This window comes from Callospermophilus lateralis, chromosome 18 (genome assembly GCF_048772815.1).
Source record: "Callospermophilus lateralis isolate mCalLat2 chromosome 18, mCalLat2.hap1, whole genome shotgun sequence".
NCBI classification, from domain to species: domain Eukaryota; kingdom Metazoa; phylum Chordata; class Mammalia; order Rodentia; family Sciuridae; genus Callospermophilus; species Callospermophilus lateralis.
The window spans coordinates 33141912-33286090 of record NC_135322.1 but is presented as its reverse complement, the minus strand read 5'-3'; the positions used below and the strand labels follow the sequence as shown (position 1 = coordinate 33286090).

At 42.2% G+C, this 144179-nt stretch overlaps 1 protein-coding gene across 2 annotated transcripts; it reads left to right on the top strand.

Moving 5' to 3' along the window:
• The first annotated feature begins 62600 nt into the window (after nt 1-62600).
• On the top strand, nt 62601-116049 carry N4bp1 (NEDD4 binding protein 1). Of its 2 annotated transcripts, XM_076839603.2 has the most exons (8): nt 62601-63031; nt 91738-92884; nt 93299-93419; nt 102328-102458; nt 105560-105656; nt 106925-107032; nt 108998-109105; nt 110981-116049. In XM_076839603.2, the coding sequence occupies exons 1-8, from the start codon at nt 62834-62836 to the stop codon at nt 111336-111338; spliced, it is 2268 nt and encodes a 755-aa protein (XP_076695718.1). In that variant the 5' UTR covers nt 62601-62833; the 3' UTR covers nt 111339-116049. The 2 variants fall into 2 exon arrangements, with proteins under 2 accessions (XP_076695718.1, XP_076695717.1); XM_076839602.2 differs by having other exon boundaries at nt 91738-93419.
• The last annotated feature ends 28130 nt before the right edge of the window (nt 116050-144179 follow it).

Sequence of the window (144179 nt, the reverse complement as noted above, 5' to 3'; positions counted from 1 at the left end):
TCCTGGAGGAGCCGCGTGGGGGGCGTTCGGGAGAATTCCCGGGGAGCATGTGTGGAGTGTGTTGGTGGAGTTCAGAAATAAAGTTCATTCCTGCTTCAGTGGCTCATGATTTGTGCCTAGCCAGACTGCGGCATTTGGTGGCCCATACGGGGAACACCTGAAGCTCGGAGGTAAGTGAAATTGCTCACCCCTGAGGGAAGGCGAGAGAATGGGTGACCATTTCAAAAAACAATGTGTTCTTTTTTTGATTTGTTTTGTTTTTGTTTCAAGCTGCCTATCCCTAGAACTTTCTCAGGCAAACTGGGAAAAATGGTTGGCTCAAAGTTTGAAGTTGTTCGGCCCTAAGGAAGAGATAGAGATAGACCACGAAAATACATTTCAAGAAAATAGAAACATTGATACAACAATTTTTTGTTCCATTTTTGTTTCATTCTGTTTCAGTTTTGTTTTGTGTTATCTTGTTGGGTTGTGTTATCTTTATAGTAGATTAGAAATTAGTAAAAAACAAACTGAAAGAGTGTTAAGTAAATTGTTAGAAGTTCAGACGATGGAAAAAGACATTTTAGATCAAGCAAAAGAGAAGGTCTCTCGAGCTAGTCAGACAGAGGAAGAAAATTTAAGGGAAAAGGGGCTATTAGGGAAAAAGCTACAACAGGAGGCTGCTACTAACACCGTTCTATCACCAGAGGGTGTAATTCAACCAATAGCTCCACCTATGGAGACAGCTGAGTGGCCCCCAACCCCCGTAGTTGATAGATGGGATCCTGAGACAGGACCTCAAAGACTAACATGCCCTGTACTTGAGCAGGCAGGAGGGCAGCGAATTCACCATGTTTTAGATTTCAAAACAGTGAAGCAGTTAGAGGCTGTAACAACCTATGGTCCTCAAGCACCCTTCACTGTAAGCATGGTCGAATCCATTACCAACTTGGACATGACGCCAGCAGACTGGGCTAGCATGTGTAAACCTGTGCTAAATGGAGGACAATATTTGTTATGGAAGGTTGCCAATGAGGAATTTTACATGGAGACAGCTAGGCGAAATGCAGCAGCCAGTTACCCTCAAAGAAATTTAGATATGTTGTTAGAAAAAGGACCTTATGAGGGTCAACAGCAGCAAATTGAATATGATCCTGCTATATATTCACAAATTGCTGCAGATGCAGTTAGGGCATGGAAGACTTTATAAGGACATGAAGATTTACAAGGTCAATTATCTAAGATAATACAAGGAGCTAATGAACCTTACGCTGAATTTGTAGATAGGCTTATTCAAACAGCTACCAAAGTTTTTAGGGATACAGAGCAAGCAATGCCATTAAACAGCTAGCCTTTGAACAAGCAAACAGATGGTGTAAGGAGGCCATTAGACAATGGAAATATGGAGATTTAAACACATATATTACATTATGTAGAGACATTAATGAACAAGGGCAAGTCCTGGCAGCTGCAGTACAACAGGCTTTAGATGCCAGGCCAAAAACATGCTACAAATTATGAACAAACAGGACATTTTAAAAGGAGTTGCCCCATAGGAGGAGGGTTTAACAAAGCTAGTATCAAAGGAGTAGAATACTGGGTATTTGCCCACGATGATGTAAAGGGAGACATTGGGCTAATGAATGCCATTCTCAAACCACCAGAGAGGGTACTCTGTTATCAAAAAACAGACAAGGACCAGGTGTTTACCCACGATATCGTGGAGAAAGGCATCGGGCTCCATTGCCAAAAAATGGAGAGGGGGGCCCAATGCTCCGGGGCCCATGACCACAAATGTACGGGGCACTGGAGGAACCCAGAAACACCATCAGGGTAGTGCCCAGGACACATTATCCATCAGATCTCTTATCAGACGAACCAGAGGGAGCGCAGGGTTGGACATCTGCGCCTCTGCCAGAGCAGTACTAACTCCAGAGATGGGAGTTCAAATCATTCACACAGGAGTAAAAGGACCTCTTCCCCAAGGAACAGTAGGCTTATTGTTAGGACGCAGTTCTTCTACACTAAAAGGACTTATGATAAGTCCTGGGGTAATTGATCCCGATTATGAAGGTGAAATAAAAATCATAGCTAGTTCTCCAAGAGGTATATCAGGAATTTCACCAGGAGATAGAATAGCACAGTTATTAATAATACCCAGCCTACATGATAAATTTTCCAGTAGTAGTATAGAAAGAGGTTCCAGGGGAATAAGCTCCACAGGTGTAGATTGGGCTATGCTGTCTTTAAATTTAGATTCTCGCCCAGTGCTAAAACTAAATATTCAAGGACATGAATTTAATGGGCTACTGGATACAGGTGCAGACCTTAGCGTCATATCTCGTCAAGAATGGCCAAAACGTTGTCCGTTACAAAAAGCCACTCAAACGCTTTGAGGCCTAGGAGTGGCAACTAATCCCCATAGAAGTGCAATGGTATTAGATTGGAAGGATCCTGAAGGATGTGAAGGAACTATACAGCCATATATATTGGATCATCTTCCTATAAATTTATGGGGACGAGATGTCCTAGATCAATTAGGACTAACATTAACAAATAACATCAATCCAAATGTGCCCACTATTAGGGCTAGACAAGGTTTCAGGAAAGAAAAAAAATTAGGAGAACAAGAACAAGGTATAGCAGCACCAATTCAAATAGATCAAGTAATAAATAGACATGGATTGGGTTTTCAGAAGGGGTCACTGAGGCAATAAAAATTACTTGGAAATCAGAAAGACCAGTATGGGTTCCTCAGTGGCCCCTGACTAAAGAAAAGATACAAGCAGCCCATGACCTGGTCAAACAACAATTAGCGGAGGGACATATACAACCTTGTGTCTCTCCCTATAATACTCCCATTTTTGTCATTAAAAAGAAATATGGTAAATGGAGATTATTGCAAGATTTAAGAGCCATTAATAATGAGATGGTTATTATGGGACCTGCTCAACCAGGGATTCCTCAATTGTCTGCTTTGCCAAAAACCTGGTACGTTTTAGCTATAGATATTAAAGATTGTTTTTTTTCAATTCCAATTCATCCTGAGGATAGTCCACATTTTGTATTTACTATCCCTGCACTGAATCATGAAGGTCCTGATCAGAGATATGAATGGAAAGTACTCCCTCAAGGGATGGCTAACAGCCCAACTATGTGTCAAATTTATGTTAACAAAGCAATCCAGCCACTTAGAAATCAAAATCCTGAACTACAAATATTTCACTATATGGATGATGTATTGTTAGCACACAAAGATAAAAACACATTGCTAGAATGTTATGCCACACTTACAAATTTATTAAAAAATTATAATCTAGAGATAGCAATAGATAAAGTACAATTAAATTTTCCAATTAATTATTTAGGAGTTCTCTTATCCTCAACCATGGTCCGTCCACCAAAAATTCAAATACGAGTAGATCAACTCAAATCACTTAACGACTTTCAAAAGTTATTAGGAGACATAAATTGGGTAAGGCCTTATCTAGGCATACCAACAGGAGAGTTGGGACCTTTATTTGATATCCTAAAAGGTCCATCAGATCCAAATTCACCCCAAATGTTAACGCCTGAAGCAAGAAAGGCATTAAAAATTATTGAAACATATATGGAAAATACGCATTTGGATAGAATTGATATGTTTGCCTTTATTATTTATTTTAATACCAACAAAAAAATATCCCTACAGGAGTATTTTGGCAAGAAGGTCACTATTGTGGATACATTTATCTTATTCTCCTAACACTATTCTTACTAGGTATCCTGAGGCTGCAGGACAATTACTACTCAAAGGAATAAAAGCAGCAAAGGGAGTGTTTGGAATTTCTCCCAATAAAATTATTACTCCATATACTATAAATTGATGAGTTAGCTAATGAGTTAAATACTTGGGCAATAATCATGTGTAAATCTAATTTTTCATTTGATAATCACTTACCATCTAATCCTTTGTTGTCTTTTTGGTCTTCGCATCCTGTAGTTTTTCCAAAAATGACAAGAAAAACACCTATCATGAATGCTCCAAATATATTCACTGATGGGTCAAGTAATGGTACAGCAGCAGTAGTTACCCCTGATCAAACTTTTACATTTTTAGTACCCAAACAATCAGCTCAAAAGGTAGAGCTTAATACAGTTTTACAAGCTTTTGTGATGTTAAAAGATTCTGTATTTAATTTATTTTCTGATAGTCAGTATATAGTTAATGCTATAGTATCCCTTGAAGATGCTGATAGGATATCTCCTTCCTCTACTGTTTTCTCTTTGTTTTCCCCTATACAAAGTCTAATCTGGGACAGAAAAGATCCATTCTTTATAGGACATATCAGAGCACATACAGGATTGCCTGGAGCCCTTAGTTTGGGCAATGATTTAGCAGATAAAACTACACATGACATACATTTTTTTCTCTACACTAGAAGAAGCTGCAAATTTTTATAAAAGGTTCCATGTCAATGCTAATACTTTACAAAAGTGTTTTAAAATAAGGAACAAGCTAGACAAATAATAAAACAATGTCAAAATTGTGTGACCTTTTTACCACAAGTTAATCTTGGAGTCAATCCTAGAGGACTGATACCTAACCATATTTGGCAGATGGACATCACACACTTGCCAAAATTTGGAAAATTAAAATATTTGCATGTTACAATTGATACTTCTTCTGGATTTTTGATGGGCTCCCTTCATGCCGGAGAAAAAACTAAAGATATTATAGCTCATTGCTTACAAAATTTTGCCACTGTGGGCGTTCCAAAACGTTAAAAACAGATAATGGTCCTGGTTATACTTCTACTTCTTTTAAACAGTTTTGCTCATCATTTGACATTACTCACATAACAGGAATTCCATACAATCCTCAGGGACAAGGCATAGTTGAAAGAGCTCATCAAACTATTAAAATGTACTTATTAAAACAAAAAGAGGGAATTGAAAAGGGGTATATATCCCCCAAAGATAAACTTAAAATAATGCTTTTTACTCTAAACTTTTTAAATTTGGATTCATCAGGGCTTAGTGCTGTGGAAAGACATATGTGTCCAAAAAACGTACATAAGCCTAAGGTACTTTGGAAGGATATTCTAACAGGACAATGGAAAGGTCCTGACCCAGTGATTGTCTGGAGTCGGGGTTCTGTTTGTGTGTTTCCACAGGGAGAACAGCAGCCGATTTGGATTCCAGAGAGACTAACCAAAGCTATTTCTACAGACCAAAAAGAAAGTGATTTGACTCAAATCCATAAGAGCTGATATCCAGAGCTCCAGCTTGGCTATTCTTCTATCTGCGACAGTGATTCTCCCACACCTGGAGGCTATGAATAATGAACACCATTAAGGCCTATTTCAAATGTAAAAAACCTTGGGGCTTGCTTGTGGGAATACCTTCAGACCCATATGCAAGTTACAGGAAGAAGGATGGGATATCCAAATAAGAGTCAAACCCAGGTGGTAACCAGGATGCTTTTTTCAATATCTATTTTATTATTGCCTTTTCCCACATCATGAAGTTCTATTTTATTTTTTGAGCTCATACAGACCTAGGTTAATGTTTTTCTGATCAGTTTTATTTTCTGACTGTGGAGTTTTTAAACATTGCAATGGAGATTTCACCTGTGTAAAGCTGCAAGGCCTTTACTATTGTCTTATGTGTCCTATGTTATGTGTGCACACTTGTGTTTTGTGTTGTATGTCTGTATGTGCGTATGTTCATATATCATATTTGAGGAGTGCTCATGAAAAAATGGATCCAAATTTTTTTTTATTCACTTTTTTATCACTTGTATGCATTGTGAACTATCTGTTGATGCAGCAAATTGTGGTAGTCCTGGCGTATCTTTGATGATGGTGTCACCGGTGGTACAATTTTTCCAAAAAGAGCCGTCATTTGGCTTGGTGTCATGGCATTTTGCATCCTCCTCTCTTCTGCTACTGATGGTCTAAAATTTGGGGGCCAACAGAGGTGAGTCAAAGAACCTCACCCCCCCCACTGGCACCAAGGCCAAATTTGAAGGCTAACAGAGGTGAGACAAAGAACCTCACCCCCCCACTGGTGCAAAGGCCTATCCACAAGTATGGCTGTATGCTGGACCGGTAGTCAGTGACGGGTATGATCCAATTGCAGTGGTACCAACCTAAGACAGGAGGCTGACGCCTTGAGGTCAGCTCATCCCATGACGGGTAAGGACTATATGTAGTATTGGACAGCCTAACAGGCATGGTCCCTAAGCCATATTGCTTGTTGTTTAATTAATCAGAAGGGGGGAGATGTTGAGGGCCACAGCCGAGTCGGGATGACGCATGGCATTTTTGCCAGAAGCAGTGGTTGAGAGGTGACACTAGTGAGCCATTAAGATGATGCCTTTTGAGTTCTGGCGGAGTTCCCGTTGAGTTCCGCTTGAGCTCTTGCGGGGATTCCCGGAGAGTTCCCATTGGTTGGGGAAGTGCTGGAGGAGGGATATTTCCGGTTGCTGGTTCCTGGAGGAGCCGCGTGGGGGGCGTTCGGGAGAATTCCCGGGGAGCGTGTGTGGAGTGTGTTGGTGGAGTTCAGAAATAAAGTTTGTTCCTGCTTCAGTGGCTCATGATTTGTGCACAGCCAGACTGCGGAAAATAAGGAATTTGCTATGATTTGGGTGCTGTTTGTCCCCCGGTGGTTTGTGGGTTGGAAGCTTGATTCTCTGTGTTGTGGGGAACCTTTAAGAGGTGCAGCCTAGTGGGAGGCCCTGGGGTCTGTGGTAACATGCCCACAAAAGAGATTGTGGGATTCCAGCCTTCCTGGCTTCCTTGTCTTCAAGATGTGATTTCTTCCACCCAATTACTCCCAGATGGCCACTATCTACCACAAGGTCCTCACCAAAGTCAAGTTGTGCTGGTGCAAGGCTCTTGAATCTCTAAAACTGTGAACTAAATAAACTTCTTTACTTTATAAAGTTAGATTTCCTCAAGTATTTCATTATGGCAACAGAAAAGAAAACACTACATTCAGACCAGTTCTCTGGTCCAAAAATTATGCAAGAGGAAGGTCAGCCTTTAAAGCTGCCTGACACTAAGAGGACACTATTGTTTACATTTAATGTGCCTGGGTCAGGCAACACTTACCCAAAGGATATGAAGGCTTTGCTACCCTTGATGAACATGGTGATTTATTCTATTGGTAAAGCCAAAAAGTTTCGACTCAACAGAGAAGGCAAACAAAAAGCAGATAAGAACCGTGCACGAGTAGAAGAGAACTTCTTGAAACTAACACAAGTACAGAGACAGGAAGCTGCACAGTCCCGACGTGAAGAAAAGAAAAGAGCAGAGAAGGAGCGCATCATGAATGAAGAAGATCCTGAGAAACAATGCAGACTGGAGGAAGCTGAATTGAGGCGTGAACAGAAGAAATTGGAAAAGAAGCAAATGAAAATGAAACAAATCAAAGTGAAAGCCATGTAAAATCATCCCAGAGATCTGAGTCCTAATTCCACCTATAAGCTCTGAGTTCATAGAAAACATAAAAAAAACACCAGTCGTTTTCTCACTTTAAAGTTCAGATACTCTCGGTGCTGAGAAATCCTTATTTCATCATCTATTCTGCTCTTGGTTTGGAGTTTTACAGAGGTTGTAGATACATTGAAAGGGCTCTATTTCAGTAATTTTCTTCCAGATAATCAAATTATTTTGATTATTTTATAAAAGAAATGATATATAAAATGTAGTTTTCAAATATTTTTTAAATTATAACATGAATCATCAATGCTTTTAATGTTTTAAAGTTTGAAGAAATATCATGAAATTTATAGGTAAATAATTAGGTTGTTGCTTTTTGTTTAAACTAAGCAGACGGAGTAGCTAATCTTTAACCCAAGATTAAACCAAGATTCCACAAATAACTACTGGAATTGCACAACAAACATTGCTTGATGTTTTAAAAAAGAAAGAAAGAAAGAAAGAAAGAAAACACTACAGCATCTGAAGGTTTACATAGCTCCCTCACAATATGTGCAGAGTGAGATATGGTGGGGTTGTGGGTATTGAACCCAAGAGTGCTCTACCACTGAGCTACATCCCCAACCCCTTTTGTTTTTTAAGTTGAGGCAGGGTTTCACTAAGTTGCCTAGGCTGGCCTAAAACTTGTAATGCTCCTATCCAGTTTCTGGGATTACAGGCATGCACCGCCTTGCCTAGCTCTGTGTGTCTTTAAGTTAACAAATTTACCTTTCTGAACCCCAGCTAAATTATCTACAAAATGAAGAGTACTAATTTGGCATTCTCTGACTTGTGAGAATTAAAGGGTTTATTTAACACTACCACCGCTACCTAGCAAACACTGAATAAGCAACATCCAAATGCTGTCGTTGTTATCATCATCATCCTTGAAACTGTGACCTGCAAAATCTAGTGGGAGGCAGCCAAGTGGACTTAATTTTTAAAATATGCAGCTTTTCTTGGGATAATAAATACTGTGGTCTCTTCCATCATTAGATATTTAGGACTTTCCCCAGTCTTGTTGTGACAACTGTTAGGACAGTATGGCTCAGAGGAGAAGCTCAATAAACACATTTTAAATTAATTAATTTATGTTCAACATCTCTAGCAATTAGAGAAATGCAAATCAAAACTACACTGAGATTCCATCTCACTCCAGTCAGAATGGCAATCATCAAGAAAAATACAAGCAACAGTAAGTATTTGCGAAGATGTGGGTAAAAGGTACATTCACACATTGCTGGTGGGACGGAAAATTGGTTGCAACCACTCTGGAAAGAGTATGGAGATGCCTAAGAAAACTTGAAATGAAATCACCATTTGGCCCAGCTATCCCACTCTTAGGTTTACACCCAAAGGACTTAAAATCAGCATACTAAAGTGACATGGTCAGTCACATCAATGTTTATAGCAGCTCAATTCACAATAGCTAACCTAGGTGCCCTTCAACAGATGAACAGATAAAGGAAATGTGCTATATATACACAATGGAATATTATTCAACCTTTAAAAATAATGAAAGCATGGCATTTGCCTGTAAATGAATGGAACTAGAGAATATTATGCTAAATGAAATAAAAGAAGCAATCAAAAGACTACCAACCAAGAAAAGCCCAGGACCGGATGGGTATACAGCAGAGTTTTACAAAACCTTTAAAGAAGAATTAATACCAATACTTTTCAAGTTATTTCAGGAAATAGAAAAAGAGGGAGCTCTTCTAAATTCATTCTATGAGGCCAACATCACCCTGATTCCGAAACCAGACAAAGACACTTCAAAGAAAGAAAACTACAGACCAATATCTCTAATGAACCTAGATGCAAAAATCCTCAATAAAATTCTGGTGAATCGGATACAAAAACACATCAAAAAAATTGGGCACCATGATCAAGTAGGATTCATCCCTGGGATGCAAGGATGGTTCAATATATGGAAATCAATAAATGTTATTCACCACATCAATAGACTTAAAGATAAGAACCATATGATCATCTCGATAGACGCAGAAAAAGCATTCAACAAAGTACAGCATCCCTTTATGTTCAAAACACTAGAAAAACTAGGGATAACAGGAACTTACCTCAACATTGTAAAAGCTATCTATGCTAAGCCTCAGGCTAGCATCATTCTGAATGGAGAAAAATTGAAGGTATTCCCTCTAAAATCTGGAACAAGACAGGGATGCCCTCTATCACCCCTTCTATTCAATATAGTTCTCAAAATACTGGCCAGTGCAATCAGACAGATGAAAGAAATTAAAGGCATAAAAATAGGAAAAGAAGAACTTAAATTATCACTATTTGCAGTGACATAATTCTATACCTAGAAGACCCAAAAGGATCTACAAAGAAACTACTAGAACTAATAAATGAATTCAGCAAAGTGGCAGGATATAAAATCAACATGCATAAATCAAAGGCATTCTGTATATCAGCAACAAAACTTCTGAAATGGAAATGAGGAAAACCATCCCGTTCACAATATCCTCAAAAAAAATAAAATACTTGGGAATCAACCTAACAAAAGAGGTAAAAGATTTATACAATGAAAACTACAGAACCCTAAAGAGAGAGATAGAAGAAGATCTTAGAAGATGGAAAAATATACCCTGTTCATGGATAGGCAGAACTAACATCATCAAAATGGTGATATTACCAAAAGTTCTCTATAGGTTTAATGCAATGCCAATCAAAATCCCAATGGCATTTCTTGTAGAATAGGTATAGCAATTATGAAATTCATATGGAAAAATAAAAGACTCAGAATAGCAAAAGCAACATTAAGCAGGAAGTGTGAATCAGGCGGTATAGCGATACCAGATTTCAAACTATACTACAGAGCAATAGTAACAAAAACAGCATGGTACTGGTACCAAAACAGGTGGGTGGACCAATGGTACAGAATAGAGGACACAGAGACCAATCCACAAAGTTACAACTATCTTATATTTGATAAAGGGGCTAAAAGCATGCAATGGAGGAAGGATGCAATGGTGCTGGGAAAACTGGAAATCCATATGCAACAAAATGAAACTGAATCCCTTTCTCTCGCCATGCACAGAAGTTAACTCAAATGGACCAAGGAGCTTGAGATCAAATCAGAGACTCTGTGTCTGATAGAAGAAAAAGTTGGCTCCGATCTACATACTGTGGGGTCGGGCTCCAAATTCCTCAATAGGACACCCATAGCACAAGAGTTAATAACTAGAATCAACAAATGGGACTTACTCAAACTAAAAAGTTTTTTCTCAGCAAGAGAAACAATAAGAGAGGTAAATAGGGAGCCTACATCCTGGGAACAAATTTTTACTCCTCACACTTCAGACAGAGCCCTAATATCCAGAGTATACAAAGAACTCAAAAAATTAAACAATAAGATAACAAATAACCCAATCAACAAATGGGCCAAGGATCTGAACAGACACTTCTCAGAGGAAGACATACAATCAATCAATAAGTACATGAAAAAATGCTCACCATCTCTAGCAGTCAGAGAAATGCAAATCAAAACCACCCTAAGATAACATCTCACTCCAGTAAGATTGGCAGCCATTAGGAAGTCAAACAACAACAAGTGCTGGCGAGGATGTGGGGAAAAGGGTACTCTTGTACATTGCTGGTGGGACTGCAAATTGGTGCGGCCAATTTGGAAAGCAGTATGGAGATTCCTTGGAAAGCTGGGAATGGAACCACCATTTGACCCAGTTATTCCCCTTCTTGGTCTATTCCCTAAAGACCTTAAAAGAGCGTACTATAGAGATACTGCTAGAATGATGTTCATAGCAGCACAATTCACAATAGCTAGACTGTGGAACCAACCTAGATGTCCTTCAATAGATGAATGGATAAAAAAAAAAATGTGGCATTTATACACAATGGAGTACTACTCAACATCAAAATATGACAAAATCATGACATTTGCAGGGAAATGGATGGCATTAGAGCAGATTATGCTAAGTGAAGCTAGCCAATCCCTAAAAAACAAATGCCAAATGTCATCTTTGATATAAGGAGAGCAACTAAGAACAGAGCAGGGAGGAAGAGCATGAGAAGAAGATCACCATTAAATAGGGACGAGAGGTGGGAGGGAAAGGGAGAGAGAAGGGAAATTGCATGGCAAAGGAAGGAGACCCTCATTGTTATACAAAATTACATATAAGAGGAAGTGAGGGGAAAAGGAAAAAAAACAAGAGAGAGAAATGAATTACAGTAAATGGGGTAGAGAGAGAAGATGGGAGGGGAGGGGAGGGGAGGGGAGGGGAGGGGAGGGGGTATAGTAGAGGATAGGAAAGGCAGCAGAATACAACATACACTAGTACGGCAGTATGTGAAAGAGTGGATGTGTAACTGATGTGAATCTGCAATTTGTATACGGGGTAAAAATGGGAGTTCATAATCTGTGTGAATCAAATGTATGAAATATGATATGTCAAAAGCTTTGTAATGTTTTGAACAACTAATAATAAAAAAAATTTTAAAAAGAAAATTACAGAACCTATGGAACCAATAATTTCAGATATTATATAAATGGCACCAAAATATTGAGTTCTTGGGCTGGGGATGTAGCTCAGTTGGAAGAGTGCTTGCCTTGCATGCATAAGGCCCTGGGTTCAATCCACAGCACCACAAAAAGAAAAAAAAAAAAAAAAGACTGAGGTCTCTGAGGGGAAAAAAGCGAGGTGAATTCCATGATCTCCCCAGCTTTCTTCCTGAAGTCAATTTCTGGAGGTCCAAGGAAGGGGAACATTTTAAATACAGCACAGTGAGCATTGTTTGAACAGAGGAGACAGAGACTGGAATTTGGGGAGACAAAAGTAGCTAAATTTGTGGAACATAATATTAAAGAGGAGCTGAATGTGGTGGCACATGCCTGTAATCCCGGTGGATAGGGTGGCCAAGGCAGGAGGATCCCAGGTTCAAAGCCAGCCTCAGCAACTTAATGAGAACTTCATCAACTTAGTGAGACCCTGTCTCAAAATAAAAAGTAAAAAGGATGGGGGATGTGGCTCAGTGGTTAAGCACCCCTGGGTTCAATCCCCTGTACCAAAAAAAATTAAAAATAAAAATACTTGACATGTGTAGAAGCAAGAAAATGTAAGTTAAATACGAAAAAATCAGTCAAAAGAAACTGACCTAAAAATGACTTTTAAAAATGTCAATTAACAGCTGGACATGGGGACACATGCCTGTAATCCCAGTGGCTTGGGAGGCTGAGACAGGAGAATCATGAGTTCAAAGTCAGCCTCAGCAAAAGTGAGGCACTAAGCAACTCAGTGAGACCATGTCTCTAAATTAAATACAAAATAGGGCTGGGGATGTGGCTCAGTGGCCAAGTGCCCCTAAGTTCAATCCCCAGTACCCACCCCAAAAAAATGTCAATTAACAAACAAGTTAAAAGAGCTCTTACGATTATATTCAAAATGCTTAACTTGTTAAAGCATAAGCTGGGCACAGTGGCACACACCTGTAATCACACACACACACACACAAAAATAATAATAATAATAATAATAATAATAATAATAATTTTTTATTTTTTATTTGTTCTAATTAGTTGCACATGAGAGTAGAATGCATTTTGACATATTGTACACAAATGGAGCATAACGTCTCATTCCTCTGGCTAGTGGAATCATCCTTGTATATAGGGCAATGATGTCTGTCTCGTTTTACTGTCCTTCCCACCCCCACCACCCCACCCCTCCCTCACTCCCCTCTGCACAGTCCAAAGTTCCTTCATTCTTCCCTACCACTACCCCCACTATGGATCAGCATTCGCTTATCAGAGCAAACATGTGGCCTTTGGTTTGAGGGTATTGGCTTAAAGAATAATTTTTTTAAGCCATGATCCAGCTATATAATGTTTGAGACTCACTTTAAATCTAAGGAACTGAATTAAGAAATCTAAGGCTGAAAGTAAAAGGACAAAAAAAAATTAAACCATGCACATAATAATCAAAAAAAAAGCATCTACTGAGGGTGTAGCTTAGTGGGAGAGCACTTGCTTAAAATGCATAAGGCCCTGGGTTCAATCCCTAGCACCACGAAAGAGAATAAGAGAAGGAGAGAAAAAGAGAGAGGGAGCATGTAAGTGCTCTACCACTAAGCTACACCCTCAGTGGATGCTTTCTTTTGATTATTATGTGCATGGTTTAAATTTTTTTTGTCCTTTTACTTTCATTTTCTTTTGTATTGAGGGGGAGATAACTTCAATACAAAAGAAAACGAAAACACAACTTACCAATACTTTTGAGATGTAGCAAAAACAGTTCAAAAGAGGAAATTTATAGCTGTAAGTGCAATGTGGAAAGAGAAGCCAGCTTGGGTACAGTGGCGCATGACTGGAATCCCAGTAACTCAGGAGGCTGAGGCAGGGGGAATTGCCAGTCCAAGGTCGACCTCAGCAAATTACCAAGAGACTCTCAGCAACCCAGCAAGACCCTGTCTCAAAATAAAAAACAAAAAAGGCTGGGGATGTAGCTCAGTGGTAAAGTACTCCAGGTTCAATCCCTGAAGAAAAGAATAGAAGAAGAATTTAAAAGAACAGAGAGACATCTGTAATCCCAGCTACTCAGGAGACTGAGGTAGTGTGAACACAAGTTTGGGGCCAGCCTGGACAACTTAGTGAGACACTGTCTCAAAATAAAATAACAAGGGGTCAGTGGTAGAGGGCTGTTTGCCCAGCATTTGTGAGGCACTAGGTTCAATATGCAGCACTAAAAACAAATTCATATCAGCAACTGAACTCATTCATTAATAACTAGGAAAAGAACAATGCAAAACCAGGAGGAGACAATAAAGATAATAACAGATAAATAAAAACATTGAACAGCAAAACAATAAATAGACTGCATTTCTATTATTCCCCTCAATCCCTCCCCTTATTGTGAGTTACCTTCCACCTATCAGAGAAAACATTCAACCTTTGGTTTGGGGGAACTGGCTTATTTCACTGAGCGTGATAGTCTCCAGATCCATCCATTTGATGGCAAAGGCCATAAAGTCATTCTTCCTTATGGCTGAGTAATACTCTATTGTGTACATATACAACATATCCATAAGAATGGGACTCTAGGGTTAGGAATATGGCTCAGTGGTAGAGTATTTGCATGAGACCCTGGGTTCAATCCTCAGCACCACAAAAAAAAAAAAAAAAAAGAATGGGACCGTAACATAGAATAAGATATAGTCCATGCTTGTATAATTATATTAAAATAGATTCTGCTGTCATCTATAACTAAGAAGAACCAATAAAAAAGGAAAGAAAAACAATAAAGAAAATCAATGAAACCAAAATTTGGTTCTTCAAAAGATCAAAATTGACAATCTTTAGATTGAGAAAAAAAAAAGGGAGAAGATTCTAGTTATTAAAATCACCCACAAAAAGTGGAGACATTAATATCAGTCCTACAGAAATTAAAAAGGGTTTTAAGAAATTGATAAAAAAACAATTGAATTGCACACCAATAAATTGGATACTAAATGAAAAAAAAAAACAAATTCGTAGAAACACAACCTAGTGAGACTAAATCATGAACAAAGAAAATCTGAACAAAACCATAACTAGTAAGAAGATTGGATTGGTAATATTTAATCTTTAAACAAAGAAAATCTCTGGAAAAGATGGCTTCACTGCTGAATTCTACCAATTAAAGCAGAACTAACAACCAGTCATTCTTAAACTCTTCCCTTAAAGAGGGAACTCTTAACCTTAAGGAGTCAAGGAGTTCCTGACCATCCTATAAGACCAACTTCATCTTAAATCCAAAGTCAGACAAAGAAATGACAAGAAAATTACAGACCAATATCTCTTAACAATATTGATGTCATGACACAAAGTCAATATCTTTCCTTTACACCAATGATGAATTTTCTGAGGAAAATAATCTTATTCAAAATAACTTCAAAAAAATAAAATAAATTGCCTAGAAAAAATGTAAAAAATGAAAACTATAGGCCATTGAAGAAAGAAATTGAAGAAGACGCTAGAAGATATAAAAACTTCCCATGTTCGTGGATAGGCAAAATTAATACTGTTAAAATGAAGGGGACATAGTAGGACAAACTTGTATCCCCAGTGACTCGGGAAGCTGAAGTAGGAGAATTATAAGTTCAAGCCCAGCTGTGGCAACTTAGTGAGACCCTGTTTCAAAATAAAAAATAAAAAAGAACTGGAAATGTAGCTCAGTGGTAAAGTGCCCCTGGGTTTAATCCCCAGTAATATAATATATATATATGAAATTTAAACCATGGGCAATATGCAGAGTCAATGCAATGCCTATCAAAATACTAATGACATTCTTCACAGAAAACTAGGGGGAAAAAAGACCTAACATTCATTTGAAAGACGAAAAGACCCAAAATAGCTAAAGGAATTCTGAGCCAAAAAAAAAAAAAAGTAATGTTAACGGTATTACAATACTGACTTCAAATTATACTAGAACTATAGTAACAAAAACTGCATACTACTGGCATAAAAATAGATACTGGGACAGAATAGAAGATACTAAAACAAACCCACAGAGATACAGTCATCTGATCCTGAACAAAAGTCACCAAAAACATGTTTCAGAAAAAATAGCCTTTTCTACAAAAGGTGCTGGGTAAACTGGTTATCCATATGTAGAAGGATGAGAATAGATTCTTATCTCTCACCCTACACAAAAGCCAACTCAAAATACAACATAGACTAGAAATTAGGCCAGAGACTTTGCATCTCCTGTAAGAAAACATAAGGTCAACCTTCCAACATACAGGCACAGAAAACAACTTCCTCAATAAAACTCCTTAAGCTCGGGAGATAATAACAAGAACATAAATGGTATGACATCAAATTAAAAAGCTGCTGCACAGCAAAGGAAACAACTAAATGTAGAGAGAATCTACAGAATGGGAGAAAATCTTTACTAGCTATTTTTCTTTTATTTTTCCTTTTTTTAAAAACTGTTCTTTTTAGATATCGTGACAGTAGAGTATATTTTGACCTATTATGCATTCAGGAATTATAATTTAGGATCCTATTCTTGTACAATGGAGTTTCACTGATGGTGCATTCACATATGAACACAGGAAAGTTATGTCTGACTCATTCTACTGTCTTTCCTATTCTCTTCCCCCTCCCTTCTCTTCACTCCCCTTTGTCTAATACAATGAACTTCTATTCTTCCCTCCCACCCCCTTTATTGTGTGTTAGTCTCCAAGTATCAGAGAGAACATTTAGCCTTTGGTTTGAGGGGATTAACTTATTCCACTCAGCATGGTAGTCTCCAGTTCCATCCATTTACCAACAAATCCCATAAATTCATTTTTCTTCATGGCTGAGTAATATTCATTGTGTATATATATACAAATTCTCTTTATCATTTCATCTGTTGAAGGGCATCTAGGTTGGTTCCATGGTTTAGCTATTGTGAATTGAGCTGCTATAAATATTTATGTGGCTGTATCACTCTAGTATGCTGATTTTAAGTTCTTTGGGTATATGCCCAGGAGTGGGATAACTGGGTCAAATGGTGGTTCCATTCCAAGTTTTCTGAGGAGTTTCCATACTTCTTTCCAGACTGGCAGCACCAATTTGCAGTCCTACCAAAAAATGTATGAGTGTACCTTTCCCCTTATATCCTCAAACATTTATTGTTACATGTATTCTTGATAATTGCCATTCTAACTGGACTGAGATAGAAAATCAGTGTAGTTTTAATTTGCATTTCTCTAATTGCTAGAAATGTTGAACATTTTTTCATATATTTGTCGAACATTTGTATTTCTGCTTCTGTGAAGGGCCTGTTCAGTTCCTCTGCCCATTTATTGATTGGGTTATTGTGGGGTTTTGTTTTGTTTTGTTTTGTTGGTGTTTTTTTAGTTCTTTATATATCCTGGAGATTAATGCTCCATCTGAGGTGGATGTGAAGAAGTTTTTAGTTTGATTCCATCCCATTGATTGATTCTTGATTTTACTTCTTGCACTTCAGAAAGTCAGCTCCTAAGCCAACCTGATGAAGAGTTGGACCTACATTTTCTTCTACTAGATACAGGGTCTCTGTTCTAATGCCTAGGTCCTTGATCCATTTTGAGTTAAATTTTGTGTAGGGTAAGAGAGAGGGGTTCAATTTAATATATATGGATTTCCAGTTTTCCCAGCACCATGTGTTGAAGAGGCTTATTTTGTCCAATGTAGGTTCATGGTAGCTTTGCCTAGTATGAGATGACTAAAGTTATGTGGGGTTGTCTCTACTGTGTATTCTATTCTGTATCATTGATCTCCATGTCTGGTTTTGTGCCAATACCATCCATTTTTGTTACTATAGCTCTGTAGTATAATTTAAGTTCTGGTATTGTGATGCCTCCTGCAATTCTCACTGAGAATTGCTTTGGCTATTCTGGGTTTCTTATTTTTCCAAATGAATTTGATTACTGCTTTTTCCTTTCTGTGAAGAATGTCATTGGAGTTTTAATAGGTTTTGCATTGAATCTGTATAGCAGTTTTGGTAATATGGCCATTTTGATGATATCAATTCTGCCAATCCAAGAACATGGGACTTTGTATCTTCTAAGGTCTTCTTCAATTTTTTTCTTTAGTGTTCTGTAGTTTTCATTGCAGAGATCTTTCACTTCTTTTGATTCCCAAGTTTTCTGGTTTTTGTTTGTTTGGTTTTCTTTTGTTATTGTTGTTGTTTTGAGTCTATTGTGAATGGAATACTTTTCCAGCTGATACATCATTGATGTATAGGAACACAACTCATTTAGGGGTGTTAATTTTATATCCCACTACTTTGCTGAATTGATTTATGCATTTTAAAAGTTTTCTGGTGAAGATTTTTGGGTCTTCTAAATACAGAATCTTGTTCTCGGCAAATAGGGATAATTTGAGCTCTTCTTTTCCTATTCGGATTCATTTAATTTTTTTCTTTTGCCTAATTGCTCTGGTTAGGGTTTCAAGGAATATGTAGAATAGAAGTGGTGAAAGAGGGCATCCTTGTCTTGTTCCAGTTTTTAGAGGAAATGCTTTCCACTTTTCCCATTTAGAATGATTTTGGCCTTGGGTTTAACATATGTAGCTTTTACATTATTGAAGTATGTTCCTACTAAACCTAGGATGTGGCAGGGTAGTGGAGTTCCCCTGAGTTCAATCCCCCAGACCCAAAATAAAGAAAGAAAGAAAGAAAAGAAAAGAAAAGAAAAGAAAAGAAAGAAAGAAAAAGATAAATTTGGAAGCTTTCAGTACTCAAATCCAAGACTTAACTGCAGAGCTATGGTAATCAAGGGAAGGTCATAATGGCCTTAGGGAAGACATATAGATTAATGAAAAAGAATAGAAAGTCCACAAATATGCTCTCACACATATAAGGTCAACTGACTTCTGGCAAAGGTACCAAGTTAGTTCAATGAACAAAGGATAGTCATTTCAATATGGCACAACTGCATATCATATTATATGAACAGGGAGTGGGGGAATGGGATGAATCTTGATCTTTGCCTCATCCTGTTCAAAAAAAATTAACCTGAAATTGAACTCAGGCATAGGATGCTCCAGGCTGTGAGTTCAATCCCCAGCACACACACACAAAAAAAATGCCAAAATGAATGATAAATCTATATGTAAAAGTCAGCACTTATACAAGTTTTCAAAGAAAATATAAGAGATTTTGGAGTGAACAAGGAAAGTTGAACACAAAAACACAAACCATAAAGAAAAATTGATAAATTCAACTTCTTCAAAATTACAAACTCCTTTCCAGATGTGGTAATGCGATTCTGTAATTCCAGCTACTTGGGAGGCTGAGGCAGGAGGATCACAAGTTCAAGGCCAGCCAGGCAACTTAGTGAGACCTTGTCGCAAAATAAAATGTTTAAAAAGGGCCTGGGATATATCTCAGGGGTAGAGTGCTTACCCATCATGTGCGAAGTCCTAGGTTCAATCTCCAATACTGCAAAAAATAAAATAAATATTCCTGCTATTCTAACTGTATTAAGAAAATGAAAGAACAAGACACAGAATTGGAGAAAAAGATTCATAATACAATGTGAAAAGGTACTTGTGTCCAGATATATTAAAAATTATTGATATTATATTAAGAAACTTGATATTAAGGAGATAATATCCAGTAAAAATGAACAAACCGGGAAATAATAGCAAGAATCAATAAATGGGATAGCATCAAATTAAAAAGCTTCTGCACAGCAAAGAAAACAATTAAAAGAGCAAAGAGAGAGCCTGCAGAATGGCAGAAAATCTTTACTAGCTACTCTTCTAACAGAGAATTTATATCCAGAATATATAAAAACTCAGAAAACTGAACAAAAAAAAACAGATAACCCATTCAATAAGTGAACAAATGAACTAAAGCAGAAACTTCTCAAAAGAGATAAAACTATATGTAAAATTCAAATGGCCAAAGATAATATGAGAAAAAGTGTTCATCCTCTTTATCCATCAGGGAAATGCCAATCAAAACTACTTTGAGATTGCATCTCACCCCAGTCAGAATGGCAGTCACCAAGAAAATGAAAAACAATAACTGCTGGTGAGAAGGCAAGAGAAAAGAGCCTTTATGTACTGTTGATGGGAATGTAAAATAGTAAAGCCTCTGTGGAAATCAATATTGAAGGTTCCTAAAAGAAAGCTAAAACTTGAACTACCATTTGACTCAGTGATACCACTCCTTGATATTTATCCCAAAGAATTAAAGTCAGCATACTTTAGAGATGTATGCATACCCATGTTTACAGCTGCACAATTCACAGCAGCCAAAGTTATAGAATCAGCCTAGATGTCCATTGACAGATGAAAGGATAAAGAAAATATGAGGTGGAGATATATATATATATATATATATATATATATATATATATATATATATATATATGAAGGCAGTATTATTCAATTATTTTTAAAAAATGAAATTGTGTCATTTTCAGGAAAACGAATGGACTAGGAGAACATTCTGCTAAGTGAAATAAGCCAGACTCAGAAAAACAAGTAACATATGTTGTCTCTCATGTGTGGGAAATGGAAAAAAGAAAAAAGAAACATCAACATCATGAATGTAGAAGGGAGATTATTAGTATAAATGAAGAAGATGAGAAAATAAACTGTGGAGGGTAAGGAGAGGTATTGGGGATGAAATTTATCAAACTACATTATACGCACACATCAATATGCCAACCTGACACCCACTGTTCTGTGTAAATTAACATACACCAATAAAAATTAGCAAAACTTGAGAATAGACACTTCACAAAAGATTTGTATAATGGCCATTAAGTACATGAAAAGGTGCTTGACATCATTCATCATCAGGAAAATGCAAATTAAAATCAAGTGAGGAGCCTCCTCCACAAAGCACCCTGTAAAACAACCGATATTTAAAAAAAAAAAAAAAAAAAAAAAAGACTGACAATATCGAAAAATATCCAGAGAGCAACTGGAACCCTCATACATTGCTAAGAGATATGTACACTGGTAAAAATCACTTTGAAAAAAACTTGACATTTTCTTTAAAAAAAAATTATTCATTATCATCCCAGCACAGTGGCACACACCAATAGTCCCCAAGACTTGGAAGGCTGAGTCAGGACTATAAGTTCAAAGTCAGCATTGGCAACTTAGTGAGATCCTAACTTGCAATAAAAAAATAAATAAATAAAAATAACAAGGGCTGGAGATGTAATTCAGTAGTACAGCAACTCTGGGTTCTATTCTCAGTGCCAAAAAAAAAAAAAAAAAAGTAGTTCATTTTCATGGAACTAAGCAATTCTATTCTTAGGTATATATTTAATAGAAATAAAAGTATATGTTCATACAAAAATCTTGAACAGGGGATGTTATGGCAGCTTTACTTGTATGAGCAAAAAAGAACAAAAAATACATATCTACCAACAGATAAATTAATAAACAATCAAAACTAGTCAGCATTAAAGTTATTACATATGACCTGAATGAATATCAAAATTTCATGCTCAGAGAAAGAAGCTAGACACAAGAGTAAGACTACGTACTATTTGAGTCTATTTAAAGAGGACTAGAAATGGAAAATCTAATCTTCAGTGGCACAAAGCAGATCATGGAGCATGAATATACCTTTTGGAGTGATAGAAGCGTTCTGCATATGCCATGTGGTAGTACTAGACACCCAAGCACACACGTTTGTCAATACTCACAAATGTGAGGTTGTGGGGGACTTTTTCTGTTTTTGTTTTCTATTTTGGTACCAGGGATTGAACTCAGTGATGCTTAACCACTGAGCCACATCCCCAGCCCTTTTTACTTTTTATTTTGAGACGGGGCCCTCACTAAGTTACTGAAGCTGGCTTTGAATGCATGATACTACTGCCTCAGCCTCCCAAGTCACTGGTATTACAGGCATGTGCCACCCTGTTCCTGGATATACTTACAGATCTGTATACACACAAAAAATGTGGGTCTATTTTATTACATATGTATTATACCCCGGTGAAGTTGTTGCTGTTGTTGTTTAATTGCAGGCCTGATGACTTAAGCAGGACAATTCTGAAATAAGGAAGCCAAAAGGATCTTCAGTGTGGTAAGATTACATAGAGCTGAAAGTCACCTGCTGGTCTCTCCTCTCCCATCAGCTCTACCTTCTGCTCTCATCTTCTCCCATAGTTGTATTCTCAAGTTGCCCAGAATAATATTAATGCTATACACTAACCCTTAAAATGAAGAGAAAAATTCTAAGACCCTCCCCAGTAGCCAAAACGAAGTCAAGCAAAAAGAACAAAGCTGGAGGCATCCCAGGACCTGATTTCAAAACCTACTACAAAGTGACAGCAGTCAATAAAAAGCATGGTACTGTCACAGAAACAGACCTACAGACCAATGGAATAGAATAGAGAGTTTAAAAATAAATTCACACATTTATGGTCAACTGATAACAAAGGTTCAAAGAGGGACATAAGATCTCTTCAATAGTGTTGGGAACAACTGGACATCCACTGCAGAAGAATGAATTAGACCATACACAGAAGTCAAATCAAAACGTATTAATGGGGCTGGGGCTATAACTCAGTGGCAGAGTGCTGGCCTAGCACACGTAAGGCCCTGGGTTCAATCAAACCCCAGCACCACCAAAAAAAAAAATAAATAAAAAAGATTAATACTTTGAAAGTAAGAACCAAAATGTAAAAATACTAGAAGAGGACTGGGTGTGTGGCTCAGTGGTAGAGCACTCGCCTAGCACCTATGAGGTCCTGGGTTCCAGCCTCAGCACCACACAAAAATTAATTAATTAATTAATTAAAGGTATTATGTTCATCTACAGCTAAACAAGTTTTTTAATATTAGAAGAAAACATAGGCAAAAAACTGACCTTGGTTTTGGCCAAGTTTTTTTATATTGCTCCCAAAACAGGCAAAGAATACAAAAAATAGACAAATAAGAACTCATCAAACAAAATCTCCCACCCAGCAAAGAGCCATCTCATGATTCAGGGAAAATATTTGCAAATCATATATTCGAAAGTGGCTAATATCTGAAATATAAAAGGAACTCAAATAAAATAGCAAGAAAACTCAAATAATCCAATTTTTTTTAAATGAGCAGAGAACCTGAACAGACATTTCTCAAAAGAAGGCATAACAAAGGGCCAAGAGGTATATGAAAAGGTACTCAAGACCATTCATCATCAGGGAAATGCAAATTAAAACCTCTATGGTTGTGCTCCATTTGTGTGCAATGTGTCAGAATTCACTCTATTGTCATGTATACTAATTAGAACAAATTAAAAATTTCTAAAAAATAAAATAAAATAAAAACAATATGAGCCAGTACAGTGGTGCTCACCTGTAATCCCAGCTATACGACAGGCTGAGGCAGGAGGATAGGAAGTTCCAGGCCAGCCTCAACAACTTAGCAAGACCCTGTCTCTAGAAAAAAAGGGGGGGTGGGCAGAGAAGTAGCTCAGACATGTGTGTGCATGCATACACACACACACGCTATGAAAATATCACTTCATAATTAGGTTGTTTTACAAAAAAGAAAAAAAAAGGGTCAGGTATAATATGGTAGTAGAGGTTTTTCCCAGCATGCTTGAGGCCTAGTTTGGATCCCCAGCACCAGAGAGAAAGGTAGAGGAGGGATAAGATAACAAGTGTTGGCAAGGATGTGGAATAAAAGAAACCCTTGCACACTCTTGGTGAGAATGGAAATTAGTACAATCACTATGGAAAACAGCATGGAGATTCCTCAAAAAATTAAAAAGAGAATCATATGATCCAGCAATTCCACTCAGGGGCATATATTCAAAAACAAATAAAATCAGTATGTCAAAAAAAAAATCCATACTCTGCTGGGCATAGTGGCCTACACCTATAATCCCAGCAGCTCGGGAAGCTGAAGCAGGATGAACAGAAGTTTAAAGCCAGCCTCAGCAACTTAGTGAGGCCTTAAGCAACTCAGTGAGACCCTGTCTCTAAATAAAATATAAAACAGGGCTGGGGATGTGACTCAGTGGTTGGGTGCCTCTGGGTTCAATCCCCATACCCGCCCCCCCAAAAAAGATATCCACACTCTCATGTTTATTGCAGTACTATCACAATAGTCAAGATATGAAGTAAACCCAAATGTCCATCAACCGATGAATGGATAAAGAAAATGTTGTGGATGTACACAGTGGAAGACTATTCATCCTTCAAAAAAGATAGCTCGCCGTTTGTGACAATGTGGATGAACCCAAAGGAGATGGTGTTAAGTAAAATAAGCCCAGTACAGAAAGATAGATACCACATGATCTCACTTATGTGTGGAATCCAGGGAAGTTTTAACTATTAGCCAGGTACAGTGACGTGCCTATAGTTCCACCTACTCAGGAGGCTGAGGCAATAGGATAACTTGAGTCCAGGAGTTCAAGGCCAGCTGAGGCAACAGAAAAACTCTGACTCATAAAGAGATGATAGATAGATAGATAGATAGACAGACAGACAGACATAGATATATAGATACATAAATTGCACTAACAAAAGCAGAGAGTAGACTGGTTGCCAGGAACTGGGCAGGAGAAGGAGTAAGAATGGGGAGCTATTTGCTGAAGGGCATTAGACAGGAGGAATAATTTCTGGAGAACTACTGTATAGCATGATGACTATAATAAATAATAATGTATCCAGGCATGGTGACCCACACCTGTAATCCCAGCAACTCAGGAGGTTGAGGCAGAAGGATCACTGGTCTGTGACTAGCCTGAGCAACACAGTGAGATCCTGAATCAAAACTGTGAAAGACTCATATATAAAAGGGCCGGGATGTGGCCAGTGGTTGAGAGCCCCTGACTTCAATTCCTTGTGCCAAAAAAAAAAAAAAAAAAATGAATGGCAGCATTCCAGTTCTCTTTTCCATTTAAAAATCTAGTAAGATTCTATTCCTTCACTCCTAAAGTTACATGAAGCCATGTGACTTGTTATGGCCAATGGAAAGTGAATGGAAGAAGAAACAAGGGTCTCCTCCAATAGAAGACTATAAGAAACAGTGAGTGATTTGTTGACATGGAACTAGATGAAGCATGTGGACTTATCAGCCTGGATCGCTGAGAGACAATGATGATCAGAGCCCCTCTACTAAACTTCAAAAGTGAGAAACACACTTTCATTGTGTGAAGCCACTGAGATTTGGGGATTACTTGTTACTGTAGCAGAAGCTAGACCATCTTGACTGATACAGTGTCAAGATGTATGTGTCAAAAAATAGAATTTCTGAGCCCAAGAAGCTGAGAACCAGACCCTGAGACAAAGAGACCAGTCTTGAAGAGACAATTACCTGTCTTTCTTCCCTTCAGCTTGCAATCACTAATATTTGAGGTATTTGCTATGGTTTAAATGTGTCCCCCCAACCCAAAGCTCATGTTTTGGAAACTTAAGTCCTCAAATTTACATGTTAATTGCTGAGAGCCATTGCCAAGTAGGAATGACACATGGAAATTTCTTTGTCAGCCTACCCAATGTTGCTTAGAGGAAGGACTCTCCATATTGGACCCAGGTCATTTGCAGTGACATTGCATGTAAGGTGACCTTGCTCAAGGACCAGGGCGGATCCGGGTTTAGGGCGGATCAGGGTTTAGGGCTCTCCTTGGGTTTAGGGCAGTTCCAGGTTTAAAGTGTACCCTGCTGGGAATAGGGCGTATCCTGCTGCCTCAGGCGTGCCCACTCCTGAGTTCTCACGGGATTCAGAGAGTATTTGGGATTTTCCCCCAGAACGTGGATTTCCCCAGAACGTGTGTAGAGTGCCGGTGTAAGATCGGGAATAAAGAATTGCTGTTTGAATCTACAAGGCTGTGAGTGGCTCGTGATTTTGTGCCCAGCCAGACTGCAGCAGTTAATGACAGTTGGAGGCAGGGCCTTTGGAAAGTAATTAGAATTAAATGACTTCATGAGGGCAGGGTCCCCATAATGGCATGAGTGGCTTCATAAGGAAACTGGGAGATCTGAGCTGACACACTTGCTCTCTCTCACCACACAATGCCCTCTGCCATGTTATGATGCAATAAGAGGGCCTTCCCCAGATATTGGCACAATGCCCTGGGACTTTCCAGCCTCCAGGATGGTGAGCTAAATAAATCTCTATTCTCTATAAATTACCCAGTGTGCAGAGTCGGTTATAGCAACAGGAAGTGGACTAAAAAAGAATTTCATTTGGCTTAATTATAGCAGCTGACCACAGGATGAAGTCCACCTGCTTCATCACCCGACACAAACAACTGTCAGAACCATGTCCAACCTACAGACGTGTTCAGGTAGCGGTGCTTAAAATTTTTAAGTATGGGTTAGGGGTGGGGCTCAGTGGTTGAACACTTTACCCAGCACACATGAGGCCCTATGTTCAATTCATAGTGCAGCCAAAAATAAAACCCTGAAAATAAATTTTTAAATTGGAAAAGTTTACATAAAAATCTGAATTTCTCACCTGTAATCCCAGCAACTCAGGAGGCTGAGGCAGGAGGATAAAAAGTTCAAGGCCAGACTCGCAATTTAAGGAGACCCTCAGCAATTTAACGAGACCATTAGCAAGATCCTGTTTCAAAATAATTTTTTTAAGAAAGAAATGGGTAGGTACTCAGTAGTAAAGTACCACTGAAATTAATCCCCAGTACCAAAAACAATTTTTAATAGAGTAAAAAATATTTATTGATAAAAAAGATGCTTAAAAATATGTGAGAAGAACAAGATTGGTTTATAAATAAAAACATTAAAAAATCAAAAAAAAAGATGCTTTGGAACTACTGATTTTTTAAAGGGTTATAAAATTTAATGCACAGCATGATCCCATTTTTCTAAAAATAAATATACACATATACAAATAAGATACATAAAACCATTTGGAAAAATACAACAAGATATTTACAGTGGTTACCATGCATAGTAAAATTATGGTGATTATACCTTCTTCTGGATTATTTATAATTTCTAATTTTTCTAGAAACATGATCTAGTAATAAAAAATTAGTTTTAAAATATAAACTAATAACTGAAAACAGGTACAGTATTAAGTCAACATTTTCAACTCTCCAAGTATAGGAGTTCCATTAGTTCTCAGAACTTGGAATAGTGATTTCTCCTCAGTCTCTAAATGCTATCTATAAAGGTTGAGAAAATCTAGGAATCACATATAAAAAGAAATGTGTATAACAGGGCAAGTCCTCAAATAAGGAGCTCCTACGGGATGTCCGCATTATTTATCAACCCACCAGCACCTGAATAATCAAGGATGTTTAAGACACTACTCCAATTACCTACTTTAACAGTGCCTCTGACATTACCAAAAGAGTTGTTCGAGGTATGAATGGGAAAAGTAACTATCATTATTCATGCCACTGAAGAGAGGATCTTCAGTCACCAACTTTTGGGGAAAAAGGAAGGGGGGGAAAGTCACACTACAATGTGATGGCCCTCAAAATTCCATGAAAATTCCATATTTAGGGTCCAAACAGATCATTCAGGCCCAGAGTTCAGTGTCTGCATCTCTGCTGCCATTCTTCTCCTGTTCCAAAATTCTGCTGGCTCACAGCAGGAGGTTTGAGCAGATTTAACAGCCCTTTTAACACTGTGACACCTGGATTAACACCAACATAGGCTGCAGATTCAACCTAATAAGACTGGTCCCACGGAAGTCCAAGACAGGGAGTCTCTCAGAACCCAAGTCAGTCCTCAGCCTCAACAACACAGGATCCCCAAAATAATTTTTATAGATAGGTAGATACAGATTGATTGATATAGATATAGGTAGATTGATATACACATATTTTTACATATATATATATATATATATATATATACACACACACACACACACACACACACACACACACACACACACATATTTCTGGCTGCTCAGAAAAACTAGACTATCTAGTCCCTTTGGTCCCATGTTTTTGTTTTGTTTAATTTGGGTAGTACCAGGGATTGAACCCAGGGTTGCTTTGCCACTGAGTTACATCCCTAGCCCACCCCCACCCTCATTTTTTTTCTTTGAGACAGTCTTCTTAACTTTCTCAGACTGACCTTGGACATGCAATCCTGCCTCAGCCTCTAGAGTAACTGAGATTACATGTGTGCACAACCATGCCCACCTGGCTTTTTTTTTTTTTAAGATGAACTTCTTTTGATTTGTTCTTTTTACTTATATATATAACAGCAGAATGTATTTTGACATATTATACATATACAAAGTATAACTTCCCATTTTTGTGGTTATACATGATGTGAAGTTACACTGGTCATGTATTCATTAATGAACATAGGAAAGTGAGGTCCAATTTATTCTACCGGCTTTCCTATTCCCATCCCCCTCCCTTTATCTAATCCCAGGAACTTCTATTCTTCTATTCTTCCCTCCCATACCACTTATTGTATGTTAGCATCCACATATCAGAGAGAACATTTGGCCTTTGGTTTGGGGGGATTGGCTTATGTAGTAGAATGAAATTGAACCCCTATCTATCACCCTGCAAAAAACTTCAGTTCCATCCATTTACCTACAAATGCCTTATTTTCTTTCTTCTTTATGTCTGAGTAATATGCAATTGTGTATATGTACCACATTTTTTATCCATTCATCTGTTGAAGGGCACCTAATTTATTCCATAGCTTAGCTATTGTGAATTGAGCTGCTATAAATATTGATGTGGATGTGTCTCTGTAGTATGCTGATTTTAAATACTTTGGGTATGTACCAAGGAGTTGGATAACTAAGTCAGATGGTGGTTCCATTCTAAGGAATCTCCATACTGCTTTCCAGAGTGATTGCACCAATTTGCAGTTCCACCAGCAATGTTAGAATGTACCAACATTTACTGTCACTTGTATTCTTTAGAATTGCCATTCTGAATGGAGTGAGATGGAAAAACAGTGTAAATTTGCATTTCTCTAATTGCTAGAGATGTTCAACTTTTTTCGTATATTTGTTGACCGATCATATTTCTTCTTCTGTGAAGGGCCTCTTCAGTTCCTCTGCCCATTTATTGATCGGGTGTTTCTTTTTTATGTTGTTATTGGTTTTTGTTTTTTGGGTTTTTTTGTTTGTTTGTTTGTTTTACTGTTAAGTTTTTTAGTTCTTTATATATCCTGGAGACTAATGTTCTATCTGAGGTGAGGGTAGCCAAGATTTTCTTCCATTCTGTAGGCTTTCTCTTCCTGTTCTTGATTGTTTTCTTTGCTGTGAAGAAACTTTTTAGTCTGATACCATCTTGTTTATTGATTCTTGATTTTATTTCTTGTGCTTTAGGAGTCTTTTTAAGAAATTTGGTTCTTAAGCAACATGATGGAGGGTAGGGCCTATATTTTCTTCTAGTCAGTGCAGAATCTGTGGTATAATTCCTAGGTTCAATCTTGATCCACTTTGAGTTTTTTGCAGGGTGATAAATAGGGGTTCAATTTCATTCTACTAAATATGGATTTCCAGTTTTCCCAACACCGTTTTTTGAAGAGGCTATCTTGTCTCCAAAGTGCGTTCATGGTGCTTGAAATAACTGTATTTGTGTGGGTTTGTCTCTGTGTCTTTTATTCTGTTCCATTGATCTCCAAGTATGTTTTTGTGCCAATACCATGCCATTTTTGTTACTATAGCTCTGCAGTATAATTTAAGGTATTGTGATGCTTCACTTTTCTCACTAAGGGTTGTTTCCCTTTTCTCACTAACTATATTCTGGGCCTCTTATTTTTCCAAATCAATTTCATAGCTGCTTTTTCTATTTCTATGAAGAACATCATTGGAAGTTCAATAGGAATTGCATTAAAGCTGTATGGTGATATGGGTAGTATGGCCATTTTGACAATATTAATTCTGCCTATCCAAGAACATGGGACATTGTTCCAAGTCTAAGGTCTACTTCAATTCTTTCTCTAGTATTCTGTAGTTTTTATTATACAGATCTTTCACCTCTTTTGTTAGGCCAATTCCCAAATATTTTATTTTATTTTTTTGAGGCTATTGTGAATGGGATAGTATTCCTAATTTCTCTCTCAGTTGATTCATCACTGATGTATAGGAATGCAATTGATTTATGGGTGTTAATTTTATATCCTGCCACTTTGCTGAATTCATTTATTGGTTCTTGAAGTTTTTGGTGGAGTTTTTTGGGTCTTCTAAGTATAGAATCATGTTGTCAACAAATAGGGATAGTTTAAGTTCTTCTTTTCCTGTTCATATCCCTTTAATTTCTTTCTTCTGTTTAATTGCTCTGGCTAGAGTTTCAAGGACAATGTTGAATAGAAGTGGTGAAAGAGGGCATCCCTGTCTTTTTCCAGTTTTTGGAGGGAATGCTTTCAATTTTTCCTATTTAGAATGTTGTTGTAATTGGTTTAACGTATCTACTTTTACAATGTTGAGGTATGTTCCTACTATCCCAGTTTTTCTAGTGTTTTGAACATGAAGGGGTGCTGTATTTTGTCAAATGCTTTTTCTGCATTTATGGAGATAATCATGTCATTCTTGTTTTTAAGCCTATTGATGTGATGAGTTACATTTATTGACTTCCATATGTTGAATCAAATTTGCATCCCTGGTTGAATCCCAGTTGATTGTGTTGTACTTTTTTTTATTTTTATTTTCAGTACATTAAATTTACTCATAAAAACATTCTAAAAATGAACAATTTTTTTCTTTTTAACAAAGTATAATAAAACATAAAATCCCAAAAAACCAGAATACTTGACATTTACAATTCAAAATCAAATTATCAGAATATTAAATATTTACAAAACTATAACATAACATGCAATTTTGTAGAACTGACAAAAGAATGACTCAAAAATGGGAAAATATTCCTTCATTCCTAAGAAGAAAGCATGTCTAATAGAAGCTGCGAAGGTTTCAGTCTCGGCTCCAACACCTCATCTCTTCACACAGGAGAAACGACACGTGTGGCCGCCATTCCCTCCGTTGGTGAGCAGGGTGGTGGCAGGGCGCTCTGGCCTCCACTAGCACAATATATGATTTTCTAGAGTTTGCGAGAGTGGACCAGAGACCTCACTTACTCAGCCCTGGGGCTGTTCAGCAATAGCCTCCTCAGATGGCATGTCTTTCAGTGTCACCTAACATGCTCCTTGGAAGACACCTGCCCTTTGGTTATAAATGTGTTTTTTGCAATTTGCCAGTATTTTATTAAGAATTTTGGCATCTGTGTTCATCAGGGGTATTGGTCTAAAGTTTTCTTTCCTTGATGTGTCTTTGGTTAGTATCAGGGTAATGTTAACTTCATAGAATGAGTTTGGAAGGGTTCCCTCCTTTTCTGTTTCATGGAATAATTAGAGGAGGATTGGTATAAGTTCTTCTTTGAAGGTCTGGTGGAACATGGTTGAGAATTTGGTCCTGGGCTTTTCTTTGGTGGTAGGCTTTTGATGGCATCTTCAATTATATTAGTTAAAATTCATCTGTTTAAATTTTCTATGTCCTCCTGATTCAATTTGTGTAGGACATGTGTCTCTAGAAATCTGTTGATGACTTCAAGATTTCCTATTTTATCAGAGTATAAATTTTCAAAATAGTTTCTGATTATAGTCTGTATTTCAGGAGTGTCCATTGTAATATTACCTTTTTCACCACAAATTTTAGTATTTTGAGTTTTTTCTGTCTCTTCCTTAGCATGGCTAATAATTTTATTTATTGATAAGATATTTATAAATGAGAACTTATTTATCATTTTTTAATTATTTAATTATGATTTTTAAATTATTTATTATCATTTTTAATTACTTATTTTATTGTTTTCCCCAAAGAATCAACTTTTGTTCCATTAATTTTTCTAAATTTTTTTTTCAATTACATTAATTTCAATTATTTCCTGTCTTCTTCTGGATTTGGTGTTGATTTGTTCTTTTTCTAGAACTTTGAGATGTAATATTAGGTTATTTATTTGGTGACTTTATATTTTTTTAATGAATGAAACTCAATGCAGTAAACTCTCCTCTTAGTATTGCCTTTATAGTGTCAAAGATATTTTGATATATTTTATTGGTGTTCTCATTTACCTCTGAGTATTTTTTTTATTTCATGCCTGATTTCTTCTGCTATCCATTGGTCATTCAATAGTATATTATTTAGTCCCCAAGTGTTAAGAGTATCTTCTATTTTTTATTTTGTTGTTGATTTCTGATTTCATTCCACTATGATCCGATACAATGCAAGTATCATCTTTATTTTTTCTCTACCATCTCTATTTTTCTTTTTTTTTTTTTTTTTTTTGTCTTTGCTAAGTGTTGCTTTGTGGCCTAAGTAAGATATGGTCTATTTTAGAGTAGGAGCCATGTGCTGCTGAGAAGAAAGTGTATTCAGTCATTGATGGATGAAAAATATATATATATATATATATATATTAAGTTTAAATTATTAACTATTTTTAGTTCTATAGCTTTTGTATTTAGTTTTTGTTTGGAGGATCTATCCAGTGATGAGAGAGGCATGTTAAAGTCATCCCATATCATTGTGTTGTGGTCTCTTTGATTCTGAATGTGAGGATTTGTTGATGTACATAGATGCTCCATTGTTTGGGGCATAAATATTTACAATTATTATGTCTTGTTGGTATATAATTCCCTCAAGCTGTATAAAATGTCCTTATTTTCCATTCTCATTGACTTTGGCTTGAAGTCCATTTTATCTGATATAAGGATAGAAATACCTGCTTGGGCCTCTTTATGGGATCCAAGTGGTTTTTTGACAGCTTTTTTGTTGCTGTGACTAAAGGACCCAACCAGAACAACTGTAGAGAAGGAAAAATTTATTTGGAAGCTCATGGTTTCAGAGGTCTCAGTCCATAGACAGCCAGCTCCATTCCCAGGGGATCCAGGTGAAGCAAAACTTCATGGCAGAAGAGTGTGGCAGAAGGAAGCAGCTCACATGATGATTAGGCAGCAGAGAGACTCCACTCACCAGATATGAAATATATACAACAAAGGCATATACACAGGGACCCACCTCCTCCAGCCACACTCTACCTACCTTTAGTTACCACTCAGTTAATTCTGCCAGAGGATTAATTCACTGATTGAGTTAAGGCTCTCATAACCCAATCATTTTTTCTCTAAACCTTCCTGAGTTGTCTCATACATGAGTTTTGGGTGCAACACCTCACATCCAAACTATAATAAATTATATGGGTTTTTCCCATTCTTTTACCTTCAGTCTGTGGATATCTTTGTCTATAAGGTGAGTCTCTTGGAGACAGTATATTGTTGGGTCTTGTTTTTTAATCCAGTCTCTCAGTCAATGTTTTTTGATTGATGAGTTTATGCCATTTACATCCAATGTTATTATTGAGATATGATTTTTATTCCCTGCCATTTTGATTTATTTATGGTTTCAATTAGAGTTAGGTTTCTCCTTTGATTGAGTATTCTTCTTGTGAAGTTCCTCCCTTTGCTGGTTTTCACCTTTATTTTTCATTTCTTCTTCAGGAAATATCTTATTGAGCATGTTTTTATAGTACAAGCTTTCCAAATTCAAGTTGTGAATTCTTTTAACTTTTGTGCATTATGAAAGGGTTTTTATTCTGTCATCAATTCTGAAACTTTTTGTTGGATATAGTATCCTTGTCTGACATCCATTTTGTTTCAGAGCTTGATATATATTATTACAAGACCTCCTAGATTTGAGGATCTGTGTTGAGAAATCAGCTGAGATCTGGATTGGTTTCCCTCTAAATGTCACCTGTCATTTTTCTCTGGCAACCTTTAAAATTATATCCTTATTCTTTATGTTTGGCATTTCCATAATAACATGCGTTGGTGTGGTTCTGTTGTAATTTTGTATATTTGAGGTCCTGTAAGCCTCTTGTATTTGATTTTCCATTTCATTCTTTAGGTTTGGGAAATTTCCTGATATTATTTCATTGAAAAGATTGTGCATTCCTTTGGTTTATATCTCCAAGCCTTCATCTATTCTAATACATCTTAACATTAGTGTTTCCAGGTTATCCCATATTTGTTGGAAGTTCTGGTCATGATCTCTTAACATCTTTTCTCCATAATCAGCTTTATTTTTAGGATTATATATTTTGTCTTCATTGCCTGAAACTCTCTTCCAAGTGATCTGTTCTGCTGGTGATGCTTTCCATAAAATTTTTAATTTGATTTATTGATTCCTTCCTTTTGAGGATTTCTGCTTCATTTTTTTCCCATAATCTCTCTTTATTGAAGTGATCTTTCACTTACTGTATTTCTCTCTGATTTCACTCCTTACATCATCTTTCACCTTACAGATCAGTTTAACTGTGTACCTTCTAAATTCCTTTTCTGACATTCCTTCAACTGTGATGTTGATGGATTCTGTTGAAGTATCTTGGTTTGTTTGGGATGATTTGTTCCCTTGCTTTTTCATGTTGTTTTTGTGTCTACCCATCTAACAGTATGGACCTGAGGCAGTAGAGTTCCTACCCTGTGGACTTATAGTGTCCCTGAAGGATTCCAGTTCCTCACCATTTAGGAAGAGACAAATAATAACAACCAATGCAAAGAATATACAGCATTAAACCTGCTATGATGTCTATAATGTTAATTGTCACAATAAACAGAAATTACATGATCAATTATTGCCTGCAATAAAAAACAGTAAGTTTGCAATAGGGTTTATAATTTCAAACGGTAAGGAAGAAAACAGAAGTGATGTAGGATGTGATGATTATGAGGGAGAAGGAGAGAAGACAGAAATAAAAAATTAAGAATGAAAGAGAGGGGCTGGGGTTGTGGCTCAAGCGGTAGCGCACTTGCCTGGCATGTGTGTGGCCTGGGTTTGATCCTCAGCACCACATACAAACAAAGATGTTGTGTCCACTGAAAACTAAAAAATAAATATTAAAAAAAAAGAATGAAAGAGAAAACAATGGAGATTGGCTGTTAGCAGAAGAAAAGAAAAAAAACAGAATTGAAGGAAACAATAAGTAAGATATATAAATATATATATATATATATATAAATGTTTAAAAATTAAAATAAAAGAATACAAAAAATACTGAAATATAGTATTCAAACATCCCAGTCCTCAAAATCTGATCCATGAAAAATAACTGGCTTCAAAAATGCTACAAATTAGGAAAAAACAAATATGAATATGTATAAATGTTCATGAACCACTAAGGTCATAATGAAACAGAGGAAGGGGGAACATCTCAATGAAAAATTTAAAAATTGTTTCCATTGGAGTTCAACAGATTCTTAACTTCCCATCTCAGCAGTGTTATAGGGGTGGTCTCGGGTGTGATGCTTGCTACACCTTCAGGGTGGAGTGTCGAGGTGAGAGAGGTGACTCTGTAGGTGGAACTCCTGGAGGCAGGGTTTAGGCATAGGTAGGCTCCAGGCTCTTGGCTGAATGCCAATTGGTCTGGAGATTTTAAATCTCTAGGGCCCAGCAATTTCTGGTCCGCACTGGAAGACTGCACCCCAGAGACCTCCCCCTGGGTTCCACTCCTGCAATGGAGAGCCGATTCTTAGTCCACTCCATTACCTGCAGACCCCACATTTCCTGGTCTGGGGTTCAGTCTCCAAACTCAATCTCTCCACACCCACCCTCTTGAATTCCCAGCCAGGTGTGTCTCTCCCAGCTGGCCCTGCAAGCAGCCAGATCAGAGGGATAGAGCCGAGTGGGTTTCCACAACCAGTTGTCTCCTGTGTAAACCCCTCTCCATATCTGATTTTCTCCTGGTCACTCAGGCATACTCTGTGTCAGGCAGTGTGGATTAGCCAAGTGTGGGAAGCCATTCTCGAATGTGATTTGAGTTACCTCCCTGGATGGGTGAGAGGTGCTTAGACAACTGTGTCAGAGCCTTCCCCACCCTGTCCCAGGTGCGAGGGCTTGTCCGTGTGGAGGTGTGCCTGGCCACTGACCCGAAGACCAATCACTGACCCTGACCTTGGAATGCTGCCCCCTTGACCTTCATTGGATGGGATTTTCCCTTGAATTTTTTGTTCCCCAAAAAAAGCTCACTCCCTGGTGTGCTCTCCCTCTCTTGCTAGCCTCTTCTGTAAACCTCGCCACCGCATTAGGTGGCTGGAGGCGGGAACTAGGAGAAGCCTTCTCCGGAGCTGGGAATTAAAGGTAATGAGAGTCTGACTCTTTAATTTTAAAACTCATTAGTAAATTTTTCTGCTTCGAACCTTCTTTCATGAAGCTCGCGTGCTGGTCGCGCAGCAGAGCCAAGATTATATTTTGGGCCAAACTTGGGTTTGCCAGGAGTCTGATACCCCAGTTACTGATCCCTGCACCATGGCTGCAAAATGGTTCCTTCTTCTCTCCTCCACGCACAGTCAGGAGAGATGCAGTTTCTTTCCCAAAGGAGGATATTGTGCCAAATGCCTTTCAGGTTCGTCAGGCAGTGTCTTTGATCTCTAAACTCTCTGTACCTGGACACACCTCAGGCCTCCTAAAAATGCAGGTTCCTTTAATTCCCTTATCCCTCCACTTTGCTGGAGGAAGGACCACTCTGGCTGGTGCCTCCTGCTGCAGCTGCAGCAATGGCACCCAGGATTTCTTCCTTATTTTATTATGCACAACCTCCTGAGTCCCCCATCTACTCTGAATGTCCCTTATTAAATCCCAGTAAAGCACCCACAGACACGCTTTTTTTTCACCCACCTTGCTGAGAAACTGCCTATCTGCTATTTTGGTCCCAGACCATGGAGCAGTCAAGAAAGGGACTTTCTCTATTCCTCCACCTTGAAACCCTCCTCCCCACCTGGGTTCTTATGTGACTTAAACTGAAATCAGACCTACCCTTTCAGATGGGAACTGAGTACACCAAAATGCACAGACCCCACTGTTCCCTACTGTCTCAACCTCAGTTGGCTTCATCCACTTAGGTCATCGTCCTGAACTCTGAAAGCATCTGAGTTTGTGATCTCTGATCTCTTGTCCCTTATATACACATACTCACCTTCTTTCTAGTCATTCCATGAATCTTGTCTCCAATGTTCTCTTTCACCCTCTTTGCCTTTGTATTCTATTTCCTCCCTCTACAATGCCCTTCATTATTTCCACTGATTGAAGTGAGCCCGTCCATTGGTCAAGACCTAGCATAACTGTCACAATCTAGGTGACAACAAAGTGAGTGGAAGGGAAGCAGACACCTACCTCAGCATCCATCCCTACTTCCTGCATCTCCCAGCTTTCTCTGCAGTCACAGATGGTCACATATCTAAGTCCTGGCAAAGAGATCGAAGTAGAAGTATGTGATAGATTTCCAGCAAGGCCACCCACATGAAAGTGTCTCTCCTAGGAACTGGCATGCACCCCTCAGCCTCCCTTCAAGGACACACACTCTGCCTCTTCATTGCACCTCACCTCTTTCAAGCCAGTCCTCAAATGTCACCCCTCAGTGAGATATTTTCTAACGACTCAATTAAAAATATTGGGCCCTCACCAGGCATGGTGGCCCATGTCTGTAATCCTAGCTGCTGGGGAGGCTGAGGCAGGAGGATTGCAAGTTTGAGAATAGGCTGGGAAACTTAGCAAGAATATGTCTCCGAATTAAAAATAAAAAAGGCTGGTGATGCAATAGCTAAACTATGGAACCAGCCCAGGTATCCACCAAAGGACAAATAGATTTAAAAATATGTATATATGATGGGGCTGGGGCTATAGCTCAGTGGCAGAGTGCTTGCCTCGAACTTGTGAGGTACTGGGTTCGATCCTCAGCACCACATAAAAAATAAATAAAATAAATAAAAATATTGCATCCATCTTTTAAAAAAATCTTAAAAATAAATGTGTTATGTATACACAATGGTGTTTTATTCAGCCATAAAGAAAAATGAAATTATGTCATTTGCAGGAAAATGGATGGAACTTGAGACATTATGTTAAGCCAAACTCAGAAGGTCAAAGGTGATGCTTTTGCTTGTGTGTAAAAGCTAGAGGGGGAAAAAGGAAAAGAAAAGGTGGGAGGAAATCTATGAAAATCAAGGGAGATCTGTAGAGGAGAGGTGCCTGGGTCGGGTGGTGGGACGAAAGGAGGGAAAGGGGATCAATTGGGGAATGATATTGGCCAAATTATATTGTTATATTTTATACATGTACAAATATGTAGCAAAAAAAATCCACCTTTATGCACACTATAATATGCCAATGAAAACTATGGAAAAATAAATGCTGGTAATGAAGCTCAGTAGCACAGTACCCCTGGGTCAATCCCTAGTACCACAAAAATAAATTCATTCATCCATTTAATATTGGTCTCTGTTCCAGTCCTCCCTGATCATTTCTCCGCCTTTTACGTCGATAGCATTTACTTTTTCGTGTCCTATGTAATGAACTTCTTTATATTTATTTATTGCCTGACACCCCATAAGGATATAAGCTTCACAAGGGCAGGAGAGTGTCATTGTTTTCAATTCTGCATCCCAAGCAGCCAGATCAGGCTTCTGAGAGACATCAGTAAGAGCCTTGAATGAATAAACAGACCTCACTCCTTCCCTGCAATTTGAAACTCAAGCCCCCCACCCCCACACCCGGCACTAAGGCTCAGACCAGGGCCTTGCACCTCTAGGCAAGTGCTCTACCACTCAGGCACACCAGTGACCCTCTTTTTAAATTTTTATTTTGAGACAGGATCTCACTAGGTTGCCCAGGCCAGCATTGAATTTTCGATCCCTGGGATGCAACTTCCGAGTAGCTGGGTCTGCAGGAGTGCATCTCAGTGCCTCCCCAAAACAGAGATTCTTAGAGGCTCAATGTTACCCCAGTTTCCATTCAAAAGCCAGACCCGTCCATCTTGTCTCCCCAGCCACTCCTCTCTGTTCCCCATCTTTTCCCCTGCAGTTCATCCTACAGACAGAAGGCTTCGCTGTGTCACTGCCCTGGCTTAAAACCTTTCTGTGGTCCCCACGGCCCTGAAGCTCAAGTGCAAACTCCAAATGGCCCGCTAACCCTTATGGGATTCAGCCTCTACTCCAGCCAAGCCTCCTACCGGCGCCTCCACCCAGGACTGCTCAGACCTGGGGCGCACCTTACTGTTGGCCCAGGAGCTTTCTGCAGACCTTTATATCCTCTTCCTTTTCTGCTGAAAATGCTTTCCCCCTTCTATTTCACCAGGCCTGATCCTGACTGTCCTTGGGGACTTTGGTACCTCCTCCTCCTGGCAGTCTTCCCTAACTGTTCCTCAAGCAGGGTGAGGTGTCCCAACCCTGAGATCATATATCACCCCATGCTGATCTCTACCAGCCTTGCTGACCTTACTGTAAGATCACAGGGCCTTGAGAACTGGAGTTTTGCCTTCTCCTATGAACCCAGGGAAGGTAGAGGATCTATACTTAGGAGGTACTCAGTAAAATAAGAGTGGTGGAAAGCAGAACAAGGAAGGAAATCATTGGGTCTCAAATGCTCAGCTCTGTTTTGGGGGCACACGGGGCTGTACCTCTCCACCCTCTTGAGCTCATGCACAGCCTCGTAACCTGCTTTGGGCCACAAAGTAAGAGTGAAATGGCAGGTGTGGCTTCAAGGCATAAGCTAAAGGCCAGTCTGTGGTCTCCAGCCTTGTCACTGCCTGCAGGGTTGTGGGTGCATTGTTGAGACGGCGCCGCTATCATCTGGGGCCCTGAGTGTCTGAGACAAACTGACCCACAGTGGACACGCAGTACTAAGGGAGAAAGACACTCTGTTCTTCTGCTGAGAGTTTGCGGCTTATTGTTAACCCAGCATAATCACCATCTGCTCCGACCAATGCACTTGGTTTGAGATCTTTTATGGTTTAAATGAGGTGACCCCAAAAGCTCTTGTGTAAGACAATACACAAAGCTTTAGAGGTGAATGATTAGAGGAGAGTTATCACCCCAATCAGTGGATTAATCCACTGATAGGAATTAACTGGGTGCTAACTGAAGGCAAGTAGGGTGTGGGAGAAAGGTCACTGGGGGTGTGCCTTTGGGGTTTATATTTAATTTTGTCCTTGGTGAGCAGAGTACCCTCTCTCTCTCTCTTTCTTTCCTCCTCTTTGGTATCGGGGATTGAACTCAGGGGCACTCGACCACAGAGCCACATCCCCAGCCTTATTTTGTATTTTATTTAGAGACAGGGTCTCACTGAGTTGCTGAGCATCTCACTTTTGCTGAGGTTGGCTTTGAATTCATGATCCTCCTGCCTCAGCCTCCTGAGAGGCTGGGATTACAGGGAGGCACCACTCTACCCAGCGCTCTCTTTCTCCTTACCTGCCATGTCCTGAGCTGCTTTCCTCCACTACACCCTTCTATCATGATGTTCTGCCTCACTCAAACTCAGAGCAGTGGAGTCAGCCATCTGTGGACTGAGACCGCTGAAACTCTGAGCACCAAATAAACTTTTCTTCCTCTAAAATTGTTCTTGCCAGGCGTGGTGGTGCAAGCCTGTCATCCCAGTGACTCAGGAGACTGAGGCATGAGTATTGCAAGTTCGAGGCCAGCCTCAGCAACTTAGTGAGGCACTGCAACTTAGCAAGACCCTGTCTCAAAGTAAAAGATAAAAAGGGTTGGGGATGTAGCTCAGTGAGAAAGCACCTCTGGGTTAAATCTCCAGTACCACAAAAATCGATCTTGTCAGGTCTTTTGGTCGCAGCAGTGAAATAGCTGACTGAAACAAGTTCTCAGGGAAAATCCCATCTTTTAGTCTTTTGTTCCCGGAGAATATCAGGTACCGATTCACATTCCTCACTGATACACAATTTTAAAATCCATTTTATGCTTTCCAAGGGCTTCCCTGGATCCATACAAAGATTCTATAAAGTAAACCAGTCAAATATCATTTAGCTCCCTCACCTACAAACTCGGAAAGAATGACATAAACAACTGTTTGAGATTCCCTGGGAGGAGAGAGAGGCACTAATACTAGAACCCAGCTCTCTGATCCTCTGCTCGGGTTAGTTGTCTAGCTCCAGTAAATTAAATGGTGTAAATCTTTTTTTTTTTATGTTTTTAGTTATAGATGAACACAATGCCTTTATTTTATTTATTTATTTCTATGTGGTGCCAACAATCGAACCCAGGGCAACCCACATGCTAGTCAAGTGCTCTACCACTGAACCACAACCTCAGCCCTGGTGCAAATCCTTTCTAAAAATTTAAACTGGGCATGGGACACACGCTTGAAATCCCAGCAGCTCAGGAGGCTGAGGCAGGCAGATCACAAGTTCAAGGTCAGCCTCAGCATTTAGCGAGACCCTGTCACAAAGTTAAAAATTAAAAAGGCTGGGGAATGTAGATCAGTGGTAAAGTGCCCCTGGTTTGATCCTCAGTACTGCAAAAAAAAAAAAAAAAAGAAAGAAAGAAAGAAAGAAAGAAATTAAAAGAGTCTCAAATTTGGAGGTGTACACCAAAAAGAGGTCCTTCTCTGGGAGCAGAGGAAATATATCAAAATCATTAGAACCATGGATTTGGGAGCTGAGTTTAATCCCAGCTCCAGTCTTAACCTACTCAGTGATGTAAACAAATAGCCTCTCTCTCAATCTGCAATTCCGCCGTCCTGTAAGGGGAGACCAGTAGTTACTAGGTAACACTCTTGTTTTGAGTCTTAAATAAATCCATGGAGAGGGTGAGGCATGGCCTCTGGCATATAACATTTGGTTATTACTGTCCTGTTGTCACAGTGGGAATTATTACTTTTAACCATGTTCCAGGATGTTAATACCACGATCTTACCACGAGGTGGCACTGTTGTCTCTGGCCACCCCGTTCTGAGTCGCTAAAGCTTCATTTCTCAAAATACCAAGTTGGGCAGTGATAGGAGAACTTAGCAAAAGATGAGAGTCTGAGTGCTTCAGCCAAAATAGTGTCCTCTAAGAAAATATCAAAGCAGAGCAGGGCTCCTAGGACTTTCACACTTACAGATCACCTGGTACCTTGTTAAAATGAAGAGTCTGATTCAAAGGGCCTGGGTGGGGCCTGGGATTCTGCATTTCTAACAATTTCTCAGGCTCATGCTTCTGGGCCACACGTCATACTTCAGTACCAAGAGTCTCACAGACCTGGCCCTTCGCCTGGCCAATCAATGGAAGCAACATAGACTTTCTGAGTGTTCACTTTGTGTACCAATTCATTTAGCTCTCACAATGGCCCCATGAAATTAGGACTATTGTTTGTTTTATGAGTGAGAAACAAAAACATTAACTTTCCCAAGGTTGTGACCATTAATTATTAGCAGAGCCAGAACTCAAACCCAACACACTTCTGCTAAATGATTTTTGTTTGGGGGTTGTTGTGGGTATTTCCTCCCACTATCCTGAAGATTGAACCCCAGCCTTTTTTTTTTGGGGGGGGGGGGACAGGGTCTCATTAAGTTGTCCAGGCTGGCCTGAAACTTGTAATCCTCCTTCCTCAGCCACGGGCGTCACTGAGATTATAGGCGTGTGCCACCACACCTGGCTCAGTTCTGCTAAATGAAATGCTATTGTCTAATACTGAATTAAAGTAAACGTGATCATGGCGAGGCTGTGGGGAAAAAGGCACACTTGTACACATTGCTGGTAGGCCTGCAAATTGGTGCAAACACTATGGAAAGTAGTTTGGAGATACCTCAGAAAACTTGGAATGGAACCACCATTGGACCCAACTATCCCACTCCTAGGTTTATACCCAAAGGTCTTAAAATCAGCATATTGCAGTGATATGGCCACATCAATGTTTATAGCAGCTCAATTCACAATAGGTAAACTATGGAACCAACCTAGATGCCCTTTAACAGATTAATGGATAAAGAAAATGTGGTATGTATATATACACAATGGAATATTACTCAGCCTTAAAGAAGAATGAAATCATGGCATTTGCAGGTAAATGGATGGAACTAGAGAATATCATGATAAATAAGCCAGTCCCCAAAAAAACCAAAGGCCAAATGTTTTCTCTGATAAGAGGATACTGATCCATAGTGGGTCAGGGTGGTGGGGAGAGGGAAGACGGAGGGAAAAAATGAAGGAACTTTGGATTATGTAGAGGGGAATGAGGAGAGGGGTGGGGCGGTGGGGATGGGAAGGACTGTAGAATGAGACAGACACTATCACCCTACATACATGTATGATTACACTACTGGTGTGAATCTGCACCATGTACAGCCTGAGGAATGAGAAGTTGTGCTCCAATTGTGCACAATGTGTCAAAATGCATTCCACTGCCATGTATAATTAATTGGAACACATTTAAAAACAATAGAAGGGAGACCAGTAAAACAGAGGAGGAGGATCGGGGGAGGGAGGGGAGGCAAAGGGGAGGTACTGGGGAATGGCATTGACCAAATGACACTGTTTTATTGTGTGAATGTGTGAATCTTTTATAACAAATACAAAATGCCTTTACTGACCGATAAAAAATCTTAAATATAAAATAATAATAATAATAAAGTAAACGTGATCAAATCTTTCCCTCCCCAAGTTTCCAGGGCAGAGAGGAAAGCCACACAGGCAACAATATCACAGAGTTGTAAAGAGGGCAGATTCTAGAGCCAAAACGGGATAGAAATTTAGGATATAGAAAAAGAAAGATAGTCTGAGTCTCAAAAGAGAAACATCCATGAGCTGTTGGGATGCAGGGAACACCCACCAACTTTTGAAATACAAAACAAGGGCCTGGAAATGCTGCTCAGTGCAAGAGCACTTGCCTAGCATGTGCAAGGTCCTGGGTTCAATCCTCAGTACTGCGGGGGGGGGGGGGGGGGGGAGGGCGGGCTGAATTCCTGAGCAAACCAGGAATCGACCTTTGCTCGTACACTTGACCCATGCCCTTGTCTGCAAAAACTAACAGGAGGGCAACGTGCAAGCTGACATTGTGTTGTTCTTTCATCCTGGCTTCATTTCTCGTCCAGCCCCTAACCACTCTCCCTTCATAAACATTGGCCGCCATGCCAAGGGGTTGTTTTCTCTCCCTCCCAGAAAAAGCTGGCAAATGGACACAGAGGTGTAGCAAACTCATACCAGAAAACCAGGCCCATGAGCTCATCAAACACACCAGACCACTGAGAGAAGGAACCCCCTTACACAAGGACCATAAAAGGAAGAGCACCCCAAGACGGAGCCTGGCAGCCCCCTGACCTAGCCAGCTGGTCACTCATCAAGAGCCTTGCCCAGGAAAAGAGCCACTGACAAACCTCTGAATGTCTGTCCTCAGGCTTCTGCAGAGCAGGGTTTCTCCTGCCCCTGATGACTATGTACCACCCATGCCAAGCGGACACTCTGAGACCCCCTCCACCTGGACCCTGGCCTAGAGCAAGCACCACCATGCCCAGCTGTATTGCCTATACTTTTAAGTAGCCTTAAAATCATTGTGCCCAAATAATAATACATCATCCATTTCTATTTCACTTGAATAAAGAGCGTATTGGGAAGGGGTTAGAGAAAAAGAGCATATTCTTTGAAATCAGATTGAACAAAATTCAAATCCTGTCCCTGCCATTCACTGTTTGGGGGAAGGTCAAGTAACTTCTTTAAGCCCCTTTAAATTGCCCATAAAAATGGTGCCCCCTCAAAGAGATGCAGTGAGCAAGAGCTGAGGGTTTTTTGTAAAGTGTGGATCAGGGAATCTAGCCCAAAGGGAGTCCTAAATTCACAAAGACTATTATTTTCCCACTGTACCTGAAAGAATCCTGGAGGAGGGGTGTCTTTTTAGCCAAGGGGCTGCTGCTTAATCTGTGAGAAGCATTCTGGCAGAATCACCTGGGGTGCCTGTGATTCTGTATGCATCAAATACGGGTGTCCAGAATCCCACTCCCAAAAGTGCGGAGCAAGAATCCACTAGGGTTCTGAGTCCTGAGCAACCCTAGTGGATCGGATACACTAAAAACCTTTAATTTGGATACACTAAAAACCAGCTGAGGTACAAATGTCCTGTGCTCCCAGGCCTCACCTCCTGGCCTACAGCTGCAAAACTTACATCTCTTCTTGGCTACTAGTTCCACCAGGTCACTGGGTTGGATGCTGGGAAGGTGGGAGTGGGAGGTGGCAGGCCCAGGGAGAAGAACATGCAGACGTTATTCTAGACACAGAGCTGTTCTGGCCGCATCGATGCCCGCTTAAGCAGAGAGAAGAGTGCACTGCACGTCCCAGTTGGATTTTATTGAGCTTGGGGCGCAGACCTTCCCCACACCCTCACCCGGCCCGTCTCAGCAGCTCTCTCACATCTGGCGAAGCGGTGGGGACAGTAGCAGATGCAGGCTCCCCTGGTTGCTTTTATGTCAGAGGAAACAGTGTGGCTCCTGGAGGGCTCCTGCCGATCGACCTTCCTCCGTTTACCTCCCAAGTCTCTCCCATCCGCGAGAGCCTTGTTCTGTCCGTCGTATATTGCATTTTTCTTGCCTTCCAGTTCGGCCTTGCCACCTGTGCCCTGAAGATCTTGGTCGGCGCGGGGGTGCCCGGGAGACTCTCACTGTCGCTACTGGGAAGGGCTTGGCGCGGCCGCAGGCTGCACTGCCGCCACAGGAACAGCAGATGGCGCCACAGGCGAAGGAGCCCGTGAGCCGCTGAGGCTGCAGAAGCCGAGCTGCCCGAGCTGCCCGGTGCACAGGGGCTCAATAAATATTTGATTAGTGAGGGAGTGTGTGTGTGATACACCTGGGAGAGTCTCCCGTTACACTCTGTCTCCATGTGTGAGCACCAAAGCTGACAGGAGGGTGAAGGAATGAAACGGGCTGCTGCAGAAATGGGGATTTCTGCCCACTGGCAGGGGAGGGTCACCCAGCCACCCACAGGGATCGGGCAGAGCCAGGACTTTTGTGGGGCCCATTTTTTTTGGCCAGTCTGCAGCCAATCCTTGGACCCCTAACACGTGACTCTTCCAAAAAGAGTTGCCGCTATTAACCTATCTCCTATAAGAGACCTGGTACTTGGTCCTTGTCGGCACCAATGAAGACAAATATTTCCCACTCTCGAATCATTGACATTAATATTTTTCTTAAAATCAACATACTTTTAAAGTTAAAAGACTGGCGCGGTGGCACATACCTGTAATCCCAGAGACTCAGGAGGCTGAGGCAGGAAGATTACAAGTTCAAAGCCAGCTTCAGCCCCTAAGTAAAGCCCTAAGCAATTTAACAAGACTCTGCCTCAAAATAAGGGGAAAAAAATTAAAAAGGGGGAAAGGGGGTTTAAGTGCCCCTGGGTTCAATCCCTGGTACCAAAATAAATAAACAAAGTTAGATATAATTTTAAGAAAAACGGCTTATTGTTATAATAATAGAAGCCCACTGTTAATCACCAAAACAGAACTGAAAAAAATAAATACAAAACAGTTCTGATTTCTTCTGTCTAGCTGTTTACCATTGAAAATCATCTGACATATCATCAGTGGTGTGTTTTTCACACTTTAGAAAAAACTGGGATTCCAGCACAATCTCTCCCAGGGATTCTGAATGAAATGAGGTCAGAGGTGGTGCATAGGGAGAGGGGGGAGAGGAGACAGACAGGAACACTGTTTTATCCTGTTGCAAAACAAAGGGAACCCGGACTGACATTCGGCACCATCTGGCTAATTCCATGGCCTTCCAGCAGGATGCACATATGTCCGGAAACTTCAAGTTATTTTTTAACTAGGAAGTTGAAGAGGAAGGGTGGAGACGGGGCTTCCTGAAGTTCTTAGGCCAAGTATGCTGGCATCTCAGGGAGGGGGGTCCTTACTGTTCACCCAGACCCCCTCCCTCATATCTGATGACTGATTTCCTCTTCCACATCCTTCTTGCCTCTGCCCCCTGCTCACTGCCTACTGTGGAGGTGGTCTATGGGTGGGCATGGGCCAGGACAGCAGAAAAGACACACGTGTCCTCGGGAGGAAAAAAAAGAGGAGGTGAGTGATCCTTGTCTAGACCTTGGTGAGTCTATGGTTTGAGGCTTCTGGGGTAAGTGGTAGGGAAAGAACCACAGAGCTTTAAGACAGAGGGCGGGAGGGACAGGCAGGACCTTTCAGTGAGCCCCAGTTCCCAGACTCAGGGCTGCTCGAGGGAGAAGATGGCCACTGGCCAGCCTGGTCTTTTTATGCACGCTAGAATTTTATAAAAGGAAGTGCTGATAGTCTCTTCCATTCCTTCAGAGAACGACCAAGAAAGTGTAGTCCAGTAGGAGGAGGATCTGCTTCGCTCTCTTTGTCCTACAGTCCTGTATAGGATTGTATAGACGAGTCATTGGTACCCTCTGGTCCTAGAGATCTTTAGGTCAGGAAGGCAAAGTCATTAGTCCAGAACCATCCCTGAACTGACCTGGGGTGGGAGAGCTGTGGAGGAGCCAAGGCAGCCTCTGCGGCTCTGTCCCTGCCTAGTGCTAGGGACTTCCGACAAGTTACTGAACCTCCCCAAGCCTTGGTTTCTTCACCTGCAACATGGGCATGTTACATAGAGTCGTGAGTCGGGGCTAACTGAGGCCATTCGTGCAGAGTTTCTGAAGGAGGACCAAGTCACTGGCCCAACCAGCTCCATTTTCTGACTCCACTTATCTTTTGAAAAATCGTTTTTTGCCTGTGAGCCACTTTCCTCTGCAGCTACCTTGTATTCCAGGAACTGAGGGCCTGGATGAAAAGTATCTTAATAACAAGTGGCTTAAAAACAACTGCTAGAACAGGTGCCGTGGGGCGATGACCCCCTGAGCAGGAACCATTACCCCAAGACAAAGTCAAAGCTGCCCCCCTCCAGCAGGAGCAGTCATTTCAACATGGGGACCCAGTCACCCCCTCAAGCAATGGTGACCTTCCCGGAGCTTCACAGAACCAGTCCTGAGGTAACGATCCACCAGAACAGAATCCGACCAAGATGCCTTACTCTACCAGCTCTACACAAGCCCCAGCCGTACAAATCTCCAACCCTTGCTTGTGTCCCCTTTTCTATGAAACCTCAAAGTTTCTGTCCATTCCTTGAAGACATATCTTTGGTCGCTGTGTCCCTGCATCTGTTCTTCCCGGTGGTCATGCTGATTAAAGGTCCTTTCCTGCTATTCTCTCTGATGGGCATATTGGGGTAGGTGGCCGAGCCTGGCCTGTACAGACCACCCGGGCCAAGGACTCCAGTTACAGTCAGCTAGTCGACATGGGCTGAACTCCGACTGGTCTAAGTGTGGGGTATAATCCAGTTCCTTGTGTGGGGTTAAACAGGCAAGGAGTTTCCAGAAAAGCAATATGTGTGTGTGTGTGTGTGTGTGTCTGTGTGTGTGTGTGTGTGTGTGTGTGTCTGGCATATCTTCCATGCCACAGCAGTACCAGTCTATCCCCTCCCTCAAGCAAGCTCTCTGCATCTTCTGACATCTTGTCGCCTGTAGTGATAGCGTTCCACCTTTATTACGGAGACAACACTTCAGGGAAGATAAGCTTCATCAGAGTGGCCCCAACCTCCCACCCCCTGGCACATCACAGACACCCATATGAAGCTTGCCTTGTAAACTCCATTGACCCAGGTGGCTTAGACCAGCATCCCACAAAGTAAACACCTTTTGTTTTGCTATTGTGTTCTGAAGGCCTCTGTAACTAGCCAGGTGTTAAACCTGATTGCAGGACCTGCTCCCAGGCACTTGGAGTCTGGTCCCAGCTGACAGCTTCACCCACTTGCAGGAACCGTACAGCCCCTCCACTCCCAGCTCAGACACGCTCTGCCCTGTTAAACACAAAGCACAGGAGGCCATTGTTTTGGACTAAGCGCCTGCATTAGGCCCCAACAGTCCTGGCTAAAAATAAAAATAAAATCACTCACATTAAGGTTTCACATCACCAAGCTGAAACTAAGCTATCTGATCTTCTGAGAAATCGGGATTATGAACGTTTATAGGCAATTTTCCCAAACAGGTCAATTTCAATTGAAATGATAATGAAGCTCTCTCTCTCCTTTAACTCTTACACACAAAAAAAATACCTGAAATAACCTGATATTAACTGTTTTCCTATCATTCTGTCCCCTGCCCCTGCCTTACAGGAAAAGTAACTTTGAAAAAACCAATCTGCCTTTTGTTCTTTTTTTCTCTTTCCTCAGTCTTTCTCTGTCCATAAAACCAAACTCTTTTGCTCAGTCCTACCAAACACTTATTAATCTGTTCACTGGAATGATGCGTTGCCAATTCCAGAATCAAGCATAAAATTGGGTTGAGGGTGTAGCTCAGCGGTAGAGCCCTTGTGTCACACCACGAGGCCCTGGGTTTGCTTCCCAGCACCACGAAAAAAAAATGAAACATAAGAAAATAAAGTAAAAAATAAAGAAATAAAGAAAAGAAAAGAAAATCAACGAGCTGGGCCCAGTGGCACAAACCTGTAATCCCAGCTTCTTGGGAACCTGAGGCAAGAGGATCAAAAGTTCAACCATTTAGTGAAACCCTCAGCAACTTATCAAGACCCTGTTTCAAAATTTAAAAAATAAAAATAAAAGTGGATGAGGTTGTAACACAGTGTTAGGGTGCCCCTGGACTCAATCCCTAGTACCAAAAACCAAGAATCAAACAAAAAAAGTCAACAATCTTTCTAAGAATTGATATTGGAAATCCTGAAAAATCACTTTCATTAAATTCTATTAGTCCAGTGTTACGGAGCCAACCCAGATTCTTTTTGTTTGTTTATTGGCAGTGTTGGGGGTCAAACTCAGGGCTTCATGCGGCTTGGCAAGTGCTCTAACCCTAAGCCAGGTTACCCACCAGCCCAAATTCTTGATATAAAGAGCAGCATGCACATACAGAGAAGGAAGTAACGGTTGTGGGCCATCTTTACAGACTATCTAGTACAGATCAGAAGGAGAATAGAGTAGCAAGCTCTCTAAATCTCAACAGTCACTCCCTAACACCACACTATTCATTCATTCCTTCATTCATTCATTCATTTCCTCTGTCCCTCTCCTATGTAAGTTCATGAGAGTACACACTTTGCTCTGTTCACTGATGTATTCCCAGAACTTAGAACAATGCCTGGCACCTAGTAAAAGCTCGGGAAATATTTGAATGAATGAATCAATCAATCATTCAGCTGACCTGACCAGCCACAGGAAGCTGAGTAGGTGGGGAGGTTTCATGGAAGAAATGAAATTTAAACTGGACTTTAAAGAATGTGTTCCATAGTGTGGGAGGCCATCCTCGCACGAGATTTGAGTTACCTCCCTGGCTGGGTGAGAGGCGCTTAGGCACAGCGGTGTTAAAGCCATCCCACACCCTTTCCCAGGTCTGAGGGCTTGTCCGTGCAGAGGCATGCCTGGCCACTGCCCTGAAGACCCAATCGCCGGCCCTGACCTTGGGATGCTGCCCCCCTTAACCTTCATTGGATGGGATTTTCCCTTGAATTTTTTGTTCCCCAATAAAAGCTCACTCCCTGGCATGCTCTCCCTCTCTCGCTAGTCTCTTCTGTAAACCTCACCACTGCATTAGGTGGCTACAGGCAGGAGCTAGGAGAAGCCATCTCGAAGCTGGGGTTAAAGGTAAATGAGAGTCTGTCTCTTTAATTTATAACTCACTAGCAATTTCTTATGCATCGAAACTTCTTTTATGAAGCTCGCACTGGTCGCGTGGCAGACCATAAGTAAGATGATGAAAAGTAGTGATGGGTTGGGCATGGTGTCACATACCTGTAACCCCAGGGACTCAAGAGGCTGAGGCAGGAGGATCACAAGTTTAAGGCCAGCCTCAGCAACTTAGCAGGACTTTCAGAAACTTAGTGAGAACCCTGTCTCGAAATAAAAAAATAAGAAGGACTAGGGATGTAACTCAGTTGTAATGTGCTGCTGGGTTTAGTTCCAACACGTAAAAGAAACAGAAGCTGGACACGGTGGTGCAGGCTTGTAATCCCAGCAGCTCTGGAGGCTGAGGCAGGAGGATCGAAAGTTCAAAGCCAGCCTCAGCAAAAGTGAGGCACTAAGTGACTCAGTGAGACTCTCTCTCTAAATAAAATACAAATAGGGCTGGGTATATGACTCAGTGGCTGGATGCCCCCCAGACACACACACACACACACACACACACACACACACACACACACAGAGAGAGAGAGAGAGAAAGCAGAAAAACAGTGATGGGAAATGGGAGGCTTGCCTAGTTATGTGTTCAGTGGGCACATGACCAATCAGAAGCCTCTTGATCCAGTGGTATTTCAAACTCAATGCAGATAGGAGAGCATTTAAGAGGGCAATTTCATCAGATTCAGTGCACACATGTGGGTTCATGTTCATTTGTGTATGTCCCATGGCAGGGACGCAGTCTGCAGATGGAAGGAGACTAAATTCTCACAGGCTCCGTCCCACATACAGGGCTTCCTCTGACCTTGTTCTGTAGGCATGAGATTCTCAACTGGAAACAGTTTTGACATTAGGCAATGTCTGAGGACTTTTTGTCATTGTCACACTAAAGGGATGATTGTTACTGGTATCTAGTGAGTAGAGGTCACTACTAAATATCCTACAGCTCACAGGACAGCCCCACCCAACAAAGAATTATCTGGGCCCAATTGTTAATACTTTCACAGTTAAGAGGCTCTGTGGATAAATGTGGGAAAATGGGACACCCATTCATTGGGACTATCTTGCAAATTGGTGCAACCACTGTGGAAAGCAGTATGGAGAGTCCTCAGAAAACTTGAAATGGAACCACCATTTAACCCAGTTATCCCACTCCTCAGCATACACCCAGAGGACTTAAAATCAGCATACTATAGTGACATGGCCACATCAATGTTCATAGCAGCTCAATTCACAATTGCTAAGCTACCAACCTAGGTGCCCTTCAACAGATGAATAGATAAAGAAAATGTGGTCTATAACTACATTGGAATATTACTTAGCCATGAAGAAAAATGAAACTATGACATTTGCCAGAAAATGATAGAACTGGAGACTGTCATGCTAAATGAATAAGCCAGTCCCCAAAACCAAAGGCCAAATGTTCTCTCTGATATGCAGATGCTGACTCACAATAGTGGGGAGTAGTAGGTTCACCGGATGGGATGGTAGAGATGGAGAGAAAGGAGGAGCTGTGGAAAGGGAAAAGACAGTAGAATGAATCAGACATAACTTCCCTGTGTTCACATACGAATACGCAACCAATGTAAATCCACATCATGTACAACCATAAGAATGGGAAGTTATACTCCATGTTTGTATGTCAATATATACTCTATTGTCATGTATAACTAAAAAGAACAAATAAAATAACTTTTTTTTTAAAAAAAGGCCCATGTTGGGAATTGCCATGAATTCAGGGCATCTGTGAGATGGCACACGGTGAGAATCTTCATAGTAGAGCTCGTCCCAAAAATTGTGTTCCCACCTAAGATGACTGTATTCTATAAATGACTTCTTTCAATTTTGCAGCAATCTGAATTAATGGAGCTTCAATAACAGGGATAATTAAAAGTTCCAAAGACATATACAAGGAGGGAAATAAAAGACTGGATCAGCCCGCACATCAAAATCCTCCTGGAACTAAGGAGAAACAAGTGGTTTGTACTTAATGTACCTACACAATAGCTCCTGGTTTCCTCCTCTCCATCTCCACTCCAACCTCCCTAGTCCACACCTGGACCAATACTCCCTAAATGTTCTTCCCAGGTCTCCTCTGGTCCTTTCCATGCTTCCTCCCTCAGGAAAGAAAGAGGGATCTTAGAGAATTGGCTGCTAAAAAACCTACGGAGGGTTTTGGGGATGTTTTTTTTTTTTTTCCTGTTTAAAAAAAAAATACAAAAACTGCAATGGGCCCACCATGAACTGGAAGACCAGCCTCACCTCCCCTGGCTGCTCCTCCTCCTCAGTGCCCTTCAGCCACGGAGAACTGAATGCTAGTCTGCTCTCCATTCCCAGAATGCCTCAGATGCACTCCAGCCTCAGGTCACTGTCACTAAACAGGCACTTGGAGAATTGACTTTTGCTAAAAGCAGTGACTCTACCCAGGCGTGCAGATGCCCAGTGGGTAACTACAAACAGGACAAAGCTTGGCATCTCTACCTTCATGATGTGTCTGTCCCTCTCCTTACCTTGAACTTTGTGACCCGCTCAGCTCTGCACGTGAATCATTTAGGTAGCATTCATCTAAAAACTGGTGATACAAGGTTTATTAGCCCTAAATGCACCTAACCTGCCTTGTTCCCCTTCAAGACTGAGGCAAGATTTGCAGGGTCCTTTACAACACCCTGTTTCTGACCCCTGGATTCGTGCCTACAAGCCTCCAGTCGATCATTGGCCTGTGTCTTGCCTTCCAGGTACAGCAGAGCTTTGCAGGAACCTCACCCCGTTATGAGAATGCCCCCCTGAAGCAGCAGCAATTGTTTCATGGGAGATCACATAAATATTCCTTGAAGCAAATGGAGATTGCCCCCTCAAGTGATAAGAACTTCTCCAGAGCCACCTCCTAGTACCAGAAGGAAATGATCAAGTAAACCACAGTGTGATCAAAATTGCTTAATTATGCATGCCTGCCAGCTCCTGCCCCAATTCTTCCGCTAGTTAAAACTAAAGCTCGCCAGGTGCAGCCCACACACCTGTAATCCCAATGACTCAGGAGGCTGAGGAAGGAGGATCACAAGTTCGAGGCCAGCCTGGGTAACTTGACAGGATTCTAAGCAACTTAGCAAGACCCTATCTCAAAAACTAAAAACGGCTGGGCTATAGCTCAGCGGTAAGCACCCCTGGGTTTCATCCCCAGTCCCAAAAGTAAACAAATAAATAAACCTGAAGCTCATGTCGGCACCCAGAAGATAGGGCTCAGATACTTGACCCTACTTGCCTTCTCTATATGGTCATATTGACTACAAAGTTCCTTTCCTGCTTTTAACTATGGTCTCTTCTGTTTTGTTTTTTGGGGAAAATGGATAAACCTGATTTGTTGAAACTCCCAGAGTCAGGATTCTGGTAGCATCCCCATGGAGCTGAGGGTATAATGGTGGAGCCAGACATGAATCAATCATGGCACATAAGCACAGAGAAAACTGGCACTATTGATACAAGGGAGGGGGGGTCACAGCCCCCTGAGAACCTGCCTCAAGGGATTTTTTTTTTCTTGGCAGAGCCGGGGAACAAACCCAGGGCCTTGCATATGCTAGGCAAGTGCTCTACCACTAAGCTACATCCCCAACCCTTACACCAACCTGAGACAGAGGCTTTGTGGAATGATAGTACTTATTGGATCCTTAGGCAGAAAGGGACCAGGTCCTGGGACAAGTTCCTCAACTACCAGCAACAAAGCCAGAGAGCAGTTACAGTGTGCCACCAGGTCTAAGCCAAGAATATTTTTAGAATGTAAACATGGAAGCAGAAAAGCATAAATGAGTTACCTTTTTGAACTGAAGTTCTCTGAAGAAGCTGCATCTGTATTAAAGATCCTGCAGACTGCCTGAGCTTGGCCGACTAGAACTTTGTGATTCTGGAGAGATGGAATGTTGCGGGTCGGGAAGCAAAATTCTCTTCTTGGACTGTCTTAGGCCCTTTCACCTACCTTGTGTATCTCACCTAACATTCTGGTAACTAATAAATAAGATTCTCAGAATATATCACCGAGTTTCTTGGACTTCTGGTCTCCACCAGCCTTAAAGCTAAGAACAATTTAAGAGAGCATCCAAAATCTTATAGAAAAGATGGATCTTTATTTTATTTATTGATACATGGTGCTGAGAATCGAATCCAGTGCCTCACACATGTTGGGCAAGTGCTCTTCCACTGACTCACAAGCCCAATTCGACTTTTATAATCTTGAACCTTTATTTAGTTATATACATTCCCTGTTTGAGATAATAGTAATCTTTAAAACAAAAATCAATCTTTTGAATACAACTTTAAATGAGCTGAAGTTTAGAATATTTTGGAGCCATTCTAACATGGAGGAAGGTGGGAGGCAGAGACTTATCTCAGGTGGGACTCTTCACAAATAATACAACATTACATCTGAAACATGAGTCAAAGAAAGACTAAGAGAGATTTTAACTTTCTTTTTGTGGAAAAAGTGGCAGAATGCTTCCATGTTTTACAATGTCACCTTTAAACAGATCAGGTTCTCCTTAATACCTTCCAAAAATACACTTAAATTCCAATTCCAGTGTGAAGAGTAACACAAAATTGTATATTTATTGACAACAGGTAACTTTATTCAGCTATAAAACATCAAACACACAAATAAATACCAACCAAATTTGTTATTTTCACAAACCCAAGATTTTTGCTATACCTAATTTTAGTTTGGAGAACACCAACTTGGCAAAGTGCTCTCCAAAGCTTTATATCTAACTAGTCTAACTTTTAAAGTATACAGTATATACATAGTATACAGTAACAATAATCACAGGTCTGAACGGGTTAACAAAAATCAAATCTCTTATACATTTAGGAAACAGAATTAATGAGCAGAAATTGGCTTAGTCAAAGCAAACAGATATAAGGCAGGTCTTCAAATGACAGTGGAGCCCTTCTACATCAGATACAATGTATGAAAGAGAGCACTTATTGGTTATCTTGACAGTAAACTTACATAAAATTTCATTTTACAAACTTTTACATAACACTTAGACAAGGCTTAGACAGATACAGTTCTCAGATGCATGTATATACCTAGTCACTTATATTTAAGATGTCAACCATATTGTTAGAACCTAAATAAACAGTTGTTTAACCAGTTACATAGTAATCATTTAAGACTTTGAAACAGGTACAACCCTAATTCCTTTAAGACGTGGTTTCCCCAAATAATAAAACCTAACAAACCACAAGAAAATTATCTCATAGGTAAAGCAGATCAATGTTTCAGACTTTGTTTCATATCAGTACATTAAAGTTCAATTAACGGACTGCTAATTACAGCCAATTTAATCACAAACACAAACTTTTAGAGATTTACCTTCTGCAAACCTTCTGTGACTTACTTAAACATTCACAACTCCTTTACATTCTAAGTTTTGTCCTCTTTCATCTTGGAATATTACTTTACCAGACAAAATACTTTCTCATCAGGAGACATTTCTTTTATCTTCTAATTTTCCATACTGACATATATTTCCATACCTATGACTTTCTTTTATCTTTTGTAGTTTTGGACCCTTTCTTAAATTCATATTCCAAAACAAATCTCATGTGCATTTAACTTACACAACCAATTTCATCCCAGGAAAGGGTTGGAAGATCCATCATTTACAAAAACAAACAAATAAAAAAAAATTGTGGGTTTATCTTTTTTCTCCCAGGTTGCATTCAAGGGGTTGGAGCACAGGATGTTTTCTAGCCTGACCTACCTCCATTATCACTATCACAACGCCATCAACTTTAAGTTGGCGTTTCCTACGTCAGTTGTACCCAGAGGCTCCTCTCGGGCCTTTTTCTTGAACTGGGCATATTGGCATGCAATGGAGGAGGACTTTTCCATCCCTTTCTTTAGGTTTCCTTGAGATCCCTTTTCAGAAGCTGCGTACAAAACACGGTTGACCTTAGTTTCTGTCTTTTTCTTTTCTGGGTGCAGTTATTTATTCTGCCAGTCTCCTCAGGTCATAAACTAAAGTGCTGGAACCCACCACCACATTCCTCATGGTCAGGAGCCTCCACGTCCCCACCCCAGGGCCAAAGGGGCTGGAAGACAGGGCAGAGGCCAGGTTCTCTTTGGCCATTTTCTACAGCCTGGGCAGCTTTTCTGGGATTTTTCCCCCTCCCATTTTAGGGTTGGTGTCCTTTACCCACAGTGGCTGTCTGGGGCCAGGCTGAGAAATAGTACTGGGAGTGCCAGCACTGGGTTTAAAAGATTTAAAAAAAAAAATTTTAATTTGAAAATTTTTAAAGTTTTTTAGTTGTTGATAGAACTTTATTTTTATTTATTTATATGTGACGCTAAGAATCAAACCCAGTGCCTCACACATGCTAGGCAAGCATTCCACCACTGAGCTATAACCCCAGCCCCAAGATTTAAGTCTTTTTAAACATTTCTTCTGGTGTCTGCTCCCCTTGCACCCCAGAGGCACCCTTTTGTCCCCTTCAACTTAGTTCCTGATGGTTCAGACCCCTTATCATGCAACTGCATAAATGCCTGTACATACAGAATCACTTTCATATACTTTACTCCTGACAGACCAACTTCAACTTGAAGATTGTATAATAATCCACAAACATACACGCAAAAATTAAAAGGCCAGGTTGTGTTACAGTAAACTATCTTTCTCTTAGACAGGCTTATTCCTACAGGTGGCCTATGCAGCCAAGATCTCTGTCCCCAAGAGACTACCAGTAAGATCAGTGCAGCATGACCCATGTCTTAAAGGGCCAGTATCAGACAAAAAACAAACAGATAAGAGAGGATCTCTGAAACCAGGGCTGACAGACGGGAATCTTTAAAACAAAACTGAAAGTACAAATTTCTTCCACTTACTTTGACAGACCAACTCCAACTGTAAGGTTGTACAGTATTTTAGAAAGCTACCTAAAAGCCAGATCATTACAGTAAAACACACATAGACCTGTATGTGGCCCTTTTACCACTCACTTTACTCTGACAGGCCAACTCCATTTGCAAGACTGTGCAAAAAAGAACAGAAAGAGGCAACCAGAGAGGAACCCCCAAACCACGGCTGACAGATGGGAAGCTTTACAAATTGACCAGTCAAGGTCTTTCCCAAGAGACTACCCATAGAATCAATGCAGTGTCGGCCATGTCTGAAAAGGGGCAGCAGCAGATTCAAACAAAACAGACAACCAGAGGGAATTCCCAAACCGGCCAACAGACGGAAACCTTGAAAACAGATAGACTAGATAGGGGAAAATCCCAAGTTCCCAGCTCCAGCTTAACCATGACTTCCACACTAGCGGTGCCACAGATGTCCCCATGAAGAGGGACCAGATGTTCCTACAAAGAGGAACCAGGTGTGTAGAATCAAGGGTCTCGGCGTGCACACTGGGGGAGCTTACCAAATGGCCAAAGTTGTCGCTACTGTCCTGAGTTCAGTTTCCTTTTTCTCAAAGTAGAGCAACTGATGGAGCAACTTGTGCAGTTCAGAGAGGGAGGGCTGGAGTTCCCCGAAGCAAAATGAGCTGCGGCAGCTGCTGGGATGGTCCCTCCATCCCTCCCTTTACTCCCTTTACAGCTCCTCTGGTTTGGTCTGTAAACTCACACCGTCTCCCAATTTCTCCAGAGCTCAGCTCCCAACAACTCATCAGCACCATGAATCCTCAGCATGGAAGTGGGGTTCCTTGGAAAGTAGGGTTCCAGGCCGAGTGGGGGGCTGTTCTCGGGTCCCATCTGGGTCACCAAATTTGTGGCCAAAACCTCAGTCCTTGTCCCTGATGCCAATCCAATGACAAGGATATAGTTTTGAGAAAAAGGGAAAAGAGGGTTTGTTGCTTTGCTTGCCAAGGAGAAACACAGGGGACTCCTACCCCAAAAGCTGTGATTCTGCTCATCAATAGGAACATCTTCCCATCAGTAGAAAGAGGACTTTTTTGTTTTGTTTTGTTTTGTTGGTATGGGGGACTGAACTCAGGGGCACTCAACCAGTGAGCCACATCCCCAGCCCTATTTTGTATTTTATTTAGAGACAGGATCTCACTGAGTTGCTTAGCACCTTGCTTTTGCTGAGGCTGGCTTTGAACTCTGGATCCTCCTGCCTTGGCCTCCCAAAGCGCTGGGATTACAGGCATGGGCCACTGCACCTGACCACAGAGGGCTTTTACAGAGGTGATTCAGGGAAAATGAGATTAGGGAGGGGAGATCAGAAAGGAAAAGATCAGGGAAGAGAGTTTAGGGAAAAGAAGATCAGAGAGGAGAAGTTTGGGAAAGTTTGGGAAAAAGAAAAAACATGTAAGTTTCAAAGCGACAAGAGATATAGTCAAAGCATCAAGTGGACTCTGTTACAGTTGCACTCCTGTTTCTTACTTTAGAGCCCTGTATGTGATTGCACCAGCACAGAACCCAGGAGGACATTGACCTAGACACTGCTGGCCAGGGGGCATCTTGAATCTGTTTATCAGATTGGTTGGGGGGCCCAGCAACATTCCAACATGCTGGTCTATTTTGAGCAACATCCCCAAGGCAAATAAGATCCAAGCTTTAGGGGATGGGGTTTAAGAACACATTGTCTCTTCTTGCTTACCTTTCACAAGGGCAAAAAAGGAAGCTGCTTACACATAAAGGTTTGTTATTATTATGACCTAGCAATGCAAGAACACTCAGCAGAGTCACACTGCCCTGGTTCAACTGCCCATTCCTAATATCTTATCAGCTTTGTGGAACATTCCAGAATCTCTCTATGCTTCTGTTTTGTTTTGTACTGGGGATTGAACCCAGGGGCACTTTAACACCAAGCTACATGCCCCGTCCTTTTTATTTTATTTTGATGAAGAGTCTTGCTAAGTTACCAAGGCTGGCCATGACTATCAATCCTTCTGACTCAGCCCCCTGAGTACCTGGGATTACATGCATGCACCACCACACCCAGCCCTCATCTTTAAAATATCCATGGATTGAAGTTTTAGGAAGCCAATAAACAATCATTCTGCCCCTTCTGAGGGCAGAACTGAGAAATAAAAGCAGATAGACAGGGGCTGGAGATACAGATCAGTGATAAAGCCCTTGCCAAGCATGCACAAGGCTGTGAGTGCTATCCCCAGCTCTGCAAAAATAAAAACTCAGAAAGGTAGAGACCAATGTCATCTTTATTACTAATAAAAGCTGTGCTGGAAGATGTGGCTGAGGCGAAAATACTTCACCCAGTCGGTAACACAGTAGGCAACTGCAGACAGCAGATAGTAGCACACCCTGTTCAGTTGGGCATGGTGCTCTAACCCAGAACTGAACCTTCTCAGAAAGCCATTACTCAGGGAAATCCCCCTCTTGCTGTGGGGAAGAGTGAGAGGTGGATGAAAACTAGATAATCTCTCCACCTTTTGTCCTCCACACTCGGCCTTACTGGGGAGTAGAGTTGAGGATCTACCTGCCCACCTTGAAAATATGAGAATGGGTAATAAGTGATTCCCTCAACCCCATCTCATGGGGTTAATATGGAGATTAGAGAAAAATACAGGGAGTGTCTGGAACAGACTCCAGAAAGATTTCTTACCAGCCTGGGTTGTTCTAGGCTGGTAAGTCCAGCTGTTACCGCTGTTGGCCGGTGACAAGTCCTTGCTTCCCCAATGTTGAAGAATAATACCAGAGAAGCACGCCGAGGCAAGGTCAGAGTAGAAATTAGAAGTTTATTAAAGGACAGCAGAAAAGACTTCTCCCAGAGGAAGAAGGGGACCCAAGAGGTGGAATCCGTGGAAGTGCGGTTGTCTCCCCTTTTTATAGTTTTGGTGATGGAATGTAGGGGGAAAGGGTTGGGACACAGGTAATCTGGGGAGAAAGGACTTCATTATCACTTCTTGGGATGGGCTATCTCCAAATCTGTTGGGGGCTGTTTCCTGGGTTCCATTAACATTTCTTTGGGGTGGACTTTGGCCTAGGGCCTTTCGGGACTTCATTAACATTCCATGAGTTGTCCTGCATTTCCTGGAATCATTATCAGCATGGCCTCCATTTTAGATTTCACTCGATATGATATTAGACCCGATTTACCTAACTATACTGACTACCTAACTTTAAATCTGGCTTCACAGCCAGACGGATAACACTGGCCAACTAAGGGAAGGTGTGGTTAGAGATTGTAGGAGGCAAGGAAGTGTTTTTGTTGGCTTTTTTGTTTTGTGATACTGGGGATTGAACTCAGGGCACTCTACCACTGAGCCATAGCTCCAGCTCTTTTCCGTTTTTGAGACAGGGTCTCACTAAACAGCCCAGGCTGGCCTTAAACTTATGATCTTTCTTCCTTAGCCTCCTAAGTCACTGGGATAACAGGCATGGACCACCACAACCAGCACAAGGGAGTTTCTTTCTTTCAGTACTGGGGATTGAAACCAGGGGCGCACTACACTGAGCGATATCCCCAGCGCTTTGGATTTTTTTGAGACAGAATCTTGCTTAAGTTGACCAGGAACTTGTGATCCTCCTGCCTCGGCCTCCTGAGTTGCTGGGATTACCTTGAACGCTGTGCCCAGCCCAGGGGAGTTTTTTAAAGGGTGGATTGCACTTTCATTTCTCTATCTGTTCCCTACACTCAGGAAAGCTTGAGAGTTCCTTAATACCGATAAAATATGAACTGACAAGACTTCTAAATAGGAAAAGAACCCCAAAACCGTGTATCTTTGGTAACATACCAACCCAGTGTCTTCTGAGTATAGTTAAAGGCTGTCTTTATGGGTGTGTGTGCTACTTCTGTTGTTTTAGGGTGGGGTGTGTTTTAGAGGGTGGAGAGGAAAGGACTCTTGTGTGTTTTTCAAGGCAGGCTCCCTCCTCACCCAGTGATTAGAACAATCACTGGCCTGGAAGTCACTGGAAGCAAACAGGAACCAGCCCAGGGGAAAGCCCTGACCAGTTACTGAACAATATAGCAATTGCACTGAGTGCAACTAAGAAGACAGGAAATAACAGGTTGTCCTGATAACATGCCTTACTGGTATGTTGCAGGTCTGGGTGCAATGTATCATCAAGGCTGTACTTTCCACCTGATCTGCCTCAGCCAATACCAGGTCATCTACCTGATGGAGCAAGGCTGCCGGTTGTGTGGACATCACAAAAGCCCAGGGCAAGAGGAAGCTGTTGGTCTGTGAGCCTAATGGTTCTCTTCCCTGTGCTTAGTCATCTCTTCAGTGGCACTAGGAGAACACCTGCCTGAGTTTCTGGAACATATGGAAAACCCCCGCAGCCTGGATCCCTGACAGGTTTTACCTGGGGTAATCCCTTTAACCAAGACATCACCCTTGGCATTTCCAACTGAAACATCTTTAGATCCTCCTCTCCTCAAGGGTCAATGGACACAGAGGGAGCAGGCTCCTAAGCTCACACAAATTCCACGCGCTTACACAAGATTTTCCATGAAAATTGAGGCTTGCTAATTTAGCAATAATAATACCTAATGCTCAGGCATTATACTAATTTTCTCAGTAGGAAGTAAGAGTTGTTGTTACCCACATTTTACAGAGGGCGAATTAAGACACAGAGAAGCCCAATGGTGTTCCCATGGTTTCCAACTATCTGCCGCGTCCACATGTTTAGTTCAGAAGGAGGAAACTAATATTTTTCCCACAATTTGTTCTCCATGACTCAGAAAATATAAGATCTGGAAAAGGCCCTAGAGATAATGTAACCCTTACAGCGGGGATGTAGTTCAGTGGCAAAACGCTTGATTCCCCTGTGTGAAGCCCCAGGTTCAATCCCTAGTACCCTGCCCCCGCCCCCCCGGGGGGGGGTGGGTAATCTCTGATTTTACAGATGAAAAAGCAAACTTAGATCTGGGGTTATTTGTCCCAGTTCCACCGTAAAATCACGAGCAAACCTCAAAACTCCCTACTTCTGTGCCTCTCCCATGACACATTTCCCACCTTTTCCCTCCCAGAAATCACACTCTTGAAATTGTCTTATTACTACTATTATTATTTACTTTTCAGTTCTCCATGGGCATTCCCATTTTCTTTCCCCTATCATCATTTTTTTAAAGGAAGAGGGTGGGGGTAAGGGAGGGAAGTAGGAGAGAAAAGAAAAGAAAAAGTCCCATCTGCGTATTAATATAAAACCAGAAATCTGCATTATTAGATTGCAGGAAAGCCTTGAGCCCTCATCAAAGAAGGCCGCTCAGACCTTCGGAACTGTGGTTTTGCCCTCAACCAACATGGTGAACGCGCATGACGTAGACTTCCGTCGCGCTCTCTCTACCTACCGGCTCTTCCCAAGGGGGCGGCGAACTTCAATGACGGCTGCAGGCGGGGCGCATGCGCGGCGGCGGAGCCCGGCCCGCGGTGGTGGCGGTGAAGGGGCGTAGGGGATAGCTGTCCGCAGTTGCCAAGCTGCGGCGACTGAGGCGGGATGGTGTAGCCGGGCCTGCAGGCGGGAGGGTGGGGGTGGGGGCGAGTCGGCCGGGGACGGCCGACGCCGCCCTACGGGCTCGGGTGTAGCGGCAGCACGCTGAGGGGGCGTCGCCGCCGCCGGCCCCCGGAGCCGCCGCGGGAGGCCGCGCCCGCCATGGCGGCCCGGGCGGTGCTGGACGAGTTCACGGCGCCCGCCGAGAAGGCGGCGCTGCTGGAGCGGAGTCGCGGCCGAATCGAGGGCCTGTTCGGAGTGAGCTTGGCGGTGCTGGGCGCGCTCGGGGCTGAAGAACCGCTGCCCGCGCGCATCTGGTTACAGCTCCGCGGGGTGCAGGAGGCGGTGCACAGCGCCAAGGTGAGTTCGGCCGCCGCCCCCGCGCGCCTTCCTTCCCGGGCCCGGCCCGCGGCCTCGGCTGGGCCAGTCTCCCCTCCCTCCCTCCCTCCACCCACCCTGACCCCAGCGCTGAGGTTGAGAGCGCCGTGTTGGGAGCCGGCGAAAATTGCTTTCTCGAGGCACATCAACCATGTGACCTTGGGCTAGCGGTTTAATCCCGGGAGCCTCAGTTTCTCTATTGGTAAAGTGGTGCCGTGGAAGCACCTACCTTGGAGCATTGTCGCGTGGAGGATGGAAGTGGGTGATAGGTATAAAGCACAGGGCACTGTGTTTAACTGGGAAACGTTGCCTGTTATCCGTAGCCGCCTCCTGGATGTGGGTAAGGCCCGCAACTCCAGGTTCACAGTGTTTGTTTTCATCCAGACCTCCTCCATAGGGGGTTCTTGAACCGGGCAATCCCTCTTGAGGATCAGGAAAAAACCGTGATAGTAAATATTCAGAGACTGTCGAGAAGTAGGGTATTTAATCAGAATGTTTAAAATAATATTATTCCTTGGGTTAATATTATGCACAACTAACATTTGTATAATGTTGTTGCATATCAGACTTTACTTCGAATACTTACGGAATAATGCAGCCCTTAAAAAAATCCAATGAGGTAGCTTTTATGTCCTCCCTTTTTTCTTGTTAAATTATCAGCTGGGGAAACTGAAACTTGAAGTGGTGACTCACCTTGTATCTAAATCAGCATTTTAGACTACTTCTTCCCATACCTCTCCTTTCTTCCCTTCCCAAGCCAAAAACAAAAACAAAATACGACTTGTGTAGGGGAGAAAAAAGCTTTTTACCGACTGACTGGCGGTTCTGTAATTCAGTCTACAAAAAGATCGCTGAGTAATTGAAATAAACTTGACAGTAAACACATTAGCAGGAGAAAAACCTTTTTAATTGTGCATATATGCAAAGGAGTTCCACAGAGTATGATCGGGAACAAGAGCCAGGTGATTGAAGTTTTGTAGCATCCTGAGCTACAAGAGTAGTAGGAGCTTGTGGTTTTAGGTGATGGTTTCCTCTACATCGGTATCTGGACATTTTTGGAAGGTTTGCCTTCAGTCAGATCAGGAAACTTCTGAGAAAGCCCCTCCCTTCATTTGCTGGTCCTCAGGTGCTCTCAATTTGAAGTAATCAATATACTAAAGTGGTTTATATAAGAACGATATTTCCTGACCCCCCTTCACCCTCCCAGGTACCTGAGTTTCTCCAAATTTTCCCATTTTTAGTAGGGCAGCAATATTCAGAAGTAGGGAGTTTGTTTCTAGAGTCCATGTTCTTGATAATTGCCTCTCAAATGACTTCTCTGGGGATGGGAGTGGGTCCTTTTATTGCCTATTTCACAAATTTCACAGTATTCTTGAAGATCTGAATAGTCCTAACTCCTGACATTCTAGATTTAACAACAAAAATCTTAGATGCTTACTTTTTAACTTGTGAAGCTGCAGTAGGACGTTTAGCTGTTGAGTCTTCTCCACAGCTTATCTTAAAAAGTAAGTGTTGAATCAAGTTTGCATTTCTGTACTACTAATTTCTTATTAAATTGACTTTCTATTTCGTACAACTGGTCTAATTTTCTTCCCATATCTCTCCTTTCTCCCCAGCTACCTAATTTCTACTACTCAGGGCTGAAAAGTTCAACATGACTGACTTTCCTGTTGTTTCTGAATTATCTTACCTGTATTCATTCTCTCCTTTCCATTGCCTTTGCTGTGATTAAGATCTTCATTTTTAGTATGTGTCCCCTCCCTTGCTTCAGTGCCTTTACTCTATGGCTCCCTCACTTTCTGGGGAGCTGCTGGAGCCTCCTATCACCTAGCTCATTCAGTCTGAACTTTGAACTAAGAAAATACTCCCTACTAATCCAGCCCCATCTTATTTTCCTAATTTTCTGTTATAGCAGCTCTTTGCTTAAACCTCCATTGTAGTCTAGTCTCTGCCCTTGCTGGGTATTTTTGCCCACTCCTGGTTCTGCTTTTACTGAAAACAGCCCAAGAATAGAAAGTACTCCCTTTGCTATAAGGAAAAGCCCTGCCCATTCTGCCAGGCCCTTCCAACTGCAGTTCTCTTGGCAATTACTACCATACAGGTTTAGCATAAAGTAATTTGAAAAGTTCTGTCTTACATAACTTTTGATAGCATGTGTCACCTCATAGTCCAACTCTCTCACATGTAAGAAATCCTTTTTCTCTCTTTCTTCCTTGAGATGCAGAGTAAGGAGCTGATGCCATGTTCAAGGCTTTTTTTGTTCTTGATTGTTTGGAAGTGTGTTGTACATTTTTGGAGGAAAAAACATTAACTTCACTTTAAAAATTAAGAACAGAGAGCCAACTTGATTCAACATCACAGTGTTTTAAGTTTAGCTGTTGAGAAACTGGTTGGGGAGAGATATTTGGAGTAAAGAAGAGTTTTAATTATTTATTTATTTTAGGGCTGGGGACCCAACTCAGGGCCTCATCCACACTAAGCCACATCCCCCCTGCCTAAGAATTATCTGGTATAGTCTCTGATCAGAATAAGAAGAGATGAACTGATTTAAATCGGGTCCCACCTGGTAGTTTACTTTTAAAATGTTAATTCACTATCCTTTGCAAATTTTTGAGGAGAATGTTGAGGATTAGTTAGGCCTTCATTCACTGGAGAGAGGCAAGTTGGAAGCTATTGGTAGAAAGTGGTAGTGCCTGCAGAGTTCAAAAAAAGGCACTTAGAGTGGCCAGTTTTGGACTTTGAGCCTGGAAGATTATTAGGTACTTGCATTCCAGACTGAGGTGGTTATGAGCAAAAGCTTGGAAACCAGACTGATATAGTAGAAAGTGTCAAGGACCCACTGGGAGAGATGAATGCCAAGGGACCCAAAAGCCATGCCAGGACCCTTAGGTTTTATCTAGTAGGGAGTCAGGATTTTGAGAAGGAAAAAATTTGCCTGCTTTAGAGTTAAGAAGATCCAACAGTGGTAGGAATATCATTCCAAGTTAGAGTTTGTGTGGTTGGGGTGGGTAAAGTTTTTCACAGATTTTGAAACTGAGTGGATATAGAGATTTAGGGATAGATTTTAAGTCCTGGTTGCAGGAAGAATGGTTGATGTGGTGTGTGTCCTGTTGGTTCATGGGGCTACCAGGTAGTTCACATTTAAGAAAAACTCGTGAGCATTCGCTATTGCTGCTTCATGAGGAGCCTGCAGTCTTGTAGGGGAGACAAATATGGAAACAAACAGGACAGTGTGATACATGTAGCAGTTGAAGAGCGCAAGGTGTTATAGTAATACAAGAAAGGAAGGTTTGCTGTCCTCAACTAAGTTCTAAAGGATGAATGAGAGTTTTCTAGAGGATGTTGAGTTTCTGGCAGAGGAAAGAGCACACACAAAATCACAGGAATAGCCAGGCATGGTGACGCATTCCTGTAATCCCAGCAATTCAGCAGGATGAGGCAGGAAGATAGCAAGTTCAAAGCCAGCCTCAGCAATTTAACAAGACCCTGTCTCAAAATAAAATATAAAAAATGGAATGTGGGTCAGCGGTTAAGTGGCCCTGGGTTCAAGTCTCAATGCAAAAAAAAAAAAAAATCAAAGGAATATGAGAGTGTAATTGCATTAGTTTCCTTAAGTGTTGAGAGAGTACAGAGGAAATTGTTAGAGGTAGAAAGGAATGGAGCACATGTGTTTGGGGCTTGCTGAAGAACATGGATTTTTTAACATGCAGGTGGACAGTGGAGACCCCTGAACATGAGTGATGCAACAGCAATATTCTTACAAAATGCTTCAGTGTTCACCACTCTGGGCTTGTGTTCCATTGACGGTTTGTAATAAGTACAGAAGGTTTATCAATTTTCATAGCATTCTATCTTTACTTCAGGGACTAGAGAGACAATGTATGAAAGTGAGAGGAAAACCAGAAGAGAGTATTGTCCACAGGGGGCCCACAGAGGGAACTGATGTCAGTGGTAGAAGACTAAATAGAAGCAAAGGAGATTGAATTTCAGAGAGGAAGGGAGGTAGTAACCACCTCATGCAAAAGGAAAGAGATTAAAGATGTAAAGCAGGGTGGGAATTCTCTTCATAGGCAGTGGTGGAAAGGGATGTTGTTGAGGAGATCTCTGCTGGGGAGTGAGATACTTTCTTTTCCATGAGAGAGTCACAAATGTAGCTAGCACTCCCTGGTACCAGACAATCAGCCTAGGAAGTGACTGGATAGTACGGAAGAACTGGTGAGCTAAGGCTGTCTAAGAACTGGTGAGCTAAGGCTGTCTGCCCTGCAGGAGAGGGCACATGCTCATGCATAGTATCAGACAGTTACACTGTGTAGGTTCATTATCCAAAGCCTTTGGGAGTCTAGATTTCATTGTGTACAATCTCATGTGTGTGGTTTTTTTTTTTTTTTAAGTGGCAACTAATTTATGTTTTTAAAATCACCCATGCTGTGAATTATATAAAATTTTGCATCAATACTTTTTTAAATTTTATATTGTTAAAAGCAAAATAGAAAACAATTATGCATGCTAACAAAACATGTTAGTGAACCAGATTCAGCTTTTGAACTGCCTTTTTAGGATTCCTACTTAAATAGCAGACAGGATTAATAAGCTAACACCTTTTAGTTTTGTTTTTGGTTTTTTGGGCTTGGAGAAGAGGGCACTTGAAAGCCCTAATGGCCTATAGTACTGTCTCAGTAAAGTAAAATGCTAGATCATCCCCAGAGAATGAGGCTGAGAGATTGAATATACATTGTAGGTACAGGGGAACTGCTGGAAATACATTGGAAAAGAAAGAACCAGAAGAACTGTGGGACTAAAATAAGGGCCAGGCAAAATTAGCGTGAATTTATAGTGTCACTTTACCCAGAAACTAGCTTTTTTTTTTTTTTTTTTGATACTGAAGATTTTTGCCACTGAGCTACATCCCCAGCCTTTTTATTTTTGAGACAGAATCTTGCTAAATTACTTAAGGTCTTGCTGAGTTGCTGAGGCTGGCCTCCAACTTGAGATCCTCTTGTCTCAGCTGTCCTACTTGCTGGGATTAGGGGCATGCGCACTCAGCCATCCAGAAACTTTCTAATGGCAGTGTTTTCCCCAGTTTGGGGTTAGTGATGCCAGTACACAGACTGGAGGCAAAGGGGTCTAAAGTGCAATTGAGCAAGGCCAAATGGGGCCCAGGAATTGTTTTTGGATGGTCACCTTTTGTGGGCTAGAACAAGGAGACAGGTAAAAGCAGAAAGGTATGTTGCATGGTGGGAATAGCAGAAGAGAGAAAACCTGTTCCCTTCTAGCCTTAGAGTCATGTACCTGGGACATGTTCAGTATATGTTAAAGAACTCTGGAGGTTATGATCAGAGGAATTTTCAAAGATTAGAATCTTGGATGTGAAGGAATTCTGAACACCAGGGTTGCTTCTGGTCATGGGTAAAGTGAAAGTGCTCTTTTCATCTTAGAGCAGTGAGGAAAGAAAGGAGGTGGAAGTATGAGGTATCTGAAGATAATGCAGTGCTGAGATCAGGAGTTCATAGTAGAAAATTGAATGCGAAAGTTAGTGAGACAGTACCCTGGCCTAGAGATTAACAAGTATAGTAACTGAAAGTAAGTGCCATGGCTGCTTATTGTATATAGTGTCCCTGAACCTTTAGGCAGCTGAATCTGCTAACATAGCTGCCCTTCAGTTGATGTTTTCCTAGAAGTATTACTTCATGGAAATGAGTAGACATCACAAGCATACTCTTGAGCACAAGCCTAAAGAACTCTAGGAGAGGAATGGGGAAGACTAATCAGTCTTAAAACATTGAAACTGTGCTAAGGTACATAACATCCAATCTGTTTTTGTAAAGAAAAGAAAAAGGAAAAGAGTCTTAGGAAGGAGAGGTAATTGACCTTTTCCCAATTGAGTTTTTACTTATATATTTGTAGAATAAGGAACTAAAGATAAGAATGAAAAAAAAAAAATACACTTTTTGTGGTACCGGGAATTGAACCCAGAGCCTTACACATGCTAGGCAAGCACTCTGCTACCTAGCTATCCCCAGCCTGCACCCCCGCACCCTTTTTTTTTTCCCAATTTTATTTTGAAATAGGGCCTCTTTAAGGCCCAGGCTGACCTTAAACTTAAGACCACTAAATTGTACAGGGTGCCCTGATGAAAAATGTAATGCACTTCAAAGTGGCCTATTACTCTACTGACTTCAGAGGGTTAAAGTTGACTTTGTGTTGTTTCATTTCCTTTTTGGTTGGGAGACCTTGATAGCTGGTTCATGAATGAACAGTAGATTTGTTCATGGAGGAAATACTTCAGAGATGTAATACTAGTTAATGTCCCTGGAGCTTTTGTTTTGATTTTACCAGAAAGAAGGGTGGTGTCCTTTGCATTTCCTAGAATGATCTTTTTTTTTTTTTTTTTTACTCAATATAGTTATGAAAATAATCTTCTTAAGAAACAGTGGTTGGTTCGGTCTCTTTTTATGGTTAGTATTTTGGGGTTATACCGGAATGTTGAAATATGGGATACTCACACTGTTACTGCTGGGGTCAAAAGCCATTACTCATGACTGTAGTTTCCCCTTCCCTGTTCACTTCCCAGCCAGTATTGTAGGGTTTTGTTTAAATTAAGGACCACATCTTGTATAGTGCTGACTTTTTACTAAATTGACATGATTGTGGAAGTTTAGCAGTCTTAAATTTCAAAACAAAATAATAGGAGGGAAATCCTTGGAGTATTTAAATTTTTAAAAAATCAGTTATTTAATATGAAAGCAACATTTTATTTAAGTCTGAGGCAGGAGGATCACAAGTTTGAGGCCAGCCTGGGCAATTTAGTGAGAAACTGTCTCAAAATAAAAAGAACAGCTAGAGATGTAGGGTGCTTTCCTCCCATCCTGGGTTTAATCTCCAGCATGGCAAAAACATATAGGTCCTAAAAATATAAAGTTAGCCTATATAAAACATTTATTTAGCTTGTTTTGAGGGAACCAGCTGGATAAGAAAACTGGCTCAGGGAGCATTGGAGGAAATAATATGAGTATTGAAAAAAGAATGTTAGCTAGCATGCACAAGGCCCTGGGTTCAATCCCCAGCACCACAAAATAAATAAAGAAAGAATATTGGAATAAGGTTGCTAGTTTGGGGGCTGGGGCTGTAGCACAGTGGCAGAGCGCTTGCCTAGCACATGTGAGGAACTGGGTTTGATCCTCAGCATCACATAACAATAAACAAATAACATAAAGGTATTCTGTCCATCTACAACCGTGAAAAAAAAATTTCTTAAAAAAAGATTGCTAGATTGGATACCAAATTGGTTATGGTTCTATAGGATAATGAAACCATAATCTTTGGATTCAGAAATTATCTGTGTCAATATTGGACAAAAATCTACAAATTAACGTAATTTCACGGTTTCTGGAGCTTACTTTATGATTAGTATGTCAAACAAAAGTACATCCTTCTAGATCATACATCAGCAAACTTTTTTCTGTAAAGAACCAGATAATAAGTATTTAAAAATTTGTAGACTACCTAGGGTCTCTCATGTTCTTTGTTTTTACTTTCACAACCCTTTAAAAATGTAAAAATATTTTTTCAAAGGCTGTACAAAAATTTTCCAAGTTGGACTTGTACTATCCAAAATGGTGGCCCCTAGCACATGGGGCTGCTTAAGTTGAAATGAATTAAAATTTATGGAAATTGAATATTCAGTTCCTTGGTTGAATTTCAATGCTTAGTTGCCACATGTAACTGGTGGCTATTGCAGGTATAAAACATTTCCATCATTGCAGAAAGTTTAATTGGACAGTTTTGTCCTGGAGTATGAAGTTATCTGTGATTGGACCTTCTAGACAGCAGTCTGGTATGACATTGAAGAATCATGCAACCTTTCTTTTAGGAGTTTTTGTAATCTTTGTTCATTGTGCCCACTTGTAATCATAATGTCCAGTGATTATTCTTTTTGTGTATATGGGTTTAACCCAGGGCCTCAAAGCATGCTAAAGCAAGTGTTCTACCACTGAGCTACATATATCCCTAGCCCACCTTTATTTATCATTAATCCTTCATTCATTTTTGGAGACAGGGTCTTACTAAGTTGCCCAGGCTGGTCTCAAACTTAAGATCCTCTTACTGCAGCCTCCTGAGTATCTGGAGTTACAAGTATGTGCCTGACTGAATTTGTTTCTTTAAAAAAGATTTTGAAGCAGTATGAGCTTCTGAGAGTTTTGGTTTTGGTTTTTTGCTCTTAAAAGACAAGCATATTTTAAGTATTAGATGTTTAGCTTATTTGTTTATTAGGAATTTTAGAAATAAAATTGTACCCACTTATAATCACAATGAGATTCATGGTGGAGATTCATATAAAGGCTTGTTATTTTCTATCAGCCAATTTGAAAACAGGTTCTTTATGAAACTTGATAATTTATTAACTAGCGCCCAGAGAAAGGAATATACTTAACATTCACATCATAGAAAATAAAGGCTCTTCTCATTGATAGTCACAAATATGAAGAGAGCCTTCAGCTTGGATTCTATAACCTTAGCTACAATTCAAAACTAATTTAAAAACACATAACTAACTGGTTGAGATTTCATAAAAGCTATTTCATTGGCCTTAAGACATGTTCTTGCACAAACAGAAATGACCAAGACCACAGTTCTTTTTTTCCATCCATCCTTTCTTTACTTTTATTCCTTTCCCTTCTTCTTGAATCCAGATCCTCCTTTGAACATGCTAAGCAAGTGCTGTATCCCTGAGGTACATACCCCAAACTGGACTTTCTCAGTCACTTGACCTAACTGAAAATTGACTCTTTTCTGTTAGATTGCTAGTAGGGGTAAATTATCAGCCATGCACCGACCAGATTTATATATATGAAGTGTGCATTTGGGAATAACCTAGTGATCCCCTGTGCACTGGTCCCTGGGCCAATGTAGAAAGGAACATAAGGAGCATTCCTGTAGCACTGGGGAGGTCAGCGCTGGAGGTTTACTTGAGACTAGCCTGGGCAATATGTAGTATCAGAAGAAAAGAAAGCAGTAGGGAAGCAACAAAAGTAAAATTCACTCCCTACTTGGGACTGGCTCAGGGAGCCAAAGTTAAACACACTTGGGTTTAAACACACAATGAGGGTGCCCTTCTTGGACCATTCAGTTTAATAGCTCCAACAGGTAAGTAGAATTGAGAACTGGGTCCTACAAAGCTTTCAAAGTTATAAGCATGCTTTCAGTCACTCAGGTAACTCATGAATGAGGGAACTAGCCGGAATGTAAAAGTGATTCGAAGAGGATTTCAGAATTAGTATTTATCAGTACTAAAACAAGATCATTGGAATAAAATTGCTCAGTTAGATAGCACATTTGGCTAATTGCTTATAATATAATGAAATCATAAACTTATTTTTTAACAGTTTATTTTTATGTGGTGCTGAGGATCAAATTCAGTGCCTCACATGTGCTAGGCAAGCACTCTGCCACTGAGCTACAACCACAGACCATAAACTTATTTTTTCTACCAGATGCATAGTTGGCATCTCTGTGGGACAGAAGTCTCATTTAGTAATGTCCAGCTTTACAGTTCAGATAATGTTTGTAGTAAGTGGTATATCGTAATAAGTGGAAGTATACAAGAGTATATTTCCTAAAGAGTTAATGATTTGGTGGTAGTACAAAGATAGTGCTTAATGGCAATCGCCTTATAGAAGTTTTGATGATTTTTTTCTCATTGTTATACAAACTATTAAAATGAAACATACCTTTTTGTCATTTTGGCCTCTCTCAACTAATATTTAACCATGTCCTTGATAAAAGGTTGCATGTTGGTCTGTGTTCCCAAACTTCCTAATTCCTCTTCTGACATGTATTTGTTAGAGACTTGTATTGACAAACTTCCTAATTCCTCTTCTGACATGTATTTGTTAGAGACTTGTATTGATTCGTTCAGGGTTTCTTAACAGTAGCACTATTGGCATTTTGAACCAGATTGTTAGAGTCTGTAAACAAGTCTGGATGGCACCTGGCAAAATGCCAGAGGGAGTGGTTTGTAAAGTAACACCAGCAAGCCATTAAGTGTGGAGATTTCTTATTGGTTGACTGCTGTATCTAGTTTATGCTAATTAAGATAAGCTGTGTGGAATGTATAAATATCACTCCGGCCCTACAATAAACGGCTCCTACTCCTGCTGTATCAATCTACACAAGTTGCTCCTCACCACACCCCCACTCACCCCCCCACACCCCCTTTATTTTGCTGCAGCCGGACTGCAGCACCAGATAATTGGGGGGAGGGGACTATCAAGGATTGAACCCAGGGCAGCTTTACTGCTGAGCCACATCCCCATCCCTTTTTAAATTTTTATTTAGAGAGTCTTACTGAGTTGCTTAGGGCCTTGTTAAGTTGGCTGAGGCTGGCTTTGAACTCTAAGCATATGCCACCTAACTGACCCAGATAATTTTTTGTTGTGGGATTGTATTGAGCAATCCAGGATGTTCAGTAGCATCTCTGGCCTCTACTCTTCCCGCCCCCCCCCCTTTTTTGGTACTCAGGATTGAACTAAGGGATCCTTAACCACTGAGCCATACCCCCAGCTCCTTTTTACTTTTTATTTTGGGACACAGTCTCACTAAGTTGCTGAAGCTGGCATTGAAATTGTGATCCTTTCTGCCTCAGCTTCCCAAGATGCTGAGATTACAGGCATGTGGCACTGAACCTGATGGTTTCTACTCTTTAAATGCCAGGAAAAATCCCCTCAGTTGTGAAAAACAGAAATGTCCCCTGACATTGCCAAATGCCCCGGGAAGAGTGAAATCAGCCTGCTTGAGAACCACTGAATTAAATGACCAAGGTCAATCCTCACCCTTTATCAATTGACAGCCTAGAAGAGTTTAATAAGATATTTTTGTGTTTAGAACAGAGGTTAGTACACATACTTCCTAGCTGTCTCCAAACATATCTTTGGATAAGAACACAAGGAAGAAAAAGTTAAATCAGGCTGCAAAATAAAACACTCTTGTTAGTCCAAACCACAGGGTCTTTGAATATGGTTCTAAGAATCTTCAGCATGAATCCTGCACAGGGAGAAGTTTGAGAAAGTTTTTGAGCAAGGAAGTGAAAGTTATTCCAGAAGTAACTTTGATGTTATAACAAAGGGATTGGAGTATGACAAAACTGGCAAGTAGAAGAGTTTAGAGTTGGTTGCAGTGTTTGCACGACGCTTAAATGGCTGTCGTTGAAAAGAGACTTGGACCACGGATGGAGTGGAGAGGAGCTATGAGATCCGTTTTGTGTGTTTGGCGGGGATTGGGGGGTGGGGTGGGGGGTGTTTGGTGGTACAGGGGATGGAACCCAGAGCCTCATGCATTCTAGGCAAGGGCTCTACCACTGAGCTACATCCCCAACTAGAGTGATATCTGTTTCAAACCTAGGTTTGAGGCACTGGGAGGGTTGGGAAGGGGGAGAATCAAGTAGAAATGTTCAGGGAGTATCTTCCAGCCTAGCAAAGTGTTAAAAAGCTAGAGGTTCAGATGTGGAGTTTTCACCAGAACAGTGAAAGTGAGGATTGGAGTTTGAAGAGTCAGAATATAGTTAAGAGAAAGGACCAGGAGAGAATTTGGGGAAATATCTACATTTAAGAAATAGTAGAAAAAAGGATTTGGGACTAGAAAGAGAAAAAGTAAAGACAACTAGTGGTATGTTCCAGAAGACCCAGTCAGTATGAGAGCTGACTTCATGGTGAGACCTAAGAAAGAGAGGCAGGCTGATCTTGGATTGCACAGGGCCATTTAGTGGGGGACTGAGAGAAGCTTATAGATGGAAGAAAGACCAATTGGATACTCAAAATTTGGGTCAGAAAGAAGGGAATATTTAAGGGTTAGGACAAAAGGAATTTCACCCAGGATAGAATGTACCTGATTTATCTTGTTTTTTTGTTTTATTTTTTTTAATAAATACAGCCTATTTAGTGAGCCAAGCATTATTATCTGTGAATATTTATTTTTAAATTTTATTCTTTTTAGATATACATTACAGTAAAGTATATTTTGACATTATGCATGGAGTATAATTTCTCATTTAAAAAGTAATAATTTTAGTTGTCAATGTACTTTTGTTTTTTTATTTATATGTGGTGCCGAGAATCAAACCCAGTGCCTCACACATGCTAGGCAAGCGTTCAGGTTATATATGATGTGAAGTTACGCTAGTCATGTATTCATCAGTGTACGTAAGATAGTTATGTCCGATTCATTCTGCTTTCTTTCCTGTTCCATCCCCTCTCCCTTTCCTTCATTCCCCTTTGTCTAACCTAGAGAACTTCTATCCCCTCCCTTTGTTGTGGGTTAGCATCCACATATTAGAGAGATGTACCTAGTTTATCGGTACATAATATCAGAGTCCATTGGATCCCTGGAGCTTGGGTCTGATTGTAAATCTTCACATATGACTCTAGTGTAATCTGTTAATGGTTTGCTGGGAAGTTATGCAGGAAAAGTGAGGTGTAGGGTTCCTCAGGGCACTTATGGCAGTTATGACTCAAGATGGCTGCAGTCATGTCGATCTGTGTCCATACATGGTAACTCACAAACATGAAGCAGAAAGAACTTGTCATGGACAAGTCATTTGACATGTCATGCCCAAGAAGAATGAGTACAGAAAAGGGGTCTTTGGGTTTGGCACTGTTATTGTTAGCAGTCAAGAATTTTCAGTTTGAATAAGCCAGAATCCAGATTCCCAGGATTTGACTGTAAAATACAGTTTAGGGTACTTGTTTCAAAAAGTGTGAGGATAAAAGGATAGAGATGGGAGTGGATCCATATATTTAAAGTGGGGCATGAAGAAAGTACAGTGGAATCAGGGAGACCCAAGCCTATGTGTCAGCACAGGGCTAGTAGGTAAATAAAAGTGATGGTGCTTGGGGAAAGTCAGAATTTAAGGGCGTGACTTTGAAATGGAAGGAAGGAGAAAGAAATCTCATTTATTTATTTTGAGATAGGGATCACTAAGTTGCCCAGACTGTCCTGCCTAAGCTTCCCCAGCAGCTGTGGTGTGCCAAATGGAGAGGAAGTTGAAGGGATTCACACATACTAACTTCCAGTCTCTGGTGAAATATTCACATCTTCTACTGAGAGTGAGAAGAGTGAAAAATAAAAATGAAATTGGAAGTGAAAACATTCTTTGGGTAAGAGTGAGGGGTAACTTTACCAGGAAAGCTGAAAAGTTTTAAAGATTGTACAGTCTGAGTGTGGCCTCTAGTCCTGTCTCCTGAAGTACACTCCAGTTAAGGAACCTTTCTGGGAGGAAGTTGATGGACACTGTAGAGATGAGGTTAAAGAAAAAGGTAAAATAGAAAGCAAAAGAAATTTTATTATTGGAAAAATGGGTGATGTGGTTACTCTTACCTTTAAGATGATATTGTTAACATGAATGATAGATGGAGATGAAAAGTAGGCCTGTTTTGTATTTTCTGAGGTTTCTCTGGGCCAATTTGTGTGTATTCTGTAGAACTCTTGTTAATATTTTAAAGTCATAGTCTCTTTCGTAGAGATAACAGAACTAACTTCCTCCCTTCCTCCCTTCCTTCCTTCCATTAGAGATTGAACCCAGGGCACTTTACCACTATGCTACATATCCCACTTTACCACTAAACTGCATATTTTTTTTATTTTGAGACAGGATCTCACTAAATTGCTTAGGGCCTCGCCAAGTTTTGGAGGCTGGCCTCAAACTTGGGATCCTCCGGCCTCAGTGAACATAGAACATAATTCATGCAAAAGTTTCCTACATACAGAAATATCTTTTGATTCCTATAGTATGCAGCCAGAGTTGAGAATTCCTGATCTGAATCATTTAAACAAGTCTCTCCAATTTATCTTAAGAACATTTTTAGCCAGACATGGCACATGCCTCTCAACTTGGGAGGCTGAGACAGGAGACTCACATGTTCAAGGACAGTCTCCTCTTGGCAACTTAGTGATGTCCTGTTTTAAAATTGTAAAGACTAGGGATGTAAATAACCCCTAGGTTCAATCCCCAGTGCGAGGGGGGAGAGAGAGAGTGTGCAGGCACGAGCGTGCACACACTTCCTTGTCTGCATAGTTTCTCTTTCCTCAGTATTTGTGGTTGACTTCAACAGCTTATATTGTGCCAGATGCAGTGATGTTTCTGGCAGCTACCACATTCTGGGTAGCTGGTCTCAAGTTGTTTTGATGTTTAACCATTTTGTGTGCCTTAAATTTGTTTTAGTCTGAGCAGTCTGTTTTTACTTATTTCCCATGTTGTTCAGGTAGCACCTTCTCTAGTCAGCTGCCTCTAAGAATATATAATCTGGGGGAGAAATTGACAAGGCCCCATAGATATGGGCCTTAATAAGAGATGGTAATGATGAAGAGTGGTGCAGAGAAATCTTTCCTCAGGTCAGAACTGCAGGTTCTTGGACAGCTGCTTTGATGATTTCTGGTTTTAGCTTCATATTCTCTCTCCCTACCACATGTCAGGTGGTATTGGGGATTGAATTTAGGAATATTCTACCTCTGAGCTAAATCCCAAGCTCTTTTTTAAAATTTTATTTTGAAATGGGTCTCTGGCCTCAAAGTTGTGATCCTCCTGCCTCAGCCTCCTGAGTTGTTGGGATTACAGGCGTGTGACACCATGCCCAGCTTTTAGCTTTGTCCCGAAAGCAGAAATTGCCAGGAGCTTCTTTCTGCATTTGTGAAATATTATGATAGAGTTGAGAAGAGCTAAGTTTTTGTCAAAAGTAGAATAGAAATGTGAAAGGAAAATTATTTTACGTGCCCCTCCCCCCCACACTGTCAGAATATTATATGTTGAAGGAGATAGATTTTATGTTGTTTTGTTTTTGTGGTGCTGGGGATTGAACCCAGGGCCTTGTGCATGCAAGGAAAGCGCTCTACCAACTGAGCTATATCCCTAGCCGTGGAGGAGATAGTTTTTAACTGCATTAAAAATGTTCAGGGACTGAAGATATAGCTCAGCTCCCTCGAGTGCTTGCCTCACATACACAAGGCCCTGGGTTCAATCCCCAGCACCACACACACAAAAAAAGTTCAGATCCCAGATACAGCCAAATGCAAATGATAGATGTTTGTATCTATAGCATCTTTCTTTTCATGCAACTGGTGTTCATATATCATCTAATAATGTTATATAATTGTTCACTTTTGAGTATAAGTATAATAAATTTTTGCTACTCAGAAATTCAGTTAGTGAAAAACTGAATCTGAATCTCAAATGATAATTTTCTCTTGGATCACAAAAAAATGGATTTGCGTATGTGAAACAATAATGAACTTTTCACAGTTAATGATTTGAGGGATAATATCAGACAACTATGCTTGTATTGGACCTTTTGTTGTTCCAATTTAACATTCTAGGCAATGTAGGCCCTCTCTGATCTCCTCGGGGAATCTGACTTGAGTTTTTTCCTTCAATCCTAGTAATCTAAACAGTATCTGGACATATCCCTAGAACATCACTTTCTGTAGCTATATATGCTATGAAAAGTAGATAGACTATTTTGTAAATACTGTGTCAGATTGAAGATTTTAGAATATGCATTTCATGTAGGTTCAAATGTATAAAGTTGACTTAAGTTAGTTAAAAAAAAAAATTGGGACTGGAGCCAGGCATGGTGGCATGTACCTGTAATCCCAGTGACTTGGGAGGCTGATGTAGGAGGATCTCAAGTTCATAGCCAACCTCAGCAACTTAAGTGAGACCCTGTCTCTAAATAAATAAAAATTTTTAAAAAGGCTGGGGGTGTGGCTCAGTGGCTGAGCACCCCTGGGTTCAATCCCCAGCACCCCACTTCCCTGCCAAAAGAAAAGGAGACTTGTGATTCTCATTAAAAAATTTAAAATCAGGGTAAATTATACAATTAAGTTGCATATGTAGTTTTTAGCTTTTTATGTGGTATTCTTCAATTAAGCTAACCAGAAAACTAACAGAATACGAAATATTTTAAGGATGAATTATTCATGGAATTTCATAATTGCTAACGTTGCTTATCTCAAATGTCTGACAGAAATAAACCAAAACTTAAAATTTAGGGACAAAACTATCAGTTATACAGCGTCATAACCTGTTATACACCAACTTGTAAATTTTTCTTGTTAAAGTTAGACTGTAAGAAGTATGCCAAAATAATATATGCACATGAATAAAGAAGAAAACCAAGTAATACAGAGGTTTTTAGTAAAAATAGGAGTCCCTGATTCTTTTTTGTTTGTTTGTTTTTAATATTTACTTTCCAGTTTTAGGTGAACACTGTATTTTATTTCTATGTGATGCTGAGGATCAAATCTAGTGCCTCTTGCATGCTATGCAAGCGCTCCACCACTGAGCCACAACCCCAGCCCGAGTCCCTAGCTTCTAACCCCCAACTTTCTAGAAACAGCTACTTTTTACTGTTTTTAATTAATTCCAAATAACATACTGCTATTTCTTGTGCAGTTTAAGCATTATTCACTTCCTATTAAGATAGATGAGGCAAAAACTACCCCCATTTTCTCCAAATAGTTATTTTTCTAGTAAAACAAGGAACAGGGTTTATAAAATTATGATTTATTAAAATATTAGTGCAGAACCAGGTACTGTACAACATTTTATTTCTGGTACAGCTATTAATTTTTCTTAGAATTTTTATCTGTACTTTCATCCACTTGTAAAATTTGCTTTATGCATATTGCTAGTGTTTTACAGTTATATCTTTACATTATTCATTCTCTTCATGTCCTCTGTTTGGGAGAGCCTTCTTCCCCCCTTAGATCAACTAGTTCTTTAACTTGTCTGCTGCACAACCAGGATCTTTGGGTTTCTGCGTGATGCTCTTCATGGGTAATATTAACAACTTCCTTTCTTTGTTAAGTAGTGTTCCAAGAAAAGCATCCATGGAAATAATTTTCTGAGCCTTTAGCATGTTTAGAAATGCATTTTAGGGCTGGGGATGTGGCTCAAGCGGTAGCACGCTCGCCTGGCATGCGTGCAGCCTGGGTTCGATCCTCAGCACCACATACAAATACAAAGAAAGATGTTGTGTCTGCCGAAAGCTAAAAAAAAATAAATATTAAAAAATCTCTCTCTCTCTCTAAAAAAAAAAGAAAGAAAAAGAAATGCATTTTATCTCCTTTTAAGTTTGATTTGTAATGTGATGAATATAGGCAACAACCTCCCTTATAACTTTGAATGCATTACTGCCCATTTTTTCTGATAATCCACAATTGGCTATTGAGAATTTGGGCAATTCTGATTGGGTCATTCTGTTGTTGGATCCTGATACCGCCCTACTTCCAGGATTTTCCTTGTGGGCTTTTTTTTAAAACAATAATGATTAGGTGCTCTGTGTATCCTTTCAAGATGGGATCTGTGCCTTTTGTTACAAGAAGTTAAATGTGTTTTTGTTTGTTTGTTTTTAACTAACTATGCATTTTTATTTTAGTTTCAGGAAAAGATTTTTAATTACTTCTCTATTACTTGTCTGTCTTTTCTAGAATACCATTATTTGAATTTAGAATATCCTAGAGGGAGCCTTAGGCCTCTTTTCTCTCATTTTTTCCTTCTGTGTTTGTTTCTTTTTATGGTACTTTTGGAAATATTTCTTCCATTTCTTCTGTTGACTGATTCTGGCCATCATATTCTTTCCTTTACTCCTCTTTTCTTTTGTTTCTTTTAGCATCCTGATTCCTGTTTTATGCATCCAGTATAATTTTGTATTTGTTAGGAAGTACTGTTAAATTTTTGTCAAAGAGTTTTCCCATGTACCTATAGTTCCTTCCAGTTTTCCTTATTTTGTATTCTATTTTATGGTATTGATTTCTGTCTTTCATATCTGAGCCTTTCTTCCATTTGGGTGTTTTTATGTTTCATAGTAAATTTGAAATGTCAATTGGACACTCGGTCTCTGTAGAAACTGTTCATAAGTGAACTTTACCTTGGTCAGAGAATCAGGTTTTTCTTTTCTTTTCTTTCTTTCTTCTTTTTTTTTCTTTTAGAGCATTTGTTTTGAAGGTCTTTTACTTAGAGAAGAAATTGTACCCCTCCAGCTTGACTAATTGTTAATTGTTGCTGGTGGCACACTAAACTTTTCCTTATCCCAATGTCTGCATTTATTGGTCTCAACAGTATTTGAGAAGTCACATGAATTCAGGCAGTAACTTAGCATATGCTGAACAGATAGCTCCTTTTTATTGGTAGGCAGCCTAAAGATCCTAGTACAGGTAAGACAGGGTAACTACCCTGTTAGTTCCTAATTAATTCAGCTGTAAAACCTAGAGAGAATGCATGAAAACAGCTTAAAGGAGGAGTCTGAAAAGTAACAGATTGGGAAGAAAAACTAGAATGAAAAGTACCAACAAACCAACCATGAGTTTACTATTTTTTCCTGTTACTGTCTTCCACCCTGGAAGTGGAAATGGGTACTGTGCCCTGGGAGGAGCCCTCTGATTTGGGTTAAAGGGACAGAAAAGGGAACACCAACAGTGAGAAAATCCTTATATTTCTTTTCCCCCTTTTCTCCATACTCATGAACACCAGCCCCCATCAGTCCTCTGGTGGTATTGTGGTGATGGGAGTTTGTAAAAGCCAAAATTCTTAGGGAGGAGAACCTTTTCTCTGGTTGCAGTTGTGGGGTCAGGCGCTATTGATTTTTGTCTTTCTGGGTCTTCTAGATGGATCCAGGGACAGTTTTAGAAGTGCAAACTAGAGTGGTATAATCAAAACCCAAACTTTCTAGCTCAATTATGGAAAGAATAACCCCAGGAAACCAGAGTACCAAGGAGATTGCAGAGTGGAAGGAGCTCAGGAAAATTGGCCCTAAAATTATGACTCTAGGCCCTTCCTTAAGCTATATGTGCATGTATATGCTCTTTATCAGCTCTAGAAAGGCTCTTGAGGACTGAGAAAACACTATGGCCACCACCATCTAAATCATAGACTAGAGACACACATGTGGGGCAGTACAGATAGCATCACAAAAGGGTTTAGAAACTAAGCTGACATTGTAATCAAAACTCACAAAGAATAGGTTGCAGCTTGCAGCCCGAATCTTACTAGATCAATTATCTGTTAAAACAAAGTGTTAGCATTCCTAAGATTGAAACACATACCATAACATAAAAAATGAATAATAAAGAAATAGTTGGTAAATAAAGAACCAGGAAAATCTCAATTTTTTTTTTTTTTTTTTTTCTTTTCAGGATTTAACCCAGGGATGCTCTACCACAGAGCTACATCCCCAGTCATTTTTAATTTTTAAATTTTGAGCCAGGGTCTCACAAAGTTGCCAAGGCTTATAATCTTGCTTTAACCTCCTAAATTGCTGGACTTACAGGTGTGCATTTTTGAAAATAGGAGTTTTTTCTTTTTAAAAATTCTTTTTTAGGTATACATGACGTAGAGCATATTCTGGTATATTATACATACATGGAGTATAACTTATTTTAATTAGGATCTCAGTCTTGTAGTTGTACATGATATGGAGTTTCACTGGTGGTGCATTTCACATATGAACATAGAAAAGTGAAAATTGCAATTCTAACCAGGTGTTGGAATCTTTTGAGGATAGAGAAGGGTTTACAGGGAATTGAACGGGCACTTAACTACTGAGCAACATCCCCAGCCCTTTCTATTTTGATTTTGTTTATTTTTTAATGTGTTCTGGGGATTGAACCCAGTGTCTCATGCTTGCTAGGCAAGCACTCTACCACAATCCCAGCCCTATTTTTTTAATTTTGAGACATGGTCTGGCTCAGTTGCTTAGGGCCTCGCTAAATTGCTGAGGCTGGCTTTGAACTCATGATCCTCTTCCTTCAGTCTCCCCAGCTGCTGGGATTACAAGCATATGCCACAAGGCCTGGCTGGAATCTTTTGACAAAGAGTAAAATATCTACAATAAAAATTCTCTAATAGGCAATCACAAAGACTCTTGAAATTAATAGAAAAAAAAGGTTTCAGCAAAGAAATAACATATAAAAGAAAAAAACAAGTGGTAAGTTTAGAACTGAAAAATGGAATAACCTTAATAAAAACTTACTGGATGAGCTCAATTTTATTTATTTTGGTAGTTGATTAATTAATTAAAGTACTGAGTGTTGAACTCAGAGCCTCACATATGCTAGGAAAGTATGCTGCAACTGAGCAACATCCCCAGTCCTGAACTTAATTTTATAATGGAGATAACAGGAAAAAGTTAGTGAGCTTGAAGATAAAACAGAAAACATCTAATCTGAATAAAAGGTATTTAAAGAAGTAATTGCTAAAGACTTCCCAGGTTTGGTAAAAGATGCTAATACAAGAAGCTTGGTGAACATGTACAGTAAACCCAAAGAATCTTGCATCCAAATGTATCATAAGCACACTCCTGAAAATCAAAGACAAATTGAAAATAATGAAAACATCGAGAGAAAATGCATTGTTTGTTAGGGACCCATAACTAAAATGACTATAGAGTTCTTATCAGAAACCACAGAAGCCAGAAGGAAGTGACACAATATTTTTTAAGTGATGAAAGAAAAGAACTTTTAACCCAGGATTATTTGTTCAGTGAAGTTATCTTTCAAAAGTAAAAGGGATATAAAGGAATTCAGTTGAAGGAAAATTATTACCAGCAGCTGCCCCAAAGGAGTGGCTAAAGGAAATTCTAGAGACAAATGGCAAATATCTGGGTAAATGTACTAAGTCACTTTGCTTCTTGACTTCATAACATGAATTTGATTCATTAAAACAAAAAATACAACCATGGTCTGACCAGGTTTCAAATATAAACACATAAATGAAACATGTATAACATAAAGGGAAAAAAGAGGAAAGGTAGCGAGGATTAAAGGAAGCTGTATAACTACATGTGTCCTAAAATTTGTGCCCAAGTGTTTGAATTTGTGGAGGTGACTGAGTGAGGATACACAGGTCAAGAAAAGGGAGCTGCCACACCAGCAGGGTGACAAGGGAAACATCAGATCTTGGGTCAAGGGGCAAAAGCAAAGAGGCAATGGGAAAGGCTGGGCCACAGCCCTTATTGGGCTTTCCATGAGGAAAGCAGGACAGGGGATAAACAGGAATTGGCTTGTGTGAATAAGTATCAGGCCTTTATAAGGACTATTCTAGTTGTCTGACTTCTGACCCTGGCTTGATTTAAGGCAAGGGAAACACTTGCTTGATATGTAAGCATTAGTTAAGGAGGTAGATGGGTATGGGATACTAAATTGGGCATTCTGCACCTGAAAGGTATGCTCTAAACAAGCTTTTCACCACCCTTAAGAATTAGCCCTTGGAACAGGCAGTTTTCCCCCAGGTCTGTAACATTTTTATACACTCCTTAAAATGACAGAATATTAATTTTATGTGTACTTTTGAAATTTAAATACATATATTGTAATCGCTAGTATGACCGCTAGAAAGACTATATAAATAAGTTTAGTAAAATCCAAGGAATTATCATACTAGAACATGTTCATATAATGCAAGAGGAAATAGGGAAAACAGAAATAAGATGTGTGGACAAACAGCAAATAAAATGATAGGCTTGCTGGGCATGGTGACAAACACTTAGGATCCCAGCAGCTCAGGAGGCTGAGACAGGAGGATCTCGAATTCAAGGCGGCCTCATCAATGGCAAAGTACTAAGCAGCTCAGTGAAATCCTGTCTGTAAATAAAATACAAAAATAGCAAGGATGGTGGAATGTGATGGTCATCATTATACAAAGCACATATATGAAGACTTGAATTGGGTGTCAGCATACCTTATATACAGAGATATGAAAAGTTGTGTGTATTAAGAATTGTATTGAAAAAAAGTACACTCATGGTGGCATAAATTGGCGTGAACATACTTTATATACGGAGGTACGAAAAATTGTGCTCTATATGTGTAATAAGGATCGTAATGCATTCTATTGTCATGTATTTTTAAAAAATAATAAAATCAAATTATGACTGCTTTACTGCTTTTTATTGCTTTAATAGTGTTGAGTTATACTCAGGGCATACTGTCTTCATTAGCTGGAGGAATAAAATCAGAATCATATGCAAAAAAAATAATAAAATAAGATCAATTTTTAAAAATAGGGCTGGGGATGTGGCTCAGTGATTGAGTGCCCAGGTCCGACACCCCCCACCACCACCACCCCAAAAAGACTTAATTCCAGACTTCCCAATAATTGTATTAAAAGTAAATAGTCTCAGTACACCAATTAAAAGTTGTCAGGGTGGATTAAAAACACATAACCAAACGAATGTTTTGAAGAAACTTATTTAAAAAAATAATATAGATAAAAATAAAAGAAGCCGTAACTGAAATGAGTATTACAAAGACTATTACAGTATTAAAAAATAAAGTAAAAAGTGGGGAAATACACCATGTAAACATTAATTAAAAAGGTAAGGCTAGGGATGCAGTTCACTGGTAGAGACTAATTTGCTTAGCATGTTTGAAGTCCTGAGCTTGATACCCAGTACTGGAAGGATAAAAAAAAAAAAAAAAAGAGTGGCAATGTGACCATCAGACAAAGTAGACTTCTGAACTATGTAATGTTTTGAACAACCAACAATAAAAATTTTTAAAAAATTTAAAAAAAAAAGTAGACTTCTGAGCAAAGAAAATTCCCAGAGATAAGGAAGCTATTACAATAATGATAAGACAGTCAGTTCACTAAGGCATGTGACATGTTAAATGTGTAACAAAATGCAAAATATGTGAAACAAAAACAGAGAACTGAAAGGAGAAATTGACAATCCACAGTTGTGTTTGGAGACTTCATCACCCTTTTCTCAACAATTAAGACCCATTAAAGAAGGAAAGGTCGGTCAGCAAGGGTACAGAAGAACTTGCTAACACCATCAACCAACAAGATTGTATTTGATATTTATAGAATTACTACTCAACAACAGTGGAATACATGTTTTTTTCAAGCATCCACACAACCATCAAGATAAACTTTGTCCTAACCATAAAATAAATCTCAATAAATTTAAAAGACTGAGTCATAAAGAATGTTCTGACCACGAAATAACCAAAACAACAGAGATAACAGGAAAATCTTTAAATACTTGGAAACTAAACAACACACTTCAAATAATTTATGGGTCAATGAAGTTCTCGCTTTTGTTTTATTTATCTTTTTTTAAATGCGTATCTTCTAGATATGCAAGTTGTTTTTTCATGCATGTTAAGCAGGCACTCCACGACTGAGTAATACCCCCAGCCCCTGAAGGGAAATTTGTAAAAGTGCACTGAACTAAATGACAATAAAAAGGCAACTCATCAAAACACTGGGGTACTGCTAAAGCAGTGCTGAAAGGGAAATATATAACATGTCAATGCAAGAAAAGAAGACTCAATAATCTAAGCTTCCGTGTCAGTGAATATGAAAAATAAGAGTGATATAGGCCTAAAGCAAGCAGAAGTAGGGAAATATAATAAATTTAAGAGCAGATGTTGATGAAACTGAAAGAAAACAAGAGAGAAAAACCAATTAAACAACCCCTTTGAAAAGATCAATAAAATTGAAAAACCTCTTGCAACATAAAACACGAGTTTATCAGGGATGAAACATTTTCACTGCAGAATCTTCAGACATTTAAAAGATAAGGAAATACTACAACTCTACATACATAAATTTAGCAACTCAGTTGAAATGGACCAATTCTCAAAAATGGCAAACTGCCATGACTTTGCCCCATGTAAAACTGATCATTTGAATAACTTGAAGTTATTAAGAAAATTGGATGGGTTGGTTGGTTGGTTTATTGGTGCTGGGTATTAAACTTAGGGCCTCCCAGGAATTAAACAAGTGCTGTACCACTGAGTTATGCCCCAGCCCCTGGAAATTGAATGAATTTTAAAATGAACATAAGAGAACTCTCTAGGCATACTTGTTTCACTGAGAATTCTATTAAATGTTTCAAAAAGGATTAACCTCAGTTTTACATATTTTTTTTCCAGGAAATGTGAGAGAGAACACTTCCTAACCCATTTGTGGCTAATGTTACCCTGATGTTAAAACCAAAGACAGTACCAAAAAGGACTGCTGTGTGGACTTTATTTGTTTGGGTGGGTGTTTGTGGTACTGAGGCCAAAAAGGAATATTTCAAACAGAAGACTTTCATGAGTATAGATGCAAAAGTTCTTTTTTTGGAGGCGGGTGGTACTAGGAGTTGAAACCAGTAGTGCCTTATACTGAGCTACATTCCCAGACCTTTTTTTTTTTTTTTTTTAATATTTATTTTTTAGTTTTCAGCGGACACAACATCTTTGTTTGTATGTGGTGCTGAGGATCAAACCCGGGCCGCACGCATGCCAGGCGAGCGTGCTACCGCTTGAGCCACATCCCCAGCCCCAGACCTTTTTATTTTCAGGCAGGATCTTGTTAATTTACTGAGGGTTTCATTGAGTTGCTGAGTCTGACCTCAAACTTACTACTGCCTCATCCTCTCAAGTTGTTGGGATTTCAAATGTGAACCACCACATCCAGCTTAGATGCAGAAGTTCTTAACAAAGTATTTACAAATAGAATTCAATAAATAAAAATGGGGTGTATAGGGCTTGATCTGTATTCAAAAAGTCAGTGTAAACCCACCTTATTTATAGGCTGAAAAAGGGAGAAAAGTTCATAATTTTATCAATTAATGCAGGAAAGCATTTGACAGATTCCAACACCTATTCATTCATGTTCCTAGAAACTATGAATGCTGAGTGACTTTCTCAACTGATAAAGACTATCTGTGCAAGGTCTACATCTAACACCATACTTAAAGATAGAACATTTTCTCCTTTAGATCATGAGGAAGACAAGTATGTCATCTCTCGCCACTAGTCTTCAACATAATGCTAGACTTTCCATTACAGAAAGAAAGAAAAATAAAAGGCATGTAAATTGAAAAGAAGAAATAGTGGCAGATGGCATAATTGTCTACATAGAAATTGTACAGGGAAGCTCACACACAACCCTGGACTAGGTGAGTTCAAGAAGGTGGCAGGACAACAACATGGAAAAGTCTGTTATAGATAATTTTTTTCCCTGGTACTGGAGACAGCCCAGGATCTCTCATACTGCTTATACAAACTCTACTACTGAGCTACATCCCTAGCAAATTTTATTTTGAGCTAGGTTCTCACTAAGTTGTTCAGGCTAACCTTGAACTTACCAGCTTTCCCCCTTCAGCCTCCTGAGTATCTGGGATTACAGTCATATGGCAGTGAACACATAGAAATCAAAATTTGAAATATTGTGCCTTTTATAATTAAAAAATGAAAAACTTGCTGGGTGTACTGGCACAAGCCTGAAATCCCAGGTACTAAGGAGGCTGAAGGAGGATGATCACAAGACCAGTCTGAGCAACATAGTAATAAATAGAGAAAAGAAAAGAATACTAACTTAAGTGTGAGTTTAGCATAATTATGCAAGACTTTTCTAATCAAAACTAAAAGGGCTGCTCAAAGAAGAAAGCAAAGCAAATAAATGGAGAGACATGATAGATTCATGGATCAGGAGACCCAGCAGATGGCAGTTATCCAGGCTTAACACAATTGCTGACAAAATTCCAGCAAGATATTTTTTTTATTAGTAAAAGATTGTTCTAGGCTTTGTATGGAAAAGCAAAGGAACTAAAATAACAATTTTAAAAAGAATAAGTAAGAATAGTTTCTATCCAAATTCAACATATTGTGTAGTTACAGTAATCAAAACTAGTATTGATAAGGGATAGTTACATGAATTGATGGAACAAAATAGAGAGCCCCTAAAGAGCTTCCTAATTTTTTGATTTTGAGGTGGATATTTGGGTTCAAACCCAGGAGTGCTCTACCATTGAGCTACATCCCCAGTGTTTTGTATTTGGAGACAGGGTCTTGCTGAGGTGCAGAGATTGGCCTTGAACTTAACTCTTGCCTCAGTCTCCCAAGTAACGATGATTACAGGTGTGTGCCACCATGCCAGGCTGTGTGTGATTAATTGATTTTTCACAGATAGTCCTTGAGATTTCATTGGAAGAAGGTGTACTAGAACAATTTGATAATCCATAAAGCAAAAACATGAATCTTAACCTAAACTCACACCATGCAGAAAAATATGCTCAACGTAGATCATAAATTTCAAGGTAAAACTTTTTTGAGATAACATAGGAGAGATCATCAAGACCTAGGGCTTCTTGAAGGTTAAATTAATAGCTTTGACTGTCACAAAACACCCTATTGAACAGATGAACAGAAAGACTCTACTTGGAGAAAATGAACCACATATCTGACAGAAAACTAAGACTCTTAATTCATTAGTATAAAAAAAAAATCCATTTGGAGAATGGACAAACTAAATAAACAACATTTTTTTAAAAAAGATATATACATGGTTAATAGCACATGGAAAAATATTCAGCATCACTACTCAGTAAGAAAATGTAAACTAAGATGAGATAATATTACATTCCTGTTAGAGTGACTGAAATGAAAAATAGTGGCAAACCAGAAGCTAGCAAGATTGTGGAGAAACTGGATGTCTTTTATATGTTCTTGGAAAGTAAAATGGTGTGGCCATTCAGGAAAAATAGTTTGTCCTAAATACGAAAAACTAAATATGCACTTACCGTGTTTTCTGTTAGTTGTACTCCTAAGTACTTGTCCCATAAAATTGAAAACCTGAGTCCACATTAAAAACTGTCAGAAGCCACATATTACATAATTCCATTTATGTAACATTCATGAGGTCACAAAATTATAGAGGTGAAAATAGATTAGAAGGTGTCAGGGAATAAAACATAAAGGTGACTGTAAAGGAGTAACATGAAGGAAACCTTTTGGGTAATGGAATACTTCTGAATCCATTGAGATGGTAGTTTTAAAGCTAGTCATGTGATAAAATGGCATGGTATCAATGTAGATGCTTGCTTTTGATAGCTTATCATCCTTATATAAGATGAAGTGGTTAGAGAAAACTAGATGAAAATAGAAGAGTACCCAAGGAAGTGTGTACTACCTATTATTTGTTTAAAAAAATTTTTTTAATTACCCTTCAACCTGAATACAGCATAAGTTCAAACATGTACTAGCCAAATGTTGCCTATTTGGTAATCTTTCAAGGATACTTACACCAGTATTTAGTGTGTTTGAGCATTCGGTAGGAAAGCATGATAAGTTGTTATACCTTGGTTTAACAAAATTGCTGTGTTAACAAAAATAGCAAATTTTGCTTTTAAAAATAGCTTTTCTGTCCAGGCACATTCAAGAGATGTGAGGGAGCAAAGAACCCAACTGAACATCATAACACTTAGTTCAAGCTTCTCCTCTGTAGTTTTTCATCTACTCATAGATGGTTTTAAATAATAGATGCACAAAGAATATGCACTCATATTTGAATATAAGTTCTAAATATAAGATAATGTGTGACAGCAACATCAAGTTTATGGTAAACAAAGCCTCTTTCTGACAGGTGATACACATGTGAGACTTTTTACTATTTGGGGTAATGCTCTCTGTGTGTGAGAGAGAGAAAGACAGACTGGGAATTGAAGTCAGGAGTGCTACATTCTCAGCCCTTTTTACTTTTTATTTTGAGACAGGATCTCACTACATTGCTGAGATTGACCTCAAACTTGGCCATCCTTTTGCCTCAGTCTCCCCAGTCACTGTAATTATAGGTACTTAGCTTAGTAAAGCCATTCTGATTGTACCTGAAGTATGGATTAGTTATGGTGCCATGCTTATTCTCACAAATATCAGTTCCAGAAAACTTTCATTGATAATGTAAGTATTTAGTAAGCATTTACTATGTGTGAGGTATAGTATTAGGACTTCATATTCATTACTTGAAGTCTGCAAACCCCCTATGATTGCTATACATTTGAAGAAACTGGGCATAAGTTAGTTAACTTGAGCAAGATCAATATGGGTTTATTGCTGGAATTTAAGACCAAAACATGAACTGCAGAACAAAAGTTGGCTGTATACACAAATGTGTTTCGCTCTCCTTGTGTGTTTGCTCACTTGATTCGCTCTTCTACCTTCGTAGCAACTGATGGCTGAGAAACCCAGTTCACATGCCTACCTTGTTTAGGCCTCCTTCAGTATCAGTATCTGAGAATAACATTATGTTTTAGCATTTTCTGGTGATTTGTTTTTAGATTTAAAGTTTGGCCTTTCTTAGAAAATAGACATAAAATTATATAGGGTATAGATTATTCCAAGCAGCTGGGAGAAATGATTTTTGTTAAATTAATCATGTTCTTTCTGAATACCTTCAAGAAATCTGGAAACAAAGGGTAATAGTGTTTGTTTCATCTGGAAACTGGGAGTAATGCTAGCAATGCAAAAGTCAAAATTTGTTCTCTAATAAATCATTTGACTTTATTATGTAATCTCTTGATTATGTCCTTCTAGTAATAAATGACTGGTAACAGGCAAATATGTTTGTTCTCTAATCTAAGTAAATCTAGCCTCTGGATTATCCATTTAGACAAATTCCTAAGATCATACTGCAAGACACACAATTAAAATGTTTAAGTATCTGTCTCTTAGATATAGATGCAAAATTCTCATTTCCTCCAAAGATGATTAAATGGTTTATATATGTTAATCTGTGTGATATTTTCTCCAAAATTATAAATATATTTATGATGTTTTGTGAAGTCACATTAACATTTGTTAGTATACATATAACTTAATATGTGCTGTTGAGGAGCTCTTGTAAATTGATCTAATTTCTTTTCTTCTCTTTATAGGAATATATCAAAGGAATCTGTGAACCTGAACTAGAAGAAAGAGAATATTATCCCAAGGCCATGCACTGCATTTTTGTTGGGGCACAGAGCCTGTTTCTGAAGAGCTTGATTCAGGATACTTGTGCTGACCTCTGTGTTCTTGATATTGGTCTTCTTGGTATCAGAGGAAGTGCTGAGGCTGTAGTTATGGCCAGGAGTCACATTCAGCAATTTGTAAAGCTCTTTGAGAATAATGAGAACCTACCCAGTAGTCAGAAAGAATCAGAGGTGAAAAGGGAATTTAAACAATTTGTTGAAGCCCATGCAGATAATTTTACAATGGATTTGTTGATTTTGCCCACTTCCTTAAAAAAAGAACTTTTGACTCTCACACAAGGTGAGGAAAATCTATTTAAAACAGGAGATGATGATGTTATTGAAATTAGAGATGCTCAACATACAGAGTTTACACAGAATGCTGCCACAGGACTGAATATTTCTAGAGATGAAATTGTTTTGCAGGAAGATGAAAGAAATAAAGCTGGGACTCCTGTTTCTGAGCTTACAAAACAAATGGACACTGTCTTTTCTAGTTCACCAGATGTGCTTTTTGTTCCTGTAAATGGCCTAAGCCCAGATGAAGAGGCACTTTCCAAAGAGAGAATTTGTCACAAAAGGAGATTTTCTGATTCTGAGGAAAGGCATACCAAGAAGCAATTTTCTTTAGAAAATGTTCAAGAAGGAGAACTTTTACACGATGATAAGACATCCTCTGGAAGTGTAATCATTGACCTATCTGATTCTTCTACTGATTCTGAAAATTTAAGTCCAGATGTAAAAGACACTACTGAGGAAATGGAATACAATATCCTCGTAAATTTTTTTAAAACCATGGGCTATTCTCAAGAAATTGTTGAAAAGGTCATTAGGGAGTTTGGGCCTTCTACCGAACCATTATTGCTCTTGGAGGAAATAGAAAAAGAAAACAAAAGGTTTCAAGAAAACAGAGAATTTTCACCTAGTACTACAGACACCAACAAAACCAAAAGTAAAGGTGTTTGTAGCAGCATTAATGAGCTCACAACAGATTCCACTCCAAAGAAAACACAGAGTCACACTCAGCAAAATACGGTAGAAAAATTTTCTCAGTTACCATTCAAAGTAGAAGGTAAGCCTTGTACCTCAAATTGCAAAATTAATACCTTCAGAACAGTGCCAATAGAACAGAAACGTGAAATCTGGGGTTCAAACCAGAACTATGTTTGTAACATAGACCTTGAAACTGATGGCCGTTTACCCTCTGCTCCTTCAAGTCCCAAAGACGTCAATTTTGTTTCAAGGGGAGCTTCAAGTCACCACCCCAGAATTCCAGTTTTTCCTGAAAATGGTTTTCAACAGCAGGCAGAAACCTTGCTTTCAAATAATATGAAATCTGCCTGTGAAAAACGTCCAGGACATTGTAGCTCTCCTCAGTCTAAGCCAAATTGTCCACCCCTTTCTCCACCAATGCCACTGCCGCAGCTATTACCTTCAGTTACTGATGCAAGATTGGCAGGACCTTCTGATCATATTGATTCCTCAGTTACAGGGGTTCAAAGGTTTCGAGATACTCTGAAAGTACCCTACAAGCTGGAATTAAAAAACGAACCAGGGAGAATGGACTTGAAGCATATTGTTATAGATGGAAGCAATGTTGCAATTACGTAAGTCCTCTTATCTGCAAATTATTTTGTAGTTTTGCATAGTACTCTAAGTAGTGTCTTGGAATTACATAAATGTATATAGAAACCTTATGCATGTGTCTAGTGAATATGAGGTGAATCTGCAATAACCAGTTGGAAAGGTTTCATCATTTCATCTTCTAGAGTCATGAACTTTACACTTCACCCTCCTAAACTTACATTCCTATGGGCAGGAAATGTTAGAAAATTTACACTGTATTGCCTAATGATAATGCAGTCTAGAGAGTTTTTTGTTATATTATCAGTCCTATGAGTGCCATTAGGTTCTGAATACAAGTGTGGAGCCAAAAAAAAGTTTTTCTATTTATGCTAGAATATGCTTTGTCACTAACCAAAAGTATACAGTGGTAATAGGTGTGATATATTTCTATTGCACTTTTGATAGTTTCCTTCTTAAGGAAATTAGTTTGAGCTTCATTATGTGCTGTGTTCTTCCTAAAAGTTTGTAATATTTGTTTTTATTTAAAACAAAAAAAAAATGTGGAATGATCATGTCTATTTAGCCTATCTTGAATCTCCTGTTAGGATTCTGGTTTTATTACTGTAAGATTAGGCTGCTTCTCCAAGGGACATTTTAGCATAGTGCCTAAGAAGAATATGAGGGTCAGAGTCTCCACCCTACCTTGGAGCTGTTTAATTTTGGTCAAGTCACTCAGCACTTCTGAGCTTTATTTGCTTCAAATCTGTTGTCTTTTCACCTGCCCTTAAGGACATCTTTATCATGCCATTTCAACTTGCTAGGTACTTTCTCTCCAGTGTCGTACTCTCACCCCATTATCATAAGCTTTAGTTAAAGTAAATTTGGAGAATTAATTTTAGCAAAGATTTGATTCATGAATTGGGCAGCATTCAGAACCAGAAGTTCAGAGAGCTTCAGCTATCAGCAGGATTTACAAGCAGAAAAAGGGAAGTGATATACAGAATCAATTTTGACTGTAGCTCTACGATTGCCTTATTTGGGAATGGTGTGATGAGACAGTTGCCTTATGTGGACATGATCAGATCAGTTGGCAGCCTGTGGTTGGCTAAAATTCAGCTGCTGTGATTAACTGAGACTTGTCTATCACATGAATGTACTCTTCAGCTAGGTTGGGGTTTATTTTGTAGATCTGGGTTGTGGTTCACTACATGTATGAATTCAAAAATCAGGGCAACTAGGGGCAAATTTATAGGGACCTTCAATGTCTAGCATTTTAGGAAGCCACCATTCAAGACATAGGACGTCTGCACATGGAATGAGGGAAAGGTTGCCAGATCTTAAATATACTTTTTATGCATTGTTGAATGTGTGACCCCTTACCTCAGGAGTTCTAAAAGTTCAATTAATGTCCTGAAATTTTAGAAATACCTATTGAAATTGAAAAATTAAAATTATTGACGTTTGTTATATGTTTGTAATTTTTGTTGTATCTGTACTCTCTCCTACTGCCTTACACCCATATGGTTTATTGCAGTGCTTGCAAGGCAGGTGCTCTACTCCTGAGCTACTCTTCAGCCCTCATTTCATCCAGAAATATTTTCATATTTGTTGTTGTTGCTGTTGTTCTGAATGTTTTCTGTAAAGGTTTTATTACACAAAGAGGGGAGAGGGGTGTAGTTCTTCTTGGCAGCTGTTTTTCTTAAGGTGGTGAGGTCACCTCCTCTCATTTCCTGTTAGTGCAGATCTGTATCCCTACCCTCTTCTTGATGAGCTTGAGGGCCCATTTGCCCTTGGGCATCTTGAGAAGCTCCATAGCACACTGCTCTTGTAGGCCATAGCCACACGCCTCTTTGGTCATGTCTCACATGAACTTGGTGTGTTTGGCAAATGTCCACTGTGGCAGCTTGTCTCTGCCTGCTCATGTTCTTGGTTGCCTTGTGGCTCAGGTTGAGGCCCACAGCCATGGAGTAGTGTAGATCTGTGGCTGTAAACAGCAGTGGGGAGAGCAGGTGTAGGTGAGGCTCAACTTGATTCCCACCTCCCAGAACCCTGCTGCCAGCTTCTTCAGGCTTGCTCATTGCATCCAGCCAATCCTCCAGCCCCCTGGCAAGCCTGGAGTCCCATGGAAGGTCTTTAGTATGTTGTTGTTGTTGTTTTTTTTTAATATAAGGGACTATTCTGCTTTTTATTTGTTTTACTTTTTCAGTCCTAGGAACCAAACCCAGGTCTTCATCCAAGCTAGACAAGAGCTCTACCACAAGCTAAATCTCCAAACCTTTTTTATTTTGAGACAGGTTTTTACTAAGTTGCCCAGGCTGGCTTCTAACTTTAAATTCTCATACCCTAAGCTCCTGTAAAACTGGGATTACAAGTGAGCACCACAACATCAAGCTGCTTTTTATTTTATTTTTATTTATTCACTCATATTTATTTTGGTACTGGGGATTGAATCCAGGGGCACTTTACCCTTGAGCTACATCCCCAGCCCTTTTTATTTTTATTTTGAGACAGGGTTTTGTTAAGTTGACTTGAATTTGCAGTCCTCCTGCCTCAGCCTCCCAAGTAGCTGGGGTTACAGGCATGTACCACCATGCCTGCTGCAGCTGCTTTTTATTTGTTTGAATGAATTGTTGGTGTTGTCTTTGCTGTCCAAAGAATAAAGGAAAATGCCAGCAGTTCATATGTTAAAGTTTGAAGATTGGCCATAAAAATATGTAATATACTTGTCTTCCTCTCTAAATAATACTATTTATTGTCAGTTTTCATTGTTTTTTTTTTTTTTTTTGGCAACTATTTTGGGGGAAACACAGTAAATGACCCACAGCTGCCTAGCATTATCTAAATAAAAATCTAAAATGGAGTTTCAGGCTCAGCACCAGTTCCTCATTGTAAGGATTTCTTTCTTTCTTTTTTAGGATTTCTTGAGCCATGTGATGATAAAAATTTTAAGTCATGGCCGTGACTAATACTATAACCCTTTTTTCAGAAACTTTTTTCTATATGTGGAAAGATTTCCCAAATTGATGTTCAAAAAAAAAGAATGCAAATTAACATAGACTAAGCAGTTGCTTCTAAAAACTTTCTGGAGGAGTAAGTAGCCTGTTTCTCTAAGGGATCACTATGGAATTTACAGTGGTACCATCTGATATTGTGTATCTGATCCCTCCCATTTTGTTCATAGTGCCCCCTCTCTGGTCATTGTGAAACCCCAAAATACTAGCACATATTTCCTATCATCCTTTGAAAACCACCAATCAGTGCAGTAAGGGAAACCTGCAAGCTTTCATTAATTCTCTCTGAAAACTGATTATTTTGGAAGAGTTTGAATTTTCTTTGAATTCGTAAATGTCTTAATTTAAAAGCAATGTTTTTAAAAAAGGATGTGATGCCCATAGTTACTTAGTTGGATATAGATTGATCTGAAAATGTCAGTAATTAAAATTAACCCTTTTTATGGGAAACTCTTAATGGGCATTGGGTTTTTTTTTTTTGTTTTTTTTTGAGGAAATATTTTAGAACTTGGTGTAAGTGGTGGTGACACAGAATTGTTAATGTACTAGATGCCATTGAATTGCTCACTTTCAAATGATTGTTTTCTATAATTGAATTTTTAATCGGATTTATCTCAGTAAATTAAGTTGGAAAAACATGACCATTCTAATCATCAATTTAGATCAAATTTTAACTGAGGCCATTAGTTAATTAAATAAATATAATGATAATTAAAGATAAAATACCTGTTATGTCTGATATTACATTTTTTAATGCAATTATCAGTTTTATGAGGCAAAAATGATCTGTATCTTGTATAATGTGAAATAGTTCAAAAAGCTTGTCCAGGGCTATATACGTGATATGTTTCTGCTCAGAGCAGCCCTGTCTCCTCTCACAGAAGTTAGGTTAGAATTTTCAGGCTTGGCATCATTGGAGACTTAAGTTGTGAGTTTGTGTAACCACTGCTAAATAAACCGTACTTATTTGACCTAACTAGTTGAGGAAGTAGTTTAAAAAAAAAAAAAGGAAAGGAAATTTAAATCCTTAGGCAATATGCTCTGTTGGTATAAACTCCACCTGAAAGGAGCTCAGACCCACTCTTCCCTGGGTTTCTGCAAAACCTTTGTTTAATTAGTTAGCCAGCATGATGTCTCCAGCCCATAAAAACCAGTGAGAAATTCCAAAATACCCTACTTTATGCTGCTGATTATGTATATCTTTACTAATTTTTCCCCCTTGTCACCATAAATGAGTCAAATGATGAGTCAGTGGAAACTGTTTGCGGTATATGGCTAGATATCACAGTAGTGGCAAGGAACATTTGGACTCTGTCAACCCGAAACTTCAGCATAAGAGCACCTGACTTGTCTGAGTTGATAATTTTCCATGTAGATGAAGCTTGCCCCTCAGTTGTTAGAACTATGCTTTTTTTTTTTTTTTTAAGCCTTTTTTAATGCTCATCTTTCAATATTGGGTTTCAGGGTTATCTTTGTTAAGTGGGAGCTATAGAAGGAAATAACTCTTTCCTGGGTAACTGAGAAAGAACTTTGCACTGTTTTCTGATACTCCCCTGTCTGCTTCTATGACTGTTGTGACTTTTTCTGTCTCCCATCTCATGCTTTGGACACACTTCCTTTAAGTTGACTCCCTGCTCTAATATGGAAAACAACCAAAAGACACAGTTTGTTTCCCGTGACATGGGATGGGAATTCAAATCTCCCTTGAGAGCCTATCTATCTGCCTTCGAAACAAAAGCACTGTTCATTCTGCACTTGGAGCTGGGAACCCCATAGTTTTGGTCTTCCCCAAAGTATACTATGTATGTTAAATATATGCTTGTCTCTAGGTCAAGGCAAACCCTTGGTCTGGGCTTACCTTCCAACAATGAGCCTTTCCATGTCAGTGCAGAGAGGTTGAAAGGCAATGAGGATTAAACACATCTGCTTAGTCAAGATGTTGGAATTAGAAGTAGGAAAGATTCCTAATGGGGCTTTTGGTAATATTTTCAGGACAACAATTTATCTCCACTTGACATTTTTTCTTTTATCCCTGTAGTTTTATTTTTGGGGCATATCTGTTATTTCTTTGCCATAATTTAGAAGCAGTATTCCTCCAGCTCTGGAGATTTTTCAGAGTAGCAAAAATGATTTGATCTTTTTACAAAAAACATCACTGGAAATCAGAGCTGATCTAATGTTTCCAAGAACTTTATCCCCTTCTCCCCTAGCTTGTGTTTGTGAGGGGTCCAGGGCAACAACATTCCTTTATCTGTATCCCCAACTTGACTCAATGGAATGCTGTTTCAATCCATTCAGTTTCTACAGTTGTCAAGCAGAATCATTATATGAAAAGCTGGTAGTATATACATTTCTGTCTATTGAAAAAGAGGTACTTTACAAGTTCCCCAACGCCCCCGGACTGGGGGTTGAACCCAGAGCCTCCTGTATGCTAGGCAAGCCATCTACTAAGCTACATCCCCAACCCTTTTTTTAAACTTTTGAGAACAAGGTCTCACTAAATTGCCCAGGCTGGCCTCAAACTTATAATTCTTCTGCCTCAGCTTCCTGAACAGCTGAGATTACAGGCATGTGCCACTGCATCCACCTCTGTGAGGTTCCCTTTTGTGGGGGCTGGGAGTGTACTGGGGATTTAATTTAGGAGCACTTTACCACTTGAGCTATATCCCCAACTCTTTATTTTTAATCTTGAGACAGGATCTTACTACACTGCTGAGGTTGGCCTCAAATTTGGCAGTCTTTCTGCCTCCGCCTCCAGAGTCGAGTCACTGGGATTCCAGGCGCGCACCACCACTCCTAGCTTTTTAGTACATTTCCGTCAAGGATTAGCCTTTTTAGGGATAAACATGTACCCTTTGGTTGTTGTATTTTAGATTTTTATGTTAGAGCTAGATAGCATTAACTACAGGCCTGTCCTTGCTAATAAAAAAGGGTGCCCTTTAAAAACAATACACGTTCTCCCATTCCCCACCACCACCACGTCATGTTGCTATATCCTTGCCATATTTGAATGCCTTTAGATAAGCCACCCACTCCTGAATTATTTTAGTAAGAATGAGTTTGTTTACTTGCATTTGTGTTTGGATAAGAGCCTCTATCATCTGTATATATGATTCCCTGAAAAAAAGAGTAAACTCCAGCCTCTAAAAAGAGAAGTTTGTGAGCAACTCTTCTGAATCTCTCCCCACCTTAGCTGTTGGTTGAGTGTTCAGCCCATGCCTCCTCTCTGGTGTTAGGTACAGTTGAAGTGACACCACCATGTGCAGTAATGGGAAGGGAAAAGGACTGGCCAGGTGTTAGGAAGCCAGCAGGTGAGATCTAGCATAGCCAACCTCTGTCAGGGTAACCCAGGCAGATCATGCTGTCTGTCAGGGTTATCTTCTTATCTCTAATAGAGAATCTAAATTTTACTCCATCTCTGTGGTTCTGTTGCAGAGCAGGGGAGGAAATGAGAGGAGAGGAAGGGTCTGATTGAGGACTTGTGTCTAGAGACAGCTTCATAGGAGGACTGGGATAGAGTAGGCAAGGAAGGTTCAAGAGAATTGCACACAAAGCAAGCAACAAACAGGAGAGCTCAGCCAGGCCCAGTGGCATACGTCTGTAACCCCAGCGGCTCAAGAGGCTGAGGCAAGAGGATTTCGAGTTCAAAGCCAGCCTCAGCAAAAGCGAGGTCCTGTCTCTAAATAAAATACAAAAGAGGGCTGGGGATGTGACTCAGTGACCAAGCGCCCCTCAGTTCAATTCCTGTTACCAAAAAACGGGGTGGTGGGGGGACTGGGATTGTGGCTCAGTGGCAGAGTACTTGCCTAAAAAAATACTAAAAAGGTGGGTGGGAGGAGGGAGCTCAGAGGTCAGGCATCAGGAGGAATGGAATAACAAGAGACCACCTGACCAGACCAAGAGTATATCGGCTCATTGATTTGGGAGAATAACTTTGGCCAAATCCCTTCTAACTAGTAAGATGAAGAGGGGACCCCAAAGCCAAGCAGGCAGGATTTATGTAGAAGGAAGCACTCTTCCTTCTCCTCTCCCTCTACCACCTAACTGCCTAAGAGTAAGACTTAAGTAGTTTTTCTTCTTTAGAGTGTTAATAGATTGATTTGAGGGGATGCATTTTTTTAAATCTTCTATGCCAGGGTTCACACACTGTTGGTGAAATCATCCCCCTCCTGCTTTTGTGAATGTGGATCACAGCCACACTGGGCTCATTGACAACTATTTGCCTGTGGTTGCTTTCACACTTTCTGGCAGAGTTGAGTGGTGAGACAGATCATATTAACCTTCACAGAAAATGTCTGTTGGCCTGTTCTTGTATGTTTACCCGTTTTCCCTTTTTTCTGCTTCCTTCAAGGGTTCTATTAGTTTCATTTGATTCTTGCCCTTAAATTATTTCCCGTAAGTTCTGCCGTGTCTTAAAATCAAAAATATGACTGGGGATGTAGCTCAGTGGTAAAGCATCTAGTTGAATTCCCAATATGTCTCCCACCCCCCAAAAAAAGTTGTTGTAAGTTTTAAATTGGGTAGGTTTTACAGTTCTCCCAAAGGGGCTGGAGTCCAGCTGGTGATGGCAGCTCCTTGGTCATTGTGATAGTGATCATCATGTCACAATATCAAATCTTAAACTATTCTTCTGTCACAGGCAGGCATGGGGTATAAACATCATAGCTACTAAACTAATTTCTGCTTTAGCAACAAATTTTAAGATTCTTAGAGATTCTTGGAGGCCAGTGACTAGGCAGAATTTTAAAATACTAGTGTTTTCCCCCTAGTAGAATGAACTCTTTTTTTTTTTTGGCGGGGGTGGGAGGCGGGGGGAGTTGGGTGGCGATTACCAAGGATTCAACTCAGGGGCACTCGACCACTGAGCCACATCCCCTGCCCTGTTTTGCATTTTATTTAGAGACAGGGTCTCACTTAGTTGCTTAGGGCCTTGCTAGGTTGCTGAGCCTGACTTTGAACTCGTGATCCCCAGATACTGGGTTAAAGGGGAAAAAAAAAACTGCATTAACTAACAAATTTACCATGAAGCTCATTACCTTATACCAAAACAGCACATCCATTAAATCAACCAAAATACAAGGAAAACCATAAGACTATCATATTGAGAGACAGAACTCCTTCAGTGGAGTCTCTTTTGGTTTTGTGAAGTAGTAGGCTCTGCCACTGACCCTCCCCCCCATGGTAAAAGATCATTACAGGGAATTTTGTTCTTTTATTTATGAATTTGACATTTTCAAACTCCCAAATTTTTCACTTACTCAGAAAGTGAGAGATAAGGCATGAATAATCTCGTACCAAATTTTAAGTTATATAAGCTAGCTGCATTTTACATACCACAAAAATATATTGTGACAAACAGTTCACTAGCTTCAAACATACGCATAAGAAACACATGGATATACCTGTGTTTTTTTAACCAGTCTCATGTCAATAAACAGCTAAGTGTTTGGCAAATACATTTCCATTAATGTATTAATGGCACAATTCTGTGAATATCAAATTCACAAATTATGTTTTGTATAATCGGGATTAGGAAACTGGGAGGAAAAAAAAAAAAAAAAGGAAAAGGAAAACAGGACTGAAACTACTATGCTTCCTGCACTTGATCACATGTGAGAAGGAACGCTACCAGTAGTTCTCTCTTTGGGAATGGCTTTTTGAAAATTTAAAGTATTACTTTACCAGAAAGTTTTGCCTTTGGTGTGAAGAGCAGGTTAAATGATGTTCTAACAATCTCTGAGGACCTAACAAATTATAGATTTTGTGCCTAGTTACTAATATATGCTTTAAGAGGTTAATACTGGCTGTTCAACAGAATCTTCAGAAGATTCTACTTCTGTGGTTGCCATAGCTTTACATGTCTGTGAAATTTAAGATTCCTTATTACATTTTGAACATGTTAAACTGAAATAAATTTTTAAATAAATTTTTCTTACAGCCATGGTCTAAAAAAGTTTTTCTCTTGTCGTGGAATTGCAATTGCTGTTGAATATTTTTGGAAGCTTGGCAACCGAAACATTACTGTGTTTGTTCCTCAGTGGAGAACAAGGCGTGATCCTAATGTCACAGGTGAGTCAAACCAATTTTTCCAAATTTCTAATTAGAAATTTTTAATGAGTTGGCTTAGAATTGCAGCACATAGTACTTAGAGCCATGTGTTGTGGCAGGATCTTTTAACAACAAAATTCTAAGTCTCTTCCATCTAGTAAGATATCAGTTGAAGAGTAGTACAACAGTATAAGAAGTGATTGAAGCAAAGATGCAAAAGTTCATATGGTTCTTTGAAAGATATGTTAGAATTTATTGTACATCACAAAAATTTTCTTTTGACATTCTGAAAATGAAAATATGCCCTCTATTAGGCCAGATTTCTATTTAAATAGCATTTTTTAAAAAATGGCCACTTGATAAGTTTGGCACTTTCAAATATAATGTCTTTTCAACAGTAATACTTTAATATAAATCATTAGCCATATAGCACTTTGTGCAGACCACACACAAAAGGTTGGAACCTGTTATGATTGAAATTATTCCAGAAAAACTTAACAATTGTTTGTGTCTTAGGTCATGATAGGAAGACAAGTGAAAAAGCTTTGCCAGACAGCTTAACATGTTAGAGCACTTAGAAAGAAAAAGTAGATTGGGATTGGGGTGAATATAGAATTTGTCCAACACATTAAGCAGGAAGTGAGACTTTGGGTCACTAGTGAAGTGGGAAGTGGTCAAACTGCACATTTCCCAGGTACTCCCAACTTCCTTCATTTTGGAGAGCATTTTTCCTAACAGAAGGTACATGAAGAACAAAACAGATCCACTCATTTTGTTGCTATTTTTGAAACTTGGATTTCTGAAAGAGTCTTAATAATTCTTATATATGTACACTTCCAAGACTATCAAATACATTGTGTGAATTTTAGTTAAGTCAATGATGAGTATTATTAGGGGACCACGGGTATGAGAATTCTGGTTGTCTGAAATGTGGCTTTGGCCCTAGTTCTCCTTTGTCATCACCCACACCCATAAATATCCGTAAATATTTGTACAGACAACTATAGATGTATGGCTTACTCCTAAAAACAAATGATTTGAACCTGTTTTTTTTAAAAAATCTACTTATTCTAATTTGTTATACACGACAGCAGAATGCATTTTAATTCATAGTATACATATGGAACACAATTTTTCATTTCTTTAGTGGTACACAAAGTAGAGTCACACCATTCGTGTCTTCACACATGTACCTAGGGTAATGATGTTCATTTCATCCCACCATCTTTCCTACCCCTCTGCCCCCTCCCTTTTCCTCCCTCTCTTTTGCCCTGTCTAAAGACCCTCCATTCCTCCCATGCTTCTTGCCCCCATCCCCATTATGGATCAGCATCCTCATATCAGAGAAAACATTCAGCCTTTGGTTTTGGGGATTGGCTTACTTCACTTAGCATGATTGAGTAATATTTCATTATGTATATAGACCACAGTTTATTTATTTATTTATCTTTTGAAGGACATCTAGGTTGGTTCTACAATTTAGCTATTGTGAATTGTGCTGCTATAAACATTGATGTGGCTGCATCACTGTAGTATGCTGTTTTTGAGTACTTTGGGTATAAACCAAGGAATGCGATACCACGGTGATATGGTGGTTCCATTCCAAGTTTTCCAAGGAATCTCCATACTGCAATTCACATTGGTTGCACCAGTTTGCAGTCCCACCAGCAGTGTATGAGTGTGCCTTTTCCCCCACATCCTTGCTAACACTTATTGTTGTTTGTATTAGTGATAGCTGCCATTCTGACTGGAATGAGATGAAATCTTAAGAGTAGTTTTGATTTGCATTTCTCTAATTGCTGGAGATATTGAACATTTTTTCATATAAATAAATTTTTCAATTGTATATCATCTGAGAAGCATCTGTTCAGTTCCTTAGCCCATTTATTGATTGGATTGTTTGTTTGTTTTTGGTACATCAGTGACAAATCCTCTGAAAGAGAGACTAGGAAAACTACCCCATTTATAATAGCCTCAAAAAAATAAAATACTTGGGAATCAATGAGAGGTGAAAGACCTCTACAATGAAAACTACAGAATTGTAAAGAGAGGAATTAAAGAAGACCTTAGAAGACGGAAAGATCTCCCTTATTCTTGAATAGGCAGAATTAATATTGTCAAAATAACCATACTACCAAAAGCACTATACAGATTTAATGCAATTCCAATCAGAATCACAATGGCATTCCTCATAGAAATAGAAAAAGCAATCATTAAATTCATCTGGAAAAATAAGAGACCCAAAATAGCCAAAGCAATCCTCAGTAAATAGAATAAAACAGGTGGCATCACTATACCAGAGCTAAAGTAACAAAAATTACATGGTATTGGCACAAAAATAGACCAATGATACAGAATAGAGGACACAGAGACAAACCCATATAAATACAGTTATATCATACTAGACAAAGGCACCAAAAACATATATTGGAGGAAAAGATAGCCTTAACAAATGGTTCTGGGAAAACTGGAAATCCATATGCAGCAAAATGAAATTAAGCCCCTCTCTTTCTCTCACCATGCACAAAACTCAACTTAAAGTGGGTCAAAGACCTAGGAATTAGACCAGAGACCCTGCACCTAATAGAAGAAAAAGTAGGCCCAAATCTTCATCATGTCACATTAGGCCCTGACTTTCTTAACAAGGTGCCTATAGCATGAGAAATGAAATCAAGAATAAATAAATAGGATGGATCCAAACTAAAAAGCTTCTTAGCAAAAGAAACCATCAGTGAGGTGAAGAGAGCTTACAGAATGGGAGCAAATTTTTACCACACATCAGATAGAACACTAATCTCTGGGAAATATAAAGAACTCAAAAAACTTAACACCAAAAAAACCCCAAACAATCCAGTTAACAAATGGGCTAAGGAACTGAACAGAGTTGAACCTTTTTATTGTTAAAAATACAGCTAGTTCATAGGCTGCATTTGCCTTAGTATGGGTCTTGCTTGATGCTTTTTCATTTTCATTAATTCTTCCCAGTAAGTTAGTAATATTGAGTCAAAAGAAAGGTTTTCTACAACTCTCCAAGTGAAACATTTGGATGTACTTTCATTTATTTACACATCTGGGAAAATAGCTTTTTTTCTGAGTGTGTGTTTAACTTATTCCATGAACAGAGCAGCACTTCTTAACCCAGCTCCAGGAGCTTGGAATATTATCTTTAACTCCTGCCCGGATGGTGTTTGGAGAAAGAATTGCTTCTCATGATGACAGGTATGAAAGGCCATTTTCCTTTCTAAGGTGGGAGTGGGGTGATGAGGAACCAACCACCTGTTCCTTTGGAGAGATGCACACTCTCGAAGGACTTGAGTTGCTTGACTCAGGTTTAAGGATTTTAATATTCATGACCATTAAGTTTAGATGCTCAGCCCTGTGTGAGGGGCAGGGCTCTAGAGTGTACAGGTTGAAAGGCAGGTTGGGCTTCTGGATTCAGGAAAAGCCTTGAGGTCTTCCAGCCCACCAAGACTAGGCTCTTGCTTGATTTCTATGGTTCTCTGGGTTTTGGAGGACATGGATACATGTGCTGATTTGTGGCACACTCACTCAAGCCTTACTTCCTACTTTTATTAACACCTCTACACAAATATCACCACCACTTAAATTCATGCCAGTTAGAAATAATTTGTAAAATATTCATTAATTAAGAACTAAATCATGTTTATTTCCAAGATCTTTTAAGATCTCTGAAACTAATGAGGCTTTTTTTTTTTTTTAGTGCCCTTTGAATACTTACTGCTAATAACAATTATTGTTAGTTGGCACCTTTAATTCCAGTGATTCCGTTTGTTTCATTGTCTTTGTCTACATTGCCTTAGACATATGTGGTGATCCTGACTTAAGAGATGAAATTTACATTGTCCTTAAAAATATGCCTACAGGATCCACAGGAGTAATCTCCAGCAATGAAACAGCATTCTTCTTTATTGTTTCTTACTTTTTCATCATTGTGTATCTTTTCATAACTTCCATTTGAATGACTCTGTAGTGTAGGCTAAGTAGAATGGCAGGTCTAGTTCTCTTTTCTTAAAGCACAAATTATGAGCCTATGAATTTAAAAAAATATATATATATACAAGACTGACTGTACCATGCAGCTAGTCTTAGGACCAAAAAACTGTAGCTTATTTGCTAAAAGGCTGAATAGTGATTCCACAGGCTTGTCACCTCTAATTCATTCTATCCTCTGGCTCTTGTTCATTCTTATTACCATTGTTTATTGATAATATAATTTTTCTAGAAAAATGTGTAACTTGTTTTTTAAAACTAGATTTTATGAAGAATAGTTCTTTTATAACATCACTAATAATTGTAGAGTTCTTCATTTCTAACTGATCTTCAGTTGACTGGGGCATAACTTTTCTAGCCTTGGTTGAATTCTTTGGTCATTTCCTAAGAAGAAGAAATTTTTTATTTTCTTATATCATGGCTTCTCTAAGCCAGGCATGCCTGTTTGCTCATTTTAAACTCTTATATTACCATAGGTTTCTGCTACACTTAGCGGACAAAACTGGTGGCATAATTGTAACAAATGATAACTTCAGAGAATTTGTGACTGAGTCAGTCTCTTGGCGAGAAATTATTACAAAAAGGTAATATTTTCGTCTTTGTCTTTAGTTAGAAAAGATTTTTGTTATTGTTTGTTGTTTTTGTTTGCATTTTGTCTGTCCACTGTGTACATTGGTCCTGCAAAAGACTCTTCTATACCCCATCTACAAGGTCGTTGGCCCCCTTTTCAAAGCCTCAGAACCAGTGAGTGGTGTGTCAGGGCCCACTGTGTTTGTCCACATGGTGTCCTCTGAGAGGTCAGTGTTCTCAGGCAAGAAATGAGGTGTAGTTTTGTGGCATGATGGAGTACAAGGGCACTTCCCTCTTGCCATGGCAGAATTTGTCAGGCCATGAGGCCTTCCTCAGTTACTTAGCTGTGAAGTGAAAGGTTGGATTTCATGACAACTGAGATCTCACCTCTGAAATAATGTGATTCCAGCAAGAGGATGGGACCAAAAGCAATATACTTCTTACGGGTAGGGGAGAATATTTCTACTTTTCATATCTGATGCTTTTCAAGAGCTTTTTTATAGTCATCTATACTAAAAACATGTTTAGATCCATAAATAATAATAACAAAGTTAAGAATTTAGCATTCACTGCTATAATTTTTCATTTGTGTTGATACTGTGATTGTCCAACTACTGAAAACTGCCTTAAGATCAGCAAACACTGCAGGGCTTGGTGGCGCATGCCTCTAATCCCAGCAGCTTAAGAGGCTGAGGCAGGAGGATCACGAGTTCAAAGCCAACCTCAGCAACTTAGCAAGGCCCTAAGCAACTCTGCAAGATCCAGTCTCTAAATAAAACATTAAAAAGGCTGGGGATGTGGCTCAATGGTAAAGCACCCATAGGTTCAATTCCTGTACCAAAATAAAAAACCAAAACAAACCCAGCAGACTGAAGCTTCCAAGACTTTTTTATTAACATGCATCCCCTGTCCAGTTACTTAAAACAAAAGGCAAGAGTTTGCTCTCATACCAGGGATAAAGTCAGATAGCCCACAAATCTTAAGACATGAGATGAATGTACCTTGAGCCAAATATAACTGGTAAGTAGTGTAACTAGACATTTGTCTCTATTGAAGTTTCACAATTGCCTCTAGTCTGATATATTTTGCTAAATCATTAGAGGATTTTAGAAAAAGCTTTGCTATAAATGAGTACATAGCATTTTGACCCATATGCTGTTAAAAAACTTTTGGTGATAACCAAGAATGAGTCTTAGCCTTTTATGCAATTTATGAGCATACATTAATCTTCTAGGACACGTTTCTGTAGGATCTTTGCCCTGGGGCTCCTTGTCAGTATTAGACACACCTGTTACATGTTGGCAACTTTAAATGAGACTCAATACAACTTCTGTTCAGAATTTGCAAAAGCAAACCAGAAATTGAGATCTGGATATACATACACACATATACAAACATACATGAATACCTAAATCTGGACAACAAACATAGGCTCTTAATTTTGTTTATTTTTTGGTGGTCTAGGAATTAAACCCAGAGCCTAATACATTATAGGTAAAAGCACTCTTCTACTGAGCTACATCTCCAGTCCTTTCCCATAGTTGGTAAGTAATGCTTAATGACTAGATTTTCTTTATATATTGCATTGTTTTAAAAGAGGTTATTTGCAGTAGGTTTGCCTATGGATGCATGTATTTCCATTTTCATTAAAAAGTTAAATCTTTGTCGATCACCTTCTGGGTCCAAAGTCTTTACATCTTGTTTCTCTAAGTTATATTAGAAAAAGAAGCTGCTTCCCAAACCCAGAGAAATATCTAAATTGCAAAATTTCTAGCACTGCTGAATTTGTGTTCAAAATAGAAATTAAAATAGTATAATTTGAGTATAGGTTTTTTTTCCTTTGAAGACAGTAAAGCAATCTTAGAATTTATAGGCTGACCATCCCTTTGCAGTTGGGTGAAAACTTTTTAGATAATCTGAGATGCTGTAGCCATAAAGAATTAGTGTTTTTTTCAGTGTGTGATTTTTCTGTGTTGTAGATTGCTTCAGTATACATTCGTGGGGGACATATTTATGGTTCCTGATGATCCTCTTGGAAGAAGTGGACCTCGATTAGAAGAATTTCTTCGGAAAGAGGTCTTTCTTAGGTATTTAGACTATCTTATATTTAAAAGTTTATTTCATTTAAATTTTTGTGCAATATTCAAGTGCTATCTTTGAAAGACTAAAAGTGTAAAAGTGGTATTATAATCTTTATTTTATGATACTGGAGATAGAACCCAAGGCCACTTTACCCTTGTCCTATATTCCCTACTCCCTCTTTTTTTAATTTTAAGACAAGATTTCCTAAGTTGCTGACCTTGAACTTGAACTCCTCCCTGTCAGTTTATTATGCTTATGTTAATGTATTTACTGTTCAAGAATCACTACCTGGGAGAACTGACAGTTGCTTTTTACCATCTCCAGTATTAAATTTTTCTGAAATTGTTTAGTAGTTTCAGGGTTGTTTTTTGTTTTTGTTTTGTTAAGTTTAGGTTTTGTTTTTAAGGAAAATAGTGATTGGTAGTGCTAATGGTTATTTCTGTTTTCAGAATTCTCAGGTAACAGATGTTAATCAGTCTTTTATGGGCCTAAATGGCAGATCATATAATATGATGACAGACCTCTTTTCTTTTTAAACCAAAATTAGTTATTCTTCTGTGTATCTCCCAGCAGATGTTTGCATAAGAGTGTTCTGGAAGTCTGCAGAAAGGAAAACACTGCTCTCCCTGGTTTTTGTTGTTGTTGTTTGTTTTGGTATTAGGTCGAACCCAGGGACACTTTGTCACTGAGCTACATTCTCAGCCTTTTTCATTTTTTATGTTGAGACAGTGTCTTCACTAAGTTGCTGAGACTGTCCTCAAAGTTGAAATCCTCCTGTCTCAGCCTCCTGAGTTGCTGGGATTACAGGCATGAATCACCATACCTGGCTGCTTTCCCAGTAAAACTTCACAGCTGATCTTTGCCATTTATAACATGAGCTTTTGGGGGCTCCAGGTTTGGACTTGGTAGTGGTTATGGGAGTTCACACAGAGGTATTATCTCCTACGGAGACCAGCACAGTTTAAGTACCCTGATGGATCATTTCTCTTTGAGAGGTTTGAGAGGTTTTATTATGCAAATGAGGGCTTAGTTCCCAAGGGTCATGCTCTCTTCCCACAACAGGAGGATGGCAGCCATTTCTAACACCTGCTGCATGTCAGCCCATCTCACTACCCCCTGCCCTAAGACCTGTGTGTGAGTCCAGGGCCTGTGGTTCAGACTGAACAGAGGGAGAGTTCTCTCTGCTTCCTCATTGTGCCCTTTTATCTCTTACCCAATGATTCTTTGTAAAGGTGGTAAGTAATTGATAGTCTCTTCCTTCCCGAAGGGACTACTTTTTAAGTTATTTGAGTTTTTGAAATTAGGAAAACTGTTGAGCCAGTCCCATTTCTAAACTGCAAGCCAGTGTCAGGTGGAAGATTTTGAAACAATACAGATGCCCTCTCTGTATCCCCACATTCCCCTATATCCATCTGCATCAGATTGTGGGCACCATTGTAGTGTCTCACCTGTTATTTTGGTGGGGAGGGGGAACCATGAGCCTGAGGTGGCTACCTTTCTACCCAAAGGGACTCCTTTTTCTAATTCAGAATCATACCCTCCAGAATAGAAGGACACTAAGGTCCCTACTTTTTAAAAAATTCTCCCACGAATACACTGGTTTACTGCCCAAACAGGTAGATAAGGTCAGCCCTCAGACAGCGGGCCTGGGGCAAATCTAGCTCATCCCCTGTCCTTACCAGTCTAGAGCTGGGTATCAGTGGAATCCCCGGGGCTCCCCTGTAGTTGCTGATATCACTGCCTCCATGGCAGTCTGGTATCTTTCCTATTAACCAGAGAGTGGCATCTTAAGGATCAGGGTTTGGATCAGCAGCACATGCTTTAGAGGGGTTTCTTGTTTATGTCGTAACTGCTCTCACCAAGACTCGCTTCATTCACAGAGATATGCAACCCCTGCTCAACGCCCTGCCGAACGTGGGCATGTTTGACCCCAGCTTCAGGATTCCTGGCACCCAGGCAGCCAGCACCAGCCACCAGCCTCCAGGCCGGATTCAGGGAGCCTCTCCAAGCCACTGGCTTCCTCAGCAGTCCCACTTTCCGCTCCTGCCAAACCTGCCCAGTGTCCCGCAGAACCTGCCCATGCCAGCACAGAGGTCTTCTGCAGAAACCAGCGAGCTAAGGGAAGCCCTGCTGAAGATCTTTCCTGATTCTGAGCAAAGACTGAAAATTGACCAGATCTTGGTAGCCCATCCATACATGAAAGATCTAAATGCGCTTTCTGCCATGGTGTTAGATTGAAGACTGTGCTGAGAAGCTTGAGCTCATGGCCGAGGGATCAGACTTGAGCTAATGGCTATACGTGATGGGAAGTACCATAATGTGACAAAACCTGTTTCCTAGTGTAAACATTGTTGTAGTATATAGAGAAAGAGAAAAAAAGAAAAGGAAAAAAAAAAAAAGATGTTTTGTGTATAAAAAAATCTGGGTTTTCAAAACCAGCTTTTTTCTATATATAAATTATGCTGCTATTACAGATTTAACATTTTCTGTAAAAGGAAAGTCTACATTTTCTGCCTGTTCAGAACTGTTTAATAGCAGTTACTCTTGAGTGTATTTACATTTTTATGTTTTTTAAACTATTTTCCTTAAATCTAAAGATATTGACAAATGGATATGATTAGCATTTCTAAATAAAAAGAGTTGCTTTCTTAAGGAAAGCAAGACCTCTTAAAGTATATTTTCTTGAGGTGAATATATCCTGTCCACTAACATGGAGTGTGCTCCCCTCTCCTGCCGCCTCTGCCCTCCCCAGGGAGTTGGGGTTGGTTTCCTCCTACGGGGTCTTTCGTTGGAGCCATTTGTGAGAGTGGACAAGTGGTGCCACTAGATGGCACTTTGTGCCTAGCCATTGTTTATGACCAGGGCAAAGTTAGACTCACAGAATATTGGGGCTAGAAGAAGCTTGAGAGCTAGTGTGGTCTCGCCTTTCTTCCCTTTCCACCCTACAGAGGAAGCAGCTGAGGCCCAGAGTGCTCACTGTCAGGACATGCCCACAGCCACTGCCACAGAGCAGCCAGGCAGGGGCAGACTGCTCACCCAGTGCCGTGACACACTCACCTCACCTGGGCCTGCATACACCTACTTGGCTCTCAAAGTCTTGTCTTAGCCTCAGAAGACCTCACCAGGGTCTGAGATGTTTATTGAAGGACCCAATATTTGTGGCCAGGTTTTGGCCCTAACCATGGAAGAACATGTGGAGTTTGTATAGCTTTGCCAAAAAAGTTTCTATTCTCGAGAATGACCCCAGCCAATAAATAGCATTAGTAGCCTCTGTGGGGCCCAGAGCCCCTCAGTTTATTTTTATGTGTTCTTCTCTTTGGTATCCTGCTAGCAGCTCTTCCTGTGAGTCTTTCCCAGAGCTAATTTATCTTAGTATTGTCTGTTTTCAGTGTCGCTCAAAATTGTCAGTGAAATTCCTTTCTGGTGTAATTCTTAACATCTTTACTATTACTGGACCTTCAAAGGGCTTTGTCTTATATCTGCATTCTCCCTGGGCTGCTCTCAGTCAGTTTCATGTCCAGCCTATAGCTCATGTCTCTCTTCCACCCAGAAATAGTGGCTGAGGGCTTGCTGCTGGTGTTCATGGTGTGGGACCTGGGTGGGTGGCATTCTTCAAGAGAGGAACCCAGAACCCTCCAGGTGGCCAGACTTGTATTTCAATCATGTTTTTGCCCAGATGCCTTGACAGTGCCTCATAATGCAAAAGTAGTTGTCAACTGTCACTTTGGACAGATTGCCAATTCAGCCAGCTGTGGAAGTAGAGGCAGGAGACTTGAAGTGAGCCAGGGAGGTGACTTTAGTCACAGTCACCTATGCCTCAGCTTCACAGCTGGTTGTTTCCAGAAGCACAGCAGAGGTGGGAGGGCTGAGGCCAGCTGTTGACTCTTACCTCCAGGCTCAGGATTTAGTCCAACATGTCACCAACCCTTTATTTCTCTTCCATGTTAGAAAAGTGACACAGGAGACTCATCTCGATTGCCAGGGCTAAGCTTCCGCTAATGTCAGGTGGAGTTGGCTAGGCTGAGAGGGTCATGAATTTTCTAGGCTCTAGAAGCAATTTGAACTTGACCTTTGAGTTCTGTAAGCCTTTGTGTTCTTGACATTGGGTTTTTCTTTTTGGGTGGGTGAGGATACTGAAGATAACCCAGAGGCACTCTGTACCAATGTACATTCCCAGTCCTTATTTGTTTTTGAGACAGGGTCTTGCTAAGTTGTCGAGGATGGCTTCAAACTTGTGATCCTTCTGCCTCAGCATCCTGAGTCGCTGGGATTATAGGCACGTACCACTCTCCCGGACTTTCCCCACCCCCCAGGGTCTCGAACACACTAGGCAAGTGCTGTACCACTTGGCTACATCCCCAGCCCTTTTTGAGAGCGATTTTGCTAAATTTCCCAGGCAGTCCTCATACTTTTGATTCTCCTGCCTCAACCTCCCTGATAGCTGGGATTATAGATGTTTGCCACAGGGACTTAGTATTATTTCTGAGAGATCTACATACCCTCTTCCCTTTTCTTGAATATGGAAGGGGAGAAGAGAAAGTGGGAAGAGTACTGAAATGCATTATATTGTAAATTATAACATGAAATATAATTCATGTTTGTTTTTCTGAAATTAATCATGCTTATTTAAGTTAAATATTTAAAACCCCATTAAGAAAACCAGTATCAAACCATTAAAGAAAGCTCATGACCTGTTAGCCACTTCCTCTCAACTGGGTTCTGTTGCTTAGAGACTTGTAGATGCTCTACCTCCTGTGTAGATTTCTCCCACCCGTGACTTTAGGAGTGCCAGCAGGAGCACTTCCTTGTAATTAATTCCTTCTTGCTTTTACATGGAGTGGCTCTGCCTTCTGTGTGTCATGGCATTTATGCAAGGTGGCTGGTGGGGCAGAGTATGTCTCTCATTCAGCCCACAAAGTGTCTGATGCTCAGAACGATTGTCCAGGTCAAAGCCCAAGTAGCTGGTGGAGCTGACTGATTCCTGGCCCTGTATTTTCTCCTAGGCCCCAGATACCATCTCTGGGAGTAAAAAAGACAATCTGTCAAATGGCATGTGTTGAGACCCTAAAGTCTGCCAGTCGGGAGTATCAAGTGCGCATCGGCCATCCTTGGTGAAGGGCCAGCATTGTTGAACAGGCTCAGCCCTGTTGCCAGGGACTCTTGCCAGGGTGCAGCTTTTGGAATAGAGTCACTTTTGTAGACTTGTTGTGGCATTTGTGGAATGTGAAGGAGGACTCAATGGTGTACACATGGAAACCCAGCTCTCCATAATGCTCTTCTGATCCCCATGGCTCCCCCCAAGCGGGCAGTCATTCCAGGCACTAGCCCACCTCGGATCCCAGTCTGCGCCCCTCACTTCTGGGGTGTGGTCTTCCATTGGGAATCTCTTCTCACCTCCATCTCTCATCAGTGCTTCCTCATTCTCACCTGTGCTTTCCTCCAGTGTCTCTGAACAATCCTAATTTGTTCAGTTACTCTGCTTACCTCCATTTCTTTTTTTTCCCCAACTTCTGTTTTTATTATCTACCTCCCCATTATTCTCCACGTTTTTCTGATCCTTTAGATTAAACTAAATAGCCTGGTGTGTCTGAGGCGTCATGTTCATTCCTTGCTGATGCTTCTCTCAACTTCCCATTCTCTAATCCTGGGTTGCAAACTTTGTTTCTGCTCCATCACTCGAAAGTAGTCCAGGAAGAACCTCCAGGGCTACGAGATTGAAAGTCCAGAGGCCTCTTCTCAGTTCTTCATCTTGATATGTACACTCAACCACCCAACATCTGATACCATTGGCCTTGTTTTCCACATTTTCCCTTTTTAGACAGTCTTCATTCCTTTTCTTTTACCTAAAGACCAATCTTTAATACATTCTCTTTGTCTTACAGGTTGAGGTGATTCTCAACCTTTGGGCCACCTATGAGGCTCTCCTTGAAAAAGCAGATTGTTCCTGGAGATGTAGTTCAGTGGTATCAGGCTTTCCTAGCATGCACGAGGCCCTGGGTTCAATCCTCAGCACTGAAGAAAGTTAAAAGTGCAGATTATTGGGCTCCACCCCAAGGTGTAGACTCAGTGGCTGTGGAGGAAAACCTGGGAATCCGATGCTTTAGGACCACACCCTGATGATTCCCATTTAGGTGGTCCATGGATCACATTTTGAGAAACTGCATTCACCCTTAGGGGTCACTATTCTATAACTCCACTCTCCTTCGGTAGCTATTCTTATCCTGTCACCAGCCCTGTGGAATCCTCAAACTCCCTAGACCCTTGTCTGGCATCTGTTGTTCTTTCTCTTTCCCCATGCACTCTCTCTGAGGGCCCTGTGAAGTTGCCCTCTGCTTACCACTGCCTCTTAGTCGCTCTCAAGCCCTCTCCAAGGGCATTGGTTCCTGACTGCTCAGCCTACCTCTTTAGATCCCCCCTCTCCAGAATGCACAGTGTTCCGGGTTTATCTTCCAGAAACCCCCCTCTGGCCACCCTCTTACTCTTCAGTGATTTCCCATGTTGTAACCAGAGCACCAAGTTCAGAGCCCGTGGGCCTAGAATTCATGACTGTCTGCCTTCTGGCCATACTTGATTGTCCATTTTGTGTACTGTACCAGCCACACAGATTTCCTCAGTTCCTGTGGGCTCCTCCTGTGTTGTACCTCTTCTCTGCTAGAAATGCCTTTCTTCCAGATGGCTTCCTCCTCAGAAGCCCACCCTTGCCCGTGCTCTGACTAGAAGCAGCCCCATGGTGTTCTGTGGCCCCACAGCACTTTGTGTCTCACTTCCAGCACGTGTGGCTCTGGCTGGTGTTGCTGCAGCTGACTGTGTACGTGTCACCTCCCTCTCTAGACTGTGAGCTCCTCGTGGGCAGGGACCGTCTGTGCTCCCTCTTTGTATTTCTGTGGCACCTAGCACAGTGCCTTGCACTTGATAGGTGCTCAATAAATGTCTGCTCGAGTGAACTGGAGGACGGTGCCTTCTTACTGCGACATCCGGCAGCAGTACTGGGAGGACCTTCAGAAGTGGTGTTCATAGGGGCCAGGAACCCACTGCCCTGCTGCAGCAGGCATGGGGCCGTAGGGGAGCCGCTGCCTGGCTCACTCCATTCTCCCTTTTCTTCAGAGCTTCAGCACACCGTCCTGGGCAGGTGGCATGGGCCTGACAACATGCTCAGCACCAGGTACTCCCAGTTTCACTCCAGCCAGTGTCGTGCCTTAGGGTTTCCCTCGGCTGGTGAAAGCCATGGGATGCCTTGCCCACGTCTGCCATGGGAGTGGCTGATCCTTGGGAGGAAGGAAGCAGAAACATTCCTGGCATGGAGAGCTCCAGGTTCTCATCAAGGAAGCCCTTCCTCAGATGTCACCATGCCCAGTGTTCTAACACATTTCCTTTTCTGCTAATTCACACCAGACTTACATCCCCGAAATCAAGAGTCTACCTTGAGTAAAACACGTGTCCACGTTCAATGGGAGAGGTCCGGCTTCTGTTTAGAAAGGTGCCATACAGCATTTAGGGGTGGTCACCCCAGTCAGAAAATGTCAGAGCCCTATAATTCCTGAGTACACATCCCCTCAGAAGAGAGCCCCCCACCCCCACCCCGTGGAGCAGCCTGTTTCCTGCTACTGTCTGCTCACATCCACTTCCTCTCCGGGCTCTAAATCCCCGTTATGAAATTCTTTGCTCATCAACTGGGCAGAGACCAGCCTGGTGTCTTGGAATTTGACGTCCCTGTACACGTTGAGTTTACCCCATCAGTAAAATAAGCTTAAGATAAGCCTTCTTCAAGGTCCTGGGAGGAACGTGTGTTGGGACCTCTGAGGCACCTTTAATGGTGCCTGGCGTAGAGCCATTGGTGAATGTACTCCTGTGGACACTCACGTAACTGCCTGCCGTGGCTCCCTCCCGTCTGTGCTGACAAAAGCCCAGATACAGATCTTCAGGGTGTGATGTGGTCCTCTGATCTCGCCCACCACCACAAGAGTGGACCTGGATGAGGACACACAGGTTAGTATCGGCACGTTTTTCAGAGCTTCAACAGGGCCCCAGGAAGCCCATCTGTGGCCTAGAAAGGCCTTTATTCCATAAAGTGGGCTGGCGTGAGGATCACCCCTCAGGTGTCATTGCTAGAGATCAGAGGACAGTGGGCAGAGTTGCCATGTTCGGGTATGCTGCTCCCCATGCTGAGTGCTGAGCGCCCACATGTACCCCAAACATGGGTTTTTCTTAATGCTTTAAGCAGTGCTCTGGGGTGGGCTGTTATCTCCACTTTGTACAGAGAAAACCCAAAGTATAGAAGGGCTAGGAACTTGAGTTCTCGAAATTCCTTCCACCTCCCCAAAAGGTCAGTCTCTTTTCCTCCAGAGGGGACTCTACAGCCAGATGGTGTATAAGATGGCCCTCCTTCACCTCGTGAAAAGAATGGAGGGCCATGACAGGCCTGGGTCAAGGTTGCCCGCCTGCTGGCTGAGGGAGGCTGAGGAAGGAAGCCGCCTCCCACCTTCCTGAGCAATGGGGCCCGTCCAACCCTGTTCCCGTGGGAGAATGCCAAGAGCACATTCTTACAAAGAAAAAGTTGACCAGGGCTACAGAAGCTGGTAGGAGGAAGCCGAGCAGGCATCATGCCCACCTTCCACTTCATTTATGGACACAGGATCAGTAACCGGGCTCTTGATGGGTTTTGAAAACTCACAGCAGCCTTTTTCGTTCCAGTCCTCTTTTGACACCTGTGGTGCCAGGATGGGGGGCGTCTGAAGTTGGATAGGCAGGGATTTGCCCAGAATCAGGGCAGAATTCCACAGCAAGTGCTGGAGACTTAAGCCAAGTGGGCTTGAATCAGCCCCCTCCCACCGCCTCCAGCTTGGTGGCTTTAGCGCCCAGAGTCACAGGACTCCAAACCACAGACTACACACAGCCTTTGGGGCTTTCCTTAACCACTACCCCCCTGGTCCCCAGGGAGCCCTGCTGGGCCACACAGTCTGAAACCCAGGCTGGGGTCAGGCCTGGGCAGGCCCTGCCCTTCCCCACTCCCTGCCCCCAGCAGAGGAGGCAGCCTGAGGAAAGAATGTGCTTGTCTGCCCGCTTGTCTGGCTCCCGGATCAGTCTAGAGTTTCAGTCACCAAAAAAGGCAGCAGGAAGAAGACCTCCGGCAGCTGGCCCCAGGGACGTGGCTTTACTCACTGAATCCCCATCCACTGTCTCCTGAGGCGGCAGGTCCCCTGGCCTCACAAGCGCCCCACACCTCTGAACAGGGCTGGGCATGCTGCTCATTCCTGTTGCTTGGCTAGGGAAACTGAGGTCCAATCAGTAAGCGACGGAGGTAGGGCTGGGGTCCCAAACACCCACTTCTCTCTGGAGGCTTCTGCTTTCCTGGCCCCTCTATAATTCCTCCCCCCACCCCTCTGTTCTTGAGCAGTCCTGGAGCAGACATGTGCAGGGGACAGTGCTGGGGATGGGAGGAAAGAGCCAGAATGGCCCTTGTTCTGAAGGCTTATCCAACGCCTGGGTTGAGCACGTGGGCCTTGCTCTGATACCTAGGGCTGAGTGACCTTGAGAAAGTTATTCAGCCTTCCAAGGCCACAGTTTCCTCATCTGTTGATGAAATTGATGGCACTGTTCCTAAAGCTGATGGTTTTCAGTCCTTCCTACTTGAGTCACTGCCAGGAGAGCTTTTCCAGTATTCAAGCCCAGCCCCTGCCACAGCCCAGTGCCATCTAAACCTCACATCTGTCCATCTTTTCTGTCAGTCCCCACTTATACCAGTGTGTCCTCAAGGTGGAGAACCACTGCTCCACTAAAGAACCGTGGCAACCCAAACTGAACCCCAAGCCATGGGCCTGTGCCCCAGGAGAGTCCCTCCCTTTGCTGATGTCCCATCATTAGGAAGGCGCCTTTGCACCTGGAAAGTCTGTCATTCCTTAGAATGCAGAAGGCTCCACAGCCATCCCTAAAGGCCTCATCCGTTCTTTGGTCCTTTTCAAATCCAAGACCTTGCAGAAGCAGATCACAGCGGGGAGCCCAAGGACCTTCCCAGCTCCCCGCTTTCTTTCCACAGTGCCTGGTCCAGCTGTGTGTCCTCACTTTCTGAAAGAAGCCAACTCTAATGATATCTGGGGACAATCTCTGAAGGAGGGAAGTAGCTGGCATCTGCTGAGCACACAGACTTTTTTCCATCAAACCAGAGCCTTCAAAGTGCCCCACCATACCCTACCCCGCAGACAGCAGCCACTACAGGCCTGGAGTCCTGGGGCGCTGTGGGGAGGTGTCTCCCCCACTCTGGAGAAGGGCAGGAGAAGGTTTCCAAGTAGATAATTATTTCATAGTTTGTACAGAGGCCCTGATGGCTTGAGTTGCCTACAACCACAGGCAGTTAGGTGAGGCGACACTGGAATCCAGATCTTATTCCCACCTGTTCTTTCCACTGCCTCCCCAGATGGGGTGTCTTTTCCCTAGGAGAGTTTTCCCATTGTCAGATGCCTCTGGGTGTGTCCCTGAGGCTGGGACCATCACATACCTGCAGAGGTGGGATGGGGAGAGTGACGTCACGCATTCGTCCTAGACCCCTGGCTCTGAGGGCACCGGGAGATCCTTGACCACCACAGAAGTGGGTGTCTGCAGAGTAGTAGTGTCCACTCCAACATTCTAGCAAGCTTGGATTATTTTGCTACCTTGAGGCCTGAACCATCCTGGAGGCTTGGTACCCTTGTCCCTGTTACAGGTGACCACAAGGAAAATCTACAGCCTGGGGCCAGGACCAGGGCTGAGAATCGGCCCCAATGTGAAATGACTTTAAGACATGTTCCTTGACCCTACTCCAGCTCCCCAGCCACCTTCAAGACTGGAGATTCAGGCCCCATCTGTCTGGTGTCAGGTTCCCCACCCCCAGGGACCCCTCAGTCCCTCTAGAGCTGCTCACCAACTTCCTATTTGAGTCCACCTCCACAACAGCCCAGTGGGGAAGGTAGAAATGGTTATCTCACAAGAGCCATTTGTGGTCAGCAAAGTCAAGACCTGTATCCAGGTCTCCACATTTAGAGAACGCACTCTTTCCCTCCCCTGAATTGTTCAGGAAACCACATGGGGCGGGGGGGGGCGGGGGGGGCGCATTCATTCTCTCATTCATTCACTATTCTCAGGTGTCTGGTGGGGCACACCCTGTGGGAGGCTAGGCACGGAGACCAGGGACTGAAGAGTAAATGGGGTGAATGGGCAAGAGTCCAGCTGGATCCCTAGTACCAAAAAAAAAAAAAAAAAAAAAAAAACGTTCAGCTGGGTGAGCAGGGCCATGGATGAGAGTCCTGGCAGGGCAGCCAGCGTGTGGGAAGGAAGGCCACGGTGTGGGAGCTTTCCAGAGACTCAGGAGTTTTCTGAGGCTGGAGAGGTCAAGGAAGAGGGCCTGCCTGTGTTCTGAAGGATGTCTGCCTTCTGTCCCTGGGCGGGGGGCCTCAGTGGGAGGCCAGCAGGGTTTGCATTCTGCTTTTTGGAAACACCCTTCCAGAGCCTGTCTTTCTGCATCTTGGAGAGCACTCCTGATCCAGCCCTCTGACTCCTCTGGAACAGAAGGGCAGCCTGGGTTTCCAGCCAAACCAGCTCAACCCGTGGCATATTGAGGGGTTGGTGGTGTAGGGATGGGGGCCTCGTCTGCACAGCTGAGCTCCAAAGCATCAGTTCGGGGAGCCCAACCTGTCAGCAGCATGTGACGGCCCAAGATTGGCAACCATTACCTGGGACTAAATGATCGGAGATGGATCTCCCCAAAGCCCCCGAAACGGGCTGTCTCCTCAGCAGCGGGCTGTGGCTTGGGTCTCCATTTGTCCCATCCTCCTTGGGTCAGTCATTCCTGCCACCTGTAACTGCAATGTCCATGATCTTCTCTGGTACCAAGAAAATGCATCTGGTTCCTTGTTAGGAAAAAGCAAAAACAAAAACAAAAACTGTTAGATTTTTTAGGAGCAAAGATTCATTCATTATTCATTTATGACAATATAAATCCTCTACTCCAGAGAGTTCTTAACTGCTCTGAGTCTTGGTTTTCCCCATTTTTACTCTTGGTCACTCTGTTTGACCAGATAAAGTCATTGTCAACGTGTATCTGGCAAACCCTATACAATCAAGGTGGGGGCTAGTTCCTTTTTTCTTTTCAATTTTTTTTGAAATGTAATTGACATGCAGACGAGTACACAGATCACAAACATGCAGCGTGCTGAGTCTTCTTCACACAGGGAGCCCACAGCCTCACCAGCACCAGAAGAAAAGAACATTTTAACTTCCCAGCACGCCCCCTGCCCTCTATCCCCACCCCCATCAAGGTAACGGCCACCCCGACTTCTAACAGGTTGGAAAAAGGCTTCCTCTGCCTTCCTGCCGAGTGGACAAACCAGGACCCCTTTTTAAAAAGCAAAAAGGAAACACAGCAGGAAGTCAGGGGTCCAGGGCTCCTACGCAGGACACCAGGCCGAGAGAGAGATCATCACCCTCAGTCTTTGCCATGTTCAGAACCGCCAAGTCCCGGGGTGGGGGTGGGGGTCCCATCTCCCCTAGGGCTGGGACTTTCCCGCCAAGGGGGCCCCAGGGGGAACCTCCAGGAGCCCATGTGCAGAAAGCCAAACAGGCATCACTTTCAAAGAAAAAAAAAAAAGCACATTTTTTTTTGTTTATAAAAAATTGTGTGACATTTTAGAACCATATGCCCAGTTAGTGGACCAGAGCAGAGCAGCAAAAGAAGGCTATTTTATTTTATTTTTTTTAGGTTGGAACCTTGAACGAATTGCGTCCAGCTGTCCTGCATTCCGGGGGCCCCTCTGCTGCGCCCTCTCTGAACGAGTGTGCTTGTTCCTCGCCTGCCTCTCCCCGCGCTGGGTAATTGCAACCATCTGTCCAGAGTGGAAACTCGTGCTTTCAGGCCCCAGCAATGCCTGCTGCTCTCTGGAGGGTGATTGTAGGTCACTGGAAGTCCCTCCCCCTGCTGCCCACGAGCCCAGCTCTTCTCAGGTCAAGGGCACCCCAGGCCTGTCCCAACTCTGCTGGGGATTGCCTTAGGCTCAACCCTTCCCCTTTCTGAATGTCAGTGTCCCAGAAAGTCCCCATGCTGCTATTAGACTGAACAACTGTGAGCCCCCAGATGCCAAGCAGTGTGAGGTTTAGATTTAGCAAAGGGTTCCCCAGGGTCAGATCCAAGACCCCGCTTCTAGGAGGTCTCCAGGGGCGGGGGAACTTCAACTGTGGCAGATCATGACGTTCCTCTGTTCAGTCATCATTTTTTTTTTTTTTTTTTTGGCAGCTTCCACACACAGGCAGAGGGAGCACACAGCTGTGAGCTCCCTGCCAAGTGGAGCTGCGGCTTCTGTCACCTGCCTGTCACAACTTCCATCAGTTTTGCTGTGGTCAGCATTGGGCAGATAGCAGTGCTGGAAGGCAAGACCCCACCTCCCGGAGCCCCCTGGGAGAGAGAGAGGGATCCAACAGCTGGTCCTGCCCACGAGCCCGTCACTCCTGGGCAGGGACTGAGAAGGAAAAGCACAGGGAGCCACAAGATGCAAAGCCCAGAGTCCCCTCCCCGCTTAGGTCTGGGAAGCCCTCGGAGCAAATGTTAACTGTGAAAAGTGGGAGTGAGAGCACCCTGCCCCAGCATCAGAGCAGGGGACCTGGCAGAACCACCCTCCAGTGCCCGGGAGGTGCCCTGCAGAGTCCCAGGGTGGGGACGGTGCTCCGGCCACTGAGCACAAGGCAGGCCGTCTTGGCAGGGGAGGAGCGCAGCTGGCTGGCCTGTGGCACTGCATCCTCCCAAGCTTCAAGAAAACCTAGAAATCTGGAGTTTTAAAAATGTAAATTCAAGTCGGGTTTTTAAAAAATTATTGCTATTTGTGTATGTACGCATGAGTTCCCCTCTACCCCTGACCCACATTCCCAGCCTCAAATCCATTTTTCTTTTTTGGAAGGAGAGTACTGGGCATTGAACTCAGGGACACTCAATCCCCTGAGCCACACCCCCAGCCCTATTTTGTATTTTATTTAGAGACAGGGTCTCACTGAGTTGCTTAGCACCTCACTTTTGCTGAGGCTGGCTTTGAACTCAACCTCCCGAGCCACTGGGATTACAGGCATGGGCCACCCACTCCTGGCTCAAATCCATTTTTCAATCTTGGCTCAGTTTTGGGTTTTTTTTTTTTTTTTTTTTTTTTTTTTTAACTACTTATATAGATTCAGAGCAACTCCTATCAATATTCCAGCAGGATTTTTGGTAAAAACTTTCAAGTTGATTCTAAAATATATATGGAACAGCAAAGGACCTAGAATATCCAAAAATAATTTTGGAAAAGAACAATCAAGTTGGAGGACTCACACTATCTGTTCTCTAGACTTGGTATAAAATTAGAGTAATCTCTGGGTGGAGTGGCACACGCCTATAATTCTAGCGATTGGAAGGGTGAGGCAGGAGGATCCTCAGGCTCACCGCCAGCCTCAGTAACTTAGCAAATAAAAAATAAAAAGGGCTGGGGATGTAGCTCAGTGTTAGAGCACCTCTAGGTTCAGTCCCCAGTAACACACACACACACACACACACACACACACACACAACCTGCTGTAATCAGGCCATCATATTATTGGCAAAAGGGTGAACACAGAGATCATTGGAATAGAAGGCAATGTCTAAGAATAGATGCATGCAAATATGGTTAAATGGACTTTGTACCAAAGCGTACAGACTGTTCAATGGAGAAAGGATTTGTTCAACAAATGGTATGTCCACATAAAGGGCAGCCTTAGATGGCTCCATACCCATTGCCCCTGGCATTCACTCCTTGTGTGGGAGCAGGACCAGTGACGTGCTTTTGATCAATAGGTTATGGCTCCGTCTCGTCTCCATTGCCGACTGCCCCAGACTCCTCGCTGGATGTGCTGGGCGCTAAGTCCACCTACCATACCTGCAGGAGCTGAGCGGGGCCAGCAAAGAGCAAGGCCCTCAGTCCTACAGCTACCGGGAAATGAATTCTGCCCACGACTTGAAAGAGCTTAGAATTAGATTCTTTGCAGCTATGCCTCCTGATGAGACACGGGCTGGTGACACCCTGATTACAGCCTGGGAGAGCCTAAGAGGATGCCGCTCAGTGGTGCCCCTAGACTCCTGACCCACGAGAACTGTGAAATAATAGATATGTGTTGCTTCAAGCCCCTAGAAAATGCAGCATGGAAAACTAATAAAATCCATAAACCAAAATTTAAAAATGAACCTCTACCCATATAGATACAAAAATTAACCCAAAGTGGATCCTAGGTCTAAGTGTAAAATTATAAAACTTACAAAAGACAGAAACAAAATTATTGAACTTAGGTGGAATTGGACAGATGGTGGCCAAGAGAGGAGCCGTGGTGAGGTGGTGTGATGGAGGGGAAGCACCATTGTGGCCCATTGAGTCTTAAGCCATAGCAGGTCTTATCCTAAGGTGGTATGGGGTAGCAGTAGCAGGATCTCTGGTGGCATCTCTCATCTCCTGTAAACTCCTCCTGCTCTCAGCTGCCCAAGCCCCACGCATTCTTCAGTCTGGTCCAAATCTTTACAGTTTAATTAATCCCATCCCACAGGGCAGTCATTTGCCCCAGGACCTTCTTAGGTGGCTGACCGATTTTCAGATGTACAGTGTCCACCCCTGGTCTGAGCAGTTTCTACCCTGTGTACGACTGGTCACCACCTCCTGGGCTGGGGGTGCAGCTCAGGGATGGAGCACTTGTCTAGCATGTGTGGGACCCTGGTCCTAGAACCACACAAAAGAAAAGAAAAAAGGAAGGAAGAAAACAAAAGATGTCACCATGTTAGGGCCACGGAAGGAAAACTAAACAAGGTAAGTGCAAGGACAGACACAGCTTGAAAGGACTCTTATCTGTGCCTCTGCGCCCTTTTGTGTCCACATTTGGAGAGTCTGTAGGGAGGCACAGGCTGGAGATTCCACGGCCCTCAGATGCCTCCACCAGGATCCTCCACCAGGCTGCCAGGGCTGCAGGTCCAGGCAAGCTGCGGCTGCCAGGAAGCCCCACCTGAGAAGGCCGGAAAGTCACTGGGTGTTAGAAGAGGGGAAAGGGGTGCAGAAAGCTACCTGGGCCCATCCCTTTCCAAGAAAAGCCTCCAGGAAAATAGGCAGCTCAGCCCTGAGTCACTGCTGAAAACCTGGGCCCAGGGCCCTCCAGGTGCAGTAAGTTCCCAAGCACTTGTGTGTGCCAGCGACGGGAAGTTACCAGATGCATGTTGTCAAAGCAACGAGTGGAATGGTGGCTTGTGACCCACACAGAGTGCTGGCAGGGCCTCCAAGCAGCATTTGTGGAGGAAGGTGTAAATCAGAGCTAAGGATGTTGGGCACCCAGATCAAGGGAGGGAGCGCTGCCCTGGCCGATCAGGTGAGTCACCGACACAGCCCTCAACCAACCCCCACCTGCACAACTGCGTTCATCCATCTGCCGGCAGAGCCTCCGGGCACCTGTACTCCTTTGGTTCTAGACCACTGCCTTTGTCTTCCCAGCTTGGATGGGCAGGGTTTCAGCAATGACAGCAGAAGCTTGGCCTCAGCCATCAGGGTACAGTGGAATGGATGGCTAGCTGGCTTCCATCATGACTTCTCAAATGTCCTATGGTCACAGCAGCTGTTTTAAGAATTGCAAGATGTAAGTCTTGTTCCATGGTCCTATACACATGCCAATGGGTTCACGAGAAAATGAGAATAAAGAAAAATTAGGACATGAAGTGGGAGGAGAGGGACAGGTCTCTCCCTTACCCAAGGGCTCTGCCAAGCTACCCAGCCAGTTCATACCGGGACCCATCCAGACCTCAGAGAAAACCTTGGAGGCCAGAAGACAAGGGAATCCAGTAAAAACTTCCAAGGACAGATGGCGGCAAAGGCTTATGCCTCCCATGTCTCCTAAGATGCGCTGTTTTCTTGTCAAGAGATGAAGGTTGCCATGGTGATGGGTAGAGGAAGGGTCCAAGTGAGAGAAGATGGTGAAAATGTTTCGAAGGAAAGAGTTTGGTGTGGGGAGTGTTTTCCTGTGCTGTTTACCTCCTGCGCCTCTGCCTGCTTACATTCATTTGCGGTGACTTGAGGACGTCTCACATTGGTTTAGATGTGAGATGTCCCCCAAAGCTCATGTGTTAGACAATGCAGTTTTCCGAGGTGAAATGATTGTGAAAGTTTTAACATAATCAGAGGATTACTCCACTGACCTGGATGAACTGAGTGGTGATTGCAGGCAGGTAGCGTGTGACCGGAGGAGACAGGTCACTGGGGACCTGCCTTTGGGGTTTATATTTTGTGCCTGGTGAGCTGAGCTCTTTCTGCTTCCTGCCTGCAGTGTTTGGAGCTGCTTTCTTCCACCCCGCCCTTCCGTCGGGACATTCTGCCTCACCTTGGGCTCAGAGCTATGAAGTTGGCCGTCTATGGACTGACACCTATGAAACCGTGAGCCCCAAATGGACTTTTCCTCATCTACACTGTTCTTCTCAGGCCTTTTGTTCATGGCAACAAAAAAGTTGGCTAAAATGTCACACTGTGTGCTCCTTAGTGTTGATGAGGGACCTAGTAGTAACCATAGGAGTCCGTGGCTGTCTGAGCCCTAATGTGACAGGTGACAAGGGTGGCCCAAGACATGAAGGGATCCATTCTGGAAGGCTTACTGGATAGTGAGCATGTGGGAGGAGGTGTGAAGGGATGCGAGACCACAGACCCAGGCGCATGCAGAGGAAGCAAGTGCGCCCCCCGCCACCCCGACTCCCCAGCCCTCATGTGAGGTCAGAGCAGGGTGGGGCCAAAAACCCTGCAAGAATTAACAAGATATTTCCCAAGAAATGGGAGGAGGCCAAAGGATCATCAGCCAGGAAGAGCTGCCAGGCGGACCTGAGGCGGGCAGAGCACCAGGGGAGTATCAGAGCCCCTCTCCAGTGGCCATGAGAGCTACTCTCAGCGGCCCCTACTTGGCTTCCCACTGGGTCAGGGCACCACTTCATTCACGGTGACCAGCTGCATGCCACGCAGGGGTCTCAACCTGCAGAGGAGCAAATAGGAGGTTCTGGAACATACTTCAATTCCTTCTTGAGGTCACCGGTGCAGGCTCCTGCCTCTCCCCAGCTTCGTGCACTCAAAGCTCATGCTTTGAACACAAAGCCAAGTGCTCCCTGCTAGGGACAGGACGGTGTACACAACAGACAAGGCTCCTGCCCTCAAGGACAGACTAGTCGGTTAATGAGACATTCCTCAAATAAACATATCAGTAGGCATCATCAGATGGTGGCAAATATCAGGAAGCAGCAAATCAGGGGCAATGAGGGGGGCCAGGACAGGACAGGAGTGTTAGTCTACGGCCCTATAACCAAGTATCCCAAGTATCCCAAAATGTAGTCACTTAAATAACAAGAATGGTTTGTTCTCTCTCATGGTTGGTTTCTGTGGTTCAGAAGTAACACAGAAAGGGCACAGTGGAGCTGGTCTGTCTCTGGAGTGCCTGGGGACTCAGCCAGAGATTTGAAGGCTGGGTGCTGGGGTTGTCACTTCCAAATGGCCTAGCTCTCCACTTCCCAGCCAGGTCACAGGAAGGAGTAGTCCAGGCAGCCGTAGGAGCACATGAAATGCCCTGGGGTCACAGGGAGATCAGGTTGGATGGAAGGAGACTGGACAGACATGTATCCCACGGGGGTGTGCAGAGAACTCCTGGGGAGGATGTGTGGGGCACGGGGCTGTGTGAGCAGAGGCTTTGCCAGAGAAACTGCGTGACCCATGGAAGGGACCTCGTAAACCATCTCACAGGTCCGAATCCATCCCAGGCACTCGTGGTAAAAGAACTGTCAAGTTTCTTGGCATTTCTAAGTCACATCATTTGCTTTTTCTAAATCAAATTTAATCTATTTAGAACCCCCTTTTGCTAAGGGTACAGAGACTCACACCAGCCACGGCTGTCCCCCTGCTGGGGTGGTGTAAAGATGCCAGGACAAGGTTCCACTTCCCGACTGGGAAGTCCCACTGCCTGGGCTCCTGGGTAGCCTGGAGAGGCCCATGTGAAGACAATGTCTCAGGTCCAGGTCAGTCACCGAGGCATTGCTTTGGCTGCCAAAGACAGGACTTCCCCACACCACTGCCACCCACATGCCAGCCAGGTCCAGGTGCTGGGTGTAGGAGTCTCAGATCCCCACCAGGAGAAACCGCCATCTTCCTGGAGCCCAGCTCCTTGGGCCATTCTCTCGACACCTTGGCAGTCCTGCCCAGGTGCCTCCGTACTCGTGACAGAGTCTCGCTGAGGATTTCCTCCTGGTGAACATACGAGCCACTCATTTCCTCCCTGGGATTAAGGAGGGTCACACACTTGACCTCCACATTCTGGGGGATGTGTTCATATCCTGTAGTGTGGACCGCGATCGAAAGTATGTTTGAACCATCTCGTGGTGTGCCCTTGAGTGACAGTGTGAAGGGACCACAGATCCCCCCCCACCACAACATCGGAGGGCAGGTCGGCCATACTGATCCCAGAGGGCCCCTTTAGCCTGCTATTCTGGGTCCTTGTGTGTGGGGCCCAATGTAGCAATCATTGCATCAGCAGCTGGGGGAGCCCCCACCCCAGATCTGCTGGGTAGGGTCAGACAGAGGCCTATCAGCTGCCCCTCAAAATACAGACAGCCACCATGCAGGGGAGCTCACCTTGCCTGCCAGGGTCAGCCTCCCCAACACAGGCTGATTTCCTTGTCTTCCTGCACACGCTCCCAGAACAAGACCCCGCACACTCTTCCCAGCCACCTGGCTGCACTTCAGTTGCCCACGTGGATGCCAGACAAGGGCATCTTCCCCGAGGCCTTAGCAACCTGGCTGGCTTGGGTCTACCTGAGGGCCAGGAGCTGCACGGAGACATGGAGGCAGACATGGGTTTCACGGCCCTTGGTGTCCCGTGACGTTGTCAAGGCTCCTACCAGACAGGACTCAGGTTGGCAAATGGCTTCCCCAAAGCTGGGCTAGTTTAGTGGCTGGGGTCCCTGCCCAGGATGGGGTGGGCTCAGCCTAGAGCAAGGAGGCTGGCACTGCCCTGTCCCTGAGTTGGAATGGCTCTCCAGACCTCCAGCCACACACACCTCACTGGGAGTGCCAACCTCAGGGGGTCCTGCACCTGCCCCGGGGTTCTGAGTAGCCTGTTCGTTGAGAGCCCCGGGCTTCCCTCTCCCCTCGGAGCTCAGCCATCCTTGTCCTCACCCTCTCATGGATGGCTGGCGCCTCTACATGCCTGCCACTGCCCCTCAGACCAAAGTCGTGGTCTGTCCCTAATGCTGTTGCCTGCGGTCAGGAGGTGTCTCCGCTGGGGGATCCTGGAAGTGCTCTTGGTCTCCAAGGCAAAACCAGCATCCTCAGACTTCATCTAGGGACCAAATAATGGCTCCCCACTTATCAAGAACTCACCGCGTGCCTGGTGATGAACAAGGCAATGCCCACTTCACCAAGAAGCCAGCCCAGGATCAGGGGACGTGAGAGTTTTACCCCAAAACCCAGTCCAGATCCAACTCAGGCCTGCCAGACCCCAGACCCTCCCGCCCTTTCCTTGCCCACCCTCTGCCCACCAAGCCTCTGCTGATTCATACCCCTTCCCCGCCCCAGCCTGGGCTATCTTGGTTGCTAGGTGCCTCCTTTGGGAAAACAGCACATCCCACAGGTTAGGATAGGCTTTCCAGGAAAAGCTGTCTCGGCACACATCCCTATCACCAGGCCTGGGCTGGGGTTTTCCAGACTCTTCCACTGTCTGGTCTTGTTCCTCCTGAATGAGGGCCCTCCCCACCTGGGTAGAGCGAGCACTGGGAGGCAGGCCCCACCTTACTTCCTGCAGCCGAGAAGCTCCCACCAAACGTCCACCCCCGACTTCCACCCCCAAATGGCAACCGAGGCCCTCTCTGTGTAAGTGTCCCACCAGGGTCCCCAGAAACCTGCAACTCCTAGGCAAGAGTCAGCCAACTCCTAGGTAGGCGGGTTGGCTCCCAGGATACGGGTTCCTACCTGCCACCCTCTTGCCTAACCACTCTGTCCTCTTTCATATGCCCTCTCATGTCACCTTAAAGATGGCCTCAGAATCAGCAAAGGAGAATGTTTCAGCCAGACCTGATGGTGTGCGACAAGATGAAGAGCCAGACTCCTCAAACCCCTCTTCTCAGGACACGCTGAACATCCCTGCTCTGGAAATCTGGAATCCAGACTCCCAAGCCAGAAACTTGTCGAACACCAAAATGATACCACAAGTGGAAAATTCCACATCATGAAACCTTGCTTCATGCATAAAATTACTGATCGTATTATATAAGATGACCTCAGGCTATGTGTACAAGGTGTGAATGAGACAAATGAATTTCATGTTGAGACTTGGATCCTGTCCCCAAGGTATCTCATTATGTATAGGCAGATATTCTAAATATAAAATCTGAAATAACTGTGGGCCTAAGCAATTCAGATAAGGGATCCCTCAACCTATATGTCCTTCTCCCTTTTCCTCTGGGACATTTGTGGGCATCACATTGATGTGGAAAGCAAATGGCATCAGCTGAGAAGTGTTTACTGACCACCTATTTTATGCCAAGGGACACAGATGGCTCTGCCTTCTACTTTTTAGTTAGGAGTGGAGACCAGTGGTAAATGCTGGCTCCACTCCTGGCCCCTTCCAGATAATTTCCACACTATGACCAGAGCTCTCTTATCCTTCTTATTCTACCTCTTATCTTTCTTCTGCTTAAAACTCTTCAATGATGTCCTATTTACTTAGAGTCAAGTCCAAACACCTTCACATACACTAGCAGTCCTCCTGGTCACCCCTGACCCTTGCACATTCTGCTGAGACCCTTCTGTCTCCACCTGCTGAGCATGACATGCTCTGAGTCCTCGCTTCTGTCATGTACGCAGCGGTGACGATGGGAGATCTCTGCTGCAGGAGGCTCACACGCACCCGAGTTCCAGGGAGACAGCCAGCCACATTCTTTGAGGCTTATGCAACAACATAAGGGGAAAGGCGCTTTTTGCCTCAGTCTGCCGCTCATGTCAAAGTCAGACGGGGAGACGGCGGGCAGGGCCTCTGTGGGGAGCAGAGCCTCTTGGGACCAGACACCCAGAAACCAGTCAGTGTCCCAGCAGCTCTTGACTCATGCACAGTCAGGGCAGCCTCCCCGGGGCCCTGACCCGTGAGGGCTCCCCACCTGGGATCCTGCATGGCTGGGCCGTGGGGTCAGGAGGCTGCAGAAAGCTAAGCAGGATGAGGGAGGCTCATGGGGGCCTGAGGGTAGGTGAGGATGGGTGCTCTGGGGGAGGCTGGGGTCAGGAGTGGTCCTCCCTGGCTGGCCAGAGCTCTCACTGGGAGGGATGGAGGCCAGGTGCCCACGAAGCGAATCTCAAGACTTCCATCATCCCTTGCATGAAGCCTTGTGATGGGAACTGGAAGGTTCTGTTGTGGGAACCCAGAATGTCAGAGCTGAAAGGACCACACCCTAAGGTGCAGACGGGGAAACAGGCGGGAGTTGGAAGGATCAAGGCCAGGGGGCCGGAGGAAGCTAGTAGCTGATCTAAACCTGGGGCTCTAGGGCTCCAGGGCCGCACATGGACCATCGTTGGCAGTTTGCTTCAACCTCTCTGAGCCTCAGTGTACTTATCTATAAAATGGGAATGAAGTCACCGAGCTCAGAGGGTTGGCAGGACTAAATGAGATCCTTCTTCTACTCAATAAGTATTGATTGAGGGCTATGACAAGGGCCAGTTACTTCCCTTTCTTTGACATAGAGCCCCAACTTTTAGCTGGGAACACAGCCATTTGGAATAGATAACGTTTCTCCCATTTCCTTTGCTTATGTGAAGGTGCAAATTGGAAATATAAACGGAAGGAGTGTATGCAACTTCCAGACAGCCTCCTTAGAACAAGGAAGCACGGTTTCCATTCCCTCCTCCTTGCTAGTGGGACTTGGAAGTGGTTGCTTGAGCGAGCTTCATGGACCCTGATATCAAAGCCAAGATTTGAGGATGGCAGAGAAGCCAAGCAGAGCGAGCCTGGGTTTCTGAAAGTCATGGGGTCTGCATTTGGACCAGGAATCCTTGCCCTGGGTTTTATTTACAAGAAACAAAATAAAAGGGCATTAAAAAAATTTTTCTTTTAAGACACAATAACTTTATTTTATTTATATGGTGCTGAGGATCGAACCCCGTGCCCCACACAGGCAAGACAAGTGCCCTACCCCTGAGCCACAGCCCAGCCCCTAACATGCATTTTCAAAGTCACCATTCTTTGACGTTTTTCTGTCTCTTATCAACCAAACTCTGGTTGATATGAGGACCATTTATATGCCAGGCATTTGTGCACAGGGGATCAAATGGAGGGAAAAACAGAAAATGACTCTTTTCCTCTGAAGCTTCCAGTCCTGGGGAGGTGAGAGACCATCAGAAAAGCACAGGTAGAAGTGAAAAATTATAGAGATGAGCTGCCTGTTGGGAATGGGCAGGCTCCTGGGGAAGCCACACTAAACCTGAAATTTGAATCCTGCAACCAAGGGAAAATCTAAACGAACCCTGGAGTCTCATTAGTTATTTGCTTTTAGTTGACTTAATCACTAACGAGTGACTGCACATATGGTGTGACGCTACATCATGCACAACCAGAGAAATGAAAAGTTGTGCTGAAATTGGGTGCAGTGAATCAAAATGCATTCTGCTGTCACTTAGACCTAATGAGAATAAATAAATAAATAAAAGTTTTTAAAAATCATTAATTTAAGATGGGCGTGGTGATGCATGCTGGTAATCCTGGCGGCTCTGGAGGCTGAGGCAGGAGGATCACAAGTTCAAAGCCAGCCTCAGCAATAGCAAGACACTAAGCAACTCAATGAGACCTGTCTCTAAATAAAGTACAAAAAAAGGGCCGGGGATGTGGCTCAGTGGTTAAGTGCTCCTGGGTTTAATTCTCAGTACTGAAAAATAAATAAATAAATAAGCATCTACAGCCACACACCACAATGGAGACGAGCCTGGTAGTCACAGAGAGGCATGCACGGTGTGTATGGTGCAATTCCACTGATACAAAGAGCAGAACCAGGCATCAATGACCTGGGAATGGGGATGGAGCTCAGCAGTGGAGCATTTGCCCCGCCTGTGTGAATTCCTGGATTCAACCCCCAGCACTGCAAAAACAGAACTAAAAACCAACCAGGCTGTTAGCAGTCAGGCTTCTCCCAAGAATAACCAGTAGCTCTGTCCTCTATTTCGGTCGGGGCGCTTGTGACATGGTGTGTTCAGTTTGAATAAATCCACCAGGTCATGCTCACATGCGCACGGTTCAGCCTGTGTGTCACGCTTCAATAAAAGTGGTCAAATAAGACGCAGCTGTCTCTGGTGGGGGGCGGCTCCTGTGAATGGACAGCCTGCTCTCCGCTGTGCCCTGAGACGTTTGGGGGGGGGGGTACATGGGAGAGCAGGACTCGGGGGAGCCCCAGGGTGCTTGGCGATGGTGGGGCACAGAGCAGGGAGGGGAGGGGAGAGGGGAGGATCAGGGAGGCCCTTGGTTACTTGAAGGGGCTCGGTCACTTTCTCATGATGCCCCAAGCAAGCGCTCACCCGAGAACACACACACACACACACACACACACACACACACACACACACACACACACAGACCAGGCCACACAATTGTGCTGGTTGGGGTCAAGTCACTGGCTCGGAGAGGGACTTGGAGAAATTTGAAGAGCCCCAGGACAAGACTATAGCCTTGTCCTCTCAGCACCCACCACTGGCCGGCTCCAGGGCCCTGTCCCCCAGAGACACAGGGCCCCCAGGAAGGTAAGGAGAGGCCCGAGGCTGCTGTTTGATGGCAGCGATGCTGGGCTCAGGTCCCTCTTCCCTGGGGAGAGAGGGCGGCCTTGGGCCCTGGGATTTGAGAAGACCCCGGGCCCCAGGAGGGGCCAGGCTCCCCTGCTGCCCTGGAGGCTCCACGTCCATCCTGGGCTCCCGAGGCTGACCTGTCGGTGGGTGCACCTGCCTCTGGGCCGGGGTTAAGTGCTCCTGGCTTTCTCTTCCTCCGTCTCCTCCTTCCTCCCCTCTTTCCTTCCCTCCTTCCTGTCTTCTTGCTCCTTTGGTCCCTCTCTCCTTCCCTTCTTCTTCTTGCTTCTTGGAATCTTTCTTTCTTTTCCTCTCCTTCCCCTTCTCTCCCTCCCTCCTCTCCTCTTTAAATTTTAAATTTGTTTTAATAAAACACCAAAAATTACCCAGAATAATAAGGAAGAAAAGAGAAATACCGAAACTGTCCTGAGATAATCCCCACTTGGGTGATTTTTTTCCTCCCCAAATAGACATTTTTTTTTTTAATTAAGCCCTTTATTTTTAGAATAAATTAGAAATCAGAAAAATTCCAGAGACAGTTCAGAGTCCCTCCATACCCTCCTACACAGTCTCCCCTCTCAACATCTGACATCACTATGGCACATCTGTCACACTAACGAACCAATAGCAATATATGATTTTTTTTTTTTTTTGTACCAAGGATTGAACTCAGGGGCACTCAACCACTGAGCCACATCCCAGCCCTATTTTGTATTTTATTTAGAGACAGGGTCTCACTGAGTTGCTTTTGCTGAGGATGGTTTTGAACTCACAATCCTCCTGCCTCAGCCTCCAGAGCCGCTGGGATTTCAGGCGTGCGCCACCGCACCTGGCACCAGTGCATAAACATATAAAAAAAAAAATTAACCGAAGTCTACACTCAGATTTCCTCAGAGCTCCCTAATGGCCCTTTTCTGTTCCAGGGCACCATGTCACATGTAGTCACCATATCTCCGTGGCCTTTGCTGTGACAGTTTCTGATGACCCCACCTGTTGTGACGGGGGCAGATCATGAATATCATACAACGCCCCTCAGTCGGGGTTTGTCTCGGGTTTTTCTCCTGATTAAGAGTCGGGACCTCAAAGTTGGGAGAAGCGAGCCCCGGTGCTTCCCTGAGGGAGAAGGGTTTGTCTGGCTCCTGGGACAGTCTGGCTTCCAGGCCAGCAGAGCTGGGGAGAAAGGATGCAGCCAGGTGGGTCCCCAGGGGGAGCGTCCACCTCAGGACTCTCCTAAATGACTCAGGTCCATGCCTAATCTTGGTTGATTGTTAATAAAGATGGCTTGCAGGCATGCAGCCCTCCAGGGCTAACAAAGGACCATTACTAATAAAATGACTCACTGGCTCTGCCTAAGCTGCTACTGTTTGCAACCCTGGCCCAGGGAGCTAACATTGGGCCCATTTCACAGATGAGACACACGCTTATCCAGGCTGACCTGCCCTGTCAGACCACCATAAAGTGACAAAACAGAGAATTAAACCCAGACCTGTCCCAACTAAAATCCATGCTCCCTCTCTTCCACCAAAGCCCACTTCCCTTTAACTTATATCCACTGGTCTCATTTACACAGATGAAGAGACCAATGCTCACAGAGGACCTCTGTCTCCAGTGAGTGACCCAGCCCTTCATTACTGATGGACCTAGACCAAAGTCCAGGTGTCCTGCTCCACTCAGGGCCAGTGTCTGTCAGGGTTCACTTTGTAACCAGCCGAGCCAGGTAATATCCCATAGAGAGGTGTGTGTGGGCAGAGCTTTCCCCTGACCACTGCCTGCCCCCGTACCAGGTCAGCTCCCTCCAGAGCTACCCACGTGTGGCCAGTGCTCCCAGCCAGACCTCAACAGGAGAGCAGGGACGGGATCACACTGGACACTCGACGACCCAGGACCTTCAGGCCACACTGTTTCCTGGGTGGAGCTGGGGTCTGCACGGAGCAGGGGCCCGGCCAGCAGCCAAGGATTAGGGAAAGCCCCCAATGTCACCTGGCACTCCCAGAGGGCCTTCCTTCTGCTTTTGGACACAAGGGTCTCCTCCCACCTGAGCCCAGTCAGCGCTCCTTGGCTTTGCTCAGTGCCCGGGTCTCCCGGAACAGGAAGGCCTTTATCACCTTTCTCTTAATGCTCGTCTGGGCGTCCCCACCCCCATCCCGAACAGCCTCAGGGTCAGGGTCAGGGTCAGCCCACTGCCCACCCGGCCCTGCCCTATCCTCACGCTGCCCCAGCGCTGCCCACTCCCCCTCTTCCCTTATTCCCCCTGCCCTCAAGGTTCATAGGTGACGTCCTCAGAACCGGATCCTGTTTGGAAATCGGGTGGCTGCCGAGGGGGTTAGTGGAGATGAGGTCACTAGAGGGAGCAGCACCTGACCCAAGACGACCTCACAACAGGGGAAGATGGACGCAGAGACAGACACGCCCAAGGGAAGATGCTGTGAATGCCCAGGCAGAGGAGAACCATCTTGCAACCAAGGAGAGGGAAGCTCAGACTCTCGGCCTCCAGCATGGTGCACAACACAAATGTGCAGTTTAAGCGACTCAGTCCCAACACACTCATTCACATAAAAACATTAGCAGGTTAGGTGGTGCATGCATGTAATCCCAGAGGTTCCGGAGGCTGAAGCAGGAGGATCGCGAGTTCAAAGCCAGCCTCAGCAACTGAGCGAGGCGTTAAGCAACGGAGTGAGACCGTGTCTCTAAATAAACTACAAAGTAAGGCTGGGGATGTGGTTCAGTGGCTGAGTGTCCCCGAGTTCAATCCCCAGTAACAACAACAACAATAAAAAATTACTGGGCTGGGCACAGTGACCTACCCCTGTAATCCAAGCAACTCGGGAGGCTGAGGCAGGAGGATTGCAAGTGTGAGGCCAGCCTCAGCAACTTTGTGAGTCAAAATAAAAAAGGGTTGGGGATGGATGCAGCTCAGTGGGAAAGCCCCTCTGGATTCAATTACCAGTGGCCGCCCCCCAAAACAAAGAATAAAACAGAACACACAAAAAAACTTATAGAGCCCCTGGCCTGTGCTGGGGACAAGCAATGGATATAAAGAGAAGGGTGAAGGTCTCAGCCTGCGTGGGGCTGGGAAGGCAACTCTGCCCCTCGGCTCTCCTGAGCCTCTCTTCTAGAAATCCTCCTGGGCTGCTCACTGTCCCTGACCTCCCTGTCCATAGCCTCTGTCACCTGCCTTCCTGGGCTCACCCCTCCTGGGGCCACCAGGTCCCTGCTCTCCTCCCTTTTCTTCTCTCTGCCAGCTTCTCTTCTTCCTCCCACTTCTTTTGTCTATTCTTTCTTTTCTTCTTTTTTTTCCCTTTTCTTTTCTTTTCACTTACTTTTTACTTAGGAGAAGTTCAAGCCTAAAGAAAAGTCACAAGACTAACGCAATAATCACCCTTTTATCTTTCATCTAAATTCACCAATTATTGAAATATGACCACTTTTCCCAACTTAATATATATACACTTATTATTAGCATTATTTGCTGAACCACAGAAGAGTGACCCATGACCCATCACCCTTAAATGCTTCTGCTGGGTCGCCTAGGAACCAGGCATTCTTGTAGACAACTACAAGTCACTGATGAATATGTGCATTTACTTATTTAATCTACCTATTTATTTACTTCTGGTCTTGGGGATTGAATTCATGAGTGTTTTATACCCCAGTCTATCATTATTATTATTATTATCATCATCATCAGGGATTGAACCTAGGGGCATTTTACCACTGAGCCCATTTTATTTTATTTTATTGTTTGAGTACAGGGTCTCATTAAGTCCTTACAGCCTTAAATTGGTGAGGCTGGCCTCAAACTTATGATCTCCTGTCTCAGCCTCGCAAGTCTCTGGGATTAGAGGCAGGCACCACCATGCCAGGCTTATTTTTTTTAAATTTTGAGACCAGGTCCAGCAAAATTGCTGAGCCTGACCTCACACTTGTGATCCTCGTGCCTCAGTCTCCCCAGTTGCTGGGATTACAGGCGTACGTCACTGAACCCGGTACACAATTTAAATATAATTGAGTAAAATTTACATTGACCCATGATCATTATCTAAAATACAGTCCATATTTAAATTTCATCAGTTTTCCTGTTTGTAGCATTCACTCTTTATTTTGAATCCAAACTCCAGTCTGGGATCACGCGTCCCACTGAGCTCCCACATCTGCTCTGTTCAGAGTCCACAGCACCCTAGCAGCAGCCTCTCCTGACTTGAGGCCCCGCCTCCCTGCAGCTGTGCCTCTGTGGCTCCTGGCTCCTGGCCACCATCTGCCCCCTGCCCTGGCACTCAGGGGCTGTTGGCTCCTCCCAGGACCATCAGCTCCCCGGGGTGGGGGGGGGCAGGGCTTTTGGCTTATTTGCTTCTCCCTCCCCATCCCCCGCTGGTCCCAGACCCAGACCCATGCTCACTGATTGCACCGTGGGACAGTGAGCAGAGCACAGCCCAGAGTCAGCCAGAGCCGGGTCTCTACTGCTGCTCCTCCTCCCGTGCTGGTGAGATCACTTGGAGTTGTTTGGCAGTTGCCCTGAGCAGATAATGCGGCCTACTCTGCACAGCTGCCGCGAGCATCTCTGTGGGTGCCATCTTTTAATGCCTGGCTCCCAGCGGGCCTGGGAGGAAGGGCGGAAGATTGTCTATGGTGTCCTGTGGAGCCCAAAACTAGGAGGGCCCTGGAGCATCCATCCTCGGTCCTGAACACCGCTGAGCCCCTGCTCCACACAGGTGACCCTCCCACGCTTGGTGGAGATTACAGAAATTTAATGATGCAAGAAATCAGGCTGGAGGTGGGACCCCAGGGCCTTTGAAAAACACCCAACGCTCCTCATCCAGACAGAGCGTAAACAGGATAGCCTGGCCAGAGTTTGGGTTAGCTTGCCAACACCCCCCCTTTGCCACAGGGAGAAACAAGCGGGCACCCCTCAGCCTCAGGCCCCTCCAGAATCCCTGCCAGGGCTCTGGGGTCTGGGGCACCCTGCCTTCCCACAGTGGGAAGGACCAGCCGTCCCCGGGATGCATCCGTTAATATCAGGTTCCTGGGCAACATCTGGATCCAATTTAAGGGCAGAACATGGAAAGGCAGGGCTGGCGGCCAGCCAGAGCCCCCAGGAGGGGTCAAGCCCACCATCCCTTTTCCACAGTGAAAGGTTGCGGGGACTCAGCCTAGGCCCAGCCGGCCCCCTAGATCCTTTCAAGCCTCCTGGGGAAAGCCTGGCAACCAGCCTTGGTCCCCCTCGGACCCGTCTCCCTGTCTGCCTCTCAGGGTTTCCAAAACATTAAAATGATCACCCCCCACACCGACCTGAGGCCAGAAGGCAGGAGACGCTCTACCTGCAAGAGTCTGGGGCCCCAGGGGCAATCTCTCCCCTAATGCAAAGCGACACACAGGGGCTCATGCCTCTACCACACGCAGGTGTCCTGGGACATGCACACCACCCCCTTCTGTGCCGCCTTCCCTGGTGTCCTGCATCTGGAAATCCCAAGCCCTCAGAGCTGTCAGAACAGCTAATCCAACCTTCATTTCCAGAGAAGGACAGAGTTTCATGAAGCAAGTCCCCAGCCCATTGCTCTCCAGTGAGTTCCCGGGGAATAAATTATTAACAAGAACATTACATTTACCAGGTGCCTACTTCAAGCCAGAGGCCCTGTCGGGTATTTGAAATATACTCATTGTTTCAAGTTGATCCTCAGCATAACTGGAGGCTGTGCAAGTGTTTTACCTAAAGCCACCTCCTTGTTCAGTGACGAACCTGGGGATCAAACCCAGATCTACCTGACATCAAGTTAGAGGGTTTCTTCCACCGTAGGTCCTTGGTGCCCGAAATTCCACAATTAAGTCTTCCCTAGCTCTGTTCCTAAAAAGATGAACGGTGCTGGAAAGTTCCTACTGAAGCCAACACTAAGGGGACACAGGAGGTGAGGACATCAGAAGGCCGTGCTGGGCCTCCGATCAGGAGGCCAAAGTGCGTGAGAGGCACCTTTCCAGCCTTGGAGATGGGAGCTGCAGGTGCAGGCCTCCCGCGAAGGCCTTCCTGGGAAAAGGTCTCTTCGTGAGGGGACACTTCTCTGGCTGTGCTAGGACAAGAGGTGACAGCCAGCAAACATAACTCCGGTCAGTGAGTGGTGGTGTCCGGGGTGGTGTCTTTCCAGGGATAGCTGGGTCATTTCTATCAAGATATTTTCAAACATAATTTGGATCCAGACTCACTGCACCTGTAGATACCACCTCCTCAAGAAATAAGTAACGCAGTCAAGATATAAAGTGGGATGCAAGAACTGACCATGGCCAGGTGCCCGGTTGCAGGTCTATAAACTCAGCGGCTCAGGAGGCTGAGGCAAGAGGATCGTGAGTTCAAAGCCAGCCTCAGCAACAGCGAGAGGCTAAGCAACTAGGTGACTGTCTCAAAATAAAATACCAAGCTGGGGATGTGGCTCCGTGGTCGAGTGCCCCTGAGTTCAATCCCTGTGTCCTTCCCATCCAAAAATATTGATCCATTGACGGGTCTGTCTGGAGATTAGGAAGAATTATTATGACCCCCCATAGTTTTCCTTGTTTTTATTTTATTTTTTTAAGTAGATAGATGGAGAAAACCTTGTTCTTGTATTTCTGAAATTCGTCCCCCCTTCTTTTGATGGCTGCAACCTGACTTCCCTCCCCACCATCAGCCTGGCATTTCAGGTGGGTGGGCACGCGACCTGGGCGTGGCCTATCAGGATCCTCCCCCCGGCACAGGGCTGGGCAGGGGGAGCTCAGGACTCCATCGAGGCCAACGGGAGTCAGTTCTGAGAAACTATCCAAAGCTCTCGGGTCCTCCTGCCCGTTCTCTTGAGTGTGACAGAGAGTTCCCTGGGATGGGTTAGGGGACAGTGAGGTCATACTAGGTTCGGATGCTTCAAGCAAGTTCAGAGAAAATGTGAGTAGGTTCCAGAATGCAAATTGAACGAGCTGAGACCTTTCTGCAGAATTAAAAATGCACAGATGGACTTCAGGGGAGTCTTTGAAAGGAGTTAAGGCCAGAGGGTTTTGCTCTAAGCAAGAAGCAGTCTGTGCCAAATGACAACATAAAAAGAACCTCTTTCAGATGGGTGAGCACCCAGAGGAGCCAGGCCAGGCTGAGCGGCCTTCTAAACCCATTTGTCTCAGATTCTGTGTGTGGACCTGTTGGAAGTGGCAGGGGGGCTCAAGATGGGGCAGGGGTGGAAGGGAGACCCAAATCACAAACTCCCCCATCCCCCAGGTTCATGCTCAGCCCGCAAACATTCCAGCAGGCGCTAAAGTCACTGAGCACCTATTGAAGTCACATCGCTTTTTTTTTTTTTTTTTTTAAGTCTTAGAAGAATTGAGTCTGGAATCAGGAAGGATCAGTAGGTTGGGCTGGGGTGTAGGTCAGTGATAGTCCAGCACGTGCAAGACCCCGGGCTTGATCCCCAACGTTGATTTTAAAATATGGGAGAAGAAGCACCACATCTAAAAGATCCGTTAGCTAAAGGTCTGGGGTTGGAAGCCTTTTACAGGAGAGACTGATTTCCCAGGAAGACCTGGCCCAGCTGGGAACATGAGCTTCTGTCTTGGGACTGCTGAGTTCTGACTTTGATGACCAGGCACATCTGTCCCTCTGGTTTGGAATTTGGATTGATGGGACAGCTTGTCGCCGCTAACGGGCTTCCCCCTCGCTCTTGTTGAAAAGCTCTTAGAGGGATGTAGAGGTGGTTTTGAGTTATGATCCCCCTCACTTTCACAAGGTTAGGAAAAACACCACGCGAGTCACGTGCCCCAAGAATTATAAATGTGTGATTTTCGTTAAAAATGTGCTTTTTCATTTTTCCTATTTACTTAGAGGCTGAATTTCCATCTCTGACACCCTGTTGGCAGACTCCGGCAGGAAGAGAAGGGGATTTAAATTGGCAGCCTGCCTGGAAAGAAGAGCAAGTTTTTCCTTACTGGAGTTGCTAGCTTGCCCAAGGAAAGGAAGAAAGGAATATTCTCACATCACTTTTTTTCTTTCAATTTCTTTGAAATTAATAAAACGATGAACCTAGGACCCCCTACCACCGAAAGCCAGCCACCTCCCTAGCAATTTTTATTTATTTTTTTTTTAATTTTGAGACAGGGTCTCGCTAAGTTACCCAGGCTGGCCTCAGATTTGAGATTCTCCTGCCTCAGCCTCCCCAGTCACTGGAATCACAAGCGTGTGCCACTGTGCTTGGTGACAAAAACACTTTTATTTTTTTTGTAATCAAGGGATACAGAAAAGCATTTTTTTTTTTTTTTTTTTTTTTTTTTTTTTTGCTTTGCCCAAGTGTTGCTCCTGCCCCTAAGAAGAAGAGATCCCTTCCAACTTCTGGTGGGTCCTTCCATGTCTCTAGTGCGCAGTTTATATGGCTGTTTCTATAGTTGTTGGTGGTGGTATTTTTCAAGATAATTCAAAATAATTCACATGCCATAAAACGCATCTTTTTAAAGAGTGCAATTCAGTTGGGTTTTCTGGGTATTCATAAAATGGTACAACCATCACTACTATGTAATTCTAGAACATTTTAAAAATCATCCCCAAAGGAAATCTCATACCTGTTCACCACTAGTCCTCATTCTCCTCCCCAACCGCTCACAAGTACTCATCAATTTGATATTTCTGTGGATTTGCCCATTATGGACCTTGCATGTGAAGAACCATACCATAGATGACCTGAGGCTGACTTTTTTCACTGAGAACAGTGTTTCCAAGGTTCATCCTGCTGCAATATGGACCAGTACTTCATTCCTTTTCATGGTTCAGTGGAGCCCGGCGGATGCACACCTATCATTCGGGAGGCTGAGGCAGGAGGAACATAAGTTCGAGGCCAGTCTAAGCAACTTAATAAGAACCTATGCAATTTAGATCCTGTCTAAGATAAATAAGATAAAGCTGGAGCCTGCACTCACTTGTAATCCCAGTGGCTCAGGAGGTTGAGGCAGGAGGATCACAAGTTCAAAGCCAACCTCAGTGAGCAACTTAGCGAGATTCTGTCTCAAAATAAAAATAAATAAATAAATAAGGTTGGGGATGTGGCTCAATGGTTAAGCACCTCTGGGTTCAATCCCCAGTATCTCTCTCCAGATTGAACTCAGGGGCACTCAACCACTGAGCCACATCTCTAGCCCTTTTTTTCTATTTTATTTCGAGACAGGGTCTCACTGAGTTGCTTAGCACCTTGCTTTTTGCTGAAGCTGGCTTCAAATTCACGAACCTCCTGCCTCAGCCTCCCTAGCCGCTGGGATTACAGGTGTACAGCACTGCTCCTGGCCACCTTTTTTTTTAATTTTATGATTGAATAATAATCCACTATATGGATATGCCACATCTGGTTTACACATTCATCATTTGGTGGATATTTGAGTTGTTCCCATTTGGGGCTATTCTTATAACGCTTCTATTCTGACAACTGTTTGTGCGCACATATGTTTTCAATTCTTTTAAGTATGTATAACTGGTTTTGATTTATTTACTTTCTCTCTTCATTGCATTTATAACTTCAGTGGTTGGGATTACTTTTCACTCAAATAACAGAAATGAGACTACAGAGGCTTAAACACACAGGGAGATATTTTGTTCACTTAAAAAGTTCAGTTTATTGTTAGTTCAGCTGCAAGAAACTGTCATTAGGGGCTAGGCTCTCTATTCTTCTTCTCTGCAGTTCTTAATAGACTATTTTATACATGCATACTTGTCTTCTTTTGATTACAAGATGGCTGCTGCAGCTCCACACATCACATCTACATACCAGAAGGGAAGAAAAAGAGAATGGTAATGGAACAGGAGCTGTGTATGACCTTTTATCAAGAGAAAATAGAAACTTTCTCAGCCCTCCTCCCACCAACCCTTTTTCGCAAACTTCCACTTAAATCTCTTTGGCCAGAACTAATCTACATAGCCACATAGAGCCACAAGAGAAGCTAGAGAAACCTATAAGAAATAAAATTGGCACGGCTGGTTTAGATCAGTGGTTCTCAACATTGGCTGCATGTTAGAGTTTTCTAGGGATGTTTGGAAATGAACTGACCTGTAGATGGTCTTATCCTAGTCCACTGCTTATTAATCAAGGGTAGTTTTCTGGGTGATCATAACTGGGTGGGGTATCTCTAGCATCAAGAGGGTAGGATGCTGCCAATACCCTACAATGCACAAAACAGCCCCTCAAGCGAAGACTTATCCTGTCCCAAATGTCCAAGGTTGAGAAATCTTGCCCAGAAACAATCAAACTATAACCTCCTCTGGGTGGTTTCAATG

Excerpts from the sequence above, each read along its gene's own strand:
- N4bp1 (XM_076839602.2), top strand. The coding sequence starts at position 62,834 with ATGGCGGCCCGGGCGGTGCTGGACGAGTTCACGGCGCCCGCCGAGAAG. Across the intron at positions 93,420-102,327 it reads GGAAGCAATGTTGCAATTAC|CCATGGTCTAAAAAAGTTTT; the intron begins GTAAGTCCTCTT and ends TTTTTCTTACAG. Across the intron at positions 102,459-105,559 it reads GCGTGATCCTAATGTCACAG|AGCAGCACTTCTTAACCCAG; the intron begins GTGAGTCAAACC and ends TTCCATGAACAG.